General features: G+C 45.5%; 3 protein-coding genes and 1 non-coding gene across 5 annotated transcripts; 1 reads left to right on the top strand and 3 right to left on the bottom strand.

Moving 5' to 3' along the window:
- Positions 1 to 11,597: 11,597 nt before the first annotated feature.
- LOC127697796 (alpha-1,3-mannosyl-glycoprotein 4-beta-N-acetylglucosaminyltransferase-like protein MGAT4E) lies at positions 11,598 to 15,443 on the top strand. Its single transcript, XM_052201067.1, is given in 5 exon segments — positions 11,598 to 11,663; positions 11,665 to 11,687; positions 11,689 to 11,738; positions 14,274 to 15,379; positions 15,381 to 15,443. Coding segments are annotated over 5 exon segments (1,308 nt in total).
- A 28,717-nt stretch (positions 15,444 to 44,160) lies between these two features.
- Rabif (RAB interacting factor) lies at positions 44,161 to 56,700 on the bottom strand. Its single transcript, XM_052200336.1, has 2 exons — positions 56,522 to 56,700; positions 44,161 to 47,475 (listed from the first exon to the last, which is right to left on the bottom strand). Exons 1-2 carry the CDS (start codon positions 56,645 to 56,647, stop codon positions 47,230 to 47,232), a joined length of 372 nt encoding a protein of 123 aa, XP_052056296.1. The 5' UTR covers positions 56,648 to 56,700; the 3' UTR covers positions 44,161 to 47,229.
- Positions 54,499 to 54,559, bottom strand: LOC127697983 (small nucleolar RNA SNORD19). Its single transcript, XR_007980638.1, has one exon. It is a non-coding gene; the product is annotated as a small nucleolar RNA SNORD19 (small nucleolar RNA).
- A 3,604-nt stretch (positions 56,701 to 60,304) lies between the features above and the next one.
- On the bottom strand, positions 60,305 to 92,159 carry Klhl12 (kelch like family member 12). 2 transcript variants are annotated; one of them, XM_052200565.1, is made up of 12 exons: positions 92,021 to 92,159; positions 88,726 to 88,926; positions 83,844 to 83,997; positions 80,737 to 80,954; positions 75,831 to 75,980; positions 74,043 to 74,157; positions 66,445 to 66,551; positions 64,965 to 65,160; positions 63,885 to 64,043; positions 63,497 to 63,595; positions 62,092 to 62,278; positions 60,305 to 61,881 (listed from the first exon to the last, which is right to left on the bottom strand). In XM_052200565.1, the coding sequence occupies exons 2-12, from the start codon at positions 88,918 to 88,920 to the stop codon at positions 61,755 to 61,757; spliced, it is 1,707 nt and encodes a 568-aa protein (XP_052056525.1). In that variant the 5' UTR covers positions 88,921 to 88,926; positions 92,021 to 92,159; the 3' UTR covers positions 60,305 to 61,754. The 2 variants fall into 2 exon arrangements, with proteins under 2 accessions (XP_052056525.1, XP_052056524.1); XM_052200564.1 differs by having other exon boundaries at positions 91,945 to 92,031.
- Positions 92,160 to 101,940: the final 9,781 nt, after the last annotated feature.

Raw genomic sequence — 101,940 nt, 5'->3', positions numbered from 1 at the left:
TTCACAATGTAGCCCAGGCTGACCTCATTTCCAAAGGCTAGGATTTCAGATGATCCTTTGTGTTGGCTGGAAAAAAAAAATCTTTTCTTTTCGTTGGTGTCCCTGGCCCTGGGTATTATGTGTTGTGCGCGTTGGAGGGTCTTCCTGGAGTTGATTCTCTGTCATGTTCTCTACCTTGGGAGAAGACAGTACTTTTACCCTTGATGTTGGCATCCTACCAACCAAATAGTTTATAATTTTCAGACTTCTGGACATTCATGAATTGTGGGTATGTGACTGGAAGGTAACGAACTTAGGAAAAATCTCAGTTGTCTATGACCTAGGCATCTTCTCTCCCAACTTTCAAGGTCTACTAGCCCCCGCTTCCCCCATTTCCGGTAGTGATCCTAAATGAGATGCTAGTGCTCTCAGACCGAACAGCAGCTATTGGGCTCCACAGCAACCCCGAGAGACGCTGAGGGAGCCGGCGGCTGCCAGGCTAGTGAAGAGAACCCAGGGCCTGAGAGGATCCCTACTTAAAGGCGACCGCTCCCCCGCCCCACAGAAGACGCTTCCCCTTGCCCTTTATGATGTGTGTTTACATGGGCGGAGGGATCCCTCTCCAGCTGACAGCCACACCGCGGCCGGCCCTTCTTTTTTTAAAGAGCCTAGCCACAGGCGGTGATTGGCCGCGGCCCGAGCCGCATCAGCCTCCGGGGGCGGGGCCCGGCCCGCATTGTCTAGTGCAGGGCGGCTGGACGCCCCAGAGGCCGGACCTGGGTAACCCCGGCCTGGAGGTGCCTGGCCTCGGGTTCCCAGGGGGCTGGGAGCGAGGGCTGGGCGGAGCCACAGCGCCAGGTTCACGAGGAAAGAGGGGCTGCAGCCCCGGCGGCCGGAGTAGAACCCAGCCCGCTCGGAGTGCCACGTCCCCAGGAACCCCCTCCTTACTCTTGGACAACACTCCGCCTCCGCCCCGGACTCCGTCCCCCAGCCACCCCATGAGTGCTGGAGAGCCTCTAGATCCATCCCTGGGGTCGATGTCTGTATCCGGCCCACTCAGCCCTCAACCTCCCGCAGCAGGCTGAGTTCCAGCTCCGGCCTGTCTGCACCCCTAAATCTGCCCGCTGGTCCTCCTTCCGGTCTGCGTACAGTGGAGAGCAGGCTTCTGGGTTCCAAAAGCGAGGGAGGACTTTTCCCCTCGCTCTCGGCCGATGTCGCCCCCACCCCTCCCGCCTAGCTCGGGTCTGAGCCGCAGATGGGGGGCGGGGGGCAGGCCTGGCTCCCCAGGAGCCCGGGAGGGGGCGGCGGCCAGCGCCGCACGTAGCGCACGTGTCGGTCCCGCTCCCCACCCCCTCCACACCGCTGCCGCCTCGACGGGGCTCCCGTGTCGCCCGTGTGCCTTCCTTCCGCCCTGGCCTTACTTGAGTGCGTCCGCTCTACTAGCACCCGCGGCTTCCCGTCCCCAGCTCCTGTTTTCCCAAGTATCTGCAGGGCACCATCTCGGTTTCTCGTCTCCAGTTCAGTGACAACATCTGAATTTAGCACCTTTCGTTCTCTGGAATATTAGGTGCCAGGTGTCCCCTGGGGCAACCATGGGACCTCCCTCCCTCCGCTTTACTTGTTTTGTGTCTTTCCAAAACGTCTCGTTGCTACACTTTATTGCCAGTTTTATAGCTCGGCATCTGTTTCCCTGCGTAGACCCTGATAACTCCTCAGCACGTGCCCCACCCCTTGGTAAGCCGCTAGAAGGAAGGAGTACAGTCAGTACCGGGCACGTGGGAGCTGCTCCACAAATATTTGTAGAAAGGGACGGGAAATGGCCTTGAGTTTCTGTGACTCCAATTGTCTGAGGATGAAGCTTTGGGCTGGACATGGAGAAGAATCTACTTGTCTCACAATAAACTCGGCGGCGAAGTGTTGGACGGCCCACGCAGTGTGTGGATACAGTGAGATAAAACGTCCTCCCCATTCCCTCCTCTGCTTGATTCCACAGGAACCAGTATCCCTCCCTCTCTGCGGCAAGGCCTTCCCTGTGGGATATCTGTATTATCTGGGTCCCCAGCCCCATCTGACACCCTGATAAAGGGTCTCATTATGGGCTCTGTCCTTGGAAAGCGGGTCTGGTCTTGGGGAAGCATCTTTTAACTAAACGCCACCGCCTTATCCCCACACATTTCTGAGGCACGCATACAAGGGAGGGGAGGAGGGGAAGACCTCTCCTAGACCAGCATTTCACCAGAGCTCCAGTCCCAAACCCCGCCCCTCGCCCCTCCCTGAATCTCTGCTGACTCAGCAGCTCAACAGCAAGCCAGAAAAGGTACACCGTCGGTGTAACTGGGTGTGAGACCCAAAGAACTAGACCCTTGTGTGGATCAGACAGTCTCATGTGGAGCGTTCCCACGGTGGTGCTGGCCCTACCCACAGGGGCTGGGAGGGGCCAAGTAACCCTCACTAAAGCTTGGCCTTCAGGCCCTTCTTCCCATTCCGGTTGGGCCACTTTGGAGGCCTGAGACTCTCAAGGAACAGTATTTAAATTTTTAATGGTTTGTTTTGGAGACAGGGGCTTTCTGTGCAGCTCAGAACAGCCTCAGATTCACAGACTGACGCTCAAACAGCAATCCTCCTGCTTCAACCTCCCTTAGTTCTGAGCCAAGGAGCAATCTTGTGCTCTGGAAGGGTGAGAGGAAAGTCACACTCCCTGTCGATCCCCAGCATCCCAACTCCTCTCATGTCCTGTTCCTCAGACAGCTCAGATGTTCAGAAGTCTCTTTGTCTGGGATTTAACATGCTGGAACCTTCCAGAGAGGAGCAGCATATCTAACTGAGATTCCCCAACCGCTCTCTTAGCCCACGCCTCCTCTCTTCCATCTCTCCCATCTCTCTTCTTTTTCTCTCTTCCACGTGGTCACGTCCACCCCTCGTCTCTCTAGCTTATCTTTCTCTCTTTTCTTTTCTTTCTCCTTTTCTCATTCTACTCTTTTAATAATAAAGCATAAGACTATAAAAAAAGAAAAAGAAAAAAAGAAATTCCCCAACCAACTGAATTACATTGCATGTTCAGCATAGCATGACTTCCTAAATGCAAAAGGAAGCTTTTTTGTTTTTACATTTTTCTTCCCTGACACCAACAACTTATGCAAAGAAAGAAAGAATGAAAGGAAGGAAGGGAGGGAGGGAGGGAGGGAGGGAGAAAGGAAGGAAGGAAGGAAGGGAGGGAGGGAGAGAGGGAGGGAGAGAGGGAGGGAGGGGGGGAGGGGAGGGGCTGGGGAGATGGTTCAGCGGTTAAAAGCACTGACTGCTCTTACAGAGGTTCTGAGTTCAAATTTCAGCAACCACATGGTGGCTCACAACCATCTGTATTGGAATCTGACTCCCTCTTCTGGTGTGTCTGAAGACAACTACAGTGTGCTTATATATAATAAGCAAATCTTGAAAGGAAAAGAAGGAAGGAAGGAAGGAAGGAAGGAAGGAAGGAAGGAAGGAAGGAAGGAAGAAAACTTGAGAGACTGCATTATTGCTCTGCTGCTCTTTCTCTATCGCATGTCAGGGCTGATAGCCAGGAGTAATACGTAGTCTCCTAGACACACCAACTCTATAAAAAAGGAGCAACTGAGACTCCCATTAATCAGCCAAGATCACAGTGATAACGCTGAGCCGGGGCGAGAATGGCTAAGTCAGGCAGCATCTGCCTTTGACCTTCCCCAAACACTAGGCTGGTTTCTGAAAACTCTCAGACGTGGGGACCTCACCTCGTCTCCCACCAGCTGGGCCTTCACCTTCTGCCTGGGTCCCACAGTTTCCTTCCAGGCTACTGGAGCTGCAAGCCACAACTGTAGCCATCTCCAATGTTTTGTTTACACAGGAACAATCATTTCACAAAATATCCTTATGCAGTGATGCACCTGTATGCTGTTTGAGTCTTGTGAAGTTGATTTTTGTGACCCGTGATGGACTGTGTTTGAGAACAGACTGCTCTAAGGCTAGTTTTTCCTACAGTTTTGGCAACTTTAAAAAGATATACAAAGGTAGAGAGGGACAAGCAGGAGAACATGCTGGAAGGCCAGCAGGCACAAGCCAAGGAGAGAGGCCTTGGAGAAAGATCCTGCTAACAAGTTAACATTCTGACCTTGGGCATATAGCTTCCAGAACTGTCAATAAATGTGTGCCGTTTAAACAAATTCCTTCCTCTTCCTTCACCGGTGTCTCCCTTGATATATAGATATATCTAAGTGATGCAAATGTATGTGTATGGTATGGATACGTAGCCACAAATCCTATTGGTTTTCTTTCCCTAGAGAGCCCTTAGGAATTACCCATAGCAAGTCTTTCTCAAATACCTAACTAATCTTTAATTTCAGCCACTGCCCCTCTCTCCCCCGTGCCTTCTCGATGACCCTGGACACTGTCCACCCGGTATAGAAAGCCAGGAATGACACCACCGTGGCTCTACTGATTGAGTTTTGCTGTGGTTCATTCATTCATCTGCATTCTTCCATTCCCTCCCCTCCCCGCTCTGTTCACAGCCTCTCACAACCAGTGCCCACTTTGTGATCCACATCTTGTTGTTGTTGTTTGTTTTGCTTGTTTTTTGTTTGTTAAGACTGAATTTCTCTAGCCTCACAGAACTTTGATCAGTAGTGCTGGGATTACAGGTGTACGCCACTCCCCACCCAACCCTACCCTCCCCACACCTTTGGCTGTGTTCCATCTCAGACCGCCTTAGGCAAAATGAGTGCCAAGCAGAAAGCTGAGATAGAGTAAGTTCTTCCAATTTTTGTTTTGTTTGGAGTCTTTGAGAAAGGCAGTCAAGATATCCTGAGTTGACCTTGAACTCACCTTGTGGCCCAGGATCACCCTGAATTCCTGGTCCTCTTCCTTTACCTCCCAAGTTCTGGATTTACAGGTGTCTGCCACCACACTGTTTATTTTGTTTGATCACTTTTTTTTTAAAGATTTATTATTTTTATGAGTACACTGTAGCAGTACAGGCGATTGTGAGCCATCACGCGGTTACTGGGGATTGAACTCAGGACCTCTGTTCGCTCAGGCCCAAAGGTGTATTTATTGTTATATGTAAGTACACTGTAGTTGTCTTCAGACACACCAGAAAAGGGAGTCAGATCTCATTACAGATGACTGTGAGCCACCCTGTGGTTGCTGGGATTTGAGCCCAGGACCTTCTGAAGAGCAGTCAGTGCTTTTAACCACTGAGCCATCTCTCCAGCCTTTGTTTGGTCACTTTTATACAGATTCTTTTATACAGATTCTCACTACAGAGCCCTGAATGGCCTGGAATTTCCAGTGTAGATAAAGTTGGTCTAAACTCACAGAGAATTCCTTGCCTCTCTGCCTGGAATTAAATCTAGTACAACTTAACTTGAATTTTTTTTTTTGAGCTCTATTTTTTTTTAATTCAGATTTGTGTGTGTGTGTGTGTGTGTGTGTGTTTTAAATTATTTAGGTTTTTTTTTTTTTAATTCAGATTTTCAAACAGTGTGGCCAGATTGTGTGGAGCACCAGCGTCTCCATCTGCTAGATGAAACCAGGGGGCTGATGAGTCAGTCTCCTTGGTCCCCAAAGAAACAATGCTTGTCAAGAGCAAGGCTGAGCCCCCCTAGGCAGGACATAAAGGAGGGGATGTTCCTCACCGTCCCCAACCTGCAGGTGTGGTTCATCCTTCCAGAATTCTGACTTCAGCCAAATTCAAGTTTTTAGTGAGGACATCCAAGACCAACAAGCACTGTGGGGCAGATTGACAGCCGCCCCTAACTGCAGTGTTGATGAGAGCCTAGAGAGGTATCAGGTCTCTTTCAGACTTATTCTCTCTGTTTTGTTTTGATTTGTTTGTTTGTTTGTTTGTTTCTGCCTCCTCTAAATCCCTCAGAGGTAGGAATCTGGTGGAAACAGACAGACAGTCTCTCTGAGTGGTTGTGTATCCAAAAGGACAATATGGACAAAAATGTAGAAATCAGGGAGCCAGAGTTTCGAGCATTCAATGAGAGAGAGCCAGGATGACGTCTATGGTAGAGAGTGGTGACTATAGACTACTTGTAACCCAAGTAGTTGATAGGCTGAGACAGGAGGATTGCCATGAAGTCAAGGCAGGTCTCTATGCTACTGAGACCCAGTCAAGAGTGAGAGATTCCTTATATAAAAGAATAAAATGTCACAGAGTTCCTGGTACATGCCAAGTATGCATATGTGGATGATCTTCTTAAATTCTGGCCAGGATTAGTGGTGGTGCACGGCTTTAATCCCAGCACTTGGGAAGCAGAGGCAGGCTGATTTCTGAGTTCGAGGCCAGCCTGGCCTACAGAGTGAGTTCCAGGGCAGCCAGGGCTACACAGAGAAACCCTGTCTCAAAAAACCAAAAAATTCTTACAAGAACCCTTGAGCACTTGAGAGGCAAAAGCACACATATCAGAAGTTCAAACATTTCTTTATTTCTTTATTTCTTTAAGACCAGGCTGGCCTTGAACTCTCAGAGATCCACCACCCGGTCTCCCTAGTGCTGGGATTAAAGGCATGCACCACTCCACCCAGCTCAACTATTTAGTTTATGAGTAAGTGTTTTGCCTGCATGTATGTTGTGCCTGGTGCCCATAGAGAGCCCTGGAGCCCTGGAACTGGAGTCACAGAAGGTTAGGGGTTGCCAATGCAAGTAAGGAGTCTAAAGCCAGCCTGAGTTACAGAGTAAAGCCATATCCATCATGAACTACATGAGATCCTGTCTTAAACAACAAAAGAACCCTTAGGCACTTGAGGGCAGTCATCTGTCATCTTCCCTTGATAGGGGAGGAACTGCTCTTCAGAAATCCTGAGTCATTTATCCAAGATCACATGAACAACTTAAACAGAAGCAGGTTCTAGCCTAGTTTGTCTAGGCCTATAATCTGTCCTTTTTTTTATTTTTTATTTGTTTTGCATTCTCAAAACAGGGTCTCTCTCTGTAGCCCTGGCTGTCCTGAGTTCCCATGTTTTTTGTTTGAACCCTGCCATGTCCACAGCCCTTCTCTGGCTCCTGGCACTGTCGCGCCCCCAGCATCTCTCATCCTGTTTCTTGATGAACAGAACTATCAGGATTCTCTCATAACCCATGAGCTAATATAGATTTGTTGAGCATAGTTCTCCGGGCCAGGTATTCTCTGCAAAATGCTGTAGATACAGAACCAAGTGAAACAAAGTGTCTGCCCTTCTGGAGCCTATAACTCTAGGCTAGTGAACAGTGGCAGACAAGAAAGATAACAAATGTCATCTTTTCTGGTAGCAACAAATGCTCAGGAAAACCTAAGAGACCACCCAATAGGAAGGGAAGGATGGAGGTGTCCGGAGTGGCACTGGGCTGGCTCTGTTAGTCAGTGCCGGATGCAGGGCAGCAGAGAACAGCTCAGGCTCAGTGGCAGGGAAGGGGCAGCAATGGGGTAAAGTTACAGAGGAGTGCGGTGGTGGCGCACACCTTTAATCCAGCACTTGGGAGGCAGAGACAGGCGGATTTCTGAGTTCGAGGCCAGCCTGGTCTACAGAGTGAGTTCCAGGACAGCCAGGGCTATAAAGAGAAACCTTGTCTAGAAAAAAACCAAAAACAAACAAACAAACAAAAAAGAACATGTTCAAAGACCCAGACCAAGGTCCTTACAGTGCCTTACAGGCCATCCTCCAAGACAGCAAGCCTTAAGTCTAAAGAAACCTCACAAGTAGGCCAGAATCAGGAGCCAGGACTTGCTTTGATTTGCAGTGAGACCCCCTCAGAGAATGGCCAGAAGATCTCACTTGATTTAGGACATTTTCTTTTTCTATTTTCTATCTACCACTATCTATCTATCTACCTATTTATTATGCTGGTTTTGAGATGGTTTTTATGTGTATCCGTGTCTTGGAACTCAACAATCTCTGTCCCCTGAGTGCTGGGATTAAAGGTGTGTATTATTAAAGACCTGCTTCTTTTCCCTTTTTTTGACAGGTCTTTTTACAAAGTCTATGTTGGCTTCTAATTTAGGATACTCCTACCTTACACTCCTGAGTGCTAGGTAGGCATATGCTACCACACTAGATTTTATTTATAATTTTAATTTTTTAAAGATTTATTTAGTTATTTTATGTATATGAGTACACTATAGCTGTACAGATGGTTGTGAGCCATCATGTGGTTGCTGGGAATTGAACTCAGGACCTCTGCTTGCTCCCGCACAAAGATTTATTTATTATTATATGTAAGTACACTGTAGCTGTCTTCAGACACTCCAGAAAAGGGCATCAGATTCCAATACAGATGGTTGTGAGCTACCATGTGGTTGCTGGGATTTGAACTCAGGACCTCTGCAAGAGCAGTCAGTGCTCTTAACCACTGAGCCATCTCACCAGCCCTAACTTTACTTTTTTAACGTGACTTATAAGTTTTTTTGCCTACATGTATTTATGTGTGTGTGCGTGTGTGTGCGTGTGTGTGTGTGTGTGTGTGTGTGTGTGTGTGTGTGTGTGTGTATCACATGCCAGAGGAGAGAGTATCAGATTCCCTGGAACTAGAGTTGCAGGCTGTTTTGAGCCACCATGTGGGTTCTAAGACTCAAACCTGGGCTCTCTGCAGGACCAGCAAGTGTTCTTAACCATTGAGCCATCTCTCCCAGCCTTTGATTTATAATTTTTGCTTTGGAGGTAGTTGTTTTGTTTGTGTGTGGTTCTTGTTTGTTTGCATTTTGTTTTGTTTTAAGATAAGGTCTCCCCATACATCCAGCACATACACACACACACACACACACACACACACACACACACACACAGAGGGCCGGGATTAGCCAGAGAGTGAGAAGGAACATAAGAAAACTTTAGGACCAGCCGGGCGATGGTGGCGCACGCCTGTAATCCCAGCACTCTGGGAGGCAGAGGCAGGCGGATTTCTGAGTTCGAGGCCAGCCTGGTCTACAGAGTGAGTTCCAGGACAGCCAGGGCTACACAGAGAAACCCTGTCTCAAAAAAATCCAAATCCACAAAAAAAAAAAAAAGAAAAAGAAAAAGAAAAAAAGAAAACTTTAGGACCATGTGCATCGGCATTAGGAAAAGGATGAGCCAGGGGAAGGCCGGTGTCAGAAAGGAAGCAGTTCCAGGGGAATCAAAACTGTAGATCTGCTGAGAAAGAATTCAAAGTGGGCTAAAGTCCACACTCCCAAGGACTTGCTGTGTAAAATTTCAGAGAAGTGGGACAGAGCTTGAAACATGAGTTCAAGAGAGGTAGTATCCTTTTTGACTTTCCTTCCACAAGAAGATAACAGACCTGCTTTTTCCATGGTGACAAAGGCCCAGTAGAGAGGGAGAAGAGATCCTGCAAAAGAAAGAGGATGAAGGTGAGGCTGACAAACTCAGAAGGTGAGAGGGAGGAGGAGGAGGCCGGGAAGGAATCTCCTCCCGAGGGAAAGAGAGACTGGGCGGAGTCGCCGGGAAGCCCTGTGTGATGGGGCAGGCGCAGTGGTTCTCCGCTCACGGGCGGTTCTTGTGTTTCCCCAGGCGCGGTGGTCTCTGCATCTTTTTCTCCGAGCCGCGGCTGCTTTTTAGGGCAAATCACAATTTGTAGGTAGGGATTATGAAGCAGACAGTCATCACATGTATCCTGTAACTGTGTCCCTCTGGTGCTATGAGTGGGGGCTGGGACACAATAGTAACATCACATCACAGAGGGAGCCGAGCTCAGGGCAGTAAGCCGCAGAGACCTCAGGCTCTGTCGCTAACTCCTAGACTGACTCCCACTCCAGCTCCTCGTGCCCTTTGTTCTGCCTTCTCCAGAACTGTGTTGACCTGAGAAGGCCGAAGACCAGAATTCCCTGCTGCCCAGCACTGTCACAGGCAGGACCGAAGGGAACTGAGGTATGTCGATTGTGCTGAGGTCTTTTAACTAATTACACAGCCCTTCTCCACGAAGCATACTTGTCCATGTGTTTATGGTTTGGAGAAGTCTGGATCATCTGGGTGTCTTCTACAGAAGTTCATAAGTGAATTGCTCATGTGACAAAAAGCCTTAAGGAAAACTTGGAAGAAAAGTTTAATCTTTTTGTTTTTGTTTTTTTGTTTTTGGGTTTTTTTTTTTTTTTGGTAACTATTATCAAAAAACTAGTGGAGAGATGCGTGTGAAAACACTCGAACTGAAGAAGGGCTCCGCACTTAAGAGCGTGTTGATGCAATCTCAGAGGAGGACTGAGTTCAGTTTCTAGTAACCATGGCAGGCAGCTCACAACCACCTATAATTCTAGTTCTAGGGACCCAACCCTCTTCTGGCCTCCACAGGTACTGTGTTAACATGTACACAGACACAAGCACATAATTAAAAACAGAAAGAAAGAAAGAAAGAAAGAAAGAAAGAAAGAAAGAAAGAAAGAAAGAAAGAAAGAAAGAAAGAAAGAAAGAAAGAAAGAAAGAAAGAAACTTATGCCTGGCTGGTATGGTGGCATAGGTGGCATAATGCCCCAATCCTCTCACTTTGAAGGTAGAGGCAAGCAGTTTCAGGACAGCCAGAGCTATCCTGATGAGAGACCTTGTCTCTAAAAACAAAGGGTAATAATATTAATTAACTAGTTAATTAATTAAAAAATATTAAAGCCCACTAAACCGGGAGCCGTTCCTGAGAATGAAGGCGATTGGAGAATACTGTGGCCACTGGAGTGCAGGAACCACATGACTACAATTTCTTTGTGTCCTGAGTATACAGGGCAAGAATGGAACTCGTGGACAAGGCCCGTGGGAGCCTTGCTTCTCATAGCCGAGGAGCAATTGGAGAAGACAGTCAAGAACAGGGCCGGACGCAGCGGCCTTTGGGCCTGAACTGGCCTGTGTCCCAATAACCTGACACTCACTTAACTTACTCAAGGAAACAGAATCCTGTTCTAACTGAAGCCTAAGTATGCATAAAGACAGGAATATATTAAGAATATCTTTGAGCTGGGTGGTGGTGGCACAAGTCTTTAATCCCAGCACTCGGGAGGCAGAGACAGGTGGAGCTCTGAGTTGGAGGCCAGCCTGGTCTACACAGTGAGTTCCAGGACAGCCAGGGCTACACAGAGAAACCCTGTCATGAAACAAACAAACAAACAAACAAATAAAACAACAACAAAATCAGACCGTTAGCCACTACTGCCTGGCTAATAGTTTAACTTGTTTTTGTTTTAAATGCATAGAGTACAGTGTCCATCTGTTTCCTAGTACAATCTGACATGTTGATAACACTCCAGTTAGCCCTTACCATTCTGAGCATGGGAAGAGTTTGGGAAGAGATGAAACTCTAAACAAATATATGAAGAGAGGCAGCCAAATGTCATCCCAGGACAGGTAACCTTCTCTGGGAAGGGAACAAGGCTGTATTCTGTCAGGTTCCTAGATCAGTGTGTGTTCATGTAAATTAACAGTAATCTTAGGGCGGAGGAAGACGGGGCAGGAAGGAGAGCAGCCTCCCAATGTGCATGCTGACCTCTTGTAGGAGGCACACCCCAGCGCAGACAGATGCGGTGCTCCGTCAGACATTGCTTCAGGGCCTCTGTGGCCCTCATATTCCTGTGGCTCTTCACCATCCTGCAAGTCCCTGAGGAAAATGAAGACGTCAAAAATGTGGTGACTATTCTTAGGGAAACTGGGGGTACATGGTGGGAGAGCTGAGGAGAAGCAGGTTGCCCAAGACCCCTGGACTTTCCATCCAAACCTTTCCTTCCCTCTGAGCGGAACTGGGTGTGGCTACCCATTATCCTGTAAGTTAGCCACATTTGCTAGTCATGTTTCTCAAGGTAAGAGACAAAACGGATTCCACCAGAGCCCAGGGATCTTTTAGCTCATGGCCAGGCACTTGCGCTGGACTCTCTCTACCTAAAAAGGCCTATGGGAAGTTGGGAGAAATAGAGTCTGTTGTTTTATGAAAGGATCTGTATTTTTTGCTTTTGTCAACGGTCCAGGTCATCAACCATGGCAGTAAGAAGAACTCCAGACCACTAGATGCCTGGCAGAGCATCACCTCCAAGTATCTGAAAGAAATCCATCAGAGAAGAAAGAGTGAGTGCCAGGGGGCGGGAGGGTGCAGTGTCACGGGAAGAGGAGGACCACAGGAGGGAAGATGATGGGAAAGAGGAGGGCAGGAGAAAAGGCACACTTGAATCTGCCTGACAACTCCCTCCCGTCCCAGGACATGGACAAATCAAGAGTATGAGGAAGGAAGGACAGACAGAGGTAGCTGTTTTAAATAGGTTGAATCAGGGGATGAAGGATAGTTCAGTGGTTAGGGGCATGTGCTGTTCCTCCTAAGGATCTGCGTTCACATTTTCAGCATCTCTCTTTCTCTCTTTCTCTCTCTCTCTCACATACACACATACATACCACACACCATGCATATATATAGCACTCATACACATACATACACATATACAAAAACACTAAAAAAAATACGTGAAAATATATTGATCACATATGATAGTTCTTCACCTTACATTGTATATACATTCATCTGCAACACCATACATCTTCACATTGGGTAAACAAGGAGTGTAACTCCCTTGTGTAATTTAACATTTCAATTTTCAATTATGATTATGCCCTAGGAATGGTTGGCTATGTGCCTTTTGTGGGATGGGTGGGGGGAGTGGATGACCCTGTGGCTTTTTGTTTGTTCATTTTGAAAAAGGGTCTCAGCCGGGCGGTAGTGGTGCACACCTGTAATCCCAGCACTCTGGGAGGCAGAGGCAGGCGGATTTCTGAGTTCGAGGCCAGCCTGGTCTACAGAATGAGTTCCAGGACAGCCAAGGCTGCACAGAGAAACCCTGTCTTGAAAAAACCAAAACCAAAAAAAAAAAAAAAAGTGTGGCTAAAGTTGTCTACATGCATTTTTAGGTAGAAGAATTCAATGACTAAACAAAATATATCAGTGAAAAAGAAGATTTAATCACTGGTGGGAAAAAATAAAGTTAGTCATTGTAAGAAAGAGCAATCACTGGATTAAAGAATATTGGAGAGAGGAGGGTCTTAGATCACAGAGCCCAAATCCTTTTGGTTTTATGGGTTTTAGGACTAAGCTCAGGGGTGAAAGGAATTGGCCAACAACACAGTCAGAAGTGACAGAACTGGGGTAAAAATCCTGGGCCAGGGAAACAGAACAGTATAGATTCGGTGCTCTCCCAGAGTGTGTGCATGTCTTAGCACCAAAGGAGGAGGCAAGGGCTCTGTCAGCTTCCACCTGCAGTTGATGGTCATCACTCTGGAAGTCAAGATAAGGACTCTCAGGAACCTGGAGGCGAGGGCAGATGCAGAAGCCATGGAGGGACGCTGCTTACTGGCTTGCTCTGTGTGCTTTCTTCCAGGGCCACCTGCCCGGGGCGGCCCCACCCACAGGGAGCTGAGCCCTCCCACTCAAAAATCATTAATCAAGAAAATGTTCACAGACTTGCCTATAGGCCCAACTTATGAAGGCAATTTTTTTTCCAATTAAGATTCCCCTTTTCTGGATATTTCTAGCTTCTTGTTACATTGGCAAAAACCAAGAGTGCATGAGAACAATAGAAAAGCCTTGGGCTCCTGGATTCTAGAAAAAGTCTCTTTCTTTCTTCCTTTCTTTCTTTCTTTCTTTCTTTCTTTCTTTCTTTCTTTCTTTCTTTCTTTTTATTTCTCTTTTTCTTTCTTTCTTTCTTCTTTCTCTTTTTCTTTCTTTTTTTTTCCTTTCTTTCTTTTTTATAATGTATCTTCTTTAAAGGGACCATTGGGAAGATAGGTTGGCTGAGAGACTTAAAGCAGAAGGAATTATAATAACCATGACAATTAGCAGATATTTATCAAGCTCTTTAGTCACAAGCTTCAGGTTTGAGAAAAGACTCAGAAGGGCTCTGGCACACAGCTGCAATCTCAACACTTAGGAGGCTGAGGCAGGAGAACCGCTAAGAGTTCAAGGTCAGCTTAGACAACAAAGTGAGTTCTAGGGCAGCAAGGTCTACACAGAAAGACCTTGGCTTGTTGGTGGTGGTGGTGGTTGGTTGGTTGGTCAGGCAGTTGTAAGCTTCCGAACATGGGTACAGGGAACCAAACGTGTATCTTCTGCAAGACCAGAGAATAAGCCACTGCTCCAGGCCTACTCTCAGCACTCTAAGGTTTATTTTATTCATGCCAGGGTCTCACCATGCTATGTAGCCCATACTGAATTCATGTCCTCCTACCTCAGCTTCCTTAGCACCAAGATCACACTGCAGTCCTGCCTTACTGTGTTTCGCCATCAGCTTCTCTCATCTTTTTGAACACTCCCATCACTGCCATCCACTGACAGTTGTCCTTATTTTACCTCTCAGCATGGTTGACAGTGGGGATCACCTCAGAGTCACAACAGGGTCAAAACGGCCTCTTGGATACCCTGGCCTCTCTTTACCACGCGTCCTCCCTATCTGAGCAGAGACAAATGACAGTACTAGTCCACCTGGCCAACTCTGATCCCACCTGGCTCAAGAGGACTGTCTTCCACATATCAAATCTCTACAGGTCCCAAATCTTGAGAGGGCAATTACTACTGATCCATGCCCCACCCGATGTCTACCCCACTGTGAATAATGTCCAGAAGGAGATCTCTCAGGAGCAGATCTACTCCAAGCAGAATGTAGATCATGCTTTCCTTATGAGCTTTGCCACAAAACTCTCCACTTATTTCCTGCTGATAGAGGACAATGTCTTTTGTGCCCCCAATTTTCTCAACCACATTCGCTCAAAGGTGATCTACAGGAAGCCCAACACGTGGGTGCTCCTAGAGTTCTCTAATATGGGCATCCTGGGCAAACTTCTCCACAGCAGGGACCTTCCACTCCTGGCCCGCTTCCTCCTCCTCTTCCACAAAGAGCGACCTCTCGATTGGCTGATCCGTCATTTCAGTACCCTCCTGGCCCAGCAAAGTCCAATCCTCTGCAGACCATTTCTGTTTTACCACAGGTTGACTCACTTCACTTCTGAGAACAAGACCTTAACAGGCCAGGAGAGGGATCCTACGGATCTGCACATCCTCTCTGGAACTGTTTACACGGACATGATGTTCTCAGATGTCCATTCCCCACAGGAGGCCTACACTCCCGATGAGTCGTTCTTTTGGTCCTACAATGTCAGTACAGGGAACTATCTGATAGTGATTTTGGACAATCCGGCAAACCTCATCAGAGTACAAGTAAGGACAGGCTCCATCATGGATGGGAAGTACATCCTGGAGAAAGGACAGGTGGAGCTCGGCTATGAGCCTGAAGGGGTACCCCCAAACTGTACCAGCTTTGCCCTGCTGGGCCGCCTCGTGCAGGGGCAGATGGATCAGCTCATTCTGAAAAGCGTTGGGTGTGAAGTAAGTTGCGTGAAGCTGGCAGTGAATGCTAATCAGCTCGGTGGCCTCATGATCAGGCATATCTACATCTGGGGGGAAAACCGCCAAAAACAGAAAAGATGACCGAAAAGACAATGGGTTGATGTATTGGCGTATGAACAATTAAAAGCTCAAACCATTTCATCTAGCCAATCTGAGAAATCCAAGGGAATGGCGGCAGGAAGGCAGGCTCGTGTTCCCAAACGGAGCACCCTCAGCCCCAGCCTTTGGTGGCCCTACGCACCCTGCTCACCGGGTTTGAAGAGGAAGACTCAGACAGGCTCAGACATGTAGGACATTTCTATCATCCGCCACCCCTGCCCCAGGTGAGAAGGGAGGGGCGGTTCAGAGTAGGCTCCCCCTCCCCCGTTCTGGCTGGGCTACTTTAAAAAACCTGAGATTCAAGAAGCAGTAAGTATGTCACAAGAGATAGGACAGAGAAGCCAGGGTCCCTGACTTCCCGCTAGCAGCATCTCCTATTACCTTCCTTCCATCAGTGTGGGTGGAGACAGGTATCCGCTGGTAGCAGGAGGAAGTGTGGGGGTGATAATGGTCTAGTGGTCTCACTGGGTCTGGGATATATGACAGAGGTGACATCTCTGTGGGGCTACTGTGACAATCGTGTGTGATTTAAGTGTGAGAGGGCTCATAATCATAAAGCAAAAATACTTCACATGGGGTCATGATGTCACCCAAGTTCCATCAGAGGGCTGGAGAGATGACTCAGCCGTTAAGAGCACTGACTGCTCTTCCAGAGGTCCTGAGTTCAGTTCCCAGCAACCACATGGTGACTCCCAGTCATCCGTCACGGGATCTGGTGCACTCTTCTGGTGTGTCTGAAGATAGCTACAGTGTGCTCATATAAAAATAAATAGATAAATAAATAAATAAATAAATAAAGCGAGCAAGCACTGGCTGCTCTTCCTGCGAACCCTCATTTGATTCCCAGCCTGCACGTGGCTCAGAACTGTCTATTACTCCATCTCCAAGGGATCTCAACACCCTCTTTTAGCCTCTGCAGACATCTGTACATTCATGGTGTGCAGACATGCATTCAGGAAAAACATTCATACACATAAAATAGAAATAAAGTTCTTCAGTGGCTTCCCATAGCTGCTGGGTCACAGCTGTTTTTAACGCAGCCGCCACCTGGGTCAGTTCATGGCTAACCTTTGTCTGAGGCAGAGTTCCCCTGGCGCCTTTTGAGGGGCTGAGCTCATCCCCTGCCCTTGTTCTTTTGCATGTGCTGTGTTCTGGCTGAGGCCTGAATCTGCTCCACCTTGCTCACCCTCTGTCCTTAGCTTATTTCTGCCACCACCAAGACCACCAAGGCCAGGCTCTGTTTCCTGCTCCCTTCAGACCTTTGTCTTCTTTTTTGCAGGTCTTACAGAGGTATGGCTGTTTAAGGTCCTTTAGACCCCAAACGCATGCTTTCTGAGATTAGAAAATGGCATGTCTATTTCTTCATCTCTGTGTGCCTGAGGCCTCACAGGGGACTTGACACACAGTAGGAATTTTATCTGCTGAAAACCAGATCAGAGGCAGCTGAACCTCCAGTTACCCCAAGTCTGAGGTAACCGGTCACCAGTGACCACACCCCAGACACTCCGCCAGCCAGGCACCTGCCATGTCTACCAGAAGAATCAAGGGAGGTGTCTTTTCTTTGTCAAGACTCAAAATATCAATTGGAGAACCAGCCTGCCTCCATCTTAGGCTCAAAAGCCATCTTATAGGGAAGACAAACTAGGCTCACTCCTGTTTATGGTTAAACCTGTTTCTCAAGGGCTGGGCTATGCCCTACCTGTCACCTCACTACAAATGCTTCTGTACTACCTGTCCCAGGAGTGGCAATCATGTCTTCGTTTCAAAAAGTTGTTTATGACCAACTTGCAACCCTACCTTTGCCTCCAAAGGTTATAATGACTACTATCTATGACTGTCTTGTTATGACTAACTTGCTATCCCCACCTTGAAACCATGTCTTTGCTTCAGGAAGCCATGAGGACTAACCTGTTATGCATATTTTCTGCATTTGCCTGCCAAATTCCCCATTTGGAGCCCCTATACCCCAGAGCTAGAAAATCCTTCCTCACATCCAGTGCTGAGCCTTTGAACCTTAGTGGGAGGCAACCCATGTACACAAATAGAAAAGCTTGCTTTAATTTGATCATGATGATTTGGGTCAGCCATCTTTCTCCTCCCATCTTTGGGATTAGCATCACCTACATCTTCCCTCTAGACTCCTCTTTGAGACCCTGGAACTCAGTCTATTTACCACATCACCTTTAGGTTTGGGCTGTTCTGTGGACCAATCAGCAAACCAATGGATGCCACCCTCTCTCTGTGTTAACTATAGAACAACACCTGGCATTCTTAGTCTGGATGTGTGCTGTCTTAGACATATGATCATGGACACATTTCTGCAGCAGAACACAGGGATACTTCACAAAACAGTTGCCATCGTGAGGTATCCCAATTAACATCTGTGTCAGACGCTGTGCTAAGCACTTCCAGTGCCTTCTTCAGTACAGCTCAGTGCAACAGGCCCCATTTATCTTATGTTACCTTTGAGGTGTATAATTGAGGCCCGGAGTGGGTGAAAGAGACATGCTCACGCCACTATTAAGCTGTGTGAAGTTGGACAGACTCCTGTCAGAGGCCCAGGCTCCTTCCAGTCCAGCAGCTACACTCGGAATCCTTTTTTCTTTCAAGTCAGAGGTCACACAGATCCAAAGTAGGCTGAAGTTATCTAGACCCAGTTCAGTCAGCAGCTGGAAGGGTTGTCTCCCAAAGCCAACTTGGGACTTGTGTCTCTGTGATCATGTCAGAGACATGGGATGCACAGACTCCCTCATAGGAATGAACTCTCACCTCCTTAATAACTTTCACAGGATCCCCAGGAATGATGATGGACAAAAACCAGATGCAGGTCTAGGGATCTACCTTCATAGCAGAGTGCTCATCCGCCATGTATGTACAAGACCCTCGGTTCAATCCTAACATGGGGTGGGGGAACAGGATGCAGCCGATTACAGTGTATTCAAAAGTGGTAGGAATTTGAGTCCATGGACTTGGGTTCAAGTTTGCTAACATCAAGATGTTAGGGACCATATTTTAAAACTCTGTTTTTGTTTGGGCATGGAATGTCAGGCGGAGGAATGATTTTTAAGGTACGCACCATCTGATCATACTGTTTCCTCAAATATCTGGGGCCCTAGGGCTGTGGTTTTCAATGCTGGCGGCTTCATTCAGGAAGGTTATAAAAACCAGACGTGGACCCACTCTGGACCAGCTCCACAGTGGCTCCAGGGTGAAGCTGGGAGTCATCAGCAGTTCTTAAAAGCTGTCCTTCTTGAGGCCGGGGAGACAGTACAGCAGCTAACAGCACCTGTTGCTCTTGCAGAGGACTTAAATCTGATGCCCTCTTCTGATTGCGGAGGGCACTGGGCACCAGGCATGCATGTGGTCCATGGGTACAAACCCTCCCCAGGGATTCTGGTATAGTCCAAGATAATCACATCTTGTTCCATTGCTCTGTCCTTTGTACCCTGGGAAGAGGAGGGAGCTAAGCAACTTTCCATCAAGTTCTGAGCAGTGTTCCTTAGAGCTCAGACTTCTCTGTCTATGTTGGGTCCTCGCCCCCTGTTGTCCTGTTGGCCCATGAGAAGCCTTGTACCTGTCCACCAGGATGGCCATAATTCCATCGCTATGTGTGTGTGTCATCAAGAGGAAAGCTTGAGGCAGCTGTGCCTACAATCTCCACTTGAGAGGATACTTTGAGACCAACCTGAGCTATATAATGAAACCCCATCTCAGAAAAGAAAAGGAAGGAAAACTCAATCATCTCTCAGCAATTTTCAACCTATGGTCCAGCGATAAAGTCAGGGAGGGAAATGACCAAATGAGCTTCCAAGCCAGCGAAGCCAATGGAAGGAAGGTGCCAGAAGCCCCTATGCATGGTCCCTCAGCCACCTGTGCCTGCCTGGCTGGTGAGGACCTCACGTGGGGGTCCATGATCAGATGAGTTGGAGCTACTGTCATTATTTCCAGGTGCCCACTTCAAAGGAAGCTTGCGTTTTTGATGTCTCCGGGCTCCCAGAGCTATTGAAAGGCTTAATAGGAGACTCTCTTACTGGATGGCACAGCTCCTTCATGTGCCAACCTGTAATGGTGGCACCGTACCCAAGACAAAGATGTCTGTATTGTCCCTTCCTCATGAGAGCAACACTGTGATTCATGTAGCATTCAGTATTTGCATTTCTGACTTATTTCACAAACTTTTAGCCACTAAGCAGTAAATCTGGTCTGTTCTAAGCTGCTTCTCTAAGATGCTATCACCCAAGATTGTGGCCTACATTACCCTTGACATGATTCCCAACCACTGGTGTGTAATTACTTTTGTAGGGTCCTCTTTCCAAACTCTCCAGTAAGTGTTGGGATTCAGTTATTTTCAAGTTCCGTGGTTGTTTAAATATACTTGGTCCAGGGAATTGGCACTATTTGGAGGTGTGACCTTATTGGAGGAAGTATGTCACTGTGAAGGTTGGGCTTTGAGACCCTCCTCCTAGCTGCCTGGAAGTTAGTCTTCCCCTAGCAACCTTCAAATCAAAATGTAGAACTCTCAGCTCCTCCTGCACCATGCCTATGTGGATGTTGCCATGATAAAGGACCTGAACCTCTAACCCTGTAAGCCAGCCCCAGTTAAATGTTGCCTTGGTCATGGTGTCTCTTCACAGCAACTCCCACTAAGACAAGTTCCTTCCATACCTCACCCTTCCCAGGTTCAATGTAGTGTTGAGCACACTCCCGTGTCCAGCTAGCCAGCTGTTGCATAAAGCAGATCCTAGGGCAGACAGCTGTGATATCCAATGTCTTTCCAGCTAAAGCAATTGGTACTCTGACATTAATGAATCAAAACAGAAGAACAACTCTGTCTTTTCTGTGCCCCTACCATTGACATCTTGTGTACTTGAATAGAGCACTCAAATAATGCCTAACGAACAGATTGCTCCACTTAATGGAATTCTTCTTCCAATACTTCCAATACTTAAACAAAAAGGTTTAGAAGAAGCTACACCCTTACCTTCTACAGCAGCAGTTCTCAATCTGTGAGTCGAGACACCCACAGGGGTCCCATATCATATCCCCTGCATATCAGATATTTACACTATGATTTGTAACAATATCAAAATTACAGTTATAAAGTAGCAACAAAATAATTCTATGCTTAGGGTTCACCACAACATGAGGAACTGGATTAAAGGGTTGCAACAATGGGAAGGTTGAGAACCAATGCTCCAAAGCAAGTCCAGGTCATTTGTGTATAATTACCACACTTTAAAAGCCTTCATAATTGGCACTCTTCTCGACAGTGCTCATAGCGCCATCTCTGGTTGAGTGGATGTGAATAGAATTTGAGGGCAATTACACAGAGTTCAGATTTCTCAGCTTTTCAAATTTTTTTAAAATAAAACTATCTCCGTAATGAAGTCATTTATAAGGATTCGATTTCAATGTAGGGCTCTCCTCTTCCCTTCCATACTTAGCTCGGACTTAATCGAAGTACAGAACAGTCTTTACTCATTCACCATTTACCAAATACTGATGCTAGTTCAGGGGCGGGGGCTAGGTCCTGGGAAAACTCCATCCCAACCCTTAAAACTCGTAAGGAAGGGGCTCAGTAAAATACTAGATGTGATCCAAAAAACAAAAACAAGTGCTCGTGGTGTTAAATTTCCTTTTCCCAGATTTCCCCACTGCAGTCAGGCATATACATCTGGTTCCCACAAGCTGAGGATCCATCATCACCCTGGCTTTGAATCGGCCTGTAACCCTGTCTGTGTTTGTCTTGTACAACTATCTCTCTGCTGCATTTCTCACCTGCGCTGCTCTGCACACCTCTTTTTTTTTTTTTTCCCAATCATACCGAGTCCTATTTATGACTCCTGGATTTCTACTTACCACATGAAACATTTATTATTCCCATTTATATTAATTTCCTAGGTCTAATGAACAAAACACATTTGTGACTCAAAGCAGCAGGAGAAATTGTGGTTTGTTTGTTTGTTTGTTTGTTTGTTTGTTTTCAGCCAGAGGTGGTGCACATCTTTGTTCCTGGTGCTTGGGAGGCAGAGGCAGGGGGATCTCTGTGAGTACAAGGCCAGCAAGTTCTAGGATAGCCAGGGCTACAGAGAGAAACCCTGTCAGAAGAGGAGGAGGGGGCTGGAGAGATGGCTCAGTGGTTAAGAGCTCCGACTGCTCTTCCAGAGGACCTGACTTCAAATCCCAGCAACCACATGGTAGCTCACAACCGTTCGTAACAAGATCTGACTCCCTCTTCTGGAGTGTTTGAAGACAGCTACAGTGTACTTACATATAATAAATAAATCTTTTTAAAAAAGGGGGGGGGGCTGGAGAGATAGCTCAGCGGTTAAGAGCACTGACTGCTCTTCCAGAGGTCCTGAGTTCAAATCCCGGCAACCACATGGTGGCTCACAACCATTTGTAATGAGATCTGACTCCCTCTTCTGGAGTGTCTGAAGGCAGCTACAGTAAACTTACATATAATAAATAAATAAAAAGAGGAAGAGGAAGGGGGAGAAAAATAATTTTTTCATTGTTCCTTATTTTTACTTAAAAATGTTTGTGTTATTTTTAGTTACATGTATGTGTGGGCATTGTATGTACATGTGAGTGTGGGTACCCAGGCAGTCCAGAGGAACTGAAGTTATAGGAGACTGTGAGCATCCCAACATAAGTGCTGGGAACTAAACTCAAGTCCTCTAGAAGGGCTACAAGTGTTCCTCACATTGGAGACATCTTTCCTGGTCACTCATCTTTAAAAATAGCTGCAAGGACCTTATTTCCACTGAAAAGAAACTCCTAGGTGCTGGGGATTAGGACTTCAGAAGGTGATCTGGGAAGACACAAGTTTTTTTTTTATAATAACTTATCTTGTATTTTATGTATGTTGGTGTTTTCACTGCATGTTTGTCCGTGTGAAGGTATCAGATCCCCTGAAATGGGGGCCATAGACACCTGTGAGCTTCCATGTGAGTACTAAGAATTGAACCCCAGTCCTCCGGAAGAACAGCCAGTGCTCATCACTGAACCATCTCTCCAACCTGGAAAGAACCCAATTTAATCCATGATACTTCCCAGTGATTCTGAGGTCTCTCTTTGTGTGTGTGTGTGAGTGTGTGTGTGTCTGTGTGTGTGTGTTTTTTTTATTTTTAAAATCTGAACTCTCAGCCTGGAGAGATGTGGCTCAGCGGTTGAGAGCACTGATTGCTCTTCCAGAGGTCCTGAGTCCAATTTCCAGCAACCATAAGGTGGCTCACAACCATCTCTTCTAGTGTGTCTGAAGACAACTACAGTGTACTCATATACATAAAATAAATAATTCTTTTTTAAAAAATCGGAAGTCTCAAGAGGCCTATAACTTGTTTTTACTCTAAAGTCTAATTACACTGGTGAGGTCTGTGAAGATGAGAAACTAGAAAGGAAGGACCTCCCCACAGTCTTTGCAGCTAAGGCCTCAGACATGGGGGCAGCCATCTTGGGTTGCCCCAACCAATCCCACACAGTGAGGGTGAATACCACCATCTAGTCCTGCCTCTTACAGAATCATGAGTGGAGAAAAGACGATGGTTATAAACTACCTAGTCAGGGTTAGTTTGGTGGTGGTTTGGTTTTTCGAGACAGAGTTCCCCTGTGTAGCACCGACTGTCCTGGAACTAACTTTGTAGACCATCCTGGCCTTGAATTTAGAGATCCGCCTGCCTCTGTCTCACAAGTGCTGGGATTAAAATCCACGCCACCACCTCCCAGCCCTGGGTAGTTTATAATACAGCAAAAGGTAAATGAAAGAATCCTGGGCCACTTTCTTTTTTTTTTTTTTTAATTTATTTATTTATTATATGTAAGTACACTGTAGCTGTCTTCAGACACTCCAGAAGAGGGTGTTGGATCTAGTTATAGATGGTTGTGAGCCACCATGTGGTTGCTGGGATTTGAACTCAGGACCTCTGGAAGAGCAGTCAGTGCTCTTAACCGCTAAGCCATCTCTCCAGCCTGCTGGGCCGCTTTCTTAATGACTGCTTGATTCCTTCCTCGAGCTATCAGGGCCCAGTGTCTGCCCACTGCTCAGAGAAGTGCTTGGGTCTCACTGCTGGCTGAGTGGCTGGGAATGGGGACAAAGTTGGGCCTGTATAAAGTGAATAGCCCCTCTGACCTACCTAAAAGCTTCTCGGTGCCTGGGTGAGAGGCAGGGCCTCTGGGAGGGCAGGGGAGGGCCAGAGGGGACTGAGAAATACTTTGTTCAGGTGGGCTCCCAGCCAGAGCCCGGACGCACAGAACAGACTGTGTCCTGAAACCTGGGGCGGGGGTGGGGGGAGAGGAGGATCACAAGAAGCAAGTGGCCTTGGCTACGGGGAAATTGGAATAATTAACCATTAAGAATGAGTGTCTGCAAAAGAGTGTAATTGGGGAGACTGGAGAGTTATAGAGACGCACAAAGAAGTGGTTTCGTAGAATGGGAACAGAGGGTTATTATCTAGAGACCCGTGGTGGAGAAGAGAGTACTTAAATACAGAAAGGCCCCTTTCCTCCTCTGTGGAGGGTTACAGTGGCAGTGACTGATAATGGCTGAACTCCTCGGACTTCGGCACTGTGTAGCCGCTCCTCCAGCCGCTCTGAGGTAAGCAGCATTGTTCTCTTGTCTGGTTTCACAGAGCAGGGGACTGGGGTTGGGCTCCATGGCCAAGAACACAGAGGTGGAGCTGGCAGAGCTAGGATTCAAGGGCAGGCATTCAGAGTCTGCACTCTTAATGACCAATGCATTAAAGTCATTGCTGAGGTCCAGCATAGTGGATATCCATGCCTAACTTACCTGTACCAGGGCCCACTCTGAGTCCAGCAAGATGGCTCCGCTGGGCAAGGGTACTTGTTTCCAAGTCTGACAACCTGAGTCTAATGACTCTGGACTCTGCATGGTAGAAAGAGGGACATGACCCTTGCATATTTGTCCTCTGACTTCCACACCACCCCAACATATGTACACATACATACTTGAGCATTAAAAACAAATATTCAGCAACAACAGACCCCAGCACACTCTGCTCTCAAAGGTCCGCACATCTCCCCCTTCTCAGTCCCAGCCCAGCCTTCCTTAGGGTAATGAGATGGGATCTCCTGCCTCTTCCTTGGACACACAGCCTGTTTTCACCAACCTCCCTGGCACCCTAAGTATAGGCCTTAGGGATCTACTTCGTTCTAAGACAATATACTGCTCGCTCTGTCTTGATCCTTCGTGGTTTGCCTAGTCAACCGCTCAGTCCTCACAATCCTGTCAGGAGCTCCCGTCTGCTCCGCTTCTGGCTCTCACTCAAGCGTCCACTCAGAATGGTCCCATTACGCTGGGATTTGTTCACAGGATAGCTTCCTCTTCCTAGCTCTGTTCCTGTTCAGCCCAAACTCATAGCAAGTAGGTGTCATGCCTCATGTGCTGGAAAACTCTCAGAAGCAGCCATGTCTGGGGATTCTAGCACTTTATCAAGGCTGGAGAGAGGGTGGGGGGGAGGGGCGGAGGGAGAGAGAGAACACAGGCTGCTGTTGGGTCTCTTCTATTCCCCTAGGGGAACAGCACAAATTGTGACTAATTCCTTTCTTTTTGTGATGCTTAGCAAATCTGCTTTTTGAGACGAGTCTTACTAAGTGGCTCAGGCTAGATTGGAACGTGAGATTCTCTTGCCTCTACTTCCCAGGTTTGTATCCTTTCTTGGAGGGGTAGGTGAATAAATGGGACGGTTTGAAGTGGTTTCACTCTGTACCTTAGGCTGGCCTTGAACTCACCAAGTACCTTAGACAGGCCTTGAACTCACCAAGTATCCTGACACTCTCATCTGGTCTCCATCTCTCCCTCTCTCCAATTCTTTGCTTTTTTCTATCCCCCTTCCCCCTCCTCCAATTTCTACTCTCTCTCCCCCACCCATAAAGGTTGAGCCCAGGCATGCTCAGTTTGTCCTCAGGCCGGAAGCCTGCTTGCTAAATTCTAACAGAGGTTCGGTTACAGGCCCTGGATGACCTCTAGAGCTCCTTCTACTTGGGCCAACCCTCTACTCTGCTCCTTTGATCACTATTTGGAGGCCTCTGTGGGGCCTGTTCCCCGTGGATTCCTGGGGCTTGTTAGAGACAGGTAACTCTGCCTGCAGAAAGTCACGCAGGGCCAAGGTCATCGATGTGCTGCGGGTTTCTGTGGCACCACTTGAGATGGGATTCACAGTCAAGCCCACTTCGAGCCCTTAAGATTCATTAAGGGTCAACAGACTCAAACTTAACTATCTGTCTTTTTTTTAAAGATTTATTTTTAGTATTTTGTATTTGTATTTTTATTTTGCCTACCTGTGTGTCTGCGCACCACAAGCGTGCCTAATGCTGAAGGAGATGGGGAGCCTCCATGTGGGTGCTGGGAATTGAACCTGTGTCCTCTCCAAGGACAATTGGTCCTAACCACTGACTGAGCCAACTCTCCAGCCCCTTAGACTCAACTATCTATCTATCTATCTATCTATCTATCTATCTATCTATCTATCTATCTATCATCTATGTATCCAGCCATCATCTATATGGTTTTTTTTTTGGGGGGGGGGGTTCTGTGTAACAGCCTTGGCTTTCCTTGAACTCTCAGAGATCTTCCTGCCTCTGCCTCCCGGGCCCTGGGATTAAAGGCATATACCACCATACCTGGCTCAGACACACAAGCAAAGAATTTTTCTTCTCCATCCTCACTCCTTCAGGACGTCTGTTTTAGGTAGGGTTCTAGTGCTGTGAAGAAATACCATGACCACAACAATTCTTACAAAGGAAAAGATTTACTGTGGGCTGGCTTACAGTTTCAGAGATTTAGTCCGTTGTTATCACAGCAGGAAGCGTGACAGCATGCAGGCCAATGTGATGACACTGAAGGAGCTGTGAGTTCTAGATCCCGATCTGTAGGCAGCAGGAAGAGAACTGATTCGAGCTTCTGAGACTTCAAAGCCCACCCCCACAGTGACTCACTTCCTCCAGCAAGGCCACACCTATTCCAAAAAGCTACCATACTCCTAACAGTGCCTCTGCCTATGGGCCAAGCATTTAACACATGAGTCTCCGGGAGCCATTCCTATTTAAACCACCACAGTTCAATATCAAAAGGACCATGACCTGATTCTTCCAGGGATTCAGCCCTATGAAGCATGCGTAGAAGTAGGGTGTGGGGTCAAGGCAAGGTGCAGATTTAACAAAGAGGACTGTCCCAACCTTTTGGGAACCCCCCCCCACCCACACACACACTTTTGGAACCACGGTCTCTCTGTGTAACTGACTAGCCTGGAACCCATAGAGACTTGCCTGCTCTGCCTCCAGAGTGTTGGGATGAAGCCAGCTGAGCCAACACACCCAGCCCTGTTCCTGCTTCTTTTAATGTGTGAGAAAACAGAGTGGAGCCAGAGGGACAGAGGCAGGATGATCAGAAGTCAGGGTCATCCTCACCTGTACAGTGAGTTCAAGTCTGGACTACATGAGCCCCATATCAGAACAGCCAATTCCCACTCCCCTCAAAAAAAGAAAATTAGGAGGTTATGAGGTTGTGGGGAGTGTAGAGAGCCCCAATTCTGTGACATCCTGAGTGAGTATGTACTATTGACATAGGCACAACCATGTCCAGGACCCTAGGCTCTGACCCAGAGAGAAATGGCCAAGCCTTCCCTGTGGTCCTTGATTGTTGATTGTGTGCCCACCATACTTTTCTCCTCTGTGGAGATTTCAGGCCCGAGGACTCCTTCCCTACAGAGGCTGCTCCCGCTGAGATAAGCCAACCCTGTTTCCTTGATCCAGCTGTACACCCTAAATCCTGTCTCTCTATTTATCCATATGTAATAACCCTGCCTCTCTATTTATCTGTATGTATGTAATAACCCTGCCTCTTTATTTGGCTCTGTACCATGACCCCATTTCTTTGTTTAACCAGGTGGCAGCTGGTTTATCAAAGAACATGCTCTAGCTTGCTCCTTGTACCTATCACCAACTTACACTGTAGGGAACTCATCACAAAGGGTACTGAGGTTAGGTGTCCAGCCCCCACTGGATTCTCTCCTTCCTGTTGCCTGGGGCAGCATGTGGGAGGCGTGGTCTCTTTTTGTCATATGAACTTACGGAGGCTGCGGATGAATTTATGCACCTAGAGAGAGGGAAAGGAGGAAAGGAAATGCCAAGTCGCCTGTTTGTCCATGGAGATACCAGCAGAACAGACGAACGGATCTGCACCTATGGTGGTTTGAATATGCTTGGCCCAGGGAGTGGCACTATTAGGAGGTGTGGCCTTGTGGGAGTAGGTATGGTCTTGTTGGAGTAGGTGTGTCACTGTGGGGGTGGGCTTTAAGACCCTAGCTGCCTGGAAACCAGTATTCTGCTCGCAGCCTTCAGATGAAGATGTAGAACTCTCAGCTCCTTCTGCACCTTGCCTGCCTGGACGCTGTCATGATAATGGACTAAACCTCTGAACCTGTAAGCCAGCCCCAATTAAATGTTGTCATTACAAGAGTTGCCTTGGTCGTGGTGTCTGTTTACAGCAGTAAAACCCCAAGACAACATCCTTCATAGGTACTTTGATAGGGTAGCTTTGTCTAACCTCTTTTCCCTCCTGTATGTAACTATCCTGGGCCCAGCACTAGGAGCAGTGGAAGAAACAGGTTGACTGCCACAGGCAGTTTTGGAGGAAAATATTCTCAAGCAGAAGGCCAACCGTGGTGGCCAACAGACTGTCAGATCTCTCCACTCACAACTCCGAACTTTGGAAGATGGGAAATAAGAGAGAGCCAGCCCCAGGGAATGTCCCTTAAGCAGGTCCACAGTCTAATTCAGTGCAAACAGCTGTTGACTGGCTCTTCCCGTGGAGGTCAAGTCTATAGACCTAGGTTCTGGACTATGGTTTCAGCAAAACCCTTCTGGGGGTCAATCAGGCAAGGCTTATGGATACAGGTAATCTGTCTCTCAGTGGATGACCGTCTGAGTCTCCTGAACACAAAGCAAGGCCACAAGTGACATTCCCAGGGAACTTCAAAGTGTAGCAGTGCTTAAAATCTGCCCAACTCGAGGCACAGCAGGACTCCTCTAGCATAGTCCATGGGAGGCAAGGCAAAAGGCTCATCAGTTCAAGGTCAGCATAGTCTCTAGAGAGGCCCTGTATCAAAAGCCAAACAAAACCAACCAACCAACAACAAGAAACTACCCACCCCAAATAGCAGAGACATGAACATCGTAACCCCAAAATTAAAGTCCCAAACTCAGAGTAGGTTAAGAGTATTAAAGTCTTCCATTCTTCTAGTTGGGACTGGGGCTAGGCTGGGATCTGCTCAGGGGTCTTACTAAGAGCAGAATCTGTCTCCTAGAAGGTTCTCTGCCTTCAGGGAGCATAAGTCAGCCACCTGTGCCTGGCACAGTGGAGTTGTCAAGTACATCATGAAACTCAAGCCCTCCTGACATGGGCTATGCTAGAAAGAGGCAGCTGTTTAGTCTTTAGCTACTAATACATGGATGTCTAAGACCATGTGTTCAGACATGGCTAGCCTCTAAAATAAGTTTCCTGGCAATCTCACAAGAATTTTAATTTTCTGTCAAAAAGAACTTTTAAAAAGTCACTTCATGTGTTTATGGCCAAAAGACTCTCTTTTGGAATCCCGCATGTTGGATTCTGTGCCTCTCTATAAAAGCACTGGGGTGGAGCTTTGCATTTTAAGATGGCAGTGGCAGGTGGCTTGTGGGTTCGACCTCCACTGCCCTCTGTTGGCTATGGGAGGAAAGGCTGGGTTAAAAAAGCCTCAATTCCTTCCTGGCATTGACCTTGAGGAGATCCTATCCCAGAATGTAAGAGCAGATAAAGATCTAGATGCATTCAGGATAATTATAGAAGACTCAGCCTTTGGGCTGGTGAGATGGCTCAGCAGGTAAGAGCACTGACTGTTCTTCCGAAGGTCCTGAGTTCAAAACCCAGCAACCACATGGTGGCTCACAACCATCCGTAATGAGATCTGAGACCCTCTTCTGGTGTGTCTGAAGATAGCTACAGTATACTCGTATATATAAAATAAACAAATTAAAAAAAAAAGAAGACTCAGCCTTTATTGGGATGGACTGAGGAAAGGAAGTATGTCAGGACCAACATGAGGTAAAGCAGGACAGCCCAAGGCTGAACCATCCTTGTCAGAATCGTCTACTCAGTCAGATAGGTCACTGCCAATCTGCCATTCTTCCTCAGATACTGCTCCATGCAGTCCCGTAGCCAAGGCTAGCCTGCCCTTTCACTAAAGATACAGACAAGATCCATCAGCTGCACCAAATTCCACATCACCTGTGACTCCGACTGTTTCTGCAGTGTTTGGGGGAGCAGTGGAGTTAGTCACACAAAACTGGGAGACACCCACTTCTTCAGAGAGGAGAAACCACTCCTCTCTGGCCTCCGAGAACTCTCTTCCATGTCCTGCCTAGAGACGAGTGCACAGAAATGTGCTGGTACATAGCAGAGCAGATTGTGGTCGGGGCAGGCCTGGGTCTCAGGGATGGCTGTGGTCGTGCTCAGTGTACAAGCTACCTCTGGTGCCTTAGATAGCTTGTGCCCAAACATGGGGCGGAGGGAGGGCTGGGGATCATGTCCTTCTAAAAAGAAACAGGAAATAGTCTAGTAGCTGGTTCTTTGCGTCCCAGAAAGGGTCTACACAAAGATCCCATAACTGGCTGGGCAGTGGGGGTGCATGCCTTTAATCCCAGAAGTTGGGAGGCAGCGGTAGGTAAATCTCTATGAGTTCAAGGCCAACCTGGTCTACAGTGTGAGTTCCGGGACAGCTAGGACTACCCATTGAAAACCTGTCTCTAAACACCAAACCAAGACAAACCAAACCAAAAGATCTCAGAACCGGGGAAAGGACAATTACTTGATATCTGGCATTTTCCCATCTTAAAGGAACAAGGAAACAGGGCGCAGTGACAGAAACCTGTAATTCCAGGACTGGTGAGCTATCTCAGCAGGTAAGGGCTGCCACCAGGTCCAAAGACCAGAGTTCAATCTCTCTCTCTCTCTTAAAGATTTATTTATTATTATATGTAAGGACACTGTAGCTGTCTTCAGACACTTCAGAAGAGGGTTCAGATCCCATTCCATAATGAGATGGTTGTGAGCCATCATGTGGTTGCTGGGATTTGAACTCAGGACCTTTGGAAGAGCAGTCAGTGCTCTTAACCACTGAGCCATCTCTCCATCTCTTGATCCATGTGGTTGGAGGAGAAAACAGCTCCACAGGCTGTCCTTTGAGCCACACACATGTTGTATCATAAGCACTGTAGCAAGCATGCTTGTACACAGACTCTCAGACACACTCTAAACAAGAAAAACAATGTAGGAAAGAAAGAATCCTGTAATTCCAGCATTAAGGAGGGTAGGGCTTAGCATCCTAAGCTTCAGGACACCCTTAAACAGTTAGGGACAAATGGGAGTGTATGAATACTTATTTGGTATTCTTAAAAAAAAACTTAGTGTGTGTGTATGCGTGTGTGTGCACAGTATGCGAGTGTGTGTACACAGTGTGCATGTATGTATATGAGCATGTGTGTATGCACATGTGTGTACATATATGTGTATGCACATGTGTGTGCATGTGTGTACATGCCACAACATGCATGTCAGAGAACGACCGGCCAGTATCAATTCTCTTCCCCTTTGTGGGTTCCAAGGGATCAAGCTCACACTCTCAGGCTTGGCAGGCGGTGCCTTTCCCTGTTGAAGCACCCATCAGTCCCTATCTGGTACTTTTATTCGGTATCCCCTTATGTGGGGAAGTATTATTAATTTTGCTAGGTCTAAAAACGGATATGGAGCTGGGCAGCGGTGGCACACGCCTTTAATCCCAGCACTAAAGAAGCACAGGCAGGTGGATTTCTGAGAGTTCGAGGCTAGCCTGGTCTACAGAGTAAGTTCCAGGGCAGCCAGAACTACACAGAGAAACTCTGTCTTCAAACAAACAAACAAACAAATAAGAATGGCTGTGGAGCTGGAGAAGGGGCTCAGTGGTTGGAAGCTTACTGCTCTTGCGGAAGACCCAGGCCACCCCAGTTCTGACATGGTGACTCACCACAACCTGCAACTCCAGCTCCATGGGATCTAAAGCCTCTGGCCTCCTCAGGCTCCTGTATTCATGTGCACATACTCCCCCCACACACACAGACACACACACATACACACACACACATAATTTAAAAGAGCAAAATCCTTTTTAAAAGTAAATATTAATTAAACATAAAACACTAGACATAAATATGTATCATAATCAAGGTTGTTTTCCCGTCTAAAAAAATCATCAGTTCCTAAGTCAGTGAGTCTTTCTCAGAGCAGCTAAACCTTTCCTAATGTGGGAGTGACAATAGCCAAGTCTCCCAAGATGCTCCCTGCTTTGCAATCTGAACTACAGAACACTCCTTACATGAGCAAATAACTACTATCTGTAAGTGCAGGAGTCCAGGGGTCCTCGCCTCCCGTACTCTGTGGTCACCTCCATAGCAGTGTGACAGCACAGAAGCCACAGCATGCCTTTTATAAAGATTTATTTATTTATTTTATGTTCATGAGTGTTCTATCTGCGTGTATACCTGTACCCCATTACAGATGGCTGTGAGCCACTGTGTGGTTGTTGGGAATTGATCTCCAGACCTCTGGAAGAGCAGCTAGTGCTCTTAACTGCTGAGCCATCCCATCTCTCCAGATCCCAGAGTATGCTTTCTAATGTCACCACAGCCATGTTTCATTTTTCTAAAGTCTTACACTGGAGCAGTAGTTCTCAACCTGCAGATCAAGACACCCCCCCCCCCCCAGAGGGTTCCCATATCAGATATCCTGCATATCAGATATTTACATTATAACTTATAACAGTAACAAAATTAGTTATGAAACATCAACGAAAATAACTTTATGATTTGGGGTGGGGGATCTCCACAACATGAGGAACTGTAGAAAAGGGTTGCAGCATTAACAAGGTTGAGAACACTGTTCTAGAGTAAAAACCCCATAAAACTATACCAGCACCCTAGGAATGGGGCAGGTCACAAGGTGGAGATTAAATAAGTTTACTACAAGAGGAAATGACAGTATTTATGAGCGCAGAGCACAAGAAGCCTTCTGACCTCTGCATCCCCTAATCTGATGAAGGCCTTTCTGTATGTCCCAAATTCTTCTCTGAACCAGGCGTGTGACGCACACACACAATTTTAGCACCTAGGAGGCTATGGCAAGAGGATCTCAAGCTCCTGGTTAGAGTGATCTACGTAGCAAGACACTGGAGGTGGGAAGCGATTCCCTTCAGACCAGCGAGCCCTACTGTGGTCATGCCTTGGCGTATCTGAATGAGAAAGCCACTCCTTTGGCTTCTGGCCCACACTTTTCTGACAAATCAAAGGTTACCTGCTTTATTCCTTCCATTCCTAGTGCATCTGTGTCTCCTGCAATTTCTCTTCGGAACCACACAGGTTCTGTGCTAATCTTTCTCTTCGCCCTCAACTTGCCTTCACCCCTGTGGGACACCAGTTTACAAACTGGATGCTGCCCTTGGGTCTGTCCCAGCAATGGCAGCTTTCCCATTCGCAGGCACTACGTTTCCACGGTGGAGCAGATGGCAGGCCGCGGACTTACCATGATTAGAAAGTTCAGTGCTCACTGATCTTTGACACAGTGCTCCTCATGGTAGTAGACCTTCTCAGCTGGGACAGAGGTCATCAGTGGAAACCGGATCCAGAGTAGAGCAGTGTGACTTCTGGTTTCTTAAAAATCCCAGTTATGGGGGCTGGACAGATGGCTCAGCAGTTAAGAGCACTGATTGCTCCTCTGAAGGTCCTGAGTTCAAATCCCAGCAACCACATGGTGGCTCACAACCATTCATAAGGAGATCTGATGCCTTCTTCTAGTGTGTCTGAAGACAGCTACAGTGTATTTACATATAATAAATAAATACATCTAAAACAAAACAAAACAAAAACCTCAGTTATGTTATGTGAATATGTTTTCATTTTTATCCCAGGTGTGGGATAAAAGGCTGCTTCACAGCAGGTGATTATAATTTGTCTTGTGAACTAGCAGGGGTGTGATTTTTTTTGCCATATAGTTTAATGCTGGGGGACTCAAAGAAGGGCCAGGGCACTCTGGAAAGAGGTTGCTGCTGTTGAGGTTTGACAAGAAGTTGGGGATATCTTGATGACTTGCCCCAAAGAACTCAATATCCCTAATCAGCAGGAAGGTGTATATTTTGTTGGCTGACATCTACAGCCCCTTCACCCTCTAACCATCTTTCTCTGCTGCCTAATGTTGCAGGGGCGGGGGGGAAGCGGCGGTCAGAAGGGATCAGAGAGGGATAAGTGTTAGAAGGAATGTAGACATATAAGAACCCAATAAAATACTAAAAAAATATGCCAACAGCATAGGGTACCCAAAGGATCTGGAACTCCACGAGGTCCACATCGAGGGAACTGGCAATGGCAGAAATGATCTGGCTGTTGAACCTGTCATAGGTCAAGCGCTCAGTGTCCAAGCCGTAGTGACAGATGCCGTAGCTGGCCATAGTCTGAGGACTTCAGAGTTGCGTTGGGGTTGGGACTTAAAGATGGAGCTGGAGGGCTCTCCAAGTGCTGCAGACATTTATGGGGCTGCGTAGATAGAAAAACCCCAGCTTGGACGTCTTACTTGAGAGAAAGGTGGTGTTGTGTTAGCAGGGAGTTCAAACCTAGGCCTGAGCTGCCATCGGTGCTGGAAGGTCGGTAAGCTTCGCCACAGGGACTGGTCTGTCACCAGAAGGGACACTACTGTTAAGGATACAGGAGGCACGCCCCTCATCCAGAACCCCTTTCTCTCAGGGAACTCTTGACTGTTCATACAGTGATTATTACCTAAATACAACTGCATTCCCTTCCACATAGTAGAGATTTTGAGGTATAGTTTATACTTCTTTATTTTATGTGTAATGAATGGTTTGGCAAGCCTATATACTTACATAACCAAACCACTCAAGAAATAGAAATTATATAACCAAATCAACCAAGATCTAGAAATTCCCATCATCCCCCAAATGACTCTTAGGTTATTTTGCTTCACCTCTATAGAGGTAAGAAAAGAATACAAGGGGCTTGGGGTTCTGGGCACGGGTGACCTAGACAGGACGGGTGAGATGGCTGACTCTAGACAAATTGTCGTCACATCCCACCCCACCCTGGAACTCAGAACCTGTCGGTTTACCGAGAACCCTAGCAATTCTGATATTGTTCCTTGGGCCAGAAATTCATCCATCTACCAATTACATGCATAATGACAGCATGAGAAAGGAATAAGCCCGGGAGACGCTTTGTTTTACCTTCATTCTGAGGAGGGGAGCACGGAATCCAGAGGCACGGAACTCAGTACTGAAGTGCTGAGTTTGTCTACACTATCCCTATAGAGCAGCAGAGCCAAAAAGTACTGGCTCCAGCTGGCCTCACTCTCAGACTACGGAGCAAACTGGAAAAGCACTTAAGAGCTAAGGCAGGCTCTCCCAGCTGGAGGATCTACAGAGTTCAAGAACAACACGCCGGGCCGATAGGCACAGATCAGAGTTCAAAGACGGTTTGGACCAGACAGATGGGCAAGCAAGGAAGCAGCAAAGAGAAGTGGCAGCCCAGGAACTCTGGGTAGAGGAGGTTAGCCAAGCTTCCAAGCCTAAATCCAACATCAAGCAGGACACATAGCTCCCCCTAGAGGATAGCTGGGTCAATAGAAAGCACAGAGGAACGACGTCTATGGTAACCGATGCAGCCCGGGGTTCTCCCCCTTTCCTGTTTTCCTGTACCTGGTAATCTTCTAAGGTAGAAAGAGAGGGTTAAGGACTAGTGACTCCTGCAGGTGCCAAGGCCACCTGATTCCACGCGTCAGTTTTCAGATTCATTCCATGACCAGATTGATGATCTCCTCCCCTCATAGCACACTGCCACGGGCGCAGCTCTGCTCAGCGTGGAAGCGCCGCCCACGGATGCCAGCTCCTAATTCATCTCCAGAGAAAGGAGAAAGGCAGAGGCAAAAGGGTTCAATCTTCTTTCCTGAAAGGGCCCGAGGCTCTAAGAGCTTTGCCGTGACCCCGTTTAAGGGTAACGGTTCAGCAGAGGACTGGACATGCCGATCTCTGTGGACCCACTTCTAAATCCATGTTCCCATTGGAACGGAGAAGGCTCCGCTCTCTAGCTGGGCATGGCGGTCTAAGTACATTAGTTCCAGCCGTGGAAGACAGAGGCAGGAAGATCAAGAGTTCAAAGTCATCCTCACTATATAGTGATTTTGAGACTAGCCTGGGCTACATGAGAGCCTGTTCTAACAATCTCTTCTCTCTGATTGGAATCACTCCATTTTGCCTGGCAAGGAAATCAGTCTTCAGAAGAGTCTTGCTTCAGTGTGGAATAAGAAATAAAGCAGAAAACCCAGCCCACAGTTTTAACACCTAAAACATCAGCTTTATAAAGGTACAGTTGTCAGGAAATTGGGGAACTTCGGATGCAGAAGACAAGACAGGGGCCAGCCAAGTTCACACAGGTCCATCCTGTCAGAGGGCCCATTTCAGTCAGAGCTAAACAAGTGTTCAACTCCAGCTCTTTGGGCCACATTAGGTTAAGATTTTTATTTTCTCCCATTCCTTTCTGCATTCCAGGTTTGACCCTTGACTCAAACATCTGGTAGTTTCTAGGCAGAACAAGCACTAATCTCCCTCTTAGCAAAGCACAGGAACCTCCCTCCCTCCCCCCTCCCACCAAGTCTCAGCTTCTAGACAAAAGCCATTGGCTTCAGGCTCTGGTGTTGTTCTTGGCAAGGGACCACCTGCATCCTAAGTGTTTTCTCCCTAAGCAGAGTTTCCCACTGATTTTGGAGTTGGCAAGAAAGATGGGCTGTCCACTCAGCTGTGACAGCAGGCTCCAGGTCCCCAAAGACAGCCTTGGGGATATGCTTCCCAGACTGTCTCACTGAAGAAGGTGTTGAAGGAATCTTTGCACCCAGGACCTTGCCTGTCAGCATGGCGTCATGGGCTAGGTCCAGGTCCAGGCCATGGAGCCCTGGCGTCAGCAGGGATACCCATCTGGACCCTGGCTTGGTCAGAATGGGGGATACATTCAAACTGGCAGGGGAACAGAGCAGCATTGCATGCTGTGTGGGGGGAGCAGGGAGGGACCTGAAGAGGCATTTTAAAAAGAGCCCTTCCTTCTCCCTGAAGGCTGAAGCTGTGTGTTGTTGGGTTTGAAATCCCAGAGACTGGGCTTTCTTTCTAAGTCTTCCGACACTTGGAAACCAACAACCTCCGGGGGCTCATTTAAGAAGCCAGTGGGCATGCCTCGCTCCTGCAGGACAGGAACTAGAGAAAGCTAAAACCAAGCAGCTGGGCCCCGCTTCATCGTGTGTGCTCTGTTGTCTCTGTGCAGTGCAGAGGGTCCTGTATGCCAAGAGAGGTCTACCTGAAGCTTCCGGCTTCCAGCACTGGGCCTAGGAGAGGTCTCCCCCATGGCAGCACCCCTGTCTCCTTCACATTCCAAAGGGGCAGAATCACGTGAGGCCTGAGGGGGTTATAACCCGTCTTCTGAAAGACAGGTGCCCACAGTCACCTGTCACTGCAAATACAGTAGAGACAGGTCAGCCCAGGCTGGTTTCACATTCAAGGGTCACACAAGAGGCCGGGAGACTCACCATACCTTTCAGCTCTCCTCATTCAGGGAAGTTTTATAATGCGTAGACTCTCCTAGTTTCTCATTTTTAAAAACTTTGTGTGTGTGTGTGTGTGTGTGTGTGTGTGAGTTTGGCGTATATATGTGTAGTGTATGCCCACATGTGTATGGGTATGCGTGTACCCAAGGCCATGACGAAGCCAGGACATGGGGCATCCTGTCCTAGCCCTCTCTACCCCGTTCCTTTGACAGTTTGTCACTTACTGAGCCAGGAGCTAAACTGGAAACTACTAAGCCCCAGGAATCCTTTCTTTCCATCCCTGCCTTTGGGTTTCAACTGCTTTGATGAAACACTATGGCCAAAGAACAAGCTGGGGAGGAAAGGGTTTATTTGGCTTACACTTCTGTATCTTAGTATTGACAGAAGTCAGGACAGGAACTCAAACAGGGCTAGAACCTGGAGGCAGGAGCTGATGCAGAGGCCAAGGAGGGGCGCTGCTTACCTCCTTGCTCCCCATTGCATGCTTAGCCTGCTTTCTTTCTTTTTTCCTTTTTTTTTTTTCTTTTTTGGTTTTTTGGATTTGGTTTTTTCAAGACAGGGTTTCTCTGTGTAGCCCTGGATGTCCTGGAACTCACTCTGTAGACCAGGCTGGCCTCGAACTCAGAAATCCTCCTGCCTCTGCCTCCCAGAGTGCTGGGATTACAGGCGTGGGCCACCACCGCCCGACTCTCAGCCTGCTTTCTTGTAGAACCCGGAACCACCGGCTTAGGGATGGCACCACCCACAATGGGCTTGGCCCCTCCCCCATCATCACAATTAAGAAAATGTCCTACATATGAATCTTATGGAGGCAAGGTTTTTTCAGTTGAGGTTCCCTGCTTTCAGATGACTGTAGCTTGTGTCAAGTTGACATAAGAAACGAGCCAGGACAGTCTCCACCGTGCAGAGGTTAGTGGGATTTGAACTCAGGTCCTCAGGCTTGCATGGCAACACTCTGTTAAAGTTTTACTGATTTATCTTATGTATGTGAGTACACTGTTGCTGCCACTGTCTTCAGTCACACCAGAAGAGGACATTGGATCTATTACAGATGGTTGTGAGCCACCATGTGGTTGCTGGGGATCGAACTCAGGACCTCTGGAAGAGCAGTCAGTGCTCTTAACCGCTGAGCCCCTCCCCAGCCCCCACATAGCAACACTCTTGCCCTCTGAGGCAACTCTCCAGGCCTCCTCATTCTTTACCCCAATAACCAATCCAGAGGGAAAAGGGTTTGCCTTTAGACAGGACCTCACTCTGTAGCTCTGGTTGGGTCTCAGACTTGCTCAAATAATCCTGCCTCTGCCTTCAGAGTCCTGGGATCAAAGGCATGGATCGTTGCACACAGTCTTTTTGTTTTTAAAGATTTATTTATTTATTTATTTATTTTATGTATATATGTACATTGTAGCCATCTTCAGAAACACCAGTAGAGGGCACTAGATTCCATTACAGGGGGTTATGAGCCACTGTGTGGTTGCTGGGGATTGAACTCGGGAAGAGCAAGCAGTCAGTGCTTTTAACTGCTGAGCCAACTCTCCAGCCCTGTTAGTCTTATTTTAACTGTCACATTTTATTTGTGATCACATTGTCTTGGACAAAAAGTGCCAAGGAGAGACAAGGATCATTAGAAGTCTCCGGGGTCTATCAACTCATTCTTTAAAGAAAACTTAAGGTCTCTGGGGTGTTTTTGTATTTACTTCTTTATCAGACTAGAAGTTCAAACCAAGCCTTCACAGGGGCGGTAGCATTTCCCTAGTACACAGGGAGTCACAGTTTTCCAATCCTGGGCTGGAATAAGTGGATGAGAGCAGCCAAGTCAGCCCCTAAAGTGCCACAAAATTGCACCATATAACATTTCACTGTCAAGCATTTGAGACAGTGTGGCTGTGTTTTAGTTATTTGGGTATATTTAGATGCTTGTAATACTTGGCACGATGTTACACAGTTTGAAAAAAAAATCTATTTTTAAAAGCTAGGATCATTTGTAACAGTGTGTTTACCAAGTTGATGTAATGTTGGTGCTTTTGAAAAGACTTTAATGGCAAACTGGACTGTTCCCAAGTTCCACAAAGCTATCCTAATGTCACTGGTTCGGTTCATGTGAAAGGAGGAAGCTCACTAACTAGTTATTTGGCTCAGAGAATCGGTTTGAGGGGGACAGGTCCCTCCCACGCACAGAAGGGCCCTTCTACACGGGCAGGAACCATCCTTAGTGGCCTTAGGAACTATTCTCTAACACAGCCGCAGAGCCTTTAAGTGGGAGTGGGGAATTGAAACATACTTGGGGAGCGGCAAATTCTTATGGGCTATCGCGATCTGTCCAACAGTTTTAGCAAATGGACCAAGTCTTTCAGCACACACAAAAAATTGAGAGCAAGAGCTCTGTTCTCCCAGGCATCGGAAGCTCTGGGCAGTTCCGGGACCGAAGGGCGTGAACTGCCGATGAGGCACACTAGCTAGACAAAGGCTCCAAGGCGGGGTGAGTTGGGAACTGCGGAAACCTGTCCCAGCGCCCACAGAGTGCGCCTCCAGGTCCCTGTGCGAGGAGTGCAGAGCAAAGGCGGTTTCAAGGTCCCTGCAGACCCACAAGGCCTTACAGTCCCGGGTTCGCGCCCCGAAACCCACCACCTTTCAGCGTAGCTCGAGCCCCGTAGACAACACAATCACCGCGCTTGCTAGGTGTGACAGTCCGCGGGGGACCTCGGACGCTCGGTGCCACCCGAGGGACTCTCATTAGGCACGCGGCGACAGCCCGGAACGTGGTGCTGGACCGGGTTTGCAGCCAGGACGGTCCTTCTGTCGGCTATTGGGTGGCCACGTACTGTGTCGCAGAAGGCGGTCATTGGGCAGTTTGTAAAGGCACGCGGCCGTCTTTCTCTTCAGCTACACCTTCCGTGGAAGAGATCCAATCTTTGGGGGCAAACCTTCCTTTTCTGTCTTTTTCTTGGGGTTTTACCCAAGTAAGACCGTGGAGCTCTTTCGAAAACGTAGGCAAACCCGAAGAGACTGTTGGGTAAGCACTAAAGAAAAGAACGCGGCACTGAATCCCGGTCCTAGCCGGGCGTGGTGGCGCAAGCCTTTTATCTTAGCACTCAGGAGGTAGAGGTAGGCAGATGGCTGTGAGTTCGAGGACATCCAGGGCTACACAGAGAAATCCTGTCTCAAAAAAAAAAAAAAAAAAAAAACCAACAACAACAAAACTAAAGAACCAAAAAAAAAAAAAAAAAAGAAAAGAAAAGAAAGGGGTGGGGCGTGTAGGGAAGGGGGAGAGGGAGAGGGAGAGAACCAGAGACACAGAGAGAGTCTGGTCCTGGCGACCTAGCAGGGTGGGACCAGATGGAGAGGGTGGGCAGGCAGGTGTGTGAAATAGTAGTGCAGGTGTCGGTGAACGAGCAGTGACTCCTGTTCAGATAACTCAGAGCAGTGCTTTAGGTAGTAATCGACGTTACTTCTATGTTATTTTCCCCCAGGGGGTGAGTGCATAATTGTTCTCTGCTCAGGGCCCCCTCTCTAGGCTGCTTATTAGCTGGGATGGGGTTTTAATGCCTATGAATTATAAACCAGACCCTTTACTAACTCGGGAAGGTTAATTGGTATTTATCAAATGATTGCACATCTCACCCCACACGGATTACTCTCGAGGTTCACATAGCACATTCGAGAGTAGCCCAAGGCATCTGGCATCACTTCCTGCTTCAGTTCTCATTGCAGTGATGCGGTCAGGCTTGGGAGTTCGCATTGCTCGAAGAGTATCCGCAGTCGTGATGACTCTCTGCTGAGAACACAGGAAGATCCAGTCACCGTGACATCAGACCAGCTGCTGCTTGCATTCCTGCCACCATCTCCCCACAGGGCTAACCACGCTATTTGAAACCATCCAGCAACAGTTTGAACATCAATGCTTGTTTTCACGCGACTCGGGAGGTTAAAATCCAGTATATATAAAATGCAGGTGTACCGGTTTAAGTTCAAATTCTGCAAAGTGTTCTTTGATTTCAAAGAATCGGGCTGAATGAGGCTGCCAGTTCTAGAGTGGAGGCATAGGGGGAGGGCTCAGGGATGAGCATTCACGTGTTTCTGCACCCGCCGCTGCCCCTCACAGAATCACACTCAAGTCAGGGATGCTAATAAAGAGAAAGCTTTTACTCTGAGCGTGTGGTGCGCGCCCGTTGTCATCACAGCGCTTGGGACTGAAGCAGGAGGAAGGGGGAGTTTCAGGTCAGCCTGGGTTACATGAGGAAGTGTGGCCCCCAAAAGAAAATGAAAAACGAAGCTTCGTCTGGGGATGTGTACAGCTCAGTACTAGCATTTGCAAGGTGAAGGCAGAAGGACTGGGAATCAAGGTCATCTTTAGTCACATTGTGAGTCTGAGGCCGGCCTGGGACCTGGGAGACCCTCTTTCGACAACATCAAAAGTAATCCACTCAATATTGTCAGCTCTTCCTCGAACTCGAACTGGCTGTACCTTCTAAGAGTCAGCCAATTAAGGGTCTCCTTCCCTTCCTGCCAATTTGTTGGCTATAGCCCACAGATTATTGAAAATAAGCATCATAATGTCATTTGTGGAAACTGCACAACCCTCCTTTTTAAATCTTTTTTTGTTTGTTTGTTTTTGTTTTTTTTTTCGAGACAGGGTTTCTTTGTGTAGTTCTGGCTATCCTGGAACTCACTCTGTAGACCAGGCTGGCCTCAAACTCAGAAATCTGCCTGCTTCTGCCTCCTAAGTGCTGGGATTAAAGGCGTGCGCCACCACCGCTGGGCTTGCACAATCCTCTTTACGATACATTTATTTACATCTGACCAGTGAGAACTAAACCACTTAGGGGCAAAGGGATTCAGTTATGTTGTCTAAACTGCCTCCAATATCAAGTTTTTTGTTTTGTTTTGTTTTGTTTTTGAGACACGGTTTCTCTGTGTAGCTCTGGCTGTCCTGGAACTCACTCTGTAGACCGGGCTGGCCTAGAACTCAGAGATCTGCCTGCCTCTGCCTCCCAAGTGCTGGGATTAAAGGTGAGCGCCGCCCGCTGCCCCCCCTCCCCGCCTGGCCAATCTAAAGTTTTATGTTGTTGAAAATATTTAATCCCAATCCAGGGGTTCTACCCCGCCTTTGATCATTCAGTTCACTGAAAAAAAGACACAGAACTTTTATTACTTACAGTAAGCCTTAATCAGCATTAGAACTGGGCAGATAATCTATTCTCTATGCTGTTAAAATCTATTCCCTATCAGTAACACCCAGTTACTACTTACTGCGTTTCAGCTGAGCTGCTCTTAATTCCACCTGGTCAGCCTCAGGGCCCAGCTTCCTTGACCCCTGGCCCCGGGCGTCTTTCTTCTCTCCTACCTTCCTCTCCCCATCATGGTCTCTCCTGGAACTCAAGACCTTGTCTCTGTCTTCTGCCCAGCTATTGGCTGTAGGCTTCAGGGATATCTTGGGGGGCAAGGTCACATAGTGTCACTTGGGTCTAGATGCAGACTCTCTGGTCCCGGAGGCAACTAGGCCATTGGGGCCAGTATTACATTACAATATAAGCAAAAGACCAAACCTTAACAGCAGTTTTATTTCTCATTTATTGACTGTTATTTATTAATTCTATTATTCTTATTATCATTATTATTATGACAAGGCCTTGTTATATAGCTTCAGCTGGCCTGTAACTAATCATGTAGACCAGGCTGGCTCTAATTCAGTGACCAGCTTGCTTCTACCCCAAGAATGTTGTGGTAACTTCATTATGTAGACTAGGCCAGCTTCTAACTCAATGACAGCTTGCTTCTACCTCTAGAAATGCTATGGTTAAAGTCATGTGCCACTATATTCAGAACTTCTTTCTCTTAAAAAAAAATTAAATAAATAAAAAATCTAGGGTCCTGGAGAGATGGCTCAGTGGTTAAGAGCACTGACTGCTCTTCCAGAGGTCCTGAGTTCAATTCCCAGCACCCACATGGTGGCTCACAGCCATCTGATGCCCTCTTCTGGTGCGTCTGAAGTACAGTGTACTTAACGTACTTAATATAAATGTTTAAAAACAAAAAAGCAGCAGCCAGGCGGTGGTGGCACATGCCTTTAATCCCAGCACTCTAGTCTTTGAAAAGCACGCGTTTTACAGGATAAGCTCTTCCTAGGATAATGGGATAACACTTTTAAGAAGATAAGATGTACTTATTTTATGTATTTGAATACACCATTGCTCTCTTTAGACACCAGAAGGGGGGCATCAGATCCCATTACAGATGGCTGTGAGCCATTCAAAGGTTGCTGGGAATTGAACTCGGGACTTCTGGAAGAGCAGTCGGTGCTCTTAACTGCTGAGTCATCTCTCCAGTCCAGCACTTTTTTTTTTTCCTTTAAAAAGACAGTCTTACTACTGTGTATACCTGGTTGGTACAGTACTTGCTGTGGACCAGGCTGGCCTCTGTCTCCTGATGTTAAAGGCCATGTGCCACCAAGTCCAACTGATTCTGTGTTTGTTTTTTTTAATTTTATGTGTATGAATTATTTGTCTGCATGCATGTATGTCTGTGTACCACATTCATGTCTGGTCCTGGAAGAGGCCAGAGGTGGAACTGGTTTACCGTTGTGAGCTGCCACGTGGTTGCTGTGAACTGAACCCGGGTCCTCTGCAACCGCAGCAAGCACTCCCATGGCTCCAGCTTGATGCTGAGTTTTGAAAAGACAATTTTGTAGAAGCAAATAGATTTAGGCAAACTCCAGTGCTTTCCCCAGTAGGCACTGAGGGGATTTTCTTGTTGGTTGTTATAGCCTGGCACAGGGTACACAGGCACCCTGCCCAGGACCTGCACATCCAGCCTGAAACTGCAGGATGCTACCACCACAGCAGCAACCGCTGGTCATGTCTATTCACCTCAGGCAAGAGGCAGCGGAGTTCCAAGTATTACCTGATGACCTGTGACAGAGGGGTCACAGGCTTTGCAGGTGTTCTGAGTGAGGAGTCAGCCACCCAAGACCCCAGGCTAAGCCCTTCCCCCTTCCTTCAGGACTTGCTTTCCTCCACTCCACAGTGTGTATGTCCTCTGCCCAAGGACAGACAGGACTCCGACCTCACTGTCAAAACAACTTTATTTCATTCACAGAAAACTGAAATGGCAGAACAGTAGTTATGGGTTTTTTGTTGTTGTTGTTGCTTTTTGGTCACTGAGTCAACAATGTTTGGCAGTTCTCAAAAAAGGAAACAAGCGGAGTTCAAGGCCAGCTTGGTCTATATAGCAAATTCCAGGCTGGCCAAGCCTACTTAGGGAGAACCTGTCTCAAACAACCTTCCCCCACCGTCCTCTAAACAAAGAATGTGGCCAGCAGAAATAGAAAATTTTTACCAGAAGTGCACATAAAACAATAAGACACTTTAAAGTGGCAAATGTTTTTTAATGATAAAAACACCCAACGGTTAATAGCAGGGGAGAAAATGAATGCACTTTCACTCTGCTGTGGGGGGACACTTTGCAGCAGGTTTGCTTTGAAGAATGTGTCCATAGAGCAAAGCTGTGACAGCATGGCCACCCTGCAATTCTGCTTCTGTGACGCAAGCCAAGGAACCAGGGACAGATGCACGGTTAAGTACCCTTGCTATGTCATCTTTTTTTTTTTTAAAGATTTATTTTTTATGTGTGTGGGTACACAGTTGCTGTCTTCAGAAACACCAGAAGAGGGCATCAGAACCCACTACAGATGGTTGTGAGCCACCATGTGGTTGCTGGGAATTGAACTCAGGAACTCTGGACGAGCAGTCGGTGTTCTTAACCGCTGAGCCATCTCTCCAGGCTCTGCTATGTCATTGTTATGAGCAACTGAAGGCAACACAACAGGGGATCATTGACAGCATCGGTCAGCACCACAATGGAACAGTGGCAATAGTGTGCACGGCTGGGTGTACTGACAAGGAAGAGAGTATAAAAGAGTACAGTATGATCTCATGTTTGCTTTGAAAACTACATTTGCATATATTCACAAAAGATGATATACACATTACCACTGGCAAGCTCTGGCCAATGGAACTGTGAGTTAATTAGAACTTAATAATGATTCTTTCACTGACATACAACGAACGTATTATTTCTGTGATTTTAAAAGGGGGCAGAATCGAAAGCCCAGTTTGACTTGTGAAGTGAGTGGTTATGTGTCCCAGAGGCTCCTTGGTTGTTCCTTCTGATGGGTGGGTCGTCTCAGGTGTCCTCCTGCAAACCCCACACTTGGAGTGCTTGCCTGTTTGCTGGAAACCGTGGTCTCTCCTTTGCTGCTTAGAGCCCCCTCAGACTCTGGGTGGGGAGGAAAGTGAGCAGGGTGCTGGTGAAACTGTGCCAGGGCGCGGCTAAGAGGGAGCCCTTCAAAAGCTTCAGCGAGGGAAGAACACCCAGAAAACAGGTGCCAAGGAAGAAACTTTTGTTTTATCTGTAAAAGTTTTATTTGCCTATTTGTATTGTGTGCCTGCCTGTCTGTCTGTCTGTGTGCCACGCATGGGCAGGCAGCTGTATGGAGAGAAGGAGCAGACGTCCTTGGACTGGAGTCACAGGCAGCTGTGAGCCTCCCACGGGGTGCCAGGGATTGAACTCAGGTCCTCTGAAAGAGCAGCAAACATTCTTAACTGTGAGTCATTTTTCCAGTACCTACTTGTTCCTTTTTGTGTTTGTTCATTTGAAACAAGATCTCATGTGGTACAGGCCAGCCTTGAATTCAATGTCACTGAAGCCAACCTTGAACTCTTGATCTGCCCCCACTTCCTAAGCCCTGGCCTTAGGAGGAATAACGAGATCTCTACTTATCTCAATTTAGGCCCCCAGAGGAAGGGATGACAAAAAACTGTTTATACAGAGTCCTTTTAAGCTATGAGTCACTCCAGAAGAGAAATGACAAAGCAACTGGAAATCATGTTGAAGATTTAAGTTGGCTAATAAGAAAAGGTGACACCAGATTTCTGAGTTCAAGGCCAGCTTGACTGAGTTCCAGGACAGTCAGGCTACATAGAGAAACCCTTTCTCGAAAACAAAAAAACAAACAAACAAACAAAGAAAAAAAGAAAAGGAAAAAGAAAAGAAAAGAAAAGAAAAGGGCGACACCAAGCCCGTAACAATAGAAATCTCAGTGGAAAAGGTTTGCATCCCAGGTCGGTATAGACATTTGAAGTGAACCAAAATCCCAAGGACGGTGCAACCCATATTTAATGAAAGGCGGCAGTGCTATTAAAGGAGTCCTTCCTAACAGCCCGGGTGTGATGTGTCTAAGGCCGGCCTCTTGTATGTCCGACACTCTCTATTGATTCTGCCAAGAGAGCCTGGCACACAGCTAGGGCTGAGTTTCCCCGAGGGTTGACAACACAGACTGAAGTCGCAGGGAGCTAATAAAAAGAGAAAGCTGGTCAAGATCTGAGGGAAGCAGGATCATGTGTACCTTCACTATAAAATGCCACCATCAACCCAGAAGAAAGGCTCTGAAGCACAGAATTGAAAACGTGTCTAAAGTAATATGTTCTCAATAGGTTTAAATACTGACATTTGTAAATGTTTTACTTTTTACTTTTAAAAAGAATAAATTACTGTAGACCAGTAGGTCACATACAATGAAGTTACTCTCAAATACTTGTACGCTTTATGTTTTTTTGAGACAATGTCTCACCTGGCCCAGGCTATGTAGCTGAGGCTGGCCTTGAACTCCTGACCTTTCTGCCTCTACCTCCCAAGAGCTAGGATGACAGATGTACACCCTGTCACACTCAGCTTCTAGAAGGAGAAAAGGTGGAGTTCCAACTAGTAGCGAGTGAGCGCCTTATTTCCTGTCGTCATGGCTAAAAAGATGAACGCTGCTCTTGCTGAGAGGAAGAAAGCCCTGGGCCAAGGTGTGGAGGCGGACGGCACTGGCAGAGTACTTGCATGTTCTTCCATGTTCCAAAACAGGGGGCAGGGCGTTGGGACACAGGTGACGGAGAGGACTAAGTGGGAGGCATGCTGAGGCCCGACTGAGGCAGGACCGGCCCTCTGCAGGCTCAAGGGCAAACACCAGCGCTCATCATTTATGTTAGTACTGAGAAGTCTGCGGGCACAGCTGACGCGCCAGGCCCAGTGGCGGTTCTTGTGGGGAGAACTTTATAGCTAGGGTGGAGCCAAGTCCCCATCCCCTCAGTTACTCGTGGGAAACTCGTTCCAAGGCCACATAGAAGCTGTTCTTGTCATCTAGGCAATGCCAGCCAATGGGTCCAATCTCACAGTCGGCACAGACCAGAAACTTGATGTTGCCCACGTCCTTGGTGAAGCCCACGTTCTCAAAGGTGAACATGTCAGTAACCAGCCAGTGCTCCTGCAGGAGATCTCCATCGGGATTGCTGCCGTCGGCCAGATCTGGCTTCTTTCTCATGGAGGGGAGGAAAAGCTGCAGTGGGAGAGAACAGATGGGTATAAAAGCTGAACTGGCCCCAGTCACACCTCACTCCCGTGTGCCGACGCCGGACCCTGATGCCTAGTGGCTTTCTTGAATGGGAGAACAAAGACAGCAGCCATCACATCAGGGTACACACTAGAATGCTGGCCATTCCTTTGCTGACTGCCCTGATTACAACAATAACAACATCATCATCATCATCATCATTTAGAGGCATAGTCTCCCATTCCTTGGCTGGTCTATGATCTGTCCCTGCCTCCTAAGTACTTGGATTAAAGGCTTGCCACCAGCATGACTGGCTTGCCTGGTTTTTTTTTGTTTGTTTTGTTTTGTTTTTTATTATTCCCCACCCCCCACCCCCAGACAGGGTTTCTCTGTGTAGCCCTGGCTGTCCTGGAACTCACTCTGTAGACCAGGCTGGCCTCGAACTCAGGCCTGCCTCTGCCTCCCAAGTGCCAGGATTAAAGGCGTGTGCCACCACTGCCCAGCTTTATAAAGATGCCAAGCATGGAAACATGACTTTCTTCCTTTCCTTTTTTTTTTTTTTTAGTTTTTCCGAGACAGGGTTTATCTATGTGGCCTTGAGTGGAACGCCCTCTATAGACCAGGCTGGCCTAGAACCCACAGAGATCCACCTGCCCTCTGCTTCCCAAGTGCTAGAATTAAATGTGTGTGCTAGCACCGCTTGGCTTTTTCCATATCTTTCTTGTATTCAATTGTACATACAAACCACACAGCACTAGTCAACAGTGTCTGCGTTCAGAGCTGTCCTTTCGCCTGTCCACTCCTTCCCTCCCTGTATCCCAAATAATATGAGGACCTCTTCACGGTCACATACCTCTAAACCCCCTCCCCTATTACTCCTCTCCATCCTCCCCCCACCCCCCACACAAATTGCTACAACAGCCCACAATTTCCATGCAATAGATGTATTTAGCTCTTAGGCTGTACAGTGTTCAGGCTGGTTTGGATCTGGCCCTCTGTTCTATTCTGACTACATCACTGTGAGGCCAGCCTCCGTGTACTCTTTTCTTTATGACCACCAAGCTCCCAGAGGGTTTGCTCCGAGTCTTAAGAGATATGGAGGGACACTTCAGCTTCTTTGTTTCACGGAGCAATGCCACGGCCTGCCACGGCCTCGTTCCCTCACTTGGCTGTTTATCAGCCACACTGGGCTGCCTTGCTTCCTCAACAAGCAGCCGGACGGTTCTGCCTGCACACAAGACATGACTGGGCCCTTGCTGGTTGGTATTTGGTGCAAACATTACCTCAGGAAGTCTCTGACCCACAATCTGAATGAATTCCATACTGCCTATCTCATAAATATGTATGTGTGTATATGTGTGTGTGTATGTGTGTGAAGAATCACTGATGCATAACTTACACATATGTAAAGTGCAAAGCCTGCCACATTTGGGCACATGTATATGCTGATGAAAATATCGTAATTAAGATATAAGCATATTCATCACACCCATCAGTTTCCTCAGACCAAGCTCATATTTTCTGAAAATGTTGTATTAGGTTTTGTGTACGCATGTATATATGTGCACCACATGTGTGTCTCTTAGATCCCTGGAACTGGAGATAGAGTTGGTTGAGAGCCATTGTGGATGCTGGGACTTGAAGCAGGGTCTTTTGTAGGAGCAGCAAGTGCTGTTACCTGCTGATCCATCTCTCCAGCTACTAAAAATGTCTTATTAATTTGTTGTTTATCTTTCTCCACTAAAGTATCTGTTCCTGGATTGGATTTATCCTATAAAAAAAGAAAATCTAATTTTAGAACTTGATGTTTTCTCCAAGATTTTTTTTTAACTTTTATTTGTGTATGCATATGCTAAGTGTATGCAATGTTATGTTTGGGGAGCCCGTGGAGGCCAGAAGGGGGTGTCAGATCGCCTGGAACGAGCTGAGGCCACTGTGAGCTACTGGGTGTGGATGCTGAGGACTTACCTCATGTCTTCTGGAAGAACAAGTGCTCTTAACAACTGAGCCATCTCTCCAGCTCCTCCCCACTCGCCCTTGCAAACATAAACCTACTACAGATCTTCTCAGAAGAACACGAGTTCTGAGTTCACCGACGGGCTAAACCAGATCCCGGCCGGCTGGCTAATCCTCACAGGTCAGAGCCAGAGGTTCTATTCTCCTCCTAGGTGTCTCAACTGAGCTCCCACTGAATGGCCTTTCTTTCTCACTGGCCTGGAGAACAGCAACCACCATTACTGTCTTCTAAAGAAGCAGTTCTAGGCATCTCATGGGCGTGGGATCTGACTGTGCACGCCCTTTTCTGACTGGCTTGTTTCACTTACTGTCCTGACAAGCTCATATTTAGTGTTTATTTCTTAACACTAAACTCTAAGGAGCTGGGCATAGTGGCAGATGCCTTTAGTCTCAGCAGAGGCAGGTAGAGAACTTTACCGTCAGTCAGGGATATACATTGAGGTCCTGTCTCAAAAGCCAACAACAAAACCCAGACAGCTAGGTTGGGAGCGGCCAAGAGCACCTGCTGTTCATCCGAGGACTCAAGTTTGGTTCCCAGGACCAACTTCAGGTGACTCAAAACTCCCTGTACTGCAGCTCCAAGTGATCTGATGCTTGCTTCTGGACCCTGCTGGAACTTGCAGACATGTGCCACACACACACACACACACACACACACACACACACACACACACACACACACACACACACAAAGGCACAAATAAACCCAAGTCCTTAAGGACTAGTTAGCACGGAGCCCTTTTAACTGAGCACTTGGGAGGCAGAGGCAGCCTAGTCTACCTAGCGAGTTCCAGAGAGTCAGGGATACAGTGAGGCCCTGTCTCAAAAGACAAAACGCAACAACAACAACAATAATAAAAAGTAATACAAATTCCTTGAGCCCAAGTCCTAGAAGGCAACACCTCACACAGCTGACAGGTAGTTCTCACAGCCAGAGAACAAGGAAACCCTGCAGTCTCATCTGGATCTCTCCGGCTGCTTGTGTTTTGTTGCTGTTTTTCACTTAAGGTCTTCCTGCCCAGGGTGGTCTTGAACTCTGGTCCTCTTGCCTCTGGCTCCTCGGTTTCCCATTTACTGTGCTCGTGTGCCTTCGTATTTAGTTCTATGCCATTCTTCATCACGGGTAGGACAACGAAGGGCCATCACAGAACCCTGCTGGCCTGTCCTAACCACAGCCATCAATGCCTTGGCCCTCAACCTCGTCCACTGGCAACCATAGATTCATTCTTCATTTCTGAAAATTTCTCATCTCAAAAAATGTTACATAGGCCAAGAGTAGTGGTGTAGCCTTTAATCCCAGCACCCAGGAAGCAGAGGCAGGCGGGGCCTCAGTGAATTTGTCCCAGGACAGCCTGGTCTACATAAGAGTTCCAGGACAGCCTGGAAGAGACTGTCTCCAAGAGACCTGTCTGGGGCACAGTGGTACTCACCTATAATCCCAGCCATGTGGGATGCTGCGGTGGGAGAATCATGAGTTCTAGGTTAGCCTGAGCAGCAAATTATCAGCTTATAGAGCTGCTTGTCTAGCAGGCACAAAACCCTAGGTTTGGTCCCCAGCACAATGTAAACTAGGCTTGGTGATCCATGCCTGTGATCCTAGCATTGAGATAAGGCAGGGGCAGTGATAATTCAAGGTCATCCTCACAGCTACATGGTACACAGGCAGTCAAAGTCAATATAGGCTACATGAGACCTATCTCACATTAAACACACACACACACACACACACACACACACACACACACGCTTGCGTGCGCACAAAGAGGGAGGGGCCTTGTGATGGCTCACTCTAGCCCTAGAAAGATCAAGGCAGCGAGATCTTCAAGATCTCCAAGTCTGGGTAAACATAAAACCGCAGGCCAACCTTCCAAGCACAGTGAGACTCTGTGTCAAACAGAGGAGTGGGATTGAGAGAGACTCTCGTATAAATAGATTCATAAAGCTGGTGGGCGTTGAGGACTGGCTTTCTCACCAGCATAATTCTCTGTAGACTCATTCAAGTTGTCTGTGTCGAGCTGGCTGTGGTGGTGTGATCCCAACACTTGGAAGGTAGAGGCAAGAGGATGGGGAGTTGAAGGTCATCCTCCACTACAAAGCAAGTTTGAGGCCAATCTGAATTACATGAGATGCTATCTCAAACAAAAACAAAAAGAACAAACAGTCGTGCGTCTGTGTTTAGGGCTGACTAGTACTCCATTCACCAACTGAGACATCTGCGTTGTCTCCAGTGTGTGCTATAATGAATGCAGCTGCAGTACACATTCATTACACGTGTCATAAACATACGCTTTCATATTCTTGCATACATATATATATAGATATAGATGCCTAGTTTACATATATTATATATATACTTTTATTTCATGTATAGCATACCATGAATACACATACCTCATGTCAGAAAATGGCATTGGATCCCCTGGAACTGGAGTTAGGGGCAGTTGTGAGCCACCATGTGGGTGCTGGGAACTGAACCTGGGTCCTGTGCTGAGAGCGACAGGTGCTACTAGTAAGTGCTGTGTCTTTTCGCCACGCCACTCTACCCCAGCACAGTTCATACTTTCCTTCCTACGAGCCAGTCTTCTGTTCTCCCCACAAAAGATCAAACGTCTCTCTTCTATATTTTCCAATTTCCGAACTCCATGGAGTTTCCCTTTCTCTCTGCACAGGGGTGAGGGTCAGGGTGAGACCACAGCCCCTCCCCAGCAGTCCACACCTATCAGACCTGGAGAGGGAAGAGATTCTCTTCTTGCTCCCAGCTGCTCCTTCACTACCTCAGCACTTTACCCCTGCACAGTTTCTCCGACCTGGTAACCTATCATGGTCACCTAAGCCAGCTCTGACCACCCTGCCCTCTCCACTGAGGACGGGTGGCCCCGGCCCAGTCTTCCTTTCGATCCCATCTCCTTATTTGACCACAAGCTTCCATTTACAGGGAAGACTTCTCGCCATGACCCCAGAACCTCCATTCTGGCTGAGGAAACTTAACAGTTTCTAAAACACACTATATTTAAAATTAGGAAATGCCATGGTGTCTCTTTATTTAGCTTAGCTAACAACTTTAAGATTATTAGAAATCTGGCTGGAGACATTGCTCAGAGGTTAAGAGCACATACTGCTCTTCCACAGGATCCAGGTTCGGTCCCCAGAATCCATGAGGTGGCTCAGAACCTCTTGTGATTACAGTTCCAGGGGATTTAAGACCCTTTTCTGGACTCCAAGAGCTCCTGCATACATATAATAGATACACATAAATATGCACACATAAGTGCACACAGAGTTAAGAACATTTAAATGACTGAAATCTGAATTCCTCAATTCCCAAATCCAACCTGAAATGCCCCGGTGTTCGAAACTTTTAAGAGACTGTCATGGCATGAGCAGAAAACTCCACACTTGACGTCATGTAATGGGTTCTCAGCAAAATAAAGGCTCACCAAAAATACATCAGATTGGCTTCAGCTTGTGTGGGGTAGTGGATATGAAACAAAAGAATTCTATGTGTAGATCTGTCTCTCAAGCCTAAAATACTTCACCGTGAAATTGCAAAAAGTTCCTCCATCCTACCCACCCCCAAAATCCCCCTCCCAAATCCTGAAACAGTTCTGGTCCAAAGTGTGCTGAGTGGTTTCTGTCAACCAGACACAAGCTAGAGTCATCTGGAACAGGGAACTTCTACTGAGAAAAACGTCTCGATCAGATTGGCCTGCAGGCAAGTCATGGGGCATTTTTCTTGACTGGACATTTATGTGGGAGGGCACTGTAAGCAGTGTCACCCTAGGCAGGGGGTCCTGGGCTGTATAAAAAGCAGGCTGAGCAAACCACAGAGGCGCACACCAGACCAGCTCCCCTCTATGGCCTCTGCTTCCAGGTTCCTGCCTCAGGTTCCTGCCTGGACTTCCCCTCATAATGGAATGTAAGCTAGAAGATATAATAAACGTTTCCCTCCCACCGCTTTTGGCTATGTTTACTGCAGCCATAGAAATCAAACTAAGACAGAAGTCAGTAGCAGCAGGTGGGCTAGTGCTGTGATCAACATGTTTTGGAGAGGACCATGGAAGTGTCTGGAATGTTGGGCTGGGAAAGCCACTGAGTGCTCAGAGCGTAGCGGGCTGCTCTGTGGGAGCCTGGGAGGTGAGAGTGCTAAGAGCCAGGCAGTCAACGCCATTCCTCCCTGGTCTCTGTTTCAGGTCCCTGCTCAGCTTGAGTTTTTGACTTGGCTTCCCTCAACTAATGGACTGTAATCAGGACGTATAACCAAACAAACCCTTTCCTCTCCAAGTGCTTCTGGTCCGGTCTTTATCAACTCACAGAAAATGAACTCTTAGCTGTGAGGGGCAGTATCACATGATGCAAGGCAGCAGTCCACTAAAGTCAGTAATGCCCCTTCCCAATTCCTACCAAGGAAAATATCTATGTATGTCTCTAGACTTTTCCCTTTGGGGACAAACTTACTCCCAGTTGGAAAACATACTGCCTTAGACTATAAAATGGAAGGCAGAATCATCACTGGGCACGACATCACATCGATGGTGGGATGGCTTGCATAGCCTTTCCCATCAGAGACTACAGTAGACTGCCTACAGGTGAGAACGCTACGGGCCACCTCTAAGTAGACCTCCTCATGCCGTCTCTCTCCAGGTTCACTTAAGGGACAAAAGAACTGCCTTTTTTTTTTTTTTTTTTTTTGATTTGGTTTTTTTTCTGAGACAGGGTTTCCTCTGTGTAGCCCTGGCTGTCGTGGAACTCACTCTGTAGACCAGGCTGGCCTCAGACTCAGAAATCTGCCTGCCTCCGCCTCCCAGAGTGCTGGGATTATAGACGTGTGCCACTACTGCCTGGAAAGAACTGCTTTTTTTAATTTTAAAGGTTTATTTATTTTTGCTTTATGAGTGTTTTGCCTGTGTGTGGGTATCATACCCATGTCTGGTGCCCACAGAGGGTGGAAAAAGATGTTGGATCCCCTGTACTTCTAGGCCTGGAAGGATTTTATTTATTTTTTTAAATTTTTTTTTCTATATTGAGGTCAGTCTACAGAGAGACTCAGACTGCTCGGATATTTTCCTCCTGCCTTCTGTCCTTCTGCCAGGACATCCTTAAGAGGGTAGAGCATCAGTTTTACCAGCCTGGCCTCACAGTGATTTCTCAACAGTCCAGGGTAATGACGAAAGAGCCAGGCTGACACTTCATAGGGATTCAGTTTTAAAAAAGTGTGTTCCAAATGGTTTGTCCTCTGTAAAGGTTCTCTGTTGAGAAACAAAATATGCTATGTAATAAGCAGGTTAATTTGCTTACAGGTTCCCTCCCATAAAACATCCATTTAAAACACATGAAACAAAAACTTTAACTATAAACTATCTTTTTTTTCTTTTTCTTTTCTTTTTTTTTTTGGTCTTTGGTCTTTTGAGATAGTTTGTCTCTGTTTAAGTCTTGGCTGTCCTGGAACTTACTACGTAGACCAGGATGGCCTCTAACTCACTGAGATCTGCCTACCCCACAGCAGAGTGCTGGGATTAAAGGTGTGCACCACCACATCTGACTACTACAAAATTTAAGAGACTCCTGTACTCAGTTCACAGACAGGATCTCATTTTGTATCCCATTTGGCTCTGATCTCACTGTGCAGCTCTAGGTGCTAAGATTAGCGGCACAGGCCACCAAATACCATTCAGGAACATTTCCGTTTCTGTCAGTTTACAGAAGCAGGCAAGCTGCAATCGAGGACAAGAACTGTACCACACGGGAGGCCCAGTGCTCACTTTCTACCCAGGCTCTCCCTAATCATCAACTCTGTCTGAAAGAGCACGTGCACGCTCACGGAGGGCCAACTCTTCGGTGTTGATGCTCAGGTTAGACAGGGGCCAAGTCCCTGGTTCATTTCCATCTCTCCTTGAGGCCACTAACTTTACAAAATAAGTGGAGATTCCTGTCTGTGTGATTCTTATTAAAACAGGGACTTCCACCCAAGCTACAGACAGGTCATGAGAACATGAAGAATGAGGGGCACACTAACACTTCTTTACGAATAGGTTTCTGCTCTTGGAGCAGATACTGCTGTACATGACACTTCACCACATGAAGGAACAGTGGCCCATCATCCTCTTACAGACCATTTATAATGAGGGTCTGAAAGCGAGTTAGTTTGTACTATCCAATAGGACGATATGTTACACTTAAAAAGAGGCTCAGGAATTTTTTTCTTTCAGTTTTCTCTTTGGGGTGATGGTGTTTAAGGCGGTTATTAAAAATCCTACTTTAAGTGGTTCATACCTTTAATCCTCAGCAGGTGGATTTCTTAAGTTGGAGGCCAGCCTGGTCTACAGAACAAGTTCCAAGCCAGCCAAGGCTACATAGTGAGACCCTGTCAAGCAAGTAAACAAACAAACCAAAAAACCTAAACACACACACACACACAATCCTACCTGAAAAAGTCCTAACCACAAGAAAAGAATTATTAACCTTCAAAATCTATTCGAAATGCATCATCCTGGGAACTGTATCTCTTGGGGCTTAGGAAAGTTGGGTACTAGCAGTCACTGTGAATTCTCTCCACCAAACTTGATTCTGGAGCTCCTCTGTGAAGCAGCAAATGAGACAGGAAGTAGGTGGGGACTGTAAGAAGGATGAAAACTATGGTGGGACTGGAATCAAGAGATTCTTCGGTGCTCTGGGTGACCCCGAGTGATGGCTGGAGATACATCTGCGGGGTACAACAGATTAGCCAGAGCTCCAGGGAGGAGGAGGCTGCGGTTCGTCCCTTAGCTCGCGCGGGGTACCCAAGGCCTAGGGGAGGGTGGGCCGCCTAGAACAGGTGCCCCCTTGGAGAGAGAACAGCCTAGGGGACCAGGCAACCGTGCCGGGACACCCAGGTCCTGGTCGCCAACCGCGGCAGTGGGGCGGGGCCTCACGACGTGGGGAGGGGCTAAGACATGCGAGTAAGGGCGCGGTCTCCGGAAACCTGGGAACCAGGACCAGCCCAGAGCCGCTCGATCGCTCAGGACAGCGCGACTCTAAGCAGCATCAAGCACTTTCCTACCTGCCGGCGAGAGAAAAGAGCAGTCCCTGGCTGCAGCACCCGAGAGCCGCAACGCTGGCACAGCACCGCCTTCCGGTTCCGGCCCTCGGCTGACACGAGCTCGTTCTGCAGCTCGCAAGGTTCCATCACCGCGCCACCCCAGCATCAGCCACAACGGCGCACGCGCGGTCTGGGCTGGCACACCCGGAACTACGCTGGCGCGGCTCCGCAGGGGCGGGGCGCCGGTGCTTCTCGCCGTACCTCTGCGCAGGCGTCTGGACTCTCTTGCGCAGGCGCCTTTATTGCCGGACGGAAGTGTCAGAGTTACTTGTGACAATCCTTTTTCCCTATACTTGGTCACCAGGCCTCCCTTAATATTGGCCTAAGCAAATCACTATGGCTAACCTTACCACTGACTCTTGGGATATTTGCCTCATGAGTAGATGGCGATAATCCGGGTCAGGACACACCTCAGCAAGATTTAGCTATGAAACATTTGCTTCCTACGTAAGAAGTAAGAAGTACGTATAGCCGGGCGGTGGTGGCACACGCCTGCAATCCCAGCACTTGGGAGGCAGAGGCAGGCGGATTTCTGAGTTCGAAGCCAGTCTGGTCTACAGAGTTCCAGGACAGCCAGGACCACACAGAGAAACCCTGTCTCGACCCCTCCCTCCCCCCCCCCCCCCCAGAAAAAGAAGTACGTATAATGCTTAGTACATTTCGTGTTGGGCAAAGTTGTGTGAAAATGTTAAGCCTAGTGTCCAATAGTGGCCATTTATTAGATAGCAAAGCGTTGCTTTACAGTAATTTTGAAAACGTAGTCATTTCCTTAAGAGGGTTTGCCCTCGGTTATAGTGCACGAAGAAGGCTAAGATAAGGTTTGCAATTTGTATAGGTTCCAGGGTGTTCCAAAGTCAAGGCTCTTAATCTACTAACTGGTCTTTGTATCTCCAGATTAGTTCTAGTGCAACCGTGGGTTTCCTGAAACCAGAGAACATCAGAACGAGGGAATTAAGCCACCTTATTGTTTCAGAATGCACAGTCTTGTTCTCCCATTAGTCCCACATTACATGATGATGATGGACATTGTGTATGTGAGAATAGTAACCTGACAGGGTCACAGACAAATCTAATAAAACATTTTCAGAAACAACGTACTGCGAGCGAAGCATGGATTAGGAAACAGCTCTGTCTAGGGTGTTAGGTCTTTATCTTTGCATTTGTTTATTTTTCGAGGCAGGGTTGCTCTGTGTAGCCCAGGCTGTTCTCAAATTCAGATCTACCATCTCAGCTGGGATTAAAGGCATGCACAATCACTGCTCACCCATCGTCCCATCATTTTTTGTTTGTTTTTTAAGATAAATTTTTTAAGTTTTTTTAAAAATTTTTTTTTTGTTTTTCGAAACAGAGCTTTTCTGTATAGCCAGCCCTAGCTGTCCTGGAACTCACTCAGTAGACCAGGCTGGCCTCGAACTCAAAAATCTGCCTCCCTCTGCCTCCACTAAAGGTGTGCACCACCACTGCCTGACTTAAAGAGATTTTTTTTATAAGTGTTTGGTTTACATGTAAGTGCACTGTTTGTGCCTGTGGGGGCCAGAAGAGGGCACCAGATGTCTGGAACTGGAGTTAACTGACTGTTGTAACCTCCCACATGGGTGCTAGGAACCCAGTCCAGGTCCTCTGAAAGAACAGTCAACAGCTGGCACTCAACCACAACCCGTCTCTACAGACCCCCTAGGTATCATTTTAATCAACCATTAGGTTGTCAGGAATGCAAGATTTCAGACACAGGGTACAGTACACTAGAAAATAATCAAATTTAGGAACGGTTTTGCAAGCAAGTGACTAAAGCATATTTTACGTGGGGAGACTATAAGACTAATAAGACCAGGATGGTAGACTGTGCCCCTCAGCACCATAGATCCGATGCATGTTAAGGAAATTGAACTTTATAGTACAAGATATGGAGATCTATGGAACTTGGGGACAGAAACACATCAGTATTTACCAGTACCTGGCTTTATATTAAGTACTGTGATAATCACATCTGAATTTCAGAAAGAAATGCTGACAAAATAGATGGGTTGGCGGAGTTAAGGACATCATTTACCTTATTTACCTCATAAGGGGATGGATTTGAACTATGACAAACTGTGTAGAATTCAGATGACGATGATATAAATGAAACATCCCAGAACTGGGAAATAGACAGATTCTGAATTCTGGGAACAGCTTGCTTTACAAATAGAACAATGAAGGCATGGTGGCACCAGCTTGTAATCCTACTGATGGGCAGAGACAAAATTTAGAAATTTGGGGACTCAATGGCATACACAAGTCTGGCAACTGATGTTAGATCCCTAGAACCCACATAAAAGTCTGAGAGTTGTCTCTACTGAATTGTCCTAACTACCTGCACATAGCTACCCTCATACTAGGTTAAAACAGGAAAACAAGGTGGATGGTATCTGAGGAACAATGCCGGAGGCTATCCTTTGCCTCTACCACACAAAGGGTTTGCTAAAAGACAGCTCAGTAGTTAAGAGCAGACACTGCCCTTCCAAAGGCAACAAACTTAAACTCCAGTTCCAGAGGCTCTGGGGGCTCTGGGGGCCTTCTGGCCTCCACAGGCCCTACAACTGGGTGTACAGGTCACATAGACACAAACTTACATATTCATATACTTTTTATAAAGAGGAAAGAACAAATGAATGGAATTTTGTTTATGAACAAATTATGTATGTAAAGCTGTGGAAATGTAAAAAGAATCCATGAGTTTTATAGCCTGGTTTTCTGTAATTGTTAGTGGGGGCTTCAGTGCATGAACTGTGGACATGGCCCAAAATTCAGAAATCAGCACTGATGCCCGAAAGCTACTCACCAGTCCTTTCTCTTGTGTTTTCCTCTCCTACCCGCCACCCTTCCGGGTCCTCTAAGATAAATGAACCACATTTCACAGGCTGTGGTTCAATAAACTGCACAGTAGCTCTGCTAAGGACAGAGTAAACAGCCTTACCCTCTTGTTCTGCTTTCTCTTGGCTCTGAGACCAAGAGAGACTTGTGGTTTTACCTGGGTATGGTGGACACCTTTATTACCAGCACTGGGCAGGCAAAAGGCAGGTGGATCAATGCCAGCCTGGTCTACACATCAGGTTTTCAGGGCAGCCAGAGCTCAGTTGTGTGGCAAGCCTTGTACATAGCTATTTGTATGATCACATGTCATTAACTGAAGCAAACATAGAAGACTACTAGGGTGACAAAAACCCTAAAATTCATGTGTGTTAAAATTTCCCAAGGCTGCTTCTTTACCTTTTTGTTTTGCTCTTTGTTTTTCAAGACAGGATTTTTCTGTGTAGCTCTGTCTGTCCTAGAGCTCACTCTGTAGACCAGGCTAGGCTCAAACTCACAGACCCACCTGCTTCTGCCTCCTGAGTGCTAGGATCAAAGGGGCCCAGCTTTCTCTCTCTCCATCCATCCTATTCATGTAGATTCACAGTGTCCGTCCGTCCATCCGTCCGTCTGTCCACCCATCCATCCATCCTATTCATGTAGATTCGCAATGTCCGTCCATCCGTCCGTCCATCCATCCATCCATCCATCCATCCACCCTATTCATGTAGATTCACAGTGTGAAAGGACAACACATTAGACAAATCTGGGCAAATGTTTTCCTGACGCGTCCAGAGAAGCAGCTGAGCTTGTTGGCAGGCAGACGGTAAACAGGTGAGATGACAGACCAGAAGCCTAGATGTCCTTCAACATGTCTGCTGAAGGCAGCACTACCCACAGATTCTCTTAAAGCCATTTGAGACAGTCCATTTTTAATGTTTTCTTAAAAAAATACAAAGGAAATTAACTCTGTAAGCAAACACAATTCAAGGAAAGAGGAAAAGTGGGATTCCAGAGCAAAAGGAAAGTGTAGCCCAGTTTAGGTTACCACATTCTCCTATTTGCTATACCAGTAACTCAAGAGTTTCACCATATGACACAAAGGTGCCTAGAAAGGCAGCTCCGGAATATTGGCAGAGGTACAGAAACTAACAAAAGATTTCCAATTGTCCTTGATTATTTTGTTCCAGGATGAATAAAATACACTGTAAAGACAGGTACAGAACATACAGCAGGAAGAGAACTGAATGTACCGCACACAGCAGTAAGAAGCACTCCTTAGTGGAAGTGTGCCCTTAAAACAACAGGGCCATAATCAGGTACCTGAACTACTAGGCTGCAGCCACCCCACCCATCCCCAAATAAATAGTGTGGAGGCATAGTAACGTGGTAGCACTTGATTCACCAGGAAGATGGTCTTTTCACCCATTTAAAAACAAATACTGCCATGGCTATAGGAGCCCTGGCAGGGACTAAGACGATTGTAAAATCACAGATATTTCTAGTTTACCACAGGTATATTGAACTCTGCACATTTACAGCATCTCTTATTCTAAATTTTCCACTATTAATCTCTCAGTCTCCAGTGCCAAGATGGTACAACATTTTACATTAGAAAGACCGTGAAATCAAATAATATGTCCTTTCCAGCCTTCCAATGTACACTTCAGTGATCTTCTGGGTCCACCCACATTCTATTCAGCTCCAGCCATGCATTCAAATCTCTGTACCAACAATGTCTCCCTAAGTGACAACAGCATAAATCCTCCTCCTTGGCCTCTCAAATTTTAACAGTGACCTCTTGGTTTCCTACAGAAAGAAACTGTGGTGCCTTGAGTTACCTCTGCATTTAGAAAAGGTGTTCTTGTTTCTGAGAGGGAAAAAGACTTTCATTTTACCGAGCTTATATAAGCTGATGTCCTTCCAGTCACCTAGGATGGACACTGTCCACACCTAGCAGGCCATACTCACCTTAATTCTCTGCAACATGAGGCGAGGCAACACACACACACACACACACACACACACACACACACACACACACACGCACACACGCACAGCATCCTCCCAAACACATGGTAAGTTAGAAACAGTAAGAAAGTGCTCCTCGGACCACAGAGAGCCATGGTCTGGTCCTCACATCCAAATGTGCATTCCCTTCCCTTGAGTGCCTGTCCCCAAGCTTCTGAGCAAAAGTACCAGTGCGAAGGAGCATATGCGTCAAGTAAGTACAATCATCAAGCACTGGTGCCTGTAATCGCCCTGTGCACACAGTGAGAAATAAACATTCTGCAAAGGATCCTTGATTCTCCCACAAACTGTCCCTTGGAGTAGTCACTGGCTCCAGCTGGTGTTCAAATAACAGTTACTTTTCTCGGAGAACACACACTCCAGCATCACAACGCTGGGTTCCCATGGAGGCCACTACTTCCCAGCTGTCGATGACAGGGTCATAACACTCAATGCTGCTCAGCAAAGAATTCCCATCGTATCTGACAGGGAAAAACAAAGAGAGAAATGAGGTCTTCATCCTTTATATGCAGGTCCTACCACTTGTCTACACGTGTAAGGGCCCACTCCCTGCACTGGAATGGGAATGAAAATAGCCCCAGTGGTTGTTCCCAACAACACACATTTCGCCTCCATACCAAAGGGATTCTTGCCTTGGATACATGATTCTAGACCACTTTGAAAATCCTCACCCTGCAATTGCATAGAGTCTCCCTCGAAGCACTGTGGCCCCTACATAGCATCGTGGCGTGGTCATACTTGTGACAGTTGTCCAGGAATCAGTACGAATGTTATAAGCTTCAACTGAGGAAAGGTGGGCTGTCCCATCAAACCCCCCCACCACATAAATATGGTCATTCAGCAGGGCTACTCCAGCACCTGGGGAGAAAGAGAGCATTAGCACACCAATGGCAGTAAGCCTAGCATCTGACACACACGGTCGATAATGGCTGAACTGTGGAAATGAGGGATGAAGACTCGTCAAACAGGCTTAGAATAGTGTAATACAGCAAATGTTAGTGTGTGCATCAGTCAACCTCAGGCTAGGACCTGAAATTCTACAAGACTGACATGGTTCTCATCTCTGTTCTCACTAACTCACAGTCTAACTCTTCAGCTGTCTAAACAAAAGCGGGAAGAAACATGTTAGTAACAATGAAAGGAGCAGTTAGCTGGAACAGCACAATGCTTGCTCTGTTACAGCACAGCCTGGTCTACTAAGAGTTCTCAACTGTTACTGGGATGTACCTCTATGATAGAGTACTTGCCTAGTATATGCAGGGCTCTGTGTGCAGTACTCAGAATTTTTAAAAAAAGTATTTTTAGGCATTACAGATTTAATGTAATACATATTGCCATTTATTATCAGGTATATGTTCCATATCTGCAATCGTGAGATTACTTGGAGTCTAAAGTTAATGTGAGCTGCATACTACACTCAGTGAGTCTTAGATTAAAAAAAAAAAATCACCAATGTAGTAGTAGAACTTGAAGCCAGAAGAAGCAGGAGGATCACCTCACAGCAACTTTTACACTGACCAGGACTGCATGGTAGGACCCTCAAAACAAAGTTCAGCCAGGTTTGTCATTGTATGCCTTTAATCCTGGCACTCAGAAGGCAGAAGCAGGTGTAGGTAGATCTCTGTGAGCTCAAGGTCAGCCTGGTCTACAGTGTGAGTTCCAGGACAGCCAGGGCTACACAGGGAAACCCTGTCTTTAAAAAAGCAAAATATCAACGTCCAAAGAGTATAAAAAGTAAAGACACAGACTTCAACAGGACAAAAGCATTTATTTAACATGTACTGCACATACAAAACGAGGCTAGTGGTCAAACAAGAATAGAAAAAAGTACTAAAGAATAAGAAATCACTGTCCTCAAATGAACAATCTAGCTCAAAGTTTAAACTACCTTCCTTCATCCTAGTATTTTAGGGAAGGCAGAAGTGGAGGAGACTGGACTGTGACTCACATTCACAGTGGGTCTATGGTGAAGTAAGAACTACAGTCTGTCCTACTGACACCACACCCAGTAACTACACCATCACTGTACACATTGAGACTTACAGCACTTTCATCACATCATAGATTTGGTCTTACCAGAACGTTTGGTGGCCATCGGCGTAACGTTAGTCCAGTGTCCTGTATGGGGATCATATTTCTCAACTGAATTTAATATATTCAAGCCATCATATCCTCCTGAAAGGCAAAGTAGAGAACATTCCAAAGAGACAGGTAGATGCTCAGGCTCATTTTACCTGCCCCTCTGTGAGTAATTCAACTGACTCTTTCAGTTCTATTTTTTTCCAGAGGTCTAGGTCAGAGAATATGCAACATCCTACATATTGTTTACAAGAAAAATATAATCCTATTCATGGACAATATATTGAGATAAATCAGTTTTTGTTGACACAAGTATATACACTTAATTCTGCCCTCCGCAGTCTGCTAAGCACTGAGCTCCCCCCAGCCCACCCCAGGATCATACCTAGACAGTAGATGATTCCGCTGGCCACTACTAGTCCTGCACCCTCCCGAGCTGTTTGCATATCTCCCAGCATACTCCACTGATCAATGTTTGGGTCATATCGTTCCATGCTTGTATGACGCCTGCTCCCATCAAAGCCCCCAGAGACGTAAATCATATCTGCTCAGAGTGAACAAAATTATAGACTGTTAAATTAAGAATGAAAAATTTCTAAGAACTTTTATGTACAAATTACCCATTGTTAAGATGGCGGAGGAGGGATTGCACACATGAATGTAATTACAATACTTGGGAGGTTCAGGAGTTCAAGGCCATTCCTGGCTACAGACAAAGTTAAATGTCAACCTGAGCTATTTCAGAACTTATCACAAGCAAACAAATTCTTCTATTGCTTCACGTTGATTTTTATTCTTCTTCTTCCATTTCCCACTGTGTATATTAATTGTATGATACTACACAAGCACACCCTTGTAAAAGTGTATTGTGTACTCTGAGTATTTCCCCTTAAATAGTAAGTCACTTAAGTCTCAGAAGGAAGATAGGAGAAGAAATGAGCATTTAAAGCTCATGCCTGTAAGCCCAAGTTTGAGACAAGGGTGAGCTACATAGGGAAATTTAGCAAACTCCATCTCAAGAAAATAAAAATTCTTAAAAGAAAGAGCTGGAAGCTGGGCAGTGGTGGCACACGCCTGTAATCCCAGCACTGTGGGAGGTAGAGGCAGGCGGATTTCTGAGTTCGAGGCCAGCCTGGTCTACAGAGTGAGTTCCAGGACAGCCAGGGCTACACAGAGAAAACTTGTCTTAAAAAACAAAACAAAACAAACAACAAGAAAAGTACTTAAAGGCATTTGGAGACTGTCTACATGGAGTTTATAAAAACATGATCAGTGCCCAGTACCATAAAGCACAATGGAACATGAATCACCAGTTTGTAGTCAGTATTGAAGTATCTACAAATACTGAATAGTTTCTAACAGACATTTCTAAAAGCAAGAATGCGCGTTTGAAATGAGACACTTGGTCATGCTCCTACAGAGCAGCAGAAGAGCCACATGAAGCATCATTTGCTATCAACCCTACCTCCCAGTGTGGTGGCTCCAGCAAGACCTCGCCGCACATTCATCGGGGCCACAGAATACCACACGCCATCTTCGTCGGCTGTGTAGTCTAGACATTCCACTGAACTGAGGCGGGAACGGCCATCATAGCCACCGATCACATAGATCCGATCATGTAAGGAGACTGAGGCCACGTACCGTCTTTTGCGAGTGATGCTCTATGGGTTTGGGAGAGGAGAGGAGTAATGCCATTCATACGGGCAGGCTCTAGCCCCAGCTTTCCTTGCGCACCCTGGCTGTTTTCATCTGCTTTGCTTCTTCCCTGCCATGGGAAACCCCCGGTGGCTAAGGTTCACTCTGAAGGACTAGGCTGTAACTGCCTACAGAGGGAGATGCTCCTGCCTCGTTGTGAGGTTTACAGAAGACATCGTGGCTTTCCACTGTCTTCTGTAAGGCACTGGGCTAAGAGACTGAATATCCTTCTGTAAGAAAAGTACGGCCATATTGATAATCCTGGAGCCAGGTCTGAAATACCCTTAAGGGTAAGAATGGTCCAAAGGTTTCTCATGTCTCCTCAGAAATGGTTCTTGGTTGTACAGTACTGAAATACTGAAAGGAGACTTAACTTTTCAGTTGAATAGGCGCTAGACTCAACATAACCAAGTTTAATATAGCACAGCATGACCAGTGGTACAAGCTATGCAGGCTAAATGGTGGTGCAGCTAAATTTGCTATATGGTGACTGACACTTCTGTAAGGAGAACTTCTAATTGGAACAGTCAGAAACTCAGCTGGGTGTGGTGGTGGCACGTGCCTATAATGCCAGCATTTGTCAGCCTGAAGCAGGATGAAATGTAAGGTCAGTCTGGGCCATACACTGAGTATCAGGCCAGCCAGAGCTATACAGCAAGACCTTATCTCAAAAACCAAGCCAAGTGTGTTGGCTCACATGTGTAACCCTGGCACTCAGGAGGTGAGGAAAGCCTGTATGTTTGAGGCCAGCCAGGATTACATAGTGAGTGTATGTCAGCAAGACAGTTTCAGGAAGGAAGGAAGCTTGTACGTTTGAGACCAGCCAGGAATATACAGTGAGATGTCTCAAAACAAACAAACAAACAAACAAACAAACAAACAAACAGGGACCAGCAAGATGGTTTGTTGGGTAAAGGTGTCTGCTGCTAAGGCTGATAACCCACATTTGATCCTTGGGAATTGTTCTCTCACCTCCACACACATGGTATGGCACAGACATGCCCACGTGTGTGGACACACACAAAAACAATGGAATAAGTAATGGAAAAACCCAAGAAACAACCACTACTATCCAGAGAGAAGAAAGGCAGTCATTTGGTGAATACCCCACTATCCACACAGCAGGGCTGACAGGGACATGCATTTTGCTGTTCTGAAGCTGTTCTACCCTCAAAGCTGGTCAAGTATGTGCTAGTGTCAGGAACCAGTGACACTGCAACCCTGCTGGAAACAGTTCCACCATGACTCACTGGCAGAAAGCTCCACTCCTGGGTCTTTGGGTCGTACTTCTCTACCACGTCAATGGGAGACTGCTGGCTTCCGAAGCCCCCAACCACCAGAAGCACTTCATTGGCTCCTAAGGACAAAGGCAGGAAAAGGCATGTTAATTCACCCTGGCTAGGTGACTGCTTACAGGGAAATATAAGTAGAAAGGTTCAAACAGGAGTGTTGTCTTCTTTTGGAGGCGCTAGGTACTGGATCAAGGGCCTCAGTGTTGTACCACTACCTGAAACCACTCCTATACCACATTCAAAACTTTTTATTTCAAGACTGGGTCTTACTTAGTTGCTCAGGCTGGTTTTGAACTCACTCTGTATAGCCAGGCAGACCTTGAACTTGCAAGCCTTGTCTCAATCCCTGACACAGCTAGCTTACAAACCTGTGCTACCAGGCCCACCTAGGATGCTTTTGTATTTGCCTGGGAAATAATCTAAAATAAAGCTGTGTAATAGGAAGGTATGTGTTGTTTATTTTGTGTTTCTATGTGTTTGATAATGTCTGTGTGTCTAGGTTTGAATGTGTGTTTTGTGTATGTGTAGGCACTAGTTCTGCCTTCTATTTTTTGTGTGCTTCCCTCCGTGTGTCTGGTTCGGTGTTGCTCTCTGCCTTGTTTTTTGAGACAACGTCTTACTGAGCAGTGGAATTCTGTACTTAGGTTGAACAGCCTCACTGGCAAACCCAGGGCCTTCCTCTGCACCTCTGCCATACTGGGCTCACGGTGAGCGCTGCCATGCCTGAGGCATTCTGGGAACCAGGCACAGGTTCTCATGCTGCTGCTGAGCGGCCTCTCCTGCTGCAGAAAGGTACTTCTTTCTGAGGCTATAACTTTTCAGAGTCTGAATCTCTGAGATGCACTCACCACCATAAAAGAAAGTCTCGGGTCCCCAAGACTGCTCCATAGATCACTGGCTGCTAACACTGATGACCTGAGCTCAGGCCCCAGAACCTACATGGTAGAAAGGGAGAATTGACTCCCACAAACTGTTCACATGCGCACCCCCAACTCACAGAGTAAAGGTTAAAGAGAACAAAGACAGCCCTTTATTTTCTTACAGAGAGCAAACTTCCCCTCCCCTAGAGTCTTATTTCTGGCCTTGGCTCTCTTCGAAGGGCAAAACCTTGGCAGAGTTCCCCTGGACATCTACTCAGCTAACTCATGGGGATAATAACTTGGCAGTGCACCCGGCAGGCAACTCAGTAACTAGCGGTTTGCAATCTCTTGTGTCCGTGTCTCAGGTGGCCGTGGACGGAGAGAAACGCAGCACTGTGTACCTGACAGGACAGACACAGTGGAGTAGCACGTCTGACAGGCAAGCTTTCCTTCTGCTCCCCTTCACCCCCATCCCTTTCAATTCTTTGAGAACAGGTTCCTCTGTGTTTCCAATTCCTGAACTCAAGTGTTCTCCCCCTTCTGCATGTACCAGATCACATATGGCTAAAACATGTTAAATGACACTATAGGGATATGATCAGAAAAATACAGTAAGTTTTCCATTGATTTTTTTCAGCCATTATTTCTTAGATTATATAATTCCCATATTTAAAAGTATCAACAAACAAATCACATCAGAGGCAGGCAGACCTCTGTCAGTTCGAGGCTAGCCTGACCTGTCTCAAAACTAAAGAAAACCAAAGAACAACAACAAAAAAATCCATAAATTTTTGCTGTGTCTTTGTTCAGCAGTTTGTAAAGGCTAAAGTCACAGCAGCAGGCAGGAAACAATTTTGTTATGAACCCCAGAAAAACGACAACTGCCTGTCAACACAAAATTGTTCCATAAATACTATAAAGTTCACAGTAGAATTTGGGCAGAGAGGTAAATGTGAGTCACATTTATTTTTTGTTGAGACAGTCTTGCCATGTAGCCCAGGCTAGCATCAAACTCACCATCCTTCTGCTTCTACCTCTCAAGGACTTTTACTGTGAAACATTTAACATGTTTTAGCCAGATGTGATTTATCACCATGCCTCCCTACTTAGGGATTTCACAGGGTTACATGGCTAGGACTTTAGCTTACCGGAGTCTCAACCTTCGTTATAAAGGACTTCATAATTTCCTAAGGACAGATACTATTTTGACAGACTGCTCCCAGGTTTTAGAGATGGCTTAGCTGTTAAAGGCTAGGCTCACAACCAAAAGATAAGACCGCTAACAAAGTAAGCTTCAGTAAGTTCCAGCATTCACCAGTAACAACACCTTTTCTTTTGAGAGGAGGTAGAAGGGGGAAGATGGACGTGGTCTAGGGATACAGAACAGCCCCAAACTTGTGATTTTTTTCCCTGCTTCAACATCTCAGGTACTAGAAATAGAAGCATGTACTACTATGCCAGGTGGGTTTTATTGCTGGTTTTTGTTTGTTTTTGATAACAGGTCTCTCTATATAGTTCTAGCTGGTCTGGAATTCATTATGTTGACCAGGCTTGTCTAAAATCCAGACAGATCCAGCAGCCTCTGCCCTCTCAGTGGAATTAATATGCACCCCCACACCTATTGTCAGATGATTCCTATCTTCCTTTTTGTTACTCAGGAATTGCACCCTGGCTCTCATACGCTAGGCAAGTGCTCTCACTGAACTAACTCCCCAGTTATTTCTGAGCTTTCATCTTGAGAGTGTCTGAATTTACTTGGTAGACCAGTCTGATCACAAAATTAAAATCCTTCCTGCACTAGCCTCATGAGTATCTGAGATTACAGGTGTATGCCAGGGCACCGGACAAGATTAATGTGTAAGCTGGTGCATGCCCTTAAAAAGCCACAATCAATCTAGTCAAAGCTAATGTCAGCATTTTTTTTAAAACTATGAATTGCATAAAAGTAAGTCTAATTCCTTAACATCAGAAAATAGTTTTCTGATCTGCAAAATAAAGAAATACAGACAATTAACCTTTAGGGAAACTTCTGCATTTTCTGGCTCATAAAAATGTTCATTGGCTTTAGCTCAGTTAATAAGCAATTAATGAATGTTATTATGTAAAAAAAAAAAAACATGCCTTCTGTCTTGGACAGTGCCCTAGTGTGTGGACTTAACCCACTTTACATAGCTATAAGCTGTGGCTCAGAGGAAGATAACAAGTCTACACAGCAGGTTTCTAGAGTTTACAGAACCAGGAAGAGAAGTGAGGAACACAGCTCAGTGCAACAGCACTTGGCTAACATGCCTCAGGCTGATCCCTACAAAAGATAAAAATGAAAATAATCCGTGATATAAATATATAAAATTAGGATAGAGGTCTACTGACACACATGCCACTTAGTGCCATCTCCCTGCCTTATACCCTCTTCTAGAAGCTCACTATCTTTGAGCTATAGACCCTAGACTTTATTTTTAAGACAACAAAGGTTAAGTGCATGTTTATGGGACTTATGCTGAGGTGTGTGAACTAAACAAACTGCTAAGATGCCCGAGCAACCCCACCTGCAGAGTAATGCTGTAAAGGCTGAGTGGTGGGTCTCTGCTTCTACCAATAAGAATTCAAGAGCTCTTGCCTTTTAAGGGCTGAGGACCAACTAGAGGCTCCCCTGGAGGCAGGCCTTCCATCATAGAGTTATGTGCCTAGCACTTGCCCATTTTCAAAAATGATTTTTTTCCTTTATATGCCCAGCCAGCACAGCTTGGTGCCTAGCCCAGATACTTAAGAAAATGATACAAGAGAATTAAGAACTTTAGGTCAGCTGGGCGGTGGTGGCGCATGCCTGTAATCCCAGCACTCTGGGAGACAGAGGCAGGCGGATTTCGAGTTCGAGGCCAGCTTGGTCTACAGAGTGAGTTCCAGGACAGCCAGGGCTATACAGAGAAACCCTGTCTTGAAAAAAACTAAGTCCAAAACACCAAAAAAAAAAAAAAAAAAAAAAAAAAAAAAAAGAACTTTAGGTCAGTTTGGGCTACAGTGCACGATTCTATTCAAAAGAGACAGAGAGAGACAGACAGAAACAGAGAGACAGAAAGAGAAAAGGAAAAAGCTGAGGATAATGAGCCGACTCAGCAGGTAAGGGCATAAAGGCATTTACCACCAAGCCTGTGACAGACACACTGTGGTCTATGTGATGTCCTCCCACCACTGTGCTCAATACGTAATAGACAAAGGAAAAAGGGAGAGAAGCCCCAGCTGTGCACACACGACTCCATGTCTTCCCTGGAGCCACACCCCGCATGGCATGGCTATACTGTAATCTACTCAGTCAGTCTCCTCTACAGGACGAACTTGGGTTGTATAACTTCTTTTTGGAAACAGCAACAATTTTTGGTCAATATACTCAGTCTTATATATTGAATATAATGGTGATTATACTCCTAACACATTCCACCAAGACACTTAGGATAAAGGCAGTACATGGTTTACATAATTTCACCTGGGCTCAGCAATATGAACACGTTTAATACTATTTGTATGATTAGAAAATGGTTGCCATATATTATAATTTTTTTTAAAAAAAGGAAATGGCTGTGGTGACTCATGACTATAATCCTGGAATTTAGAAGACCACGGCCAGGTCATTTGGGTTCAAGGTCAACCTAGTTTACACAATGAATTCTAGGCTAGCCTGGACTACAGTGTAATAGCCTACCTAAAAACAACAAAACAAATTCCCTAAGCCAAACCAAACCAAAAATGGATCTGCTCTGGAAATTATGCAAATATTTTCCTGTAACTTCTGTCTTCACACTTTATTCCTTAATCTATATGTGTCGACCTATATTTTTGTATATAGTACATGATATACAGATCACATTTTGTCATACTGTAGGAATTAATACCTTTCCTAACAATTCTTTATGTGTGTTTTTAATTTATGTATGTGTTCCTGTGTGAGTTTAAATGTACAAGTGTGCATGTGTCTTTGGGGACCAGAAAAGGATCTCATGTCCCCTGAACTGGAGGTACAGACTGTAGTGAATCTCCTGATGTGAGCAGCCAGTGTTCTCAACTCCTGAACCATTTCTCAAGCCCCGATTCTTTTTTCTACCTCTCCTCTTTCTCTAAATATATTTCTGTGTGGTAGAATTTGGGGTGATTTATAATTTTTTGCTTCTATATATTTTAATATTAAACATACAGTATGGGTGACACTAAAAACCCCGGAAGTAGGCAGGACTGGAGAGATGGCTCAGTGATTCAGTGCACTGGCTGCTCTTCCAGAGGAAAGAAGTTTGATTCCCAGCACCCATTTGGTGGCTCACAATTCTCCGTAGCTCCGGTTCTATGGGGAGCCGACAGCCTCTTCTGGCCTCCATGGTGCACATACACCCTCCGTTCAGGCAAAACACTCACATATTAGAAAAAAAATAAAAATATTTAAAATGGGAAGAATTTCATTAAAAACAACAGCAAAGAGAGCCACAGAGATGGTTCAGTGGTTAAAAGTTCATACTATCTTTGCAGAGGAGGTTTGGTTCCTAGTACCCAGGTGGCTCGTTATAGCATATAACTCTGCTCCAGGAGATCTGGTCCCTTCGGAAACTCATATAAACACAAACAAATACACAAGAATAAAAGAGATCTTAAAAACAAAACAAGAAAAAAACTGAAAAAAAACTGATTACTCCTCTATCAATAGACAATTGATTATGAATAGTCTAATATACATTAACTCTAAAATCAAAAATAAGAAAGGAAATAATGATAAAGCATTGGGGGCTGATGAGACAGTTCCATGGCTAAGACTCTGTTCCTAGAACCCACACGGTGGCTCATAACAATCTGGAACTCCAGTTCCAGGGGATCTAATGTCATCTTCTGACCTTTGTGGGCACTGCACACATGTAGTACACAGACATGCAAGCAGGCAAACACTCAAACATATAAAATAAAAAAATAAATTCTTAAAAAAAACTAAATGAAGTGTCACCTCACATATATAGAATAAATGATAATCTACAAAATAGTTTTACACAGTGGCAGGAAGGTTCTTTTTTGTTTGTTTTTTCGAGACAGGGTTTCTCTGTGTAGCCCTGGCTGTCCTGGAACTCACTCTGTAGACTAGGCTGACCTCGAACTCAGAAATCCGCCTGCTTCTGCCCCCTAAGTGCTGGGACTAAAGGCGTGCGCCACCACCGCCTCTGTCTTCTTTTGACAGAGAAATAATAGGGACCAAGATAAAAATAGGTCTTTACTCTGTGCCAGCTAGGTAGGTATCTTATCTATGTTCCAATTCAATTCTCCCAACAACCCACTCAGAAGAAACTTTTTTTTAATCTTTCTTTTTTCAAAAGATTTATTTATTTATTATATGTAAGTACACTGTAGCTGTCTTCAGACACTCCAGAAGAGGGAGTCAGATCTCTAGCCACCACGTGCTTGCTGGGATTTGAACTCAGGACCTTCAGAAGAGTAGTCAGTACTCTTACCCGCTGAGCCATCTCTCTAGCCCCACTTAGAAGAAACTGAGCCTCATTTTAGGGGTAAAAGCATAGAATCAAATAAGTGTCTTTTTAAAACAAAAACATCAGCCGGGCAGTGGTGGCGCACACCTGTAATCCCAGCACTCTGGGAGGCAGAGGCAGGCGGATTTCTGAGTTCGAGAGCAGCCTGGTCTACAGAGTGAGTTCCAGGACAGCCAGGGCTATACAGAGATACCCTGTCTCAAAAAAACCAAATGCCGACCCCCCAAAAATAAATTAAGACAAAAACATTATTTATTTATTTGAGACAGGGGCTATTTGAGACAGGATCTATCTACTATTTAGCCCTGGATGCTCTAGAACTCACTATCTGGACCAGGTTGGCCTGGCACTCACATAGCTCAACCTGATTAGGTCTCCTAAGTGCTGGGATTAGTGCTCTGTGCCACCATATCCAGTTAGGATCATCAGTTAGCCACTAGCAGGGCTTAGGTTTGAACCTCTGTCTGTTTGCTCACATAGGTAGCATTTACTTGACAGTAACTATTTCTAGACTTTTCCTAAATTTCTTCATTTAACTGTGGTAACTTTCTTAGACCTGAATGTTAAGTTGCTTCCCATTTCACAGATAAAGCATATGAGGCAGACAGAATAAACTTCCTGTCTAAGGTTAAGTAGTAAGTCAGAAATCTGTACCACAACTCTGGCCTCACAGGTCAGGATTTTACCTATGATATGTGACTGTCAAAAGCCCTGAGGTTTTAAAACTTTGTTTGAGACAGTCTATCACGCTGGCTTCTAACTTATGTGCCCAAGGATGAACTCAATCTTCCTGCCTCTACTTCCCGATTACAGGCATTTACCACCACACCCCACTTAGGTTGTGCTAGGGCGTGAACTCAGGGCTAGGAAAGCACTCTAACTGAGCTACAGCCCCAGCTCCAAGCCCTTTGTTTAAATGCTGAAATAGAAATTTAATGTTATGTAATTTATGATAATTTGTAGAATCTTTTTCTCTCTATCTAACTTAATCTCCAATAGTTATGTGCCATAGAGACACTCTCAAACTACAGGAAATAAAGGCCGGCAGCTACCTGTCTAAAGAGATTAAAGCAGGTCTAAAACAAGTCTACTGTATGCATTACAGATGTTATTTCTAACTCATCATACCATCTCAAAGAGGAGTTGAAAGACACCCCTCATTCTGCCAGGAATACCCGCTTACCTAGACGGGCTCTCGTCCTGGGTCCTTGCATCTGACTCCGAAGTTCAGGCCTCAGGTGAAACTTCTTTGCTTCATCAACAAGATCCCTGCACTGTAAACTACAGCGGATGAAAGGCTGAAAGACAGGACAGAAGGGGACCGGCCACTTCTAGTGCCGTAACAGATGACACACATAAAAAAGCAGTTTCTGTACATAAGGACTAGCACGACCCTCAAGGGGGCGGAGCACGCTGGCTTCGCATCTGCAACTCCAGTACTTGGCAGGCTGATATTAAAGGATTTCTGAGACTTCAGGCCAGCTCAGGGCTACATACTGACTTCTAGGCTGGGATGATCTGGAGGGAGACACTGTCTCAAAAAGACACTGCCAGACGGTGATGGCACACGCCTGTAATCCCAGCACTCTGGGAGGCAGAGACAGGCAGGTTTCTGAGTTCAAGGCCAGCCTGGTCTACAGAGTGAGTTCCAGGACAGCCAGGGCTATACAGGGCTATAACCCTGTCTGGAAAAACAAAACAAAACAAAAGAACAACAACAAAAAAAGACAGGCACACACTCTCCTTGGAAAAATGTCTTCTCTGAAATAATATCCCCAAAGCTCTCTCTCCTTCCCTTCTTTGTTCTCCTCTTCTTCCCCCTTTTCATCCTTTCTTTCTGACAGGTTCTCCTGTAGCCCAGGTTGGTCTCAAACTTACAAAAGGGCATAGTAGGATAACTTTCAACATCTGATGTTCCTGCATTTATCTCCCAAGTGTCGAGTTATAGGCATGCATTCACCGTTAGTCCAGCTTCCACATCTATATCCAGTGGTGCTCTAGATGGGTGGGAGAGATGGCTCACTTTGGTAAAGTCCTTGCCATGTAAGCATGATGACCCAAGTTCTGTTGCAACAAACCACATAAAAAGCTAGACATGGTAGCCCTTACCTGCCCCTACTAGTGGATAGACAGACAGGCAGGTCCCTGGGCATATTGCCAGCCCAATCAGAAACTCTGGGCCAATCAATAAGAGACTATATCTCAAAAACCAAGTTGGATGTCTGAGGAACAGCACAAAGATTGACCTCTGGCCTACATGTACATGCATATGTGCACATATACACATGCACCTACATAGAAAATAGCTCTCTGTATTATCATCTACCTCCACTCTGTGTTTGCTCTCAAGTTCAGAGAAACGGTCCTACAAACCGTAAGGTCTCTGCATGGCTCCTCGCTGGGATGGGTTCTACTGGACAGCAGGCTCTTCTCAAGGCCTGTTCTTTCTCCAGGCGCTGATACCCACTTCTGAGCCCAGCTAGACTGAGAGCTGGTGACAGCTTAGCTGTTCTAGATCTGTAGTCTCCACTTCTACTGTTTCTCCAAATGTAACTTTGTAAACAGCTTGTGTGTGTGTGTGTGTGTGTGTGTGTGTGTGTGTGTGCATGTGTGTATGACTTACTAGAAGTTACTTTGATACACAAAGCAACTTCTGTCTCTTGTTTTCAGAGCAATTATAACAATTTATGTTTAACAGAGACTGGTACAGTTTTTTATAAAACATTCAAAGGCACATAAAACAAAAAGACAACACAGTGCAAAACTAAATTAAATTATGGATTTTCATTTCTGACAAAGGACTGACTTGCCAAGCAATAAACATTTCTTATGCCCAGAATGTTCCCAGTTCTCTCTCTACCATTCCTGCTGAAGGGAACCAGGTGACTGCCCACATTAAAGGTGCTGGCTATGGAGAACGAGGCTGTGGTATCAGTGGAGTTTCTGGATGCCGAGTGCCTAAGTGACTCACCTCAGCATCGATCACATCTGTGATGTACCTGGGGGTCAGCAGGGGCATGCGGACGTACTGTAAGAGGTCGGGTAAAGCCTCTTCTCGCTCCTTCTTGGCATGCTTCACCCAGTTGATAACAGCCTCAAAGACGGGCTCTTCAGAGTCCACCTAGTAATGTGGAATTGCACGTCACGGACTTTTACTTTCCCAGTGAAAAGGTTTCCCACAAACTAGAAGCAGCCATGCTGACTTTCTCCTCTGTGCTCCCCATCCTCCATTACTGTTATTTCCCATTTCCAGAAATATGGAAGTTCTAGGAAAACAATCTTTTCAGATACAGGAAGAGAATTATATGCAATTTAAAAGTAACTAAGATAGTATTTAATAAATGATGAGTCACATGTTGGCCTTCCTTTCAGAACTGCATCCACTCTTGAATTTTTGTCTGGTCATTTCTACAACTTTAGTAAACATGGGAGAGGAAATCTGTTATCCTTTTATTCATAGTTGCCCTGAAGCAAGAACTTCACTTTATCATCATAATTAACACTTCAGCTTTCAAAGTATGGCGAGTCAGCATTTAAACTAGTGTGTTAGATTCTGTGCTGTTTTGACATGCAGATTCAGGTCTTTGGGGAACTTAGATTATGCATGATAAACAGATAAAGGAAGAAACACTCTCTAACATATGTATTTTGCCACTAGAAGAGCGATGGGTACAATAAGACCTAGGACTTTCCAAAGGCAGCCACCTCAGTGCAGGCCCCATGTTCTCTCAGCAGTCTCTGGGCATATGTAACCTGAGGCTTCTTTTGAACTGTTGACTGTGACTGCATGAAAGCAAACCAATATACCTTGCACACCTTTCCCAGGAACTTTGGTACTATGGAAAGCAGAAACGTTTGGATATGTTCTTTCATTTTATAAATTTTTAACTTCACTGACGATAACAAATCAAGTCCAGTCCCTATAGGCTAGACTCTGCCTTCACCTTATCCACCTATCTTATCCTTCCAAGTGCTGGGATTGTAAGTAAGTGCTACCAATTATCAATTAGTATAATCTTGTTGTAATTAAAATTATATAGGGAAGTAGCAGAGCTATGAGATAAAAAATAACAGGAAATTTCTTCATTTCTAGTGAGTCAGGAAAAGTCTCAAGTAGCAAGCCGAAATCTGATGGAGGAATAGCAAATAACCCAGAAGAATAAAAAGAGAGTACTCAAAGGGTCAGAAGTAGCGGCACACACTGAATATTCCAGCACTTGGAGGGTTGAAGCAGGAGGATTGCCCACATAGTGAGTTCAGGGCTAGCCAGGGATACAGAATAAGATGTTATCTCAAAATCCCCAAGAACACTCTAAGTCAGAAAAAAAAAAAAAAGACAAGCACAAGTGGCCTAGAAGCTCCAGAGCTGCACTTTCTGTCACTGCAGTGGCATTTAACAAAAACAGAGCTCAGCTCCTTAGCAGTACTGGCTACGCTCCAGCACCCGACAGCAACGTGCCCAGTGGCTTTCAGACCAGGCGAGGAAATTTAGTCCATCTTAAACAATCCTCTACAGGTCAGAACTGACCTAGAGCAGAGAGAACGGGCACGGAGGACACTTTAGCTGACCAGCCTGGTAGGAAGAAGGGTGGGTGGTGACGGAGTCTGAGGTAAGCACCAGGCTGCTGAAAGCACCATAGGAAGAGCTGGATATCATTTAAATGTTTCCAGTAGGACAGGAATAAGAGATGTTTGTAAACACTGCTGTTGCAAGATCAGTTCCAGTCTTCTTTGTACAGCAGGCTAGACTCCAGTTGTGGCAGTCTTGGAGACATGTGTGGGAAGTCAAGGTGGTCCATCTTACAGAGATGATGGGGAGGATGCAGGATATTTATTCTTAAGAAAATGTTTCTAGTCAGGAGATGGTGTAAGTCCCAGCACTGGGGAGGCAGAGGCATCTCTGTAGTTCAAGGCCAGCTTGGTCTACAGAGTTCCAGGATGGTCAGGGCTACTCAGAGAAACCCAGTCTTGAAAAATCTAAACAAAAAAAAAAAATATATTGTTTTCTTTTGTCTAAAAAAACTAAATTAAAATTTTAGAGAAAATGCTGAAAATGCCTATTAATGATTCTTTTTGTTGTTGTTTGTTTTTTGTTTTCTCAAGACAGGGTTTCTCTGTGTAGCCCTGGCTGTCCCGAAACTCACTCTGAGGACCAGGCTGGCCTCAAACTTAGAAATCCGCCTGCCTCTGCCTCCCAAGTGCTGGGATTAAAGGCATGTACCACCACCGCCCAGCACCTGTTAATGATTCATAATGGGGAAAATATTTTTCACAAAGTTTTTTTTTTTAATGTATCAGACAAGACATTGCCAATTAATGCTTGGGACAATCCTGTGTACTATGTACTGCTATCTTTAATGGTTTTAATCTTATGTTGATGCTCTAGCCATATGACACACTGCATCCTACTGTTTACGTGCTGCTGGGTCTGTGCATGCTGTTGTTTGAGATGGTGTCGCACAGAACACAGACAGGCCTCGAGCCCTTGATCCTGCTACCATTGTTTGTCAGTGTTAGCATTACAGCCTAGCCTCTAGTGTTTTATTTAGTAAGAGGAAGAGCTATGTAGCAACTGGAAGTCAAGACATCTGGTTCCAGTTTTGTGCTGGTTTCCAGAACAGGGAAAAAAAAAACAAAAGAATTTTGTTGTCATTTCAGAAAAACAAAAAAACAAAAGCCAGTCTTGATATATGAGGAAGTAAAACTACCTAAGAGAATGCTCAAGTTGTTTTTCATCTTGGCCTCTGAATATGGCTAGCTACTTGCTCTCTCTGGTCCATCTTATTTTATCCAGAATCTATAACAGGTCCAAAATAAATGATTTCTGTGCTGATTTCCTAATGAGGGCAGTCAGAAGCAAACCAGCCACCAGGTGGTGAGCTAACCCATAGCTTAATGGGTTTGGGGGAAAGGCCTTGGGAATTGATGGCCTGATTTGTTTCTGGTTTTTTTCTTGTTGTTGTTGTTGCTTAGAGTAAGGGTTTCATATAGCTCAAGCTAGTCTGGTACTCGATATGTAGCAGAGGAAGGTTTTAAACTGAATATCCTGCCTAAGTGATGGAAATATAAGCACAAGCTAGTATACCCAGCTTTTACAGTTTTCCTTTTCCTTTCTTTTGTTGGTTTGAGTAGGGTTTCTTCCACAGTCTGGGATGACTTTGAACCTCACAGCTCTGCCTCTCATAGGCTGGAATACAGACGTGTGACATCACACCTAGCTGCTTGCCTGGATCTGAATCCTGGCTCTATCTACCTCTGAGCCACAGTTTCTGATAAGTGCAGGATGTGAGGATCACATGAGGTGGATGCCACAGGACAGACACTGTAGAGCTGGGTCCAGGGTGATTCAGTGACACAGTACTTGCCTACCATGCCCAAGACTTACCAATTCCAAACTCTAACGTGGAAACACAAAATAATCAAAAGAGGAGGTGGGAAGAGGGAGACAGAAATAGATGCACCCAGGGATAGGGATTTTTCCCTGTAAGTCCTCAATAAGCCTTTGACAAAATAATCAACAGTAAATGCTAAGTACTATTTCCTATAAACAGCAGTATCACCACTGTGTCTTCTCATACACAGACAAATCATAAAGAGCCATGACAGGCATGGTGGCACACAACTTTTATCTTAGCACCTGGGAAACAGATGCAGGGGGATTCCTAAGTTCAAATCTAGCCTGGTCTACACAGGAAATCCCTGTCTTGAAAAAGCAAAAAAGAAATAGATTAATAAATAATAATAATAAATATAAAAAAGGAGTCATATCTTTCTAGCTAACCACTGGCTCCTAAATGTGAAGACTACACTTTGTGGCCGGGCCTCACAAGTCTACAAAAGGCGACAAGGTCCTGCACCAGGGGGGTGAGAACAAGACCAGCACACCTTTGACACATTAGCATCTCTAACAGGGCCTCTCTCTGTTGGTATAAAAGTTGGGGAATATTTTCTCTATAGGTGCAAACAACTACCAACTGCTCTCATCAGTTTATCTTATAACAGTTGTTAAAGAAAAATGTAAAAAAGAAAGAAAAAAGAAAAAGAAAAAAAGAAAAATGTACAGCAAAAATTGGCTAAAATTTTATAAAAGTATACTTAACATCTTTTACTTTGTAACATCCATACCTGTTTTGTAGCCGATCAGAACAGATACCATATGGTTTACACAAAGTGCATCACAGAATTTCTTTTCTCCTATGGTGCTTTTTTTTCTGAGACAGTCTCACTGTTGCCTAGGCAAGCTTGTGATCCTCCTATCTCAGCCTCTTGCATACTGGGATTACAGATACGCACTGGCATGCCTGGATGGCCGCAAAATTAAAACTCTCCTATAGCATGTCAAGGCATTAAACCCATTCTAATAAGTTCCAATGCACCTCTTATATAAACTGAGGAACAGACACTCAGTAATATATTTCAGTGGAGAAATAAAACTCAAAAGGAATACGTGGGACTCGGCTCTCTATCTTCCTAGAAGCCACTGTCTAAAGAACTAGTTAGTACACTGGAGATTAAAGTACAGGCTTCAACACATCTGTTGGATTCTTCATTCCCACCTTCAGCCTAACTATAAACCTACACACAAAAAACACTACTACACAGTCAACTCGTAACAGTATTGCATAGAAAATTTACTTTGTTTACAATTTCTGCTTATTTAATTATTTACTGCTGGAATCCAGATATTTGATGAAGGACCAGGGCAGATTTTTTTTTTCTCCATAGATACACAAATAAATTAAAACTTTAGGCACCGATATGGGTATTTGATTATGGGTATTTGAAGCCTTAATATAGACACAGTCACTCTGTCCTGCTCTGTAATTTTGGTGATAGCCCAATTTTAAAGAAACTGTAGCAGCAAGCCAAACCTGTACCTGAATCTCATCGCACTTGATCAGCTTCTCCACCTCTCCTTGACTCAGGAGAATGAACTCTTCATGCTGCACCACTTCAGGAAAATGCTTCTGGCTGAAAACCTCAGCTGCTTGCATCAGGTCAACGCAATTGTGGGTTTCAGCAAAATCCCTGATACCCAGGCAATTAGATGGATCCAGCTGACTTTCTAAGAACTCACAGCAGGCTTGTTTCACACCTAGGACAAACACAAGTAGTGAACAGACTTCAGGACACTGGCCAAGTGTAAAGAGGCCTTCCATTCTTGGATCTTAACATCTTTTCTACATGTTATCAGAGGAATCCTGGCTCTACACCTTAACACATGCATTAGAACATTTAATTTACGGTTCAGGCATTTCAACACTGGCTGTAAGCCCTTTATTCTTGCTTCGCCCTTTAAAATGAGTGTAGCAAATTGGAACTACCTTCAGGAACCATCAGACTGCTGCAAACTCGTAGCCTCTAGAACCGATCTAAAAATAGTAACTTAGTTTAATATGTTTTTATTTTTTTACTCTAGATAGTTGTTTTTAAGATTTACTTGTTTTTATCTTGTGTGTATAAATAATAGGTCTGTACGTATGTAAATGCACCATGGCATGCAGTGTCCAAGGAGAGTCACACTTGTCCCTTGGAACTGGAATTAAAAGCAGTTGTAAGTCATCATGTGAATGCAGGGAACTGGACACAGGTTTTCTGCAGGACAAGTACTCTTAACCACAGAGCCATCTCTGTAGCTCCTACATCAAACTTATTTTAAAACTCCAGTAAAGAAAAACAATTCCATAATTCTTTGGGAAATTCAGAATAAAAGTTTGGATTGTAGCTTAACAGAAAGCAGCATTTGTCTAGCATCTTAGCATGTGCAAGGTCCTGGGCTCAATCCCTGGCACTGGAAAAAGGAAAGGTCCAGTGCATGAACTCAGGTCTTGTTTGGTTTGGTTTGGTTTTTGAGGCAGAGTCTTACTATGTAGCCCTAGAGCTCACGGTGTAGACTAGAATGGTCTCAACTCACAAATATCTGTCTGCATCTCTCTGGATTGCTGGGATTAAAGGTGAGCCACTATACCTGCCATAAACTTGATTTAACTTTCGAAGCCTGTGCTTAGTGTGCTCCACTTCACCTCAGTCTCATGACAGGTAGAGAGGGAGGACTGGACAGAGGGGTCTGTGCCTCTAGACCCCAGTATTCAGGAGTCAACAAAGGATCATACACTCAAGGCCAGTCTAGACTACACTGTAATACACAGGAGGCAGAGGCATGAAGACAGTTAGAACCAACTAGGATACAATTCAGGGCCAGCCTTGTCTACACAGTGCAGGCCAAAACAAAGAAAAGGAACACGGTCGGTCTCTCTCTCTCTCTCTTTCTCTCTCTCTCTCTCTCTCTCTCTCTCTCTCTCTCTCTCTCTCTCACACACACACACACACAGACACATACAGACACACACACACACACAAAATTAGAAAGTGGAAGGTAGACCATCTCTAAAGCAGTGAAAATTATATTTTAACTGCTATACATCAATTTAAAATTTATTTTATTTACTTTTATTTGAGACATGGTCTACCCATATAGTCCATGATATTTCTCCTTCTCAAGTATAAGGTAAATTTTATTTTATTTATTTATTTTTGTTTGTTCTGTGTTTTTGAGACAGAGTTTCTTTGTGAAGCCCTGGTTGTCCTAGCTCTGAAGATCAGGCAGTCTCCAACTTACAGAGATATACCCGTCTCTGCATCCTGAGGGCTGGAATTAAAGGCATGCACAACCACTGCCTAGTATAAATTTTCTTTTCAATAGATATTTTAAGGCAAACATGGAAATGCATGCCTTTAATTCCAGCATTTCAGAGGCAGAAACAGATGGATATCCTTGAGTTAGAAGACAACCTGACCAGCAAGTTCTCAGATAGCCAGTTACATAGTGAGACCCTGTTTCAAAAACCAAATACAAAACCAAACTAGGGGACTAGAGAGATGGCTCAACAGTTAAAAGCACTATTACTCTTAAAGATCTAGGTTCAGTTCCCAGCTTCCAGAATGCATCCCACCACTGCCTGTCACTCCAGTTTGAGGGTTCCGACACCTTTTTCTGATCTCTGTGGCCATCTGAGATCATATATTTGAGCATAACAACATATACTTAAAAATAGATTTAAAAAAGTAAACAGAAACAGATTCTCTTAAAAAGATATTTTACGTGATTCAGACTTAAAGATACAAAAGGTTTATAAGAAAAACTACTCTAGCCTCTCCATGCACACAGACATTAAATGACAAAGTAAATAAGGATTATCTATGTAGACATTGAAATATTATCAATTTCTTGACAATTTTTACTATGTATGTATACATGTATGTATATATATGCATGTATGTAGTTTGTATATATGTATGTATCAAGGAAACACCTATATTTTCTATCCTGCTTTGTTTGGTTCAGTTTAATTAGTTTATGTGTATGGGTGCTTTGAAAGTACGTATATCTGTGTACCATTTTCATGCTTGGTGCCCAGAAGACGGCATTAAGTGCTCTGAAATAGAGTTAAAATAGTTGTCAGCCACCAGTGGGTGCTGGGAATCAAACATGTATTCTCCCGAAGAACAGTCCATGCTCTCAACTACTGAGCCATCTCTTCACCTCTTTGGTTCATTTTAAGATGTAGTTTCATTTTATACACTAAATTGGCTTCAAACTTACATAATCCTCTTATCTCAGCTTAAGTGCTGGGATTATTAGTGTTAGCCACCATACCTGGCTCTTCCAATATTTTCAAAAATGGAAAAAATTAAAATGTTTTCTTTTACAAGACCCAAACACTCTTATGTGGAGAGATTCTTTTTTTGTTTATTAGATATCTTCTTTATTTACATTTCAAATGTTATCCCCTTTCCTTATGCCATCTTCCCTCTTCCTGTATTCTTTTGCATTGCTCTTGACTCTATCTGATCTGCCATGCTCAAAGATTCAGATGTCATGCTTCTAGACTGATCTCGGAATGTCTCTGGATTAATTATACATCAATGAAAACACTTCCATGGTTAATGTGTCACAAACAAAGACACCTTTTACTGTCTGTACCTTTCAGCTGGAGAAGACAGGCTGCAGGGAGCAGTTCTTGAACATTCTCCACTGTCACATGGACTGTTTCTGTGTACACGAAGTCCAACAGGATTTCCATGGTAGAAGCAGTTAAACCTTGAATGTCAACATATGGCTTCCCCTTCTCTGAAAGCTGAAAATTCATGAGGTAGGAAAGGATGGTACTTTTAATTACATAAGGTAAAGACAGAAGCCAAGTCTAAGAGCTTAAAGGGATGCTGGGACTAATTAAATACACATCTTCTAAAAACAACAATCTGAGGCTGGAGAGATGGCTCAGTGATTAAGAGTACTGGCTGCTCACTGGGCAGTGGTGGGGCACACCCTTAATCCCAGCGCTCGGGAGGCAGAGGCAGTAGATTTCTTGAGTTTGAGGCCATCCTGGTCTACAGAATGAGTTCCAGGATTGCCAGGGCTACACAGACAAACTGTTTCACAAACAAACAAACCAAAACCAGAAAAGGGTACTAGTCGCTCTTCCAGAGGACCTGGGTTCAATTCCCAGCACCCATTGCAGCAAACAATCATAACACCAATTCCAGGGGTCAAGTCATTTTCTGACCTCCACAGATACCAGGATCACACATTTGAAATAGTCATACATGCATGTAAAACACTCATAAGCATAAAATAATTTTATAAAAAAATTTAAATTATAATCTATTTTATTTGATTTGTATCTGGCAAATATGACATGTATTTATAATCTTCAAATAAAGCCGGGTGGTGGTGGTGGTGGCGCACACCTGTAATTCCAGCACTCTGGGAGGCGAGGCAGGCAGATTTCTGAGTTCGAGGCCAGCCTGGTCTACAGAGTGAGTTCCAGGACAGCCAGGGCTATACAGAGAAACCCTGTCTCGAAAAAACCAAATAAAAAAAATTTTTTTTCAAATAAAATTGGCATTTGGCCATATCCCTAGGAGTGAATAATAGAATATCAAAATTTCTAGAGAATTAACCTGATTCCATATTAAAACCAACATAGATGTTTAAAAGAACAGAATACAAAAGTTTCATGAACATAGCACTAGTGTCCATGTGCCTTTATGATAAAACATTATCTCTCTTCTCTTCTTTCCTCTCCTACACACGATTTATGCTATGTGGCTGGCCTGGTTTTCACATTGTAGCCTAAGCCATCTTTGAACTTATAGACAACCACCCTCAGAACCCAGACTTCTGAGAGATGGCGTTGTAGGAATTTTCTACCATGGATGGCTAAAACAGAAATAGTCAATGGAATTTCATGAGATGAGGACTCTGAGATTTAGAGCTACAACCTCCTCCAAGATCACCACATTCCTCTCATCTGCCCTCAGACTACATTTGGATAGAAAAAGAACATAATGATCATTGTAAGCAGCTCCTCCGTTAACACTGTCTGAGCTTGGGGGAGGGGCAAGAGGACTGCAGTGATCGAGAGCAGCTCTAAGGCTATGCAGTGACATCGGATATCAAAAGCAAATGCAGTAGTAAAATCTCAGAGTCCTAGGGCAGAGACATGTAGAGTCCATGACTCTCGAAAGCACAGGGTTCAGTGAGAGACCTTGTCTCAGAAAGTAAGGTGGACCACCCATGGTCCTGGGAACCTTCAGAAGAGCAGTCAGTGCTCTTAACTGTTTAGCCATCTCTTCCAGCCCAATGAGATCTGTAATGAGATATGACACCCTCTTCTGGTGTGTCTGAAGACAGCTACAGTGTACTTAGATATAATAATAAATAAATCTTTAAAAAAAAAGAAGTAAGGTGGAGAGGCGGAGAAGGGGTTAAGGAAGACATGTGATGTCAAGCTCTGGGCTCACCATAACCTCACATGGGTTAGCACACTCACACCCACATGTGCACACGCACGCGCACACACACACACACACACACACACACACACACTCCTATTACAACACTCTCATGTACTTCCATTATTAACTAAATGGCTTTGTCATACTTGATTTCTCCATCAGCCCAGAGAGTAACAACAACAAAAAACATTCTTTAAAAATATCAATCCCTCTCTATTGCCTGAACATGGGGGAGTGGGGAGACTAGGACAAAGACAGAACTCCAGGCCGGCCTGGTCTACAAATCAAATCCAAGACAGCCAGGGCTCTGTTATACAGAGAAACCTTGTTTCTGAAAACAAAAACAACAATAACAACAAAAAAATCAAAAGAACAAACAACAACAAATCAATCCCTAGCCAGGTGTTGGGGCACACATCTTTAATTCCAGTATTCTGGAGGCAGAGGCAGGTGGATCTGAGTTCAAGGCTAGCCTAGTCTACAGAGGGAGTTCTAGAACAGGCACAGAAAATCCCTGTTTAAAAAGAAGAGGAAAAAAAGGAAGAAAGGAAGGAAGGATGGAAAGAAGGAAAGAAAGAAGGAAGAAACAGAGAAAGAAAGAATCATGTATTAGAAGAAATGAGGGCTTTCCCCCTCAAGATTCTAAAAATGTCTCAATGTAGAGAAATCAGTGCAGGCAGCCGGCCTCCAAGATGACAGCAAACCAGATATGTCCTGTTTTAGCAGGATGATTAGCAGCTGGCAATCTTAGTCCATTTCATGCTCAGCACTTCTGGTTAACATTCCCTACTTAGCTAAATGCCGATGCTTTGGGGGCCGACATCATAAAGACAGTACAAGCTAGAGATTTGTGCTGTTTTATTTTTAAATTAGCCAGAATGGCCTGACTGCTTTCTATTTCTCCTACAAGCCTTATGACTGAGCATGGGAATTAAGAATTATTTTTCACAGTCTCATGGTATAGAGGCAAAGCCTACTTTTATGTAGTGTTCTAAAGCAATGTGACCTTGGCAAGGCATTTGTTGAGAGCCTTCATCTGAAAAATGAAATGGCAATATTTCCCTAGGGTGGATGACAAACATGGCAGTGAAACTGGGCCCATAAATATAGGGCATCAGATGGCCCAGAGCTAGAATTGCTAGAGTTGCTTATCAAGATATTTCCCTTTTCATCTGGCTCTAGCAACTACTTCTTCATTACATCGACAGGTACTTTCTTAACATTATTTTACCTTATATACATTGGTATTTTGTCTGCATGTATCTCTTGTGTGAGGGTGTCAGATCTCCTGGAACTGGAGTTAGACCCATAATGTGCTGGGAATTGACCCTGGATCCTCTGGAAGAACAGCCAGTGCTCTTGACCACTGAGCCATCTCCCTAGCCCTTTGGTGATGGGTATTAACTAGAGAAAATACTGGTGGTTAGAGATACTTTTTAAAGAGTCTTATCATAACAAGGCATGATGACACACACCCACACTCTCCATACTTGAGGAGGCTGAGGTCGAAAGATGGAGTATTTCAGGCCAATCTGGGTGTTAAGACTCTTTCTCAAAAACAGATGCACACCCCCACCAGAGGCTTGCAGAGACTGCCGAGCACTTGCAGCACCCACATCAGGTGGTTCACAATGCCCGAACTCTAGCTCTGCGCCATCTGATGCCCTCTGGAGCCCTTAAACATGTGCACATAAAATTCATGCAGGCACACACAAACAAAAAGCCAGCATAACGAAATAATTCAGATATATGTTTAAGTTTAATATGTAATAATTACTCACAGACCTCAAACTTAAAATACTTATAAAGACTAGTTTAAATACTAGTTTAAATATTCTTAATTTTACTTTTTAGAAACTTTTAAGCCAGGAGATGGTGGTGTATCCCTTTAATTCTAGCACCTGGGAGGCAGAGGTAGGCGGGTCTGTGGGGTGAGTTCCTGGACAGCGAAGACTACCCAGAGAAGCTCTGTTTTAAGAAGAATAAAAGAAGAAAGGCACAGACAAACATGCACATACATTCATGTGTACGTACGTATGTGTACACATGTGTGCGCACACACACACACACACACACACACACACACCGCATGCGCACTGCTTCCTTCCTTCCCCACCATGTGGGTCTCAGGTTGGAATCTGGCCCGTGAGGTTTCATGGAAGGTGTCTTTACTTGCACGAACCATCTTGCTGACCCTCTTTTTTTTTTTTTTTAAGTAATTTTGATTTTGGAGAAAATGTCTCATATAGTCCCAAATAACCTCAAACTCTGTATGTAGGCAAGAACAGTTTTAACCTAGTGGCTTTTTGTATATTGGGTAAGCATTAGACTAACTGAGCTACACCCCTTGCTCTTGCTTTTGTGAGACAGGGTCTTACCACGAGGCCAGCCTTGAACTCCTGATCCTATTTCCACCTTCCAGTGGCTGGCATTACAGACATGTGCTACCACACCAAGATAAGTTAATACCACAGAGTCATTTATTAAATCCCCTCTTCCTCTCGTTGGAAGTCACCCTGAAATCTGCATCAGTAGCACAACAATTGTAGAACTCACTTTCTACAATTATTGATGATTTAAAGGAGAAAGCCATCACATGTCTTATTCAGAGCTTACCTATCTGACTAACACATTATACAGATTCACTGGTTTATCAGACTTTTGTTTTTTTTTTTTTCATTGTTGAGTGGTTTCACATGGGTGTTATCCTGTAACCTAGACTGGCCTCAAATTTATGGTGATCTTCCCACTGTCAGGACTCTAAGTGTGAGCCACTATATCTGGTTTCAAATTTCTATTCTATTTATTAAGCACTTGTTTGGAAGTTCTAACAGGGAAGAGCTCCTATACTTTTGACTTTTGACTGTGTGTTGGAAAAATCCCCTTTGATTAAGCAGTCCCTTCAGAAGTCACACAGGACAGTGACTGCAAGATTAATCCTGGTGACCAATTCGCTGACAAATGCCACAAATGAATCACCAACACATGCTATTATGTCCCTTGAAATGAGAGGACTGCAAGGTTACAATGTGAATTTCACTTACATAGCAATGACTTGCATTTACCTCACTAGTGAACATGGCACAGAAATAATCACTGCAGGCAGCCAGCACAATCCGATGGGCAGGGAAGTCTTTCTGCTCCACTCTCAAGGTCACATCACAGAGGGTATTGCTCTTCCTGAGGGAGTTCATGGAGTTGAGGATGGACTTAGCGTGAGTGTTTGTCATTATGTCTTTAGGGGCCATAATGCCGCCCATCAAGCACTACGGAGAAAGAACAAAGGAGAGGAGTTCTTGGACAATGCAGCTACAAGGGAAAAAGACCATAATGAAGAAGTAGGAAACCAAACACACAATTAGCTCTACAAATTAAGGAACTAAAAGGGCTTCCTTAACCTCAAACTTCCACAAATAAAGACTACTTTTGACCCTGGCACCACCACAATCTGGCCAACACCACCTCCAGTAAAGGTTACCTCTTCTTTCTCCAAATTTCATGTTCCTTATTTTTGGATTCAACAAAGCAAGGAGCAAAATATGAAAAACTCAAGAAATTATTTTGAATATGTAGAGATTTTTATCATTTTCCCTAATGAAAACTATCTTAGCATTACTATTGCTGTGATAAAACACTGTGACCAAAAAGCAACTTGGAAGGAAAGGGTTATTTGGCTTACATATCCTGAGTCACAATCCAGTGATGGGAGCAGAAGCAGGAACTAATATTCCAGGAGGTAGGAGATGGTGCAGAGACAGTGTCAGGGTAGCTTACTGATTTGCTCCTCGTGGCTTGCTCAATTTCCTTTTCTTGTTTGTTTGTTTGTTTGTTTCTTCCTTCCTACTTTCTTTTCTTGTTTTTTTTTTTTTGTTGTTTTTGTTGTTTTGTTTTTGTTTTTTTGACCCAGGGTTTCTCTGTGTAGTCTTGGCTGTCCTGGAGCACACCCTGTAGACCAGACCAGGCTGGCTTGGAACAGAGATCTGATTCCCTCTGCCTTCCAAGTGCTGGGATTAAAGGTGTGCATCACCACCAACCAACAAGCTCAGTCTACTTTCTTAGAGAAGCCTCCAGTCCAAGAGTGGCAAGTGAGAGAAGCCCTCTCAGACCAATCACTAATTTAAAAAATGCCCTACCAGTTTGACTGCTTACAGCTTGATCTTCTGTAGGCATTATCTTAAGGTTCCCTCCTCTCAGATGACCACAGCTTTTGTCACACTGACATAAAACTAGCCAGCACAAATACAGTACAGTAGGTTTACTACTTTGGACATGATAAGTAATCCAGTGAGGTGTATGCAAATACTATGCATTTAACTCTACAAGACTTCAGAGCCAGGTGTGGTGCTATGTCCCCTGCAATCCAGGCTCTCAGGAGACAGAAGTAGCTGTAAGCTGGAGCTCACCCTGGTCTACAGAATGAGTTTCAGGCCAGCTGGGGCTCCATAAAGAGACTCTTGTCTCAAAAACATAAAGCAAACCTAAGAAGACCAGCACACTCAGATTTTGGTATCTATGGATTCCTGGACCCAATTCCCTATGAATATCAGAGAATAATCAGAATTGCAAAGTTCACTTGCGTGTATCAGTTGAATAATTATGTACCTGAAAGGCAACATGAGGAATACTTTTCTGAGTGGACAGACTTTAACCATACTTACTGTTTTGCTCCTCGTGACTTGCTAAATTTCCTTTCATTTCTTTCTACTTTCTTTTGTTTTCTGTTTTGTTCTGTTTTTTTTTTTTTGTTTTGTTTTGTTTTGTTTTAGACAAGGTTCCTCTGGGTAGCCCTGGCTGTCCTAGAACTCATTCTATAGACTGGGCTGGTCTTGAACTCAGAGATCCACCTCCCTCAGATTCTTTCTCCCTGAGATTTTCCTCCTCAGAACACTTTCTGGGGAATGCAATGAAGGTGCTTATGCAAACAGTCTTTTATTCGAGGCTGCAAAATTTTCTAAATTGAACCAAGGAAAAAAGAAACTATTCTTCCAAGGTCCACAATCTTAATTTCTTCAGAGTAAAACTGAGATTCTAAGTTGCCATCTATTGTTTAGTAGTCACATCAAAAGCACTCCCTCCAACAACTCTGCAACATGTATTTTAACAAAAAAAAAAAAAAGAAGAAGAAGAAGATTTGCTAAAGTAAACGTTTCTTTGTTTTTAAAAAGTTTGCTTAAGCTGGGCAGTGGTGGTGCACACCTTTAGGCCCGGCACTTGGGAGGCAGAAGCAGGGGGATTTCTGAGTTCTGAGGCCAGCCTGGTCTACAGAGTGAGTTCCAGGACAGCCAGGGCTACACAGAGAAACCCTGTCTCGAAAAACCAAAAAAAAAAAAAAAAAAAAAGTTTGCTTAAGTCAACCTAGTTTCAATTGTGAGATACAAGAAACTGGGGATTTGCTGAATTCTCAGTAAGTATCTGAAGATTCCCACAAAGCCTGACCATATATTCATCTTTCAGAAAAGACACATTCTAGAACAGCTAATATGTGAATAGAGGGGTTCCATTCTGAATCATTCTAGAAGGCTAAAATGAAGAAGTAGCACAAAAGAAAGAGATGGGGAAGGGAGGGAGGGAAGGGCGGAGGCAGGCAGGCAGATGTTCTCCCCTGAGAACACCAAGCTTACCATCAAGTATTAGACCTAGGTAGGCAAAGAGTTAGATATGCGGCAATCATGGAAAATCCAACAGTATCGTGTTAGCTGTGTCTCCTGGTTAAGGAGGGACTGCACTAAGTCTCCCCAGGGTCAAAATCTTTATTTGTGATGTTCCACTATATCAGAAACCAAGGCACAGGATACCTTACAAATTGCCAATAACCGCGTTAAAGAGTCTGCATCCTCAAAAGGCATCGGCTTCATTACAATGTGTTGCAGTTTCCAAACATCCCACCCCGCACCTTGCTTTTTTCAAGATTGCTGGGGCTGGGGCGGGGGGGAATGCCTTACAAGGGGACGTGAAGACCACTATAATTTGGGAAGGAAAGGGGGTTATCTTACCTCCAGGCATAAATATACATTGCATCTCATTAATACTCTCAAGAAACTTCTATAAAACCCCAATGCGCTACTCCTACCTACCTTCGGAGGAAGCCCACTCCAATTTTTGGAGTGTATAGCTTTGCTAAATAAACGTCCCCTTAACTGTTTCTCGGCTAAATTCTTTCCTTCCAGGTTAAACCTTCTCCCGGGGCGGGCGGCAGCTGCTCAGGAGAAGCTGCGGACGCAGTGCTATGCCTGCAGCAGCGCCCTAGCGCGTCCCCTACGGACCCGGGAGGGGGGGGGGCGTACCAGTGCTGGGGGAAAGGCCGCGCCCCCGGCTGAGGGCAGAAGGGAAAGGCGGTGTGTCAGGGCAGCGCCCACTCACCAGGGCTCCCAGGCTGCCCGAGCGGAGGTGCTGGGCGCGGGGCTCGCAGGCGGCTGAGCAGCCAGAGCGCTGCTGCCGCCGCCGCCCGGACCAGCCGCTGCGGAGCTGTCTCCGTGGTAAACTCCAGGCTCCAAGCTCAGCGACCGCGCGGTGTGATGACGTCACGCCGCGGGAGGGGTGGGCCTCTCTTGGGTTACGTCACGTTAGGAGGCCGAGCCGAGCTGAGCCGAGGTGTCCTGAGTACCCGAGAGCTCAGAAAAGGCAAGAAAAGAGAGTAGACGGGTGGACGCGCGGGAGAGTGGGCTGAAGGCCAGAAGGTCCCGAGGCTGGCAGTCCCCACGCGGTATGTCAGGCGGTAGACTGCGTTCCCGTCACTCTGGAGACCCACGGGAGTTCAAAGTTCTCCAGGTCGGTTTGTGAGGAATTAGGCTCCCCTCCACCTTAGGGAGGATTTTCCCAACACTGAATAACCACGCGGTCCTAAATGTGCCTGTCACCATGATGCGATTGCTTCCTTCACTCCAAGCAAGGAAACGGAACTTGTGGATTTACCGAGATACCAGAAATGATCTCAGTAGGGGAAATTGCAAAGGCCCTTCTCAAAGAAGACGCCATAGCCATCTCCACTGCCCCGACTCAACCAAGGTCGTTCATTAGTGCTGAGGTTCTTAAGACTTGCTTTTCGTTGATTCTGACATTCTGTCTGGTGGCTGAGAAGGGAAAGATGTTTCTTGTTCTAACATATATGAATGACTAATTAGATTATCCAGTTTTCCATTGTACAGCAGTGGACAGCTTTTTTGTTTTACATAATGTTTCCTTCATGTCATAGCTTCCTGATCCCAAACTGTTCCTGACGTTTAAATATGGTGGATAGGGTGCAGGACTGATAGAAAATGCTGAGGGCGCTCTGGAAATATTTATTAAAATGACCAATGTAGATATATTTTGTTTAGTGTTTGGAGTGTAGTCAGCAGACATATGAGGAATGGCCCCCCACCAAATCTGGACCCAAAACTTCTTCTAGACCAGATGAACTTAAGGTAGCTAGAACAGAAGCTAACAATTTTGGGCACCAGGCACATACATGGTGCACATGTATCCATGCAGGCAAATCATTTATGCACATAAAAAGCTTAAAATTACAAAATCTACTGGCTCTCCTGGCCTTCTCTGGCTGCTTCTGCTTTTACATATAACCATTTCCCTTTACATATAAAGCATTTACATATAAAGCATTAGTAACATCTTTGCCCTTTTTCTTTCATGTAGAGAAGACAAATGGTTTCCTTTCTTTCTTTCTTTCTTTCTTTCTTTCTTTCTTTCTTTCTTCCTTTTTTTTTTATTTTTTTTATTTTTTTTATTTTTTTTTGGTTTTGGTTTTTTCAAGACAGGGTTTCTCTATGTAGCCCGGGCTGTCCTGGAACTCACTCTGTAGATCAGGCTGGCCTCGAACTCAGAAATCCACCTGCCTCTGCCTCCCAAGTGCTGGGATTAAAGGTGTGTACCACTGGCTGACAAATGGTTTCCTGATGAGCAGAAAAACACACAGATTCTTCAGGAATTTCTTTGAGAGCTGACATAATACATGAAAGCCCACTCTTAGGAGGCTAAAGCAGAAGAGAGCAAAGCCAAGGGCAGCTTGGTCTGTAGGGGAGACCCTGTCCTGAAAACAGTAACAACTAAAGCTGAAAATGCGGCTGGCATGTGAAAGGCCCAAGGCAGGGGACAGTCGGAGGGTAGAGTTTCTTTGGGCCTTAACCGTTTATAAAAGTGTTCGTTACTAATGCTTCTGATGCCATGCCCGAGCTTCATCTCTGTAAGGGAAAAGGGCCCTTGGCGAAAACTGCCAGTTGTTCACATAATTCAGATAGAAGCAGAGGCTGGTGTCAAAAGGGTTAAGAGTTATTTTGGCACAGTCTAGAGCACTGAGGAAAATGAGGAAGAGGGCCTGTGGCTGGGATGATGCAGGCAAGCTAAACAGAACCAGAAGGACAGGGCTCTGGGCCTGTGGAGGGAAGCCACCGAGTCCCCTAAAGCCCATGAGGCATAGATGTGAGACACTCTTGTCCTCTCAGATACTCTTATTTCTAATGTTGCTGATCGTCATAGACTAAAATGTAAGTAAAGATGGCTGCTAACAATGGAGTCTACACAGGAGACCTCTTGGACTACCCCAAAGACGAGCTCAATATGAGATGAAAAAGAAAGTGTACAGCTACATCTTGATGGCTATGGCAGGGCTAGCTCTCTGCAATGGAAACCTATGAACTGTTTGTGTAGCTGTGAGGACAAGGAAAACGTAGTCTAATTGGCAGTCAGCAAGACACCTGGAAGGTTGGGTACTGTGGTTTTTTAAATAGGTATGGTCCCATAGACTCTCGTTTGAATGCTTAGCCACAGGGGATGGCACTATTGGGAAGTATGGCCTTGTTGGGGGAAGTGTGTCACTGTGGGGTGGGCCTTGAGGTTTCCTATGTCCAAGCTATTCCCTCTGTGGCTACAGTCTCCTGCTGCCTGTGGATCAGGATGTAGTACTCTCAGGTCCTTGTCTGCCTGTGCACAGCCATGCTTCCCATCATGAGGAGAATGAACTAAACCTCTGAACTATAAGCCAGCCTGCCAGGAGCCATTCTCACATAGATCTGAAAACCTCCTCCTTTCATCTTACATGCTCAAGCTTGCTTTTAGAAGGAAAAATACTAGCTTTCAAGTTAGCCTAGTAGTAAGGTGGTCAGCACATACAGAGCTCACCTGAGTCAGCTAGAACAAACAGAGCTTACCCGTGGTTAGGTTACCATAGCAACTCCTTTCCACTTCACCTCCTCGAGATCGTTTTACTTAGCCAATTTCCTTGAAATTCAGCCGGCTTTTTCATGAGAGTCTGAGAGATAATTCTGAGAAACTGTTCCCGAGAAACAATGCTTGCCCCCTGAGATTGTTCCCCCAAAACAATGTCTTGCCCCCTTTACCCCTCCCTATACCTTGCTTGCTTCCCTTTATATTGCAATGTGTAAAAAATAAAATTTGACAGCTTGATCAGAATACTGTCTTGGTGTCCGTCTCTTGTCTCTCTTGTTCTCCCCACCCCATTCTCCCCTAGGTCGTCCAGGGAACTGGTTGACTGTCCTGCGGGTTGGAACACCAGCCCTGATAAAATGTTTTCCTTTATAAGAGTTGATATGGGGTAGAGAGATGGCTCAGTGGTTAAGAGCACTGACTGCTCTTCCAGAGGTCCTGAGTTCAATTCCAACAACCACATGGTGGCTCACAACCACCTGTAATGGGACCTGATGCCTCTTCTGGTGCGTCTGATGACTACAGTGTAGTCACATACATTAAATAAATAAATCTTTTTAAAAACAGAGTTCATATGGTCATGGTGTCTCTTTCTTCACAGCAATGAAACCCTACCAACAACTGACAGCGTAAGTCAAAAGATAGAGAGGAGAAGAGAGGAGAGGGAGAGGAGAGGAGAGGGAGAGGAGGGGAGGGGAGGGGAGGAGAGGAGGAGGAGGAGGAGGAGGAGAGAGAGAGAGAGAGAGAGAGAGAGAGAGAGGCTTCAACCATCCCTAAAAGAGTGGGCAGCTAGTAAACAGCATCATCTCTGGTTGGGTTGGAACATGCATAGAGTATGTGAGCCCTCTACTGGTTTGGCCTATAATAGCCAGAGGATTAGCTAAGATTTATGTATGAATGTCTTGCTTGCATATTTGCCTGTGCATCAGGTACATGTGCATGCTTGGTGCCTGAGGATATCAGGAGAAGACATCAGATTCCCTGGAACTGGAGGTGTGGTTGGTTGTGAGCTACTATATGGCTCCTGAGAATTGAGTTTGGGTCCTCTGCAAGAATGAGCTCTCTTATCTGCTGAGCCATCTCTCCAGTCTAAGTTAACTTATCTTGATAGAAATTACCCCAGTTTTTGTCCAATTTCTGCTATTGTCATAAGAAAAAAAAAGGCAAAACCCTAGACAATAGAGTTGGGCAGTTTCTCCCTGTCTTGTAAACTCCTTCCACACTTGGGAATTTCTCTTACTTTTTCTTAGTTTCTCACTTTTCCTTAATTTCTCGCTTTTATGCAATAATTTTTTACAGATTTATTTACTTATTATGTATACAGTGTTCTGCATGCAGGTATGACAGCAGGTCAGAAGAGGGCACCAGAGCTCATTGTAGATGATCATGAGTCACCATGGTTGCTGGGAACTGATCTCAGGACCTCTCCTGGAAGAGCAGCCAATGCTTTTAACCTCTGAGCCACACTCCAACCCTATGCAATCATTCTTAATAAAGTCTGCTTCTACTTTGCATACTTCCACATGACACAACATCACTAATCTTCATTGGCATTAGACAATGAGCTTAGAGCACTGTCCCAGGTTGATCTCTGGTGACTCTAAGTGTCCAGCAAATTAGGTCACTGTGTCATGAGGTTGGCCAGTGAAGGGCCCCATCATTCTAAAAACCTGCATCATTTCTGAAGTTATATATATTTTTTCTGACTGAAAATGCATGGGCTGTGGGTGTAGCTCAGTAGAGGGGGCATAGGGTCCTGGATTTAATCCACAGTATTGGCATAAACTGATCAGGATGGCACACGCTTGTAATCTCTAGCACTCGGGAGGTAGAAACAGAAAGATGAGAAGTTCAAGGTCATCCTCAGTTTCATGGTGAATTCAAGACCTGCCAAGCCTACACAACACCCTAAAGAAGAAAAATGAAGAGTATGTTAGTTGCTTTTCTTTTCCCATTGCTTTGATAAAAATGCTTGACAAGGCAATTTATGTAAGGATCAGTTTCAGTTCCCAGTTTTAGGGCATCCGGTCCTGGCAGGGAAGGCCTGGAAGCAGGAGTGTGTGGCTTGGTCATGCTCATCAGTATTGGGAAACAGAGAGGGTTTCACCTGCTCTCTCCTCCTTACTCACTCTCAGATCCCAGCCCAGGCAATGCTGCTTCCCATGGTCAAGGTGGGTGCTCATGCCTCAGTTAATGCTCTCCAGAAACACACTCAGACCAGAGCACCTAGAGGTTTGTCCTAGGTGATTAAAAAGCCCGTGAAACTGATAAGCGAGACTCTACCAGGTGACCTATAGAATTTAACTAACCTATAGTTAATTTCTCCTTTTTTATTTATTGATAGGAAAGGGGTAGAATCAGAGTCCCAGTATTTATTTGTGGCCTTAAGATGATAATTCATTAACGTGCATAGTAACATTCACATACAAATAAATAGGAATTTAGGGTGTAAGTTAATGAATAAGAAATACATAGTTGGAGAAAGAAGGCCATAGTTTCTTGCTACCAGTTAGAAGTTCCTTTTTTTTTTTAATCTTTTTTTTTATTATTGTTATATCTAAGTACATGTAGCTGTCTTCAGGCGCACCAGAAGAGCTCGTCAGATTTCATTACGGATGGTTGTGAGCCACCATGTGGATGCTAGGATTTGAACTCAGCACCTTCAGAAGAGCAGTCAGTGCTCTTAACTGCTGAGCCATCTCTCCAGCCCCAGAAGTTCTTATAAAAACAAAGAGATAGTATAATTAGACAAGGAATTTTTTAAGGGATCTGAGACTTTTTCTTTTTGAGACAGGTTCACACTATGTAGGCATAGCTGGCTTGATACTCACTATGTAGAACAGACTAGCCTAGAAATCATAGAGATCTGCCTGCCTCTGCCTTTGAAGTGTCAGGATTAAAGGAATGTGTTACTATAAACAGTGATGCTCTGTGACTTTAGAAAGTTCAAGTCGCCAGGCAGTGGTGGCACATGCCTTTAATCCTAGCACTTGGGAGGCAGAGGCAGGAGGATTTCTGAGTTCGAGGCTAGCCTGGTCTACAGAGTGAGTTCCAGGACAGCCAGAGCTACACAGAGAGACCCTGTCTCGAAAAACAAAAAACAAAACAAAACAAAACAAAAAAAAGTTCAAGTCAAAATGCTGTGCACTCAAAGCTCCAATCCTGGCTCTCCTCTTCATAAAAAAGAAAAAAAAAAGTGTCCTTCTCAAAGCACCTGAATTGGAAGTCACTCGTATAGGACTACAGAGAAAACTGTAGGCTTAGCAGGTGAGGGAATTTGCCACCAAGCCTGATGACTTCCATCCCTGAGACCCATATGATAAAGAGAAAATTGATTCCTGCAAGTTATCCTCCTGTGTTAAGGCCTACTGGCCAAGCCAGCTCGGTCAACAGGGTCTCACGGGAGGAAGTGAGGACTGAAAAGAACAAGACAATGAGACAACACTATAGCCTGACTCCAGCCAGTTCTGATGCTGAAGTGGGTTTATTTTTTCCAGTCTGCTTTTATACCATTCTATGTCCATGCAAGGAACAGGGTGAGTTCTAGATCAAAGACAAAGTAGTCAAGGAACAAACAAAGCAATAAACAAAGTTCTGTGGTCACTGGGTCTAGGGCTTTATCAAGATTACCAAGATACAAGGAGTACAATACATTCCTTGGCCATATTCATCTTGAGCCTTGTCCTATCCCACTATCAAATTCTTGCCAAATTCCTAGAAACAGCACCAAGAGCTTTCCACACCTAGGTAACTGTTGCCTGTCTAGCTAGCCATTTTGTGCTGTTACTAATGTTATAAGGAAACTTTTTCATGTGTTAATAGTAGGAAACATTCACATGCCTGAGCTGATTGCATATTCTGTTATGTTCTGTGCTTTGGTATTCTTGGAAACCAATTACAATAGAGGTCAGTTAGAACTATGTTATATAGTTAGCCACAATAAGCTTGGACTCAAACCAACTACCCGGCAGCACTTCCTGCACCTCTGTATGATAAGCTCCCCTGGGATGGACCCCAATATAAGAAAGACACCTGCACCAATATAAGAAGCCATTTTAAATAAAACTTCCATTTTGGGTAGGGGTTGAATAAAGTTTTAAGTTCCCAAGACCTCCTTGGGAACTGACATCCTACTTGATAGAAAGAGACATGTACATGGGTAACTGACATCCTGGTTGGCAAGTTAAGACTGTAAAAGACCACCAAGAAGCTGTTTTCAATTGTCTTCATTAGGGTTTTACCACTGTGAACAGACACCATAACCAAGGCAAGTCTTATAAAGGGCAATATTTAATTGGGGCTGACTTCCAGGTTCAGAGGTTCAGTCTAGTATCATCAAGGCAGGAACATTCAGGCAGGCATGACGCAGGAGAAGCTGAGAGTTCTACATCTTCATCTGAAGACTGCTAGTGGAAGACTGACTTCTAGGCAGCTAGGGTGATGGTCTTAAGCCCACACCCATGATGACACACCTACTCCAACAAGGTCACACCTCCAAATAGTGCCACTCTCTGGGCCAAACATATACAAACCATCACACCAATGTAAGAGCATTATTCAGGCTTGGGCTCTCCTTCAACTCAACACTAACATAGCAGGATTGGAAGATGGAGCAGCCTTGAACCCTCAGTAGGAGAAGGTTTTATAGGAAAAAGATGTGAGGGAGGATCTATCCTGGCAAGAATCTAAGTGAATGTCTATTGTAAGCAGGCACTCTGAAGCAAGACCATATAATCACAAACAGTCTGAAAGAACATCTGGAACAATCAGACTAATCTTTAATTGTTGCTAGGAAGTAGCTAATAAGTAACTCTGGCCAAGGACAAGCCGTGGGGTCCTTCCGGGTACGTGGGTGCAGCTCGAGTTCTGCTGCAGGTCAAGTTCTCAGGCTTTTTCTTCCCCTTTAAGATGGAGGTTGGTCCCAAGATGGAGTAAGTTTGGCCTCTCAAGACATGAATGTTACACAAGGCATGTCAACCACCACAGTTGAATAACCCAACCAGTAACGGGATAAATCTACAACAAAGACTTGTTCCTAAGGAGGTCCCTATCCCTAAATCCTGATTGGTGAAATAACTTGGCACAGATGTTTATGGATTTCAGGCTTATACACTCTATAGGATTCTGGCTGGGTTGTAGTTCAGATTCTGAGTATGGACTGAGTCCCTAAAATCAGTATCTGGGTGGTTTGTGGGGTGATTCCAAGACCTCAACATTCTGATCTTCATAACTTGCTAAGACATGTGTTTACCCACACATATGCACAAACAGCTGCATGCATGCTCATGCACACACACACACACACACACACACACACACACATTAAAAGTTAAGGCCTATGGGATGGCTTAGTGTGTAAGGGCACTTGCCACCAAACCTGACAAGATCTGTTTGATCCCTGAGAGCCACATAATGGGCAGCGAGAATTGAGTGTTAGGTCCAAAGTTGTCCCCCAAAATGGCAGTGCTGCTGACAATGTCCTAAACAGGAGGGTTGTGACCAGTAAACACCAGGATTGTTATTTGGTAAACTGAGGCCTAAGGCAGGTTTCTGTTTACCAAGAGTCTCCCTTAATCTTCCCTCCAAGGTCAACTACCTTGGGCAAGAACTTCTAGTTCTCAGACTAAACAGTCTGTATCAAAGGCCCCACCAAGCAGACTGTTACAAAATCTCCTTCCTTTCCCTCTATTTTGCTCTTCTTTCTGCCCTCTCCCAACCTAGAGAGGTAGCCTTGGCAGTTTGATCCCCTATAAACCTTTCTTTCTATCCATGGCGTGGTCTAATTCAGTGGTTTCACTGTATCTTCACTTATATTTGGTACTAAAACCTAGAAGAATAAGCTCCTTCCTTCCAAAGGGCCCTGTCCCTCATAACCAAAAACAAAACAACAACAACAAAAACCCTGCAGATTATAACGCTCCCGGATGTGGATCATCTCTTTGAAGGGCTCCTACCACCCACTATATAAATGTTTGAGTCCATCTCTCTGGCTATTTCTCTCTTCCACCCACGCTAACCACTTGCCTCTCCTCCTGTACTCCATGTCACCCTGGGGCTGCCTGCTCCGTCTGTCCATCTGCCTGTCTGTCCATTTGCGGGACACTTGTCTGTTGCACCCATGTGTCGGGCAGCCTCCCGATACCCTTCTGGCTGCCCATCATATGTCGAGACACCTCTACTATGATTCGGGGCAACTCTCTGATGCGCCTTGTTCCCTGCGCGATGTCCTTGGATTGAGACTCTATCAGCACGGCCCTTACTCCTCTGCCTCCCGGAGTCTGTTCCTGCAATGACTCCTTTTACTAAATCGCTCCCACCTCCTGCTTGCCATGCTCCTGGAATTTTTTTGTTTGGTTTTCAAAACAGGGTCTCACTGTGTAGCCTGAGTCCTGGAACTAACTCTGTAGACCATGCTGGCTTCAAACTCAAAGAGAACCACCTGTCTCTGCCTCCCAAGTGCTGGGATTAACGCATGCACCACCACACCCAACTGGAAAATAATTCTTTTTATTAGAGTATAGAAGCAACACCAGATCTCCAAACATGGTTTGTTTTATTTTCCTTAAACTAGGGAGACAACATCAGGCCTCTAAGATATATTGAATAAAGATAGATAAGTAATTTTTGTAGTTTGCTTAATGTAAAATAATATTCAAATATTAAATATCTAGATGGCCCTCAAACCCTCAGAAAGGTCTGTTGAATACAGCGTTTATGGTGCTTAGGGGAGGGAGGAGCAGGGAAGGATGGAAAGGGCTTTCCACCACAGCCAGAAATGCCAGCCTCTGGCAGCAGCCCCAAGGTCACCTTCAAAGGAGCCACGCACCAATAGACAGCACAAGTGTGGCCACGTTTCTTACTGGGCAAAGAACTGCCCCCCACATTGCTTGCTGCCAGGGCCTGCCTTCAGCTGTTGTTTTGTGCCTCTGCAGAAAAACATGCTTTTGCCACATGCAGCTTATCTTTGTGACTGTGTACAGCATGAACTCAGAGACGTCTGGCGTTCTGACTAAAGCTGACTGTTGCAGGAGACTTTAGTCTGCATCATTTATCTGACCCCCGTCTCCCAGGTCTCACTGCCTCTGGAGAGGCAGACATTCCTTCACAGGATGAGCCTAACA

Source organism: Apodemus sylvaticus, chromosome 12 (assembly GCF_947179515.1).
Source record: "Apodemus sylvaticus chromosome 12, mApoSyl1.1, whole genome shotgun sequence".
Lineage (NCBI taxonomy): Eukaryota > Metazoa > Chordata > Mammalia > Rodentia > Muridae > Apodemus > Apodemus sylvaticus.
This window is presented reverse-complemented; position numbering and strand designations above follow the sequence as displayed.

Bases quoted from the DNA above. Each gene is read 5' to 3' on its own strand.
- Rabif (XM_052200336.1), bottom strand. From the start codon at position 56,647: ATGGAACCTTGCGAGCTGCAGAACGAGCTCGTGTCAGCCGAGGGCCGG. The intron at 47,476-56,521 runs GTAGGAAAGTGC...CTCCCACTGCAG, and splicing joins CTCTTTTCTCTCGCCGGCAG to CTTTTCCTCCCCTCCATGAG.
- Klhl12 (XM_052200565.1), bottom strand. From the start codon at position 88,920: ATGGGCGGCATTATGGCCCCTAAAGACATAATGACAAACACTCACGCT. The intron at 64,044-64,964 runs GTAGGGTTGATA...CACTCTGAGCAG, and splicing joins TGGAGCCACCACACTGGGAG to ATATGATTTACGTCTCTGGG. The intron at 62,279-63,496 runs GTAAGACCAAAT...CTTTCTCCCCAG, and splicing joins GATGGCCACCAAACGTTCTG to GTGCTGGAGTAGCCCTGCTG.